At 39.2% G+C, this 108,054-nt stretch overlaps 4 protein-coding genes and 1 long non-coding RNA gene across 13 annotated transcripts; 2 read left to right on the top strand and 3 right to left on the bottom strand.

Annotated features, from left to right (window-relative positions):
- Positions 1–9,423: 9,423 nt before the first annotated feature.
- Positions 9,424–18,377, bottom strand: gxylt1a (glucoside xylosyltransferase 1a). Of its 3 annotated transcripts, none has more exons than XM_027001020.2 (8): positions 18,034–18,377; positions 17,114–17,206; positions 16,625–16,820; positions 15,475–15,606; positions 14,881–15,132; positions 13,949–14,072; positions 13,339–13,511; positions 9,424–11,207 (listed from the first exon to the last, which is right to left on the bottom strand). In XM_027001020.2, exons 1-8 carry the CDS (start codon positions 18,246–18,248, stop codon positions 11,046–11,048), a joined length of 1,347 nt encoding a protein of 448 aa, XP_026856821.1. In that variant the 5' UTR covers positions 18,249–18,377; the 3' UTR covers positions 9,424–11,045. The 3 variants fall into 3 exon arrangements, with proteins under 3 accessions (XP_026856821.1, XP_026856822.1, XP_026856824.1); XM_027001021.2 differs by having other exon boundaries at positions 14,881–15,072; XM_027001023.2 differs by lacking the exon at positions 17,114–17,206.
- Positions 18,378–18,650: 273 nt separating this feature from the next.
- LOC113571803 (YY1-associated factor 2-like) lies at positions 18,651–22,385 on the bottom strand. Its single transcript, XM_027000938.2, has 4 exons — positions 22,278–22,385; positions 21,910–22,035; positions 20,743–20,895; positions 18,651–20,420 (listed from the first exon to the last, which is right to left on the bottom strand). The coding sequence occupies exons 1-4, from the start codon at positions 22,301–22,303 to the stop codon at positions 20,165–20,167; spliced, it is 561 nt and encodes a 186-aa protein (XP_026856739.1). The 5' UTR covers positions 22,304–22,385; the 3' UTR covers positions 18,651–20,164.
- Positions 22,386–22,876: 491 nt separating this feature from the next.
- Positions 22,877–48,274, top strand: LOC113571817 (periphilin-1-like). 4 transcript variants are annotated; one of them, XM_027000969.2, is made up of 10 exons: positions 22,877–22,914; positions 23,369–23,413; positions 24,133–24,191; positions 24,767–24,961; positions 25,091–25,155; positions 36,241–36,372; positions 36,702–36,880; positions 41,490–41,575; positions 42,609–42,731; positions 46,910–48,274. In XM_027000969.2, coding segments are annotated over exons 2-10 (1,119 nt in total). In that variant the 5' UTR covers positions 22,877–22,914; positions 23,369–23,412; the 3' UTR covers positions 47,189–48,274. The 4 variants fall into 4 exon arrangements, with proteins under 4 accessions (XP_026856770.2, XP_026856769.2, XP_026856768.2 ...); XM_027000968.2 differs by lacking the exon at positions 22,877–22,914 and adding an exon at positions 22,979–23,164; XM_027000967.2 differs by lacking the exon at positions 22,877–22,914 and adding an exon at positions 22,979–23,204.
- On the bottom strand, positions 47,589–67,406 carry prickle1a (prickle homolog 1a). 4 transcript variants are annotated; one of them, XM_027000963.2, is made up of 8 exons: positions 67,154–67,406; positions 53,886–54,068; positions 52,229–52,342; positions 51,066–51,203; positions 50,771–50,974; positions 50,407–50,593; positions 49,466–50,314; positions 47,589–49,160 (listed from the first exon to the last, which is right to left on the bottom strand). In XM_027000963.2, the coding sequence occupies exons 2-8, from the start codon at positions 54,054–54,056 to the stop codon at positions 48,310–48,312; spliced, it is 2,514 nt and encodes an 837-aa protein (XP_026856764.2). In that variant the 5' UTR covers positions 54,057–54,068; positions 67,154–67,406; the 3' UTR covers positions 47,589–48,309. The 4 variants fall into 4 exon arrangements, with proteins under 4 accessions (XP_026856764.2, XP_026856767.2, XP_026856765.2 ...); XM_027000966.2 differs by having other exon boundaries at positions 47,589–49,097; XM_027000964.2 differs by lacking the exon at positions 67,154–67,406 and adding an exon at positions 57,162–57,406.
- Positions 66,748–77,102, top strand: LOC113571818. The gene is made up of 3 exons (XR_003410031.2): positions 66,748–66,831; positions 75,089–75,183; positions 76,525–77,102. It is a non-coding gene; the product is annotated as an uncharacterized LOC113571818 (long non-coding RNA).
- The last annotated feature ends 30,952 nt before the right edge of the window (positions 77,103–108,054 follow it).

Raw genomic sequence — 108,054 nt, 5'->3', positions numbered from 1 at the left:
CAGTGTTGCAGAGTTGGAGGATGGCTAGATATGATACTGGGCAAGGTAAGGCAAGACACGATCACGAAGCTGAGCATCTAGAACAAGGACACTGGATAATAGCTATGGCGCAAAATATGGGAAACAAAAGTGATGAACAAACACTAACCAAAATAAGAGATAAACAATAAACACTAGGAAACCACAAGCCACAAATGGCACATAATACAACGAAGACTGACAGGCAAGACCAGCAAATACAGTGTTTAAATACACATGGCACTAACAAGATGAGGAGACGCCACCACTTGGAGACAATCAAGGACGGAACCCGGAACAAAAAAAACCCAAAACCTAAACAACACACGTGTAAGCCATGGGGGGGATGGCGCAAGAGGAGGGAACCATGACACAGCAGTTTTCCTTTGGCCATGATGTGGAAGACAGAATCAGCCTATAACTATCGTTCTAGTTTTGCCGTCCGTGGAAGTGAAAGAAAGCACACAGGAACAGAGACCTACCAGGGAATGTGTCCTTCCACCATTAGGCTTTGACCAGAACCAAAACCAGAATTTCTAAACAATATTTAGCATAATATTTCTTCAAAATAATTATTTTCGCTTGTTTCATTTGTCCATATAGCATTCTGACATAAATATCAATAATCTATTTTCTTCCTCATCTTCAAGTTACAAAAGTAAGCCCTACTTATTATATAACACTAATTCTAGACAATCCCAAAGACAAATAATCAATCTTCAATTTGAATACATACTGTTTACACAGCAGTCTAGGGTTAACTAGTGTCTAGATGATGTGATAGCACAAAGCGTTATAAATGTCAGGGCATTGGAGTTTACTAGCAGTGCTAGAGAGATATATTTTGTAAAGAATAGATCATTATCAATTGTTTGTGAGTGTGTTTAGATATAAACATTTAGCAGATAACAAAAGAACCCTTTTGAGTAACCTATTATTCAGAAGTAAAGAGACCAATATGAACACTGAAATGAACTACTGACAAGCCTCAAAAGACAAATCTTTCTTAAAGCTATTATGTGCTTTGATTCATTCATTTATTTAGGCTGTTCCATACTACCAGTACAGTGCTTATGAGTACATATTTAGGAGTAATCATGGTGAATGTCTAGACATCAAGGTATCTCACCTTTTGATGAATACATACTGAAAAGTGATTCATTCATTTCCTGTTTACTGCTTTCCCCTTCTCTTGGCTATGGAATGAGTAGGTGTGGAATATATTACTGATTTCCCTTCATAAAAGATAAAGCATAACAGACACCTATTACTAATGCAAAAGATAACTGTTGAGTTGTACACCCTGACACAGAAACTCTGCTTAGGCTCTTAATGGACTACTAAAACCATTGACTCCAGCAAGAGAATTCACACTGCCTGCAATTCCCCACTAGAGTCTCTATGGAGTCATGGCTTTTGATTCCACCAAAACCCAGCCTCCACCAGTTCCCAGTAGGGGCCAGCAAAACAGATTCTAGATTCAGTTTAAATATCTGAACATGCCAACATTGTTTGATGTTTTTAACCCTTGGCTGCAAGGTCTAAGGGGAAAAAACATGTATCCATGAGTAACCTTGGATTTCTCAAGGGGGTCTAGAAATGTGGGTTTGAAGTGGAACCAAATGTAATATTGAAAACTGGTGGTGTTAGATTCCTTTGGATAAATCTAATGAAATGTCACAAAGAGAAGAAAAAAAACATACATGTAAACTGTGTAACCGAAACAATGCATGATTTCTCAAGAGATGTCGCCAAAAGGACCATAGAGAATATAACAATTAAACTAAGCTGAAAACCTACAGAACAGCTAAAGTGAGACTGTGATGTAGCTGTTGACACATATTTTTAAAATGTATGTGGATACAATACAAAAGACAGTCAGCACAGTGTCTATTTGCTGTTTTGCAATGTGAGTAATATATGTTTGTGAATGATAAACATGCATCAGTCCCAAACACTTCCATTGTGATTGAAAATGCAACTGTAAATAACCAACTTCTCTGATTAGTTGAACTGAAGTCAACAGAATAATTATTTAAATAGTTATTTAGACTATAAGGGATAGTCTAAATATCAATATCTTTTTAGAACAACACACCAAAAACATTTAATTAATGCTAGCAGGAAAAAGATTTTGCAGTTGCTTGCAAGGAAAATAAAAATGGTCTAATATTAATGTTTAATAATTAAGATATATGACATGGGAAGTGAATGAAATTCTTCCTCCTAATTTTCAGTGGCAATTATGTATTACTATGTAATTGAACATTAATAGCCCTAAAGGTTCAGTGTTAAGGGTTATTGAGGAGTTAATCGCTTATCTGACTGTAACCATGTGGAAAGAGAGTAGCATAGCAATTCGTGCATGTTTGTATTTTGCGTGTGTGAATATCTACTCAAGAGCATAGTCTATGTGTAATTATTTATCCAGATGAAGTCATGAAGTGGCATGTATTGTGGCTCTGTAGCTGCAATTTTATTATAATTACATCATGATAAAAAAGAATTGTACTTTCTGTCAGGGCCAAGCCAGCCACCCTGCCATTATGAACAGTGGTCAGTAACAGGGCTTATTAAACGATGCAGTATCAAGAGAAGCCTGAACTATTCACAAAATTGTAAATGGGGTCAATTACATTTCTCATGCATATTCAAGAAAGATTAGACAGAAAGATTAAATATACATTATACAATGACTTTGGTGAGAAAAAATAATGATGATGTGTGAAAGCCACAATATAATGAGTATTTCTAATTATTATGAGTGAAGTTAAATCTTGTTCTTATGAGAGAGTCTAAAACCTAGCTTAGCCATGGTAGCTATTCCTTACTGGGCCTTTTTGTGTATTCAATAACCAGTACATATTCTTAAATCTCCCACTCATAAATAAGTGGAAGATGCAGAAGTGGGTCTACTGAGCAAGTTGCTTTGCGGTTATGACTATCAACCTCCCAAGCAACACAGAAAATATAGAAAATGTTAACATCTACCCTGTGTCACTTACATGTTTTATCATTTAGATTCAAAAGTATGTCTTTCAATTTTAAATTTCTTTATTTCACTTCTGTCATTTTCCTAGTGAAAAAGCAGGATGTTTTTTTTTCTATACCTTTATTACCTGCAAACGTAGGAACCTGCCAACCTACAAGACCTTTCAGAATGGAGAATTTAGTGTGGGAGCTGATCAAAAACTAGTAGTTTGAGAGTGCTCATCTAATTCTCTCCCTGTCCAAAGATTCCAATATCAGCTATCCAACAAAATTAAACTGGCCACACAAATCAAGTCCTGATTGCTAAGGATCATTACTACCTTATTTTGGAAGCTTAATGGTCAGTGCTCATGTTTACCTCTGGTCAGATCCAGGTTCAAGCCCAAGGTAGGGTGGCTGCTTTTGTTACACTCCATATTTTCCCTTATGAACCTCCTTATGCATAAGTGAAGGTTTCTTAAATAGCGTATGCTGTGTGTAATGAAAATAGTTAATGCTGTTTTCCTCAGTTATACACATCATCTACAATGTAAATTAATCAGGCAGTTATGCACAAGACTCTTAAAAGGCCAGTCTGTCATTAACTGACACTGTGCCAAATTCAACTCAAAACATCTGTTCCAGCAGCATCGATCCCTCTTCATCTCAATGGGAACTTTAGATGCTGTCAATCACAGATATGATCTCGCTGAAAACAGGGGATCTGTATCATCATGGGAGCCTAAGCATTGTGTTACTTTGGGGCTGTGACTTGTATTCTCATTTGACCCAACTCCCAGAGCATGAATGGATTTCGCTTTCCCTGTCCTATTGCACTTTGAGTTCACTGTGGACTCTAAATATAAGAAAAGAGAAAAGCGATAAATGATTAGTGCTTTGTAAAGAAGGCCCCAGTGTAAGATATCACATACTAAGTGAGTTTTTTTAAAGAGGCTGCTATAAGGCCTGTAATATTTCATAAAGTTCCTTTTCAGTAGATGGTAATTCAGTTACAATAAAATACTTCAGTTATACAATACAATTTAGACTACTTTTGATATTTTTAGCCAGTCAAACTATATCAAGAAATATAATACAAAACAATTGTCTGTAACCTTACATCTCTGCTCTGAATTATTTTATGACATTAAGATAACCACCAGACAAACACACAAATAATCTCTGTCATTCTTATGTTTTAGGTTAAAATGGTTATCTGATGAGAGTCTGTTTTTGTAAATATGCTTCCACCAATGTTGCATTTCTAGGCTTAAATGGAGTCTTTGTGGCCATTCCTTATAAAACAATATATAATGCAATTTCCATACATTAAATTACTACTGTACTAGTAAGTTACAGCAGTTTTTGGTTGCAGCTGGTTAAAATTCATTCCTGGTCAAGAATATACTATTACATTAAAAACCACAAGAAACAGTGAATTTCTTCTACCTTCTCACTATATCTTGCCACCAAACGAGACCGTGTCCTGGAGCATGCATAAATAATGGTAATGATCCCCGAGAGCTGTGGGGAGGGGTGCTGCTGGAGGGTTCTGCACTCAAATTAGTTATGGAGTGTGTCTGAAATGAAAAGGACACATGACAAATGATGTTCCTGAGGTGGTACGGTGTGCTCTCAATCTCTACTACAAGGCATCTCATCAGATGTTACATGGTGTTTGGTGCTTGATTTGCATAATTAGTATTCAAACTATAGCTAAACTATGGACAAACTGCATTTTTTTTATCCTAAAAGTCCTTACCCTTAGCTGCCACTGATATGTATGTCTTGATCAGTGAATGCATTATATTAACTGAGGGGGAAAAATTGTTGATTAGTTGTCAAGTTGAATTTATATGGTTAACTAATGCTCCACTCTCTTTTGAATTAATAATCTGGATTTTTAGATATTTTTCTTAAAACAAACAAATGTTTCACTTAAACAAAAAAAAAGTTCAAGGAAGGCATTTAAAAGTACTGAGGAACAATTATATTTCACAATTATATCTAAACCTACTTCAGGGGTACACTCTAAAACATCAAATATATCTGAAGATGCATTTGCATACATCTTGACAAAAACTAAACATTTGACCACAGGCAGTCCTCCAGGTGTTATCTGATTGTCCTTCATACAATGTAAATGAACGATCTTCTTCATTCATCTTATTGTAGATGTGTCATGTTTATGGGGAAACAATTAAAATCCTTAGCATAATGCATGAAAAAGGAGAGTCAGTGAGGCAGCTTTAGAGTGCATCTATGTACACTGAAAATTGTTCATATTTAGTTGTTTTAGGCTCTCTGATCACTGTTTATACACTCACATTAGTTGTGAATCAGTACAAATAACTAGTGATCATTTTAAACATGTTCAGGTGCATTTTCACCATTTTTAAAAGTTTGTTTACATTTTTGTGTGAGAAACCTGGTTCTATCTAAGCTATTATTTAAAAATATGTCTACTGTAACGGCTTCAGTTTGCCTGTTTGATGTAGTTATGGTAGAGCAAAGAGTGCTCAAGCTGTGCTGTAATGAGGAGCTTTTCAAGCTGTCCAAAACCCAACTATTTTCTTTGGTACGTAATCATGGGCTTTAAATCTCTGATGATTTTTGACCCAGAGTTTCAAATCACAAGTAGCCAAGTGGCTATTGAAAACACAGCTACATCAACACTAATTGGAAAAATTGTTTCCACACTAATAATCTTTACCTTAATTACATGGATCATATACATTTTGCCATTTTACTAATATCAAAATGTAAACTCTCTAATTTAATTACAACAAAAGGCTCCTGTTCAGCCTAAAGGAAGCCAGGCTCCATGACGAAGAGTGATTACGAGAAAGCACCAGTATGATGGCTTAGGTTAGCATAATGGACTGAGTTATTAATTTTCTGTATTTTTGCCAAATGCAGAAAACAAATCTTGCTTACTCTGTCATGGTATCAGCAGAATCTCAGCAATGGATCTGTGTACAGTTCTGCTGAATGGCCTGCTAGCAATATCTACATGTACTGCTAAGGAAACACTACTGAGTTTTTCAGGGGCAGCTCAGTTTCCATCTCATTGACATCAGTGGACTTTTTTGCGCTTATTCTGAATTTTAAAATTAGTTGTTTTTTGGAAGAAATAGTTTCTTCCCTTTGATTTCAATCATTTGAATTGTCCATATTGTGAAAAAAATGAAACTGACAACTTTCTGTGATTAACAAAACCTTGCACTGGACAGAGTGCTAGTGAGACTATTTGCCAGTGATAATGGGGTCAGTGGGTCATTGTTTCAAAAGGAGGTAAGACAATAGGGCAATAACCAGACTCTTAACACCTATAATTCTGTTGCGAAAAAGTAACAGATGCCCTTGGCACCACTGCTCTCAACCAATTCAACAGACAAGTGGGCCAGAGCCAAAGCCAGGCCTGGGAGGAATCCCATCCAGTAGAAATGAGGATCTTTACACATGAGCAGTTTCTCCCAACATCTAATAACCCAAACTAAGACCTGGAAAACTAGAAACATCGGCAGTGTAATAAATGTGTTCACTCATTCTTATGGAAGGCTAATTATGTAGATAAACTCTGCCCTGTTTCCACTAGTGTATGGTTGGGCTCACTCACATAATATAATAATTACTCATTCTTTTAAACAAAGCTCAAAGAAGAGTGAGGCATACTCCAGCTGTCACTCATGAATGAGACATGGTAATAATTTTGTGACTTTTACTGAGAATACTGTTATCATGTGTAATCAGGACCAAGCCTCATAAATCAACCTTGCAACATATTGTTTTATTTACAGTTCATTCATGAATACAATAATGGTGACAGTAAGTATGGAATCACGATAAATATTGCTTTCTGAGAACATTTGAGTGTCCCATTGATTTCAGCTAGTGTTTGTGTAGCTCCAGGCTACTGGTGCTAGCACATTGTACACTAAACTGCAGTTTTAATGACTGATCTTTTTTTTTAATGCTGGTTAATAGAGAGCATCTTGAGGCATTTTATCTGTTGAATCAGGTTGACATTTGATACAGCAGAGTTAAAAAATCCCATGTATTACTTTTTCTCTATTGCATTGCACATTGCTGCCAAAGACAAATAGATAGGGCATATGTCAGCAAGATATGTCATTAGCCTTAAAACTAATGCCTGTATGGTGAATAAGCAACTTTACATGTCAACTTTAAATGAACAGCCTCTTTAAATGTCAAAAATAACTGCAATTTTAATGCTGATGCCCTCTGACCCTAATGTTAGTCATTACTAGACTAAAGGGTATTGTTTATTGATACACAAAGAATGAATCACAACAATGAGGAAACTTTCTATTCACTGTCATGCAAACAACAGATATTGTTCATTTTGAAGCTAGTGGACATATTGCATGCTTTAGAATATTGCCTTTGGGCATAAACTACACGGTTGAACTCACAAAACATAGATGATGCAAGAGTTGGGGAATATTCCCTTCTATAATAAGGTGCACAATTCATTATTTCCTTTTCATCACATTTCCATGTACTTAATTCTCTTCTTTCATGCTACGAGAGACCAATGTCTTGGATTCTAATAAACTACATTAATTGTTTCAAGTCTCTCCATATCAGCACAATTATAGTTGCTTCAGCAACATAGGCACACAGGCAAATCTATTATTGATCTGAGAGAATAAGAAAAAAGAAGATAGCTAGCTGAACAGAAAGGAAGAGAGAGAGAAAAACAAATGAGGGAAAGAGACGAACTCACCTCTCTCAAGCAGATTGACTTCCGTTCCTGGTTTTTCTTGCTTGTCACCTACTTCATTCTTCATGTAACTGCACAGCCAATAGATCAATCTGATAAACAAGATTTCCTTGTATTTTTCTACTATTTACTCTGTGACTAAGCGTGAGGCAAAACCAACAACTAAGTTTCTGTAGATTAAGGCAATGATGTTCTATCAGCTCCATAAAATTAAAAGCTTCTGAAATTACTTAGTTCTACCAATGTCTGCATTTTCCAGCAGGACCAACATGACCATAAGTGATCTTAACACCATGATTTGATCTTATTTCAGATGGAATTCTCAGCTCATTACAACAAATGTACCATGATAGGTTAAATGACTAATTTTCAATTAGACTCAATGACGTGTGGTGATAATGAATCTCTGATAGAGGACATCATTTAAATATCTTCAACTTTGACTTCAATTAATAGACTTCATTTAATTAGATTAACATCCTACTCAGATTTTCACAATCGGTAACATATACACAATGATGCACACAGGACTGCAAAACATCCTTAATCAGACTTGAAGAGAACAATATCATTTCTAAAGCTACCCATCTTTTACTCAATCATCAGCTAGGTCAATGTTCTGGACCATTTCCACTCATTTAATCTACTATGGCTTCAGAGTGTCATCAGGACTGTGGTTGGAAAGAAGCGTTCATAAGTATACCCTATGGGCAGTGTCACTTAAAATTAAACAATGAAACTACAAGTGTCACAGTGCTTGTAGTAACAGTGCATCATCAAACGCATTGTCATTTCTCTCCAGAAAGTGGTAGTCTTTCTAGCCTCTTTTGAGGAATTAATCTTGGTTTCAAAATATTAAAATTATTCCAGTTCAGCCATCCTCTGCATTGTATAAGCATTTCATGAGGGGGTTTGGCAGTCTCCCATTTTTAACCAGAAAAGTTGAAGGCAGGTAGAATTTGTACTTGCCCTTAGCAGGCTACTGGGTTTATAAGGTAAAAAGCTGGCACTGTGCCTTGGTGGTTAGCATGTTTGCCTCTCAGCACTAGAGTCTTGAATTCAAGTCCCTATCTGGGTGGAGTTTCCATGTTCTCTCTGTGGGTTTCCTCCCACAGTCCAAAATATACTCTAAATGGTGCTCTGTACTGGTCTTAACCTCCTTCCCCCTCCCCACCTGGTGCAGTCCCCCAGGGGGCTGTGGTGTCTGATAGTATGCTGTGTGCAAATTGGCTACTGCTTCTCATCAGGTGTGTGTGTGTAAAAAGAAAAGCAAGATTTGCAAAGTGTCCTTGAGTTGGAGAAACGTGTTATATAAATGCAACTAATAATAAAAGCTGTTCATTACAGCAAAGCCTTCTCTAATGGAGTCCTCCAATTACCTAAAAGCTGTGTTAAAATAATAAGCCTTTGGCTGAGATGTTTTCACTAAAAGTAGGACTCAAAAGTTGGTGTGGTCTGTACTTGCATTTATTTGGTCTGTATTTTTCCTTCTCAATGTCTTACAGTTACCTTACAATGTTTTTCTTCCACATACGCTGATAAAGGAGGTAGGAAGCTATGAATCAGTAGTATTTTCTGAAATATAAAATAAAGCCCATCCAGGTTCAAAGCAAATATTGTCTTTCACTGATGCATATCAGACAACGTGTGATGCTTTGTCTGAAATTCAGAAAAAAAATAGAAAAACATTTATTTGGCATTGCAATGTTTATTAGAAAAATATACTGCATCATACATTTACATTCAACAGAAGATGCTGAGGTATAGTTGGCACTGATGGGGGAAGGTGCTTGAGATCAACATTTTGAAATTAAATCACCTCACAATAAAATAAATGTTTTTAAATAAATTGTGGCTTAAATTAAGATCAAATGATTCTGCAATGTGATGAGAATGCATACTGCATAACTTATATTTGGTATTTGCTTTATGAGTAAAGACTTTCATTTAATCTCCCGTTGTGTATTGGGCATACTGGTATAATATACGTTGTAAAATTAGCAGTTGTTCATTAAACTAGATTTAATGTAATGAAAACACTGAAGGTGTTCTGCACATCTAGCACACTGCCAACATACTACGGACATTTTAAAAGTCAAAATTAGAATTTTAAAACCAGCAAAGTTAGAGCTCACAGAGGAGTACCCCTCATTTGTATCATTTTCTTTATTTTTCTTATGATTTACATCTATTTAGTTAAATTATGAACAAGGCCTCAAGCAAAGTGCCTTTTGTCTCAGCTGGACTCTCTATATTAGGATAATTACTGAAAAATAAAGAGACCCTGTCAACATTTAGATCGTACATAAAACCTGTTTCTCTGACTTTGCAATTGTAGCTTGATTTCTGATCTACAAACAAAGCGCATGCTAATAATCAATATAAGAAAAAAATCTTATTATCTGGAACACCATCACATGTCTCGTTTTAATGTATTATAAAAAAATTATAATCCAAGTGTCTACTGACATGGTCATGGTATTTATTGGAATATTAATAACACTGAAAAACTGCAAACTGCTTTCATTACCTGAAATTAACACCATGGCAGATTCAAGTCATTTTCAAACAATTCAGTGAGTCATCAACACTTAAAGATTGTGACTTCACCTATGTCTGTAAATGTTACTAGTAGGCTTGTATGATGGAGCTATGTTATTCTTCGTACCTGTTAAATGTGTTGGTTATAAGCAATAACTGACAATAAAAACATAAAATGTATATTATGATCCATTTACTCATAAAAAAAGTTTCTCTGATAAACATACCAGCAACCCTCATCAAAAAAAAAATTATTTAGCAAAATTGGTCTCAGAGCTCAAGTCTAAGGTATCTCCTTTAACTATGCCAGGGTATAAAGAAGGCTCATTTTAAAAGTGGTGAAACCTTACCCTATATTCCAGTTACTGTCATTACTCACAAATCTTGCTGTAACAGACGTTCTCAAAGTCTATCCTGGAGGTCCTGCTCAGCTCGAACTCTTGTTTCAGCTAGAGGCTTAATAAACTGGTTATGTAGAAACACAGTGGGAAAATAAAAGAACTCCCCAGGAACTGCTAGAGAGCATTCTCAAACATTCTTCTAGAACAAAAATGACTGATTGTCAGATTCTATCAACTTGGACCTTCTTGATAGCACATCAAAGTGATTTCAGTGCCTATTTCAACATGCTTTCATTCATATCAGGACCAGCTGACAGGAAAGGTTTTCACCAATATACTTAAAAAAAAAAAAAAAAAAAAAAAAAAGGATTCTATTCTTAAGGCTCAACGCTCCTTTTCAGTGTTGTAAGGGTTCAATGTGAATGGGATCATCTTGCCCTGTGATTGTCTTTCTCCATGTTCCTGACGCTTTCCTGTAGTTTCTTGGTTAAAAGGTGGCTGGATCTTCCACAGTACGTATGCATTGTGTTCTTTAACGTCTCCTCCAGGGGCTGAAGGAGCAAACTGACTGGGTCTCCCCCAAACGGGTACTAAACACGAAACACAAACATGTCACACCCATGTCAGATCTGATCATTACGTCTCATTACATAAAGCTACTGGATAACTCTTCCACAATAACTACAATAAACCTGACTACAAAAGGAAAAGAAACAATTTCATGACTGTATCAGTAATAACTATGTATACAAAAGGACAGTGGTTTATAGCTATTTACAAGTTTCCCCAGGATGGACACAAAGAAGTATAATAGTGGCTTTCACTACAAATAAGGTACACAAACTTTACTAAACCTGTGTGCCAGACTGAACTCTATAGGAAATTCAATGTTGTTCTGATTGAGTAAGCAAGTGTGCTTTTATAACTAGCACAGTAAATAAGATAAAATAATCTTTTATGGGGCCTCATTTGACTTGTTTTCTTACCTGGTATGAGGACACTCAAATGTATATTCTTTTTATCATCACTGATGGAAGACATATCCGACCCTGATGAAGCTGCATTTACTGGCTCCTATTGATTTTTATAAGAAGGATGGGTCTTGCTGGATGGTGCCCCACATTCTCCTGGTCCCAAACGAAGCATCGGCACTAAAAATTTTACTGCTCTTCCGTGGGGTTTGGCACAGTAATGGTGGGGCCTTTTATTGCCAACCAAACTCCAGTCTCAGTTAGTGTGTCTACTGGGACTAAGGGCTACAATAGGGTGTCTGTGTGTAGTGTGTGAAGGGTTTCGTGCAGCAAGCTAAAGAGGAACCTTGGGTCTGTTCTACTCATAGAAGAAGAGAAGGAGGAGGAAGAGGGAAGAGAGAGACAGACAGACAGACAGACAGACACAGACAGACATAGTACATTTGGTAGCCAAAACTTGAAAGGTCATACTAATCTCCAATAAGAAAAGGTTTGCCAGGTGAAGGCCAAGTGTAATAGACTGCAGAGTAAACAGTTTCCATGCAAGAGATAACTGTTTAGCAATGCAGTGTTTTTCATACTCTCAACAATTGATGATGACCTTTTTAAAGCTATGCAAGGCTATACAGTAGGTGTGGGCCTGTCCTGCCAAACAGACTGCGCCCATTTGAATCATGGGCCTGTACTAATGACAGACCTCATTTAGCTAATGGTCCAAAATGCTTCCCCCACTGTCAGGGCCAAAGAGGTCTTGCCTGGCCATAATGAGACACATTGGCATGCTCTCTCTCTCCCTTTGTAAATAAAATGAACAAGGAATTGCCTCGTTGGCAGAAACCACAAAAAAGTGAGGGAAAGAGATACCTAAAACCTGATGAATAAAGGAAGGATATGGCGAGAGACAGAGAGAGAAAGGATGGAGAACTGAAGAAGGGAATGTTGGGCTTTAAAGATTAGCGCATTAAGAGCAATCGGTGTGCCTGACGAGGACAACGCAGATTAAGTCCAGAACACGATGGCCCTGTCAGGCTGATGGAAGAAGTTAACAGAGATATTGATTTCTCCCTGTAGCTACAGAGCAAACTCTGCCTTTCATTTCAAAACAATGTCTCAGATACAATTACACAACAAGCCTTGGATATACTTACACAAATGTGAAGAAAGTATAGAAGTACTCTCAGACTACCATACCTTTGACAAAATAGGCAGTGCAATTCAATATTGAGAAGGGCCAGGAATAAGCAAACATTTTACATGTCAGTCAGTTGTATTAGTGTGTTTGACGAACACTGCATGGTTTAACATGTAGCTGTGCTGAGTGTCAAAGGAGGGGATTACAGGCAGAGATGATCGTGTGAATTCCAGTGGGATTTGGATGTGGTAGACCAAAAACGGCCCACAGGGCCACAAGTGTTATGTCTGAAAAATATTTTGCAAGAAACAGTGCCTCTCTTCATTCTTCAATGCATACTGAGCATAAATTATGAAGAATAAGACAGCTAGCCAAATCTGTGTCAGCATGGACCCAAAGAAAACCCAATATGGCCTTTCCAAAATTAACCACCTCTAATTAAATTTTAGTCTGCTGTAATGAAAAAAAAAGCATGCTATTTAGTACTCATGCCATTAAGCAGAGCATCCTATTAAAAAGCTACACCTGCTTTCTCCTGACTCCTTTCATTGTTTAGCTTAGTTTCACAAGAAAAAAAAATCTATTAAATGATACCACAGGTTCTGATGAATAACTTACTTTCTGTATGGCTTCATATATGGCTCGGAATGCAGGTTGCTTGTCATCATGGTAAACACCTCTGTTGCCATGGAGAATATAAACACCATAATGTTCAGCAGCAGCACAGTTGCTTCCGTAGATACAGTGGTCTGGACGGTAGTTCCATTGGCATGGGAAAACAAACAGGCTCTCTGTGGGGTGCAGGATAGCATTTATTCGCTAGTCAGAAAACAAGGCTGTGTTTACACATTTGCCTCAAGGTGACAGCCAGTCTTTAAGGATTGTCTTGAAAAGAGATCAGCTGTTTTCATAAGCCTGTCAACTAAACATCTGGTGTATGCTCCTGGTTGTAATAATTAGAGAGAAGCAGTCATATAAAGGCATAAAATGTAAAAACACAGCAAAAAATAAGTAGGAACAATAAAACCTCACACTATTTCCATCACTTGTTCCATGCAAATACCATACTTGAAATCCAAAAACACTACTTTTAATGTACATTTAGTATTTCATTTTTTGGAGTTAGGACCTTATTGCAAATAATTAGTTTCTTTAAAGAATGTTTCATGTTACAGTCAGGTGAACTAATAAAAGGAAACAGTCAAGGCATAAAGACATCTGAATCTACCTGGGTTATGGTGGAATATGATGTTGAGGAGGTCTTGGTCCCCCCATGTGATATTGAGTTTGTATTTTTGCAGTAGAGGCATAAGCAAGTCCTCCCATTGCAGATGAACTGATGTCATGTCATTCTGTTCATACAACACAGAAAAAGAACATAATAAACAATATCAGCCATTTTAGCAGTGTTTGTTGATTACCTAGACAAATGCTTACCACCCACTTTATTAGAAATATTCATTTATAAGAAATATCCTGTAGGTATGTACAGATTACCTCAGTTTCCTATAAGTTTGTTAGCTATCCACTAACTCATCACTCAAACCAGCAGTAATACTGACACATCTAAAAAGCCAACCAGTGCTGCCATGTCTCAGACACTCAAATCAATACAACACCTACTACTGTTATCAGTGCTCCTGTGGTAAGAGACTGATGAATGGAGAAGATGGCTGACAAATTGTCTATGGCAACAGTTGGGCAGCAGTATGTAATTGTACACCTACAAAGTACACAGTTAACATACATGTACCTAATAGAGTGAATGTAGGTACATGGTGAAGCCTCTAATAAAGTGGGAAGTGAGTGTAAATCAGCAGTTGTGCACAACTTCAACAAAATGCAAGCAGCAAAGCAAACAGAAAGCAAAGCTTTTAACCTACTTCCTTGGTATTCTGGGGGTTTACAGATGGTTTACATGATCTAAATAACTATAGCTTCCTTGAATGTCAGAAGGGAGAGCACAATGAAACTCTCAAAAGTGGAAGTCAACTAACAGAATAACAGTGACCTCTTCTGGTTGTTAGAGGTAAATTAAAATAACACCAAAAGGATCTCAAGCATCTAAAAACAAGAGTAAATTCTACCAAAGAGCAAAAAAAATTAAATGGAAAACAAAAAGAAAATATGACATGCACACAAAAATGCAGTCTTCAATACCTTGAAGTGATTGGCTCTAATGCGGGTCATATTCATAAGCATTACTCCAGAGTTGACTCCAGTCTTGCCATAGTATGGGTGCCGAGCAAAACGATTATACCAGCCAATTCGTGGCTCCTCGTGTTCTGGTGCCATGGCAGCCATGTGACTGCTGTTGAACTGGGAGAGAAAGTTCCAGATTTCTTCTACTGGCTGCAGGAACAGGATGTCTGTGTCAACATAGAGCAAAGAATCCACCTCACCCAGGATTAACTGGATGAAGGGGTGTGGGTGGTAAATCACTGTTGTTGACCCAAAAGCAATTTTCCTTCATAGTTTTCCTGTGAAAAATTCAAATCAAGTTGCTAAAGAACCATGTCCTAAACACTTCAGCAGAAACGTCACATACGGATTTCTGCAGTAGGTAAAATACTTGTTCACTGCAGAGTAACCCCGAGCTAATTTACTTGGCTTGTACAAGAACTGTCTGTTTAAGGATGATTTCTCCCCTTTGGTTTACACTAAATAATAATTTTATGTCCCCTTTTAGCAGATGAAATGACTGACTGGTAGACTGATACATTATATCATCGGAGGAAAATCTATTGTACTCACAGGTAGGAAGAGTCTCTGAGAAGCACAAGGCTTAAACAGTCTCTTCCAATCCTTGGCATTGACATGGGGGAAGGTGATGGGGTAGATGGTGTAGTTGAATTTGGAACGGAACCTCACCGGCCACAACTCCAGCTAGCAAAGATACCACACTCAGATTTAACACAGATCCAGTAATGCAACGAATTACATATCTAAATAAATGAATTGAATATAGTTGTTGAATACTATCTGCAAAAACGTAAAGTAGCTTGTAGATGGTACAGTATAAAATATTCTCCAATTTTCCTAAGCCTCTCTAACTGAGGAATGACTGAGAATTCACAGGCCTTGAAAAGTCCTCTACTTGAATAGTTTTGGTGAGAGCCAAACCTTGGAATTCACTAGACAGAATGGTAAGAAAATTTCCAGTCATATTACTGACCAAAATGATCATGTTCTATAATTATCTGTATGATAATGTTTATGATAATAATGGTAGTTTGTTGGTGATATTAAAATATATGTTTAAAAATGAATATATACTGATATGTCTCCACATCATGTTAATAGACCATCATATTAATAGACATTTTACTGAAACTCTTATAACTCATCTATTGCCACTCAACCTTTACCTCATTTATAACTGCAGATAAAATATTATTTAGGCAGTAAATAATTTTAAACACAGCTGTGGCCCACCACAGTGGCATAATCACAGTGGCATAATAGTGACTGCTGTGCACTGGACTATCAGGCATAGCAGTGTTTCTGGAGTTTTTAAATGTGTCCGAGTTGAGAATTTTCTGCCAGCCAACAATATCTACCCAAGAACAACATGTTTAAACATAAATAAATGTTTTTAATAAAGTATGTGGTTAATTTATTATTTATAGCATAAATATTCATATTTTATTAAAGTATTTTATGTATACAATTTAATTCTTAATCATTTAGCAATATACTTAGTTCTAGCCTCAGAAGCAATAGCAAGTGCCCCAATAACCTCCTGTAACACACATGAAGTAACATTCAGTTCTTTTCTTCAAATCGCACACACACACACACATTTTATATATTACACACACATACACTTTAGAATCAATTTGTTTAGAACCACATTTACTTTTAAAATCCTAAAGAACAACAAGAAATGTTAGAACTAACTCACAGAAAATTTGAAGCCGGCATGGAGCTCATCTTCAGCGAAGATGTGAAAGTGTAGAGCTCTCTGGCTAAAAAGAACCGCAGACTTCAGCATGGTAAGAGTCTCCTCCAGCCTTGGGCCACATGCCACCACTGCCAACCTGACTGGCTCAACTCTGTATACCTCATAGGCTGTGGCTAATGTCTTATCCACAATATACCTACAGAACAAAAAGTACAGCATGGGTGGGTTTCTGAACCGATGCTCATCAAAACGGCGTAAGGAGGATGAAATGCAGGCTGAAGTTAGGGTCAAGGGTCATGTGTTCATTGCTTTTATGTTAGGCACTTAGACCTGGTTCTAGTTAAGCTGGATTCTGATGGGGAGTAAGAACCTGAAAACAAGATGGTGAGGGCACCTGCATCAGTGAAAAAGCAAAGCCCAGTTCAAACAATGTTCCATCTAACGTTGACGGCTACAAACTTAACTCGCAATCAAGTCAACCCATCCTACCTACAAGCCGACTCCATAAAGCAGTTCTTTCCACAAACATCGGGGGGTAGTCTCCAATAGGGATTCCAGTGTGAGACAGACAATGAATTACACCTGACAGAACAAGAAAAATATGCTCTACATGAAACACTCCTTTTTTCTTGTTAATTGTTCCGTTCCTTGTGCCTCTTTTCATGGGGCAAACCAAAACCTCAAGGACAACGTTGCTTCCACATCAGTAAAAACAGCTTCCCAGTTTACTAGAGTGAACGGACAACTCACCCACTCCTTTCTGGAAGTACTGACATACTATGGCTAGCGGCGATGGTAACTAGTTAGCTAACTAGTTCAGTAAGAAGGTGAAGGCATACTTAAGTTTCGGATAGCAATTTAATTTTGAATAGCTGTTCGTAACTCGCAACAAACAATGCTTCTGCCTAAGTACTAAAAGTTACATTTTTAGGGAACTCAAGATGACGGCTAACTAACCTATATGACTACTACAATCGCTTATATTCCGTATGACACGCTCCTGCACTATTAATGCTAGTAAGGTTCCTCGTGCTGATGGACAGCGCTAGTTCATAGATCAATAAAGTATTCCTTTAAAGCCTAAATAAAGCCTGTATACTGGAGTGTTTTAAAACATTCGCTCAAACTGGTTACAACAATTCGTTGGCCCGCGACCCAAACATATTAAAATAGTTTCCTTGCGGATTACCAGCTAAGCAACTGAGGAGCTAGCTAGCGTTACCCAACTGTACACACGTTAGCCCGACCATAAAACGCACTCTTTAATTTGCAAGCTGGAGCAGCTTTCTTCTTTAAACCCAACACGAAACAATTTAACGAGAATATATAATATGCATAAATCGCAGTTGGTTACCGGTTATTTGAAGTTGTTAGTGAGGTAAGTCAGCTAACTAACTAGCTAACGTTACCTGTCATTCAGGTCACCGTCCGTAAGGCCTTCTTCTCCTGGAGCTTTCCTGGTCAAACGCGAGGGATCGCCCTGTGCTAAGGGCGGTCGATCCGCTCTCGCCTCGGTCCATCCATTTGTGGTCTCAAGAGAGGAGGCAAGTTGGCTAAATACGTAGAGAACCGAAAAGAATACTGAAATAACACAAACAAACAAAAGACGAAAATATCGACGCATTTTCTATTAAGCATAGAAACTGTCAAATTAAGTCATGTCATCGTTGACCGTTTTGAAACTAGCTAGTACCATTTAGCGCTAGATAACACGCTAAATGGATCTACCATTCTCTGATTCCACTATAGCTACCTATACTGCCCCAGTAGTAAAGGAAAACTAGTAGGTGGTAACAGTGCTATACATTAACATTAACGAACTCTTGACAGCATTTGTATCTAGTTTATCAATATTCAGAACCACAGTTAAATATGAATATATTAGTATTAATATACTTAACATTAAAATAACTCCTACTAATGTAGACAAGGTTACAGTGTGTATACATTGATTATTTTTAATTACATTTTGTTGAATTTAGAAATGCATTATATAATTTTGCTTAAAACAGGATTAAGGTACACATTTAAAATAAAAATGACATTTATTTCATTATTTTATGAATGGACTTTAAAAAAGAGGATGAAAAACACTGCTAAAAACATCACTGGAAATGAAACTTTTATATGAAAAGATGGCTTTTCTTGACAGTCTATAGCCACATTAAATTCTGTTCTGTTTTGTAAATACAAAATGAACAAACTGATTACTGTAGCTCTACAGATTACCACCAAGCACACTAACCTATACAAACATGTAAAAATATGTTTTCATCATCATGGGACCATCATTCAGGACAACGCTAGACTGACAAAACTAACTGGTATTAATGAAAACACACATAAAAGGGAGTCTAGAACACTTTGCATCACATTTCTGCATTAAGCACATAGGAAAAAATTGCAAAATTCTTTTTTATATTGTGTTTATATCTTTCCATGTGAATAACCATTCTATTATTATTACTACTACTAGTTGTTGTTGTTGTTGTTGTTCTTGTTATAAATATGTATCTCTCATACATCATTTTAATATTTTTAAAAGTCATATTCTGGCAATAAGATGCTGAACATATCGACCATGTTGGTAGAAAACTCTTAGCACCTCAAGATACACAAACCAATCTGCCAATTTAAGGACTCTAATGGAACTAATATGCTTTGAACCTGTTATAACTTAGTACATCAAATCAAGAAATACTTACTGTAAGAAAAAGAAAACAGTATCTCAAGGTTTAGAAATTTCTATGACTAATTTGATGACGCAAATCACAAATAACTTTAAAACAGTTTCAAAAGTAATTTTCTCATCATACAAGACATTAAACAGTGCCTGCAACCAGGTACTTATGATTTACAAATAGTTACTCAAAACTATTCACATTTATATTCTGTAAACTTTTCACTTGTGTACCAAATAATTTCTTACTAAAGGATAAACAGAAACTAAAACAATGCATTTCATCACATTATCAAAATATTATGGCTATATACTATAGCAGTGCTTCTCAATCTTTGTCCTGTGGACCATGTGCGCTGCATATGTTTGTGTTTTCATGTTTTAAGTCAAGTTGAAGGGCCTAGAATATCCTGTAGTGCCAGGGGCTCTGAGTTCTGTGCGTATCTAGATTGGGCTGTTGTGTTAGCTCCTGGCACTACTAGACAAACAAGTGCAGTACCTGAGATTAAGAATCACTACAGTATGAACTCTATTGTTGTCCTTTTTTAACAATCTTAACATCAGTAACAATCTTTAAGCCAACATATCTCTAGATGATTGTATAGCTCCAAATGATCATAAAAGATGGACAGAGCAGAAAACTCCCCAAAGCAACTCATTCTTAATTTCAATGACAAAAACCAACTTACTCTTAGTTTCAATAATCAAAAGCATCCCATGACCTTTGCGCTGTGAGGTTTCTGAGAAACTCAAGAGCCCCATCCAGTCCAGGGGAGGGGTAGGAGTTGAGTATTGAGTGTAATGTAAGTGGTGCTGTCTGTCACCTTTGACTTTCAGTTAAATTTTGGGGTCCTCAGGGGTTAATGTGATTCTCCATTGATTGATGTGCTTTGACCACGAGGAGATGATGACCTGGAGACTGCTCTCTCAGTGTTATCTGAGCTAGATCCACTTTGACTGTGCAGCTCTGCTGACGTGGCTGTGGATGAGGATGAGCTTGTTGAGGAGGACATGGGCCTTGTTTTCTCCTTAAAGTCTGTGATGATGACCGTCAAGTCTCCCACTGTGACTTCCAAGTGCTGTGCACTGCTCCTGTCAATATTTTTTAACCTTGGCCTGATGATGCAGAAAAAAGTGACTACATGAGGGCTCACAAAAAAGATTAAGTGCAATCTTACATTTACATAAGATGGGCAACATAATACATAGTAAAAAGAGATTACAAAGATGTCTTCTGAAAAATTTACTGAACTGTTTTAAAATTAATTCTGACAATCTATGCATGCATTCTTTTGTAAGAACTGTTATTGTGGCCATTCTATTTAAAATAAAGAGTAAGCATCACTCTATATTAGTCACTACAAAAACAGTCCTAGCTATTCAGTTTTACATTATACTCTGAACACTGTAACAACAGAACATAATGTAAACCCTTTACCTCATCTTGTTATGGCTGCTCCTCTTCAGTGCTGGCTCCCTGGCGCATTTGTCCTTCTCCGTCTTTTCCTTCTTCTCTTTTTTTGGTTGTGTGGGTGAAGCAAATTGTGGAGCTACTTGCCGTGCCATAAGCTGAGAAACGGGGCGAGGTTTCCTGGAAGAGTGTGTTGGATGAATAATGATGACGACATCATGGAGAACCTGTAGTCAGGGCTAATGGGGTCATTAGTGGACAGCACTAAATAAAGGGTGTGCGTTCCAAGTCCCAAAACCTCAAAAACTGGGATCATGCTAAGCTGACCACTGCTACTGGAAATTTTAAAGACAACATCTAAAATTTGCAGGGTATTGCATGAATAATCTCATTTATTATTAGGTTAAATAAAACACAGTTTTGCTGATGACTGCATTTCTGCCAAAGAGGAGATGTACATGGGTCATGTTTATGTAATGGGCCCAAGTTATTTTTTAATGCAATACATTCAATCAAAGTTCAAGTATGAGTCAAGTGCAGATCTCATGCTAATAAAAGTAAATGAAGATGAAGGAGGAAAACTAAGGCTACTACATGCGTTATTTCTGAACAAGCATGACAAGAACTTTTGAACAACTGTTCAGTCAACTAGGTCAAAGAATTTTGATTTAGCACCTTGCTTTCACTAACTAGTAATATACTAGAATATATGTAAAATACATGGCATTATGACAGTTGAAATGAGTAATAAATAAATACATAATTGCCAACTAAGTGATAAAGCATCAAAACCACACTATCACTATTTAGTAAATGCCAAACTTCAGCATCCTTAAGAAGTACAGAATTTTCACTTTTGAAATACATCCTATAGGTTTATTATCAATACGCATGAACCCATCAATGTAAATAACGTGGAATTATTCAAATTAGACATCCGGTGCGTTTGGAAACAAATTTGAGAGAAAAGGCACCAAGCACAACTCTGTGCCTAAAAAGTATCCATCTTATTCAATATTGTAATGTCTCCATTTGATACGTCTAAGTACGATAGAGGGGATCCCTTCCAAATCTACATAATTTATGTAAACTAGTAGCAGAAAGTTCCTCCGTGTTAAAAGGTGTTACGCTATAATCGATGGCAAAATTGCGGTCGGGGGGCATTGGGGAAGAGCCTCATGCTTAATAACTTACCGCGTTGATGTTCCCTTTCTAACGTCGCACATCATACATTTGAAAGCCTCAGCAGTATTCCTGAAAGTGCAAACGCTACAGTCCCAATACCCCTCCTCTGACGGGGGCTTGCAATGTCTCTTCGGCCTCCAAACAAAACAGACAAACGGGGTATTAAAATTTACAGGAGCTAGATAGATCGGCCAACTTAAAAAAGCAGTTCCCGTCACAGCTGCATAGCTTATGTGGCAAAATCGCGTGTTTGTGGTGCTAATGTTGCTGAAACAACCCCTCCGCCATATACGATGTGAGTGCTCTAGTCCAAAATTGGTTACAAACACATTGCAGGGCACCTTTTCCACAGCCTTATTAGCAAGCTACTCCGTTACCTTGTCGGGCTCTTCTTATCTCCCATTTTAATAGGATGTTGCAGTAATTTAAAGTGTACAGAAATTTGACCCCAAATACTCCCACCGCGCAACCACTCTCCAGCTGTCGCGAAAACTCCAGACGGAAGTCAGTCACGTGGCGCGAGGTAAGCCAATCACGAGACGTATACACACTAGTTAGGAAAAGGATGAGGATCTCTGAGATGGGGAATTCACCATAGAAATATGTCTAAAATTATGCGAATCGATGTTCGATAAAAATGTTTTATTCACCATTTTACATAAAATGTCATTGCAGACCGGCTTTTAAATAAAAGTCTCAGATAAAACTGGAAAAGATACTACAATTCCCAGAGAAATATTTTACGTAAACAGAACATGTGCCGTATCGCAACCGGCATGGTTTTGTTGTACACTAATATTTACGACTTCCATCTCTGTCTGGTTTTATTTGAAACGTTTACGTCTGGATCTGCTATTTTGAGGTTGTTATTGCTTATACAAATAAAATTAATTAGGCTACTGATTCGGAAAGCGTTAGATCAAAACATAGGCTAGGTTGTCACCCGGGCGATAGATGGCGATATTGCGCCTGTAATCGATATTGCCGCACATCAGCAAAGAGCGTTATGTTATGGTAGGATTTTCTCAATGTTAGCTACATTTGACTCTTTTTTTTTTTTTTTTTTTTTTTTTTTTTTTTTACACAGATTCATACCTGCTGGCTTTTATGTGACAAAGTTTAATCGGGTTGCAGCGTTAAATGCAGTGCGGGATCGTTTCCCACTAGCACCCTGGTGTTCTGCGTAACCTAGACTACAACGACGAGTTAGCGTTACACAGATACGATACATGTGACGTAATAATGCTGAAGCTACCTGCGCAAGGTTGTTTATCTACTTAGCTAGCTAGCTAGCATATACAAAGGTAGCTAGTAATCTTTATATTTATTGTATTAATATTCATTATGTGTCGAAATTGTTATATAATAAAACATTGTGTTCAGCTAGCTTTGATGTGTTAAGATGTTTTGCTAGCTAATGTTTGTTGTAGTATCGACACTACATTAATTAGTGTTCACCTCTTTTCAGACCGTTTGATGTGAACGGAAGACGAACGCATCCGAGTAATCAAAAGTGAGTTAAAACTTAGCTGGTTAGCATGTCAGTTTCTTACGTTTCAAATTATTTCGTGTTTTGACACGAACTTTACATACACTACTTGCTGCACTAATCAATCTGGGGGATTCTTGTACATTTTGCAGGCTTATTTTATTTTACATATTTATCACTATGACGGTATGTGTGCTCTCTGGGAATCGAAGCTTACTATTTAGTAAGTTACAGGAGCTGGAATGTACACATTTACAATGATGTCAATCAAGAGTTTGTCACAGGGCAGGAACATCAGGCACCTTAGTGCTCACCCTGCCCAGGATTCAAACCCCAAACCTTTCTGTTGAAACCTTTGCTGACCCTACAAAGGCACATGTTCATCTATTGTCTAGATATTGTCTAGATATTGTCTATTGATCAATCTTAGGAACTAAACCACAGCCTTCAAAGTCATGTCACTCCCTCTACAACACATGGTTGCACTCCTGCCTACATTTAGGTACCCTTTCAGATCTAAAACATTTGAGGCATATATCACTTATATAGTGGTTTGAAGACATGGCTATAGATAATAATTTTAAATGATCAAATGAAAGTACCAATCATGGCACAGCAAAGCTAATGAACAGTTTAAATAGTAATGAAAATGTTGTGCCAATCGTGGTACAGCAATGCGTTAAAGAATAGTTTCACAACATTGAAATAATGCTATTGAAAAAAAAAACATCTTTTTGTTACAGTGTCATACAGACGAGATCAGAGTATCAGGAACCTCTATGAACAATTTATAGACAGAACAGTAAGTTTAACCAGTCACATCAATATAGTACAGTTATTCAATTAACATACTGTATATTGTGATGCTAATGTTTTCATGCCTGTCCAGCTCATGTTCCAAGAAAATTACATGGCCTCCAGTTCTTCAAGTGATATAACAATTGGGGCGAAATGGTAACCTGTTTTGAATGTGAACAGTAGGGGGCAATCTAACCATCTTCCTCTGCTATATAGTGGAGTATTTGATTCAGTGCATGCATCCTCCATAGTTCAGATTCAGACAGGCACAAGATATATAATTTAAATCCCTCCACCACTCAGGTGATAGAGACCTTCCCCCCTAAATTGATTTTACAATTCGACCACTGCCACATTTTGGAAAATTGACTTTAAAGTAAAGGCAATGTTAGTTAAACATTTAGTATTATCCTGATGTGATAGCCTATAAAGAAGTTAGTCACTTAATTGCATAGCCGTTTGCACGCCTAATGGATTTGGCAACTGTTTTGTACCACACCTTAAGCAATATAAGATTTGTTTACATTATATGGTTTGTTATTCGGTCCTGTGTTTTTTTTTATTTTTATTTTTTTTTAGCAACAGGCGTCTTATCAGAAAGTGAATGTTATGGATAGGCGGCCTGCCTTTAGTTGCACAGAGGATGACTGTGAACGAGGGAGTGGCTATGACCACAGTCAAAGTGGGGGTGGATACCATGGAGATAATCAGGGAGGCTATCATGGGGAGAGAGCCCTCTACAGTGGAGAAAGAAGTGGACCACTTTACAGAAGGGTAAGAAGTCTTTTCATCATTTACGCAATCTGTTTGTCCTGTGATAATGAATAAAGTAACTAGAGTATAAATGTATAGAGTATAACTGTCATTCCAAGAACAGTCACTATTTGTGTTTTCCTCATGCAGGAGGATCCATATTCCTACAGAGAGTCTGCAGGACAACGTTCAGCAGCAAGACAGGCTGAACTCAGGTAAACTACCATCTTCCTAAACATAGATGACTGCTATAATTCTATGAGATGTTTTCTGCAGTTTTGCACCTACCAGTACATGTCCAATACATTCAAAAAGTTCAAAGAGGCTTTATTGTCATTTCAGCTATATACAAGTACACAGCAAAAACGAGACAATGTTCCTCCAGGACCATGGCACAACACAAAACAACAGTGCAACAGACAACACGCTACACAACTGCAAACAATCCAATACAGTGCAAAAATATCAAACAATAAATAAATAATAATAAATACAGGACCAATACAAAATGAATAAACAGTGCAATTATTTAGTCCAGTACACAGTACTGGGAATATGTAAAGTGAGTTGTGCATGGGAGTCAATGACATGCTATACTGAACATAGCAGTCACCGGTAGCAGCAAGAACAGTTCAGAGTACAGTGCTGGTTTAGTACAGTACTCTAGCAGCAAGTAGGATAATGTGCAAGACTGCAACAGGAGTGCATTTTTTTTTGTGTGAAGTTCGACTTCAGCACTAGTCCGATGCAAAACGATGTGTGAGTGTGTGTGTGTGTGTATAAAAGTGTCCATTTTTGGAATCTGAATTGGGATTGAAGTTAGCCAGAGTTCAGGAGTCTAATGGCTTCTGGGAACAAGCTGTTGCACTGTCTGGAGGTGAGGGACCGGATGCTACAGTACCTTCTTCCAGATGGCAAAAGGGTGAACAGTTTGTGTGAGGGGTGTGTGGGGTCTTTCACAATGTTGATGGCTTTTCGGATGCAGTGTGTTGTGTAGCTGTCCGTGATGGAGGGAAGAGAGACTCCAATGATCTTCTCAGCTGTTTTCACTATTCTCTGGAGGGTCTTGTGGTCAAAGGCGGTGCAGTTCCCAAACCAGGTAGTGATGCAGCTGCTCAGGATGCTCTCTATAGTACCTCTATCGAAGGTAGTGAGGATGGGTGATGAGTGATGGGCTTTCCTCAGCTTCCGAAGGAAGTAAAGACGTTGCTGGGCTTTCTTGGTGATGGAACTGGTGTTCAGGGTCCAGTTGAGGTTCTCCGCTAAGTAAACACCAAGGAACTTGATTTTCTTAATGATCTCCACTGAGGAGCCGTTGATGGCAAGCGAGGAGTGATCTAGCCTTGTTCTCCTCAAGTTAACAACCGTTTCTTTTTTCTTGTCAACATTCAGATACAGGTTGTTGACCTTACACCAGCTCACCAGTTCTCGCACCTCCTCTCTGTATGCTGACTCATTGTCCTTGTTGATGAGACCCACCACGGTCGTGTCATCAGCGAACTTGATGATGTGATTCGAACTGTGCATTGCTGCACAGTCATGAGTCAGCAGTGTGAACAGCAGAGGGCTGAGTATAGTGCCCGGGGGAGCACCAGTACTCAATGTGGTGGTGTTGGAAGTGCTGCTCCCTATCTGGACTGAGGTCTACCAATCAAGAAATCCAGCATCCAGTTGCAGATGGAGGTGTTCAAGCCCAGTAAGCTCAACTTTCCAATCAGATGCTGAGGAACAATGGTGTTGAATATTGAACTGAAGTCTATGAACAGCATTCTTACGTAGGTGCCCTTTTTATCCAGATGTGTGAGTGCCAGATGGAGTGTGGTGGAGATTGCTTCATCTGTAGAGCGGTTGGAGTGGTACACAAACTGCAGGGGGTCCAGAAAAGGGGGAAGCTGGGTCTTGATGTGTCTCATGATGAGTCTCTCGAAGCACTTCATGATGATGGATGTGAGTGCGATGGGATGGTAGTCAATGAGACACGACACCATGGGCTTCTTAGGCACGGGGGCGATGGTGGTAGTCTTGAAGCATGTTAGGACAACGGTGCAGCTCAGAGAGATATTGAAGATGTCTGTCAGGACATCTGCAAGCTGGTCAGCACATTCTTTGAGCACACGACCCAGGATATCTGATCCAGCAGCTTTCTGTGGGTTAACTCCACGCAGAGTATGCCTCACATCAGCCGCAGTCAGGCACAGCACCTGGTCATTTTGCGGAGGGATGGACTTTTCCACTGCAACATTGTTCTATGCTTCAAACCGTGCATAGAAGTCATTCAGTGCATCTGGGAGGGTGGCATCACTGTCATAGGAAGGTGATGTTTTCCTGTAGTTAGTAATGGCCTGAATGCCCTCCCTCCTCCCTCCTCCTATTCACATACCTATATAGTAGTTGGATAGCTCAATGGTCCCTTAGGCAAGGTCTTTTATGCTAATGGCCTAGCTCACTGACAGTGACAGTCAGAAATAAGAGAGTAACACCAGCTCAGACGTCGCTGGTTGAACAAGGTTTGCATTAGATGCTGGAGGACCATGGCAATTTAATGAAAAGTGGGTTACTGGAACAAATACAATATGCTCATGGACAAGAGTGGAGAATAGAGGACTGTTGGAATGCTACTACATAAGCAACCACAGGGTGACATTGTATATGCAGAGGATAAGTTAACTACGGATGCTTCAAAACCCAACATCTGAAACAACTAGTAGCTCAATGTTGCAACATCTGCAAGCGGCAATTGCTGTCACAAAGGGGAGCCAGGACAACAGAGCTATCATCATCATCATCATCCCCACACCCTGAAACTGGGATCCTAATGACAATACCTAGCACTAAAGCTGCTGACCTGAGATTGAAGATCATGGCTAAGCTGAACACCAGTCATAGCAGACTTCCAAATGAAGTATCTGAAAGGCTACTGGAAGATGACGGGCTGGTATATGCCATATTTTACACTGCAGATATTTGGCTACAAGATGAACATCAAGGAGCTTGCAGGCCAAGATAAGGGAACCACCAGAGTTGGAAATTGAACAATACTGGAAAAGCATATGGGAGAAGGAAGCATCAGACAACAGCCATTCCCAGAGCAGAAGATATTTTCAGACCAGTAGTCACCATCAGGTTTACCAAGGAGTGGGCCAAGAGTGGCTATGGATACTGGCTATGGAATGGAGCCACCATCACCCATGTCCTCTACATGGATGACATCAAGCTGTATGACTCACCAATCCATTTCATAAGTCAGCTGAATGGGAAGAACAAGATCTACACCTACTCTCTACCAGTCATCAAATACCCCACTGACATATCAGCTGGTCAAAGGAGGAGATAGAAGCCACTGACATCAAGACAAGAAAACTTCACAATGCACTCTGAGATTCTGATACTATACTCTAAGTGGAAGGAGGGGGGTGAGGATTAGTGAGTATCAAAGCCACTATCCAGCATGAAACATCGAAGTTTCAGGAGTTCACCAGGGAGATAGCCCCAAGTGATAGTGTTAGTGAGTACCTCAGACAGCAAAAACCCAAAGAGAATGTGAATGAGGAGGAGCAGGAACATTTACTGGAGGATAAACCTCTGCATGGTATGTACCACCAGCAAATAGTGGAAGTGGCTGATCTGGAAAAATCCTACTAATGGCTGGAGAAGACTGAATATAAAGACACCACAGAGGGACTAATCCTGGCAACACAGGAACATCTCTGAATAAAAAGATTCCAGATGCAGGCTGTGCAAAGATGAACCTGAGACAGTCCAGCATATGACAGCAGATGCTAGTGAGCAAAGTGTACATGGAACGCCATAACCAAGTGGCAAGTATAGTATACATAAACATCTGTGCTGAGTATGGGCTAGAAGTTCAAAGGTCAAGTGGGATACACCCTCAAAGGTGGTGGAGAATGACCGAACTAAGATCCTGTAGGGTTTCCAAGTACAGACTGACAAAATGGTAATGGCTAACCAACCAGACATAGTAGCGATGGACAAACAGCAGAAGAGGGCCATAGTGAAAGGTATAGTAATCCCAAGTGATAGCAACATTAGGAACAAGGAATACAAAAAGCTCGAGAAATACTGAGGGCTGAGAGAAGTGCTGGAAAAATGTGGAAGGTAAAGGCGAAGGCAAGAGTGGTTCTTGTGGTAATCAGAGCAATGGAGGCTGTGACCCCCAAGCTGGAAGAATGCCTCCGGTAGATCCCAGGAACGACATCTGAGATCTCTTCACAGAATAGTGCAGTCCTGGGAACAGCTAAGATACTATGCAGGACCTCTACCAGGTCTGACAGCTTTAGAACTGACAGTCTGTTTTTTCAGCTGCCAGTCCTCCATCTGGTACAAAGCCTAGACGGATGCCTAATATTCCTACTTTTGGAGTGAACCTGATAAACTTTTCATTTTTGATCGATATTATTTGTCACTGGCTCACCTGCATGTCAAAAGAAACACCTTGTATTTTCATTGGTTAACAGTGGCCTGTAATATTTTAGCTCACTGAAAGTCCGCCCTACCCTCTAAATGCTAGTCAGTTAGTAAGAGCTCATATTGCTCTTGGCAACAATGTGAAAATGCCAAAATGAAAAATGTCTTACCAGTTCGGAGTGGTCAGCACAGCATCCTTTCATTTCAAAGAGCAAAAAAGGTGAATTTCCTGCTTTCTTTATAGTATGCAGATGTGATGTAGATACTAGCAGCAAAGGAAAGGGTGCTGTTGAACGGCATGTTGATACAGATAAACACAAGAAAAAAGTGGAGTGCAGGTACATCATCACTGGCATCATTTTTTAATCTTACTCAGTCATCTCTGAATGACAAAATATCTGCTGATGAATTTTGCTAAGTGTCATGCAGTGAAGCACCTTCACTCTTACAGTAGTGTGGACTGTGGCATTAAAGTTGTTAGAGAGGTTTATGATGACTCATCTTTTGCAAAGTTGTTACAAATAAATGTGTTACAGAATTCTAATTAATTTTTTCAACTCTAATATATAGTTTATGGTTTTCATTCTGCAGGTTGTATCATGCGCGTGGTATGATGTCCACCTTTTTGGGGTTATGAAAGTGGCCACCCTACTGTCACCTCCAAAAAAGTAGAGGATGATGACCAATCTTACAACCCACTTATAGTAATAATGACATTTTAGTTTGAAAATTAGAAGGCAACATGTTTATAACATGTATATAGGCTATAGATATGTTCATAACAGGTTGTACCCAAATGCAGATGAGTTGGAGCAAGGAAACAAAGCTAAATGGTAACTGACAAAAAGAGCCCAGAATGGGGGCAGGGGTTAAACTGAAGGCATGGGGCGAACAGCTCTGCCCACTACACTATAGGGGAAGTGAGCCAACTGGGAGTAAATAACATAAGCAGAGAATGAGGGGAGTGCTTATTAGAGATGTAAGCAGCCAGAAAGCAGCCGGAGGTTCTCCCAACCAGATGGGATTGTTTTGGTGGTATTAAGGACCAGTTTGTTGTCTGTGCACCACACAGACAGCTGCTCCACCTCGTCCCAGTAAGCAACTCATCCACCCCAGAGATGAGCCCCACTACAGTGGCGTTATCTCCAAATGTAATAATGCTAATGCTGGTATAAGCAGGGGTGCATTCATGGGTATACAGAGTGTAGAATAGTGGGCTAAGCAAATAACCCCATCCTACTCTCACCCATTGGGAGTGATTTGACACCTGCCTTGTGTTGTTACTATGGAAGTAGTCCTCAATCTTACTCTTATAAAAAGCCTTGCTCTTTTTGATGCCCCTTTTCAGTTTGGCTCTGGCAGCACTGTATTGATCCTCATCACCAGACCTGAAAGCACTGTTCCTGTTCTGAGAAGGCACTAGAAACCTTATGTCATCCAGGGCTTTCATTTGGGATAAACCAGGATGCACTTATCAGTAGTGACAGTGTGTGTGCAGTACTGCAGGATAGTTGTTGTGTATTCTTCAGGTTCTAATGCTCAAAAATATCCCAGTTTGTTGTCTCAAAACAGTTCTACAGCTGATGAGAGGTAGCATCAGGCTACATTTTGACAGTCTTAGATTTAATAAGGGCACTTTTCTGGAAGGGGGTGTATGTCAGGATTAAAAGCAGTGACATATAGTCAGAAGGGCCCAGGAGTGGTAGTGGTTTAGACCTGAACCCCTGTTTCATGTAGCACACCTTACATGCTGATGGAATTTAGGGAGCACTCCTTTTAAATCATCATGGTTGAAATTCTTCTAATATGATGTGAACGTCCTTCAAATACATGCTCTGTTGACTGCTATCTTGTTACATAAATAACCATATATCCGGTGAAATATACACAGCAGGTATCATGACCAAAGTAAACTCCCAGGGAAGACATATGGGCCTGCATTTAACAGTCAAAACTCCAGGTCCAGGGAGCAGTGGCTGTCTACAGTCTTAGTGTTAGTACACCAGCTGTTATTGATATACAAGTATAGCCCCCCTCTTTGCTCTTACGGAGGTCTCTGGTTCTGTCATTCCAGGGTATTGTATGGCTTGTTAGCTTGATACCTGTATCCGGAATGAGTGAACAAAGCCAGGTATCTGTGATTAGCAGAATGCCACTGGCCTTAATAATCTTATTTGCTGCAACCTGTAGCATCAATTCATCCATCTTGTTTGTGAGGGTTGGTGAGAAAAATACTTGGAAGTGGAGGCCATCGCCGTAGCCTCAACAGCATGCTGGCCCTACATCCTTGCTTTAGCCTCCTATCCCTGTTTCTCCTCTGTCTCCTGCCTATGGGGATGGCAATCCATGAAGAGCCTGGGCACATGGCTATGTCTGCTGGGATATGGTTAGAGTGGAGAAACTCATCTGTAACAGTCCACTCACAGCATAGTCCCATTTCTAGGAGATTGTGCCGGCTATAGATGTTGTTTGCCCAGCAGAAGGTAGTCAAGATGAGTAACAACATGTACACAAACGGGCAAAGCACCAAAAATGAGAGCGTTGAGCCACTGTGTCTATGCGCGCCACCATAGCCAACATACTTGTGTTACTACCTACCTACATATTACTACCTAACAATGACATTATTGAGTAAAAAATATTTCACTTTGAATTGAATTTAAATATTTTCAAGGGTTTTCTTGATGGAGAACACATTTTTGCTGATGACTGAAACAGTTTGACTTGTCAACTTGCTCCCCGACAACAGCCATATTCATGCAAACATTCATTATTCATGCCCTACCATACTGAGACAATGGAGATAAATATTTAAAAATCTGAAATTATGTGAAGTGAATTTTCCCTTTCATACTGCAATTTCAATGTATTGACAGGACATGGTCATGATTTTCAGCTTTAGGCTGCATGAGAAGCAAAGCAAAGTCAAGATTTAAAGCACATCTCATGCTAATGACCGAAATATTGTAGCACAATGAGCTCTAATAGTGCTTATGTTGGTGCTATAGTGATTTTCACTGTGTGCCTTTTGAAAGATTTTATTGGGTGAGTCTGCTCTAGCCCAACAGATGGCAATAGAGTACTCTTTCTGAATAAATGGTTTGTGAGGGTTGTTGGGCCTCTTGGGCCTCTGAAATGTTGCACAGGCATATTTTAAACTTTGTGTGTCTTTTTGTGTAGCAAGTATCTTTGCATAAAGGGTGCTATTAATCAAGATCAACAAAGCAGAAAGGATAACTGAGCCAGCTGGGCTTGCTGCCATTTAAAGGAAATATTTTGGATTGTTTGATGAAGACACTTGATGAAGGTACTTAAACATTTTTTGTTCATTTGTTTTTTGCTATTTTAATCAAATCTCCCATTATTACCCCTTAGTGTACGGTGTACCAGTTTGAAGGGCATATTGTAAAGGTACATATGCCTCAACAAATCATCTCCTTCTCAGTGAATGAAGTCAGACCCCACACATTGTGCAACACTTGATCTCTCAGCTCACTGCATTCTGGTCATCTGATCCCAACCCTGCCCATTACTTTTGGGCGTAACAGGGTGCCAACAGACCATTGGCACGATGTCGAACAACCCCACCCCCACTGTCCCCATCCCATTTTACCCTACGTTATTCCCAGTGGAGGCCAACCAGATACCAGGCTTAGGACAAAGGGCACTACTGTCTGCTCCTAGAGCCAACATGTTAAACCCTTGTGAGGTCCAGCAAAGCCAGCAGGGAAGGGTGGACTCAGGACTTGCTCTGTTCTGAATACTGAATAAGGAGTTAGCATACGTTTATTTTAACTGCTGAGCTGAGCTTAGTTTTCTCATTCTGCAGTAAATGGTTGTGCTTGGGATTTGCTGAGTTCTACAGTGGATGTTTTCATAACTAATCTACAGTCTATCTTTTCTTTTTCCATTATAGCGAGATCGTCAATATCTAGTGCATTTTTAGTATTAATAGGTCCGTCTCTGTCTGTGACAGTGAATATGCTAGCCAGAAGAGCCAGAGATCGTAAAATAATTGTATTTTTCACACTTATTGGTTTATCTAGATTGTTAAATAGATAATAGTAAATAACTTTAAATAATAAAGATAGAAATTTGTCATCATTGTGCAGATTCCAGGCACAGTCTATAAGCTTTAATCTATATGCTTGACAGAGATCACACTGCTCTACAGTCCTAGCTTCTATTTACATTACTAATCAAAATGGGATAAATTGCATCAGATACTATATTTCCATTGAAACCTGTAAGGTTTTAATGCTGTTTTTTGTTGTTGTGTCTTGCTGCTGAAATGATGAGTAGGTTAATGTTAATGGGTCCTTTGGGAAAGTCCATTGAAAGAGTGAGTAGCCCAGGCCAAGGTTGTCACATTAAGCATGTGGGCCAGACAGAAAGCTCAGCCACACAGAAGCATTATAGATCAAGGTCTGAGGGCGTCTGTTCTGAACTTGTGATAGTGTGTGACTAGGTAGCCAATTTGTGCACGTGCACACTCACTAAGGGGGTGTCTGTGGTCTTAATGGTTCTGTGCAAAGTGGGGCTCCAGTCAGAGCAGACATTGCCTGTGGATTTCTCAGTCTGCTCCATTGTAGATCTTCATAACCTCATATGATGAATGGTAGATAATGAGCCAAAATGGCCACCCTGTCAAGCATGTCTGAAGTGCAAATGGTTGGCAGACAGCTTCCCTTTGAACCTTCAAAGTCACCTCAACAACTCTTTAATGGTTAGTACATACACTCTCGCAAAAGCAACCTAAGGCCCCAATTTTGTCTTTAATATTTTAAGTGCTGGCCTGATGGTAATTAACTTTTACTGATCTCGCCAGTTACAAAACTGATTAAAGAGCTGGATGAAAGCACTTGTGATTGAGGTAACCAATTATCTTTTTTGTTTTGTTTTGATTATTTTTAAAGTCCTCCCTGCATTAACTTTGTGGGGGGAAAAATCGTTAAATGTATTTCAGTTTGCCTAGAGGAGAAAAATAGGGCAATGGGGGTGGAAAAACCGTCTTGTAGATCTGATTACTTAAAAAGGGCTTCCTTGGTGAAGGATCGTCTGTGATGTGTCTTGCACATTTGCAGGCCTCTGCAGTTGTCTGTCCTGCTGTGTGTGAAAGAACGCCACTGTTTATTTTGCCTGCATGGTGTTTGCCACTGTCTGGCCTCCATGTCGCTCAGCCACTGTACTGATCTCCCATTTGAAGTTCTTGTTTCATCCTCACAGCAGGACAGTGCTATGCGCGTGCATGCACACACACACACACACATACACACACACACACACACACACACACACACACACCTGTCTCTCTTTGTCTTATACTTGCAACTATTGGAGCTCCACATGTCCATGTTTAAGCACTGTGGTGGATCAGGCACGGTGGTATACGAGGCAAGATTCACTGCCATAAAAAGCTTTCTCCTGTCAAAGTCCTCAACATTCAGCTCTTATAGTAAAGCATAAAAAGGAAAAGAAAACTCATGTTGTGGACTGCTGAAGGTTCGGACTAAGCAGGTCACTCGACTGTCTTATTTCCTGTTCATTTCCAATTATTCCTTGCCTCTGAAACCCTAGCTGTGTTTTTATTTCTGTCACCAAAACCTTTACTGTTCACAGCTGAATATGAAAATTGAAACTGAGAAGTGGCCAAATGAAGTTGGCCCTTTGTAGCAAATGGCGGATGGGATCTGGAGTGTTTCAGACTGACCTTAGGTCAATAAAGTCCTTAGCCCATCTTAGGTCCACTCTTTGTTTGGTTTGTAATCTGGGTTCAGCCACAGGTCGTGGAAACCAGGTGCCACTGGTTCATTTATACCTCCACTTTGGTGTTGAGTGTTACGGCATGTCATATAGAAACTGCTAATCAGCCTGCCAAATCATGTGCATCGGTAGACACAGCAATTGGCTCACTAAAGCGAGCCCTTCCTTATACAGCTGTTGCAGAAGATATGCCCAAATTGGGGTAGCAATGAAATCCTGGTTGAAGGTTGTCACACATGGCTTTTCCAACATGCATTTCCTAGCACGTTAATTAATGACAGAATCTGTTCATAGGGCTAATTTAAGTTCTGCAGTACTGACATGTTTATTACTTTGGAAGTTTAGATGCAAGTCATAGGCATTTACTGCATCTGTGTCCTATCCAGCATGACTATGTGGCCATTTCCCTGAAACACATAGATGTCAGGAGGTCATTCTTCAGTGTCGCCAACCTCTAGCCTGGAAGGCTCCAACTGCAGACTTGAAAAGCCAGGGGCAAACTACTAAAATAAATGGTTAAATTAAAAGTAAAGGAAAGATGCATGGATCACTTTCTCCTCTTAATCTGAATTAGACCAGGGAGGAACAGTGGCAGAAGCAGACAGCGCTTTCCCAGTGTTACTTATACAGAAGTCCTCAGGAACTGAACGTTAGAGTCTGTTTACTTTATAGTTATTATTAAAGCTGTAGTTTTGGCACGAGGTCACATATACAGTTCTGTCTCTTGTCTAAAGATTAGACAACATCTAAATAGAATGAGCAGTCAGTAGAGTGGAAACCATTTGCTTGCAGATGTGCTGTTTGTGAACAAAGGATCCAAACTTTTTGCTCAAACTCAAAAATGTATTCAATTTTAAAAATTAGACATCCAAGTATTATCTTTATTTACTGATGGAAAACACCCTAGTACACCCCAGAAATTGCTGTACAAGTCATTAAAGTTACTTGTATATTGTATAAATGAAATATTGTTTCTGTTGTTACTGTGTCATTCTCTTTTAAATGCTGAATTTATAGACCTTTGACCAAAATATTTTGATATTTAAGCACAAAACAAAATTTCTCAGTTGCTGTTTTGTATTGCATTGTATTTATGTAATTGCTTATTTAAGGAACAGTGCCAGAGTGACCTCTCAGACCAATATCAAGGGTCAAAGGTTACCACCTCCCTGGTCCCTCTCCATAAGTGTGTGCCACAGAGGAGATGACTGTGTTTCACGTACCATTACTAGTACAGGTCGAAGGTATGTAACAGAGCTTGTATTTTAGTTCATGGAAAGTGAGTGTTTTTCACATTTATTTTCTAGTGTTACACATGCTAAGATAGAACATACTTCCCAAATGCTGAGAGAGTATTATCTTTGTTATTCATTGTTTTAGATTTATTAGTTTCTTTGAGTGCCTTACTACAAGCATTTACAGATATAAGTTTTTCCATTTAGATGATATCAGAACAATATTAATTATAATAAAAGTAATAATAATTATTATTACAACCTGATCAGATGTATTGTTTTTGCTTTTTTCACTAGACCCTCTTTAAATGTAAGATTCTTTAATTCTTTCTGTTTAGGGAAGAGTGTGAGGCTCTGAAAAGAAAGGTTTCATTCCCCCCTGTTCGTGAGCACTCTCCAGTGAAGAGGGAGGTGCCCCACTCCCCCCAAAATCGCTCCAGTCGCAGCTTCACTCCGGATAGTGGCAAGGCCAGCCATCCTTACCCCAGCCAGCCTAAGAAGAGCCCCTTTCCCCAAGGTCAGAGAGTGTCTGTCTGTTTTTATGTGGGATTGAATAATCAGAAACTAAGCCTTTGTGTAAACCCTCAAAATGAGGGGTGTGTTCGTTCATGGTTCATATCAAAATGTGTCTGTCTTATGCTTTTGTGTGACTATATGAACTCTCAAAGCAATCAGAAATTCTGGCTCATTCAGCTAGACATATATATTCCAACAAAAAAACCTTTTGTGCTTTTTTTTCTTTGCTTGACTCCCATCTGGTAGAACATGCTTGTTTAAGTGAAATGTCCTATTTGAAATGAGCTTTACATACTTTTGATTTTTCTTACTTATTTTCACCATGTGAGCATGTGCTTAATGTTGCCAAGCTAAAATATTTCTTGGTAAAATACTGTGCAGTGGTATCACTGTTAGTCAACATTCTATTTATCTTAAATGTCCATGTTCGTGATTATTTCTCCATATTCCATATGCAGTCAGCAGTCCAAATCTGTCTAGTAGGATTTCAAACTCATGTATTAAGGCTGAACTGAAGTGAACCAGCTCATCTTTTTTGAAAGCCTCGTTCTTCACATCCAGTGGTATGGAGCTGAAATTGCTTTTGGAGCTCTGTATTTCACAGGCCTAAGTTCATGCCACGTGTAACCTGAGCAGGCATGTCTAATCACCCTTCGGCAGACCATCCAGGACTTTTAGCTTATGAGGTGAGTTATGCAGTTCAGGGCTGAACTAAGGAACAGGGAGTTGTCCACTCTTGCTGCTGCAGCATTGTGGGACAGCTGAGCAGGAGATACCTGCCATGGCTCTCCCTCACTCTTATTTGTGCGCTTGTCTTTTTTTCCCCCCTCTGTCTCTGAAACAGAGTCTTGCTTATTACACCATAAATCATGCAGTGATTTGCTGCTTAACATGTGAGCTGTTCCCAATCATATATTACTTCACCTCACTTTTCACATTACTTTTCTGCAGTCTAGAGGTTTACTCTTATTGCAAATTCTCATGATCTCATCAAAACCTTTAGGCCAGTTAAAATAAAGTGTTGGATTACAATGTCATTAAATAAATCCCAAACAGCACGAGCCATCAGCTATGAATATTTGAATTTTTGGACCTCCCACTTTGAAAAGCATCTGTTTCTGTGAGTGTGTTTCATGTATGAGTGTGAGGAATTCAGAGAGCACTTTAAATCAGTAATCACTCAAAAGGGGGTGCCAGCATATTGGGTTGAACGTTTTTATCTGCTCTATGGTCTGACCACCTTGTGTGTGTGTGTCTGTGTGTTTGTGTGTGTGTGTGTCTGTGTGTGTAGGTACGTGCATGTTTGCCTGAATGCTTCAGGAACAGCATGTTTCTTCAAGTGCGATAGATGTATCTGGCTTGTAGCATATTCATTCATTTTGCTTCACCTTCTCTGTCTTAAGCAGTTTCACGCTCGGTCTTCACTCCTACCTGAACAACTACAATCACACATAAGAATAATTGTCATTGTAGTATATATTTTACAATTTAGTACCAGAAATATTAAATTCTAGTCCTTGGCAAATTGTGAAATTTGAGCCCAGAGGGTTGTGGTGTGGAGCATTTGAAGAACATTTTAATTGTGTCCAACAAACTTCTCTTGCTAGCTAACTAGTAATAATTAATGAAAAATAGCCTCAGAAAGATTAATACATTGAAAACAAAATTAGGGATAAATAATTATGGTTCTATTCATTGTGGTTTCATGTTTTTTCCACTATTTGCCTTTGCTATTATAGTTGTCATTTCAAAGACTTTCAAAGTCAGTTTTAAGGGGGATATTTATGTGGTGCTAAGCAACTTGACTCACCAGCATCGGTGTCAGTCTGTGTTCCTGCAGAATCTGGAGCTTTCTTTTGAAGAGGCAGTAAATGCACCAGCACACAGGCGTCGTGTTGTTAGCTGGCAACCCCTCACCCTGCCTTGCTGGGCTACTAATTAACAACACATCAAAATAGGCAGAAAATAGGCAGTGTACAAGAATTGTGTGCCAGTTAAGTTCATTGCTTAGATTTGCTACAGAATGACTCCTCTAAAGTCAGAGGTTTGTTTATCTTATTTTACCAGCATCATCTTTGGTATGCTGAAAATTTGTCAACACTGATATGCCTGGAAAAAACTAAAGAGCCCTGGCCAAACATTTACATTTTACTGACGTTTTTATCCAAAGCGACTTACAATTCTGACTGAATACAGCTTGAGCAACTGAGGGTTAAGGGTCTTGCTCTGGGTCTAACAGGGGAAACCTGGCTGTGGTAGGATTTGAACTGGCAACCTTCTGATTACTAGTCAAGTACCTCAACCACTGAGCTACCAGTACTTACTGAGACAAACAGTCTAGAACAGGAGCCTAGGCAATAATAGATTTACTTTCTTAGTTTAAATGCATTTTAGATATTATGAGATGCAATCACTGTTAAACCACTCTGTATTCAAGTAGATAGATACTTCTTGTCCTGTCTGCCCTGTGCTTTGTGGGTCTGAAGGGTATATGTCTTTTCTGGTGTTCATGGAAGTGTCAGTGATGGTATAATCAGCCTGCTGCCTTATAAGTTTTACCAAAGGTTGCTCCTAGGGGAGAGATTATTAAAATAATCACATAATAATCACATAGTAATTACAGAATAATTAAAATAATCACATAATTGTATGTGACAAATAAACCAAACTTGAACTTAATCATTGATATATACAATGAACAGTATTCACATTTATATTCATGGAATTTTGCAGACACTCTTATCTAGAGTGACAAATAAAAGTGCTTTAGTTCATTATGTATTTATGAATGTATTTACACACACATGTACAGCAGCCATTCCTTTCAAGTGTTTGTTGAATTCATTCACAGACATACCTCATTCTATTTAATGAGATGCTGAATAGGTGATCACCTTAACAAAATCCTATTCTAACGAGTAATAGTATATATACCACTGCTGTTGTCATCACAATTCTCTTGTTATGGAACCAGCTAGATGGGAAATGTAATGCTAGGACTACCTAAAAAGTAAGTGTAGCCAAATACAGCTACAAACCATGCCAAAAGAGTTGAAAAGAAAGGTTCCTAATGAGGAAAAGAAGGGTTCAGTTGTAGTTTTACTGGCAAAGGGATACAGTGAGCGTCAGGTTGCTTCCACCGTGAACATTTCATAAGAACAGTTCATAAGAACAAGGTCAAGCAGCAAACACATGGGACAACAACAGCTACAGACTGGCAGAGGTTGAAAACGACTCTCTACCGACTGTGATGGTTGCCACCTCATTCAAATGTCACTTAACAACTGTAAGATAACATCAAGCGACCTACAAAAAGAATGGCATGCAGCAGCTGGGGTGAATTGCACAGGGAGGACGGTTCAAAACAGGTTTCTGGAGGCAGGGATGAAGTCCTGCAAAGCTAGAAAAAAGCCCTTCATCAATGAGAAGCAAAGAAGAGCCAGACTGAAGTTTGCGAAAGACCATAAGTACTGGACCATAGAGGACTGGAGTAAGGTCATCTTCTCTGATGAGTGCAGTTTTCAGCTTTGTCCAACACCTGGTCGTGTAATGGTTAGACAGAGACCTGGAGAGGCCTACAAGCCAGAGTGTCTCGCACCCAATTTGGTGTAGGATCGGTGATGATCTGGGGGTGTTTCAGCAAGGCTGGACTTGGGCAGATTTGTCTTTGTGAAGGACACATGAATCAAACCACTTACAAAAATGTGCTAGAAGAAAACTTGCTTCCTTCTGCTCTGACCACTGGGCTCCCTGTTTTGGCGTGTGGGAATGATTTATATCTCCCCTCTGACCTGTCTTCCTGGCTACCCCTTGCCATAGTATTCATGTTGTACCCCGTCAATCTCTGGTTGTGACAGCAGTTGCTGCATACAGAAGTTGGAACATCTGTGCTGCTAGTTGCAGTGTAAGTCTAGATGTTGGGTTTTGAAGCATCCTTAGTTCCCACATCCTCTGCATATACACTCTTGCACTGGAGTTGCTTTGTGTAGTAACATTCCAACAGTCCTCTGTTCTCCACTCTTGTCCATGAATGTCTTGTATTTGTTCCACTAGCAAACTTTTCATCAGATTGCCCTGGTCCCTCAGCATTTGACATGGACCTTATTGACCCGGGGCAACATGCAAGCTGATCTGACTTGCATGTTTTTAATGCTAATTGTTAGTGAGGTAGGCAGGTAGCATAAAGGACCTTGTTTAAGGGACCACACTGGATACGCCCTGGTCAGGATTCAAAATCCAGACTTCTTGTACCAAAATCAGTGGCATAACCCAGTGATCAATAAATCCAGCCACTATAAATCTAAAAGAGGGAAAGAGCAAACTTTTACAGTGCAGATTGACCACTTTTGTCTGAACTCTGCTAGCAAAAAACATAGCCTTTTTGTTGTAGGCTCTGTCTCTTTCCCCATGTCACTCTCATTCACTGGTTTGACTCATAGATATTCCAGTTGTGTTAGACCAAAGTTGGTTTATGATGCTATGCTGAGCATATTTTTAAAAATTAAATTATCTGAAGTTGGTTGTGATTATTGTTTTTGAGAACTTCCCTGGCATTCTGTTCTCTGAATTCAAGACATTGGTGTACTGAAGTACTTCTTCCTCCCTTATAGTCTCTCAAGAAAAAGAAAAGGTGCCCAGCTACTGCTTTGGTGGATCTCAGGATGAATCCCCACACATTTTGCTATCAGCTGCTAAGGTATGAGGCACTGCATTAACATTCATACGCACATGGAACTTGGTCTTGGACAGAATATGCTGTTTTAATGGATTCTTTTTATTTATTTTTTCTATAGTTTAAAATTAATAGTTTGTCGGCTTAAATATGCAAAGAGTACACCACAAACATGATCCATATTGACCATATTGTGTTCATTGGAGGGGCAAAGACTGCTATTAGCACTTTTCCCACAGGTATCTTAATAATTAATCTAGTTCACCATAAGTTTTATCTTTAAGATCAATAACAAGAATAAAGTTTAAATACTAAGATCTGTTTGGAATGAACATTGTATTTCACTTTCATTATACACACTTAATTCAGATACTGGACATCATGCAACATTATCATATTTTTATGTGACATTTTTTGCACTTTGAGAAAGTCATTTTGTACACCGGTGCCATGTTGGATTTAATGAGTACTCATAAGATCAACAGCTTGTTGTAAATGACCCACAGAAACAGTTCTGTTCAAAGATGTGTGCACTTTAATAAGAATTTGATAATCATATTTGACAGTCCAAAATGTTTCATAAGGAAAAGTGCCCAGACCTGTTTGTCCAGAAGTGTCATTCATTCAAAAATATCTGTGGTAGTTGTATCTCAGTGGTTAAGGTACTTGATTAGTAATTGGAAGGTTGCCAGTTCAAGCCTCACTGTTATCACTGTTGAGACCCTGAGTAAGACCCTTAACCCTCTGTTGTAATTACTTTGGATAAAAACATTAGCTAATACCTAAACATAAAAAAGAGGTAAAAACAGTGATTTTGCTTTTTAAAAACAAAAACATATCACTTTAATAAATGTGGTTACTAAATTACTAATTACTAAAGCCAAGACTAAATCTTACTTTAGGCCAATTTTCCAAGCATCATATTTTGAAATCATTTTACCTGACAGAATAAACATTTAAAGCACTCTTCCTGTCATCTTATGTTGATCTTTGTGCTATGAGGCATTGGATAGCCAGGCCTTGGCCTCCTGTGTCTATATAATGGTGCTCTTAATAGGATAGGATGCCAGGGTTTGAAGTGGAACAGGGCGAAGAGACAAAGAAGAAAGAGGATCCTGGACAGAGTCCCGAGGCACGACGGGCTCATGCCATCGCAAACAAAGCTCTGGAGATTGAAAAGGTAACTGAGGGCTCTAGAACTGTGCTGAGCTCTATTAACAGTGAGCATACAGGGTCTTGAAAAAATATTCATACCCCTTGAACCTTTCCACATTGTGTCATGTTCCAAACTTAAATGTATTTTATTGGGATTTTATGTGATAAACCAACACAAAGTAGCAAGTAATTGTGAAGTGAAAAGAAAAGAAAGAGGCCCATGGTCACTCTGTAGGAGCTGCAGAGATCTACAGCTCAGGTGGGACAATCTGTCCACAGGACAACTATTAGCTGTGTACTCCACAAATCTGGCCTTTATGGAAGAGTGGCAAGAAGAAAGCCATTTTTAAAAGCAAGCCATAAGAAGTCTTGTTTGCAGTTTGCCATGAGCCATTTAGGGGACACAGCAAACATGTAGAAGGTGGTGCTCTGGTCAGATGAGACCAAAGTTGAACTTTTGGGCCTAAATGCAAAATGCTAAGACTGAACATCACCCTGAACACACCATCCCCACCTTTAAACATGGTGGTGGCACCATCATGCTGTGCGGATGCTTTTTTCAGCAGGGACAGGGAAGCTGGTCAGAGTTGATGGGAAGATGGATGGAGCTAAATACAGGGCAATCCTGGAGGAAAACCTGTTAGAGGCTGCAAAAGACTTGAGACTGGGGCGGAGGTTTACCTTCCAGCAGGACAATGACCCTAAACATACAGCCAGAGCTACAGTGGAATGGTTTAGATCAAAGCACATTCATGTGTTAGAATGGCCCAGTTAAAGTCCAGACTTAAATCCCATTGAGAATCTGTGGCAAGACTTGAAAATTACTGTTCACAGACACTCTCCATCCAATCTGACTGAGCTTGAGCCACAACAATTTCAGCCTGTAGATGTGCAAAGGTGGTAGAGACATACCCCGGAAGTCTAGCAGCTGAAATTGCAGCAAAAGGTGATCCCACAAAGTATTGAGTGAGGGGGGGCTGAATACAAATGCACGCTACACTTTCCAGATTAAAAAAAAACAAAAAAAACATTGAAAACCATGTATCATTTTCTTTTCATTTCACAATTACTTGCTACTTTGTGTTGGTTTATCACATAAAATCCCAATAAAAATGTAGGTGTAACATACAAAACTGTGGAAAAGTTTGAGGGGTCTGAATACTTTTTCAAGGCCCTGCAGCTTTCAGGGGGCTGTTATCTTACCTTTAATTGGAAATAGAACGATTACATAATGTTATTAGTTCAGTTTTCTCTATGTATTTCTCCTTTGTATGACCAAAGTAAAGTCATCTAAAGCCATTATAATATAATGTATACATGCATTTAAGTGCATTTTAATTTAATCCATCCACAATACCAAATGTTTAATGTTTGAAGTGTATAATTCTATCAGCAGCCCTCATGGTGGTGGGAGTAGAGGGATGTTTCCTGAACCCCTGAAAGGATGTGATTGTTAGATTGTGTGGGCGTTTCCTGCCCTAATGAAGCGATAGTACTTCTTAGGTCAAGTGTGAGCCTAGATATTAACATAAGGCCACACATTAATCATGAAATAATTCCTATGTTTAGTCACAGGCTTATCTCTCTGAATGAAACTAAATTGGCTTAATCACAAATGGAGTATTTTTGTGTTGCTATTGTTGGTTTGTTGTAATTGTTTAGCTTAGTTAGCTTCGAATCTCCTGTTGATGAGGGCTGGGAATGATTACCCAAACTTCATTCATCATTTCAATCAATCTAAACGAAATACATCCACTTGCCTTATTACACCCTGTTAAGTGCCCTGCTTTACAGCCCCAGTGATCAAGTAGCTCTTAATATTCCCTAATGTGTACCAGCCCTCAAATAATTATTCCTACTTCCTTGATTACTGTGGACCCCTGCTTGCTTCAGCATTCATTGGTGCCAAACTGCTCTCTTCTGTGCAGTGGCTGTGTGATATTTGTAATGTTTTACAGACCAATCCTCCCTTCCCCCAGCCCTCAGCATCTAGGGCGGTGGTTTCCCCAGCATGGTTTCTTATTGCGAAATCCTGCTTGTGTGGCCATGAATTATCAGGCCATGAGATCAAGTCCTGGTCTCCTTCTGTTTAGGAGTAGAAACGATGCATAAACCCAGCCACACGAGCAGGCACAAGTCATACACTAGCTTCCTGTTTGTTTAACTAACAGTGGCAACCTTTTAGGGCTCCTTGCTCACCCACCCAGAATTCAGATGAATACCTTTCTAGAATTCAACTGAATATCATTTCCATAATTACGTCCTAAAGTGGAGAAGGTACTTCCTATTGTACTACTGTTCCTGTCATACTACAGTTTTTGTTTGTTTATTAGTTCGTTTGTTTTTTCTATTGCTTTAATATAATTGAGGTGAGTGCCAGTGATGCCAGGAAAATCATTGTGAATTAATTTTATTGATTATTGCCTTCAGATCACTGAATCTTCCTTATTCCTTTAAAGCTTCTGGAAGATAACACACAGCCTAGAGAAGCCTGAATGCAATCCGTTTCTTATCTGTTGTGTACAAAATGCTTGTGGAGAGATTATTTACTCTAAAAAAGCAATTAGACTAATAACCAATACTGCACTTTTCCCTCATGTACAAGTAATAGCCAACTGTTGTTTATCCAGAAGATAGAGAATAGAACAATACTTATTCCAAATGGACAGCTATATGATCAAAATGATCGTCTTGTTTTACAGCAGTGAGATATTTTCCTAAATAGGTTACTGCTGAATATTATTTTGAGTAAACCAGCCTCTGATATAGAAAGCAGAATTTGGGGCAACGTCAAAGACCAATAGATACACTAGGAAATACTCGAGTGACCTAACAAAGCCATCTAGCATTCCAAGCATGCTTTCTTAGTACCTGCTTATGCTCCTTTTTTCCAAGCTGTTCTTACCAGTCAGGTAGAGACATATTTCTTTTACATTGTGCCAGAACTGCCTGAAGAAGTCATGGTTTTAGTCTTAGAAACCAGGACAAGTGCAGATGTGTAAATGTAGCTGGAGGCTCTGAGAATCCTCTAATTTACTTGAGTTGTAACTCTTGAAGAAGGGTGGGAACATGATCTTTGCAAGACAGTTGTTTTTTGGTGTTTTTTTTCCGCCCAAAGTAAAACTGACCAGGTTTTCAAACAATTTCTCATTTAAAACCAAAGTATAGTGTCTTCCCAGTAGCCTTTTCCCACTTTCTGTCCTACTTTCAGTTTCTGTTCCTACCTCCCATCTGTCTGTGATTAGACTTAACCTTTCAGCTTAGTCCCATTCTTACAAGTCTCTGTTATGCGAGCAGGTCTGTGTTTAAACAAATGTTCTGCTAGCTTACTTTCTTCCTGCACTGATCTAAAGAGACTTTCGGTCTGTTTTCTCTGATGTCTTCCCTGTTTCTCATTTTTCCACTTTCTGTCTCTTTCCTGTCCCAACTACAACTGCATGTACCTCAGTTGTATGTAACCTTTTATCTAATGAAGTTTGAATTTTGCTTTAGTGCTGATACCAACATGACAAATAAAGTGCATCAGCATTGCCAGGTTTATGACAGCTGTGTAATAATCTCTTAGTTAAATTGCTACTTTTGAGCCGTGTCCCATCTCTAGCTGCTTTCTGAAACTAACTAGTCAAACCCTCTAATTTCATACTGTTCCTTTAATTATAGTGTCACTTTAACTTCTATAGTGTCACTTTAACTTTTTTCCTTCAAGGATCTGTGTTTCTTCTAATAAATCTCACCAGATTGCTTCATTTTCCTCTAAAAAGAGAGAGTAAGTTAGAAGGAGAGTCAGAAAGTAAATACTGGCTGAACTGGCTGGACAGAAGTTTTAACACCAGAACTCCAGAATTCCTGTTGTGTCGATGGGAGCAGTGACTGTGGATATAAAGATAGCCATATGAAAGGGTTAGTTAGGGCATCACACCTGAGGTATTCATGACAATAAACAAAGCTCTTCCACTTCTTCAGCTTTCTTGGCAAACTGTGAATTAAATTTTTGAGCTTTTAATGAAATGATGTGTGATTTTCTGGAATGTTATTTTGTTGTTAAAAGTGGAGACTGTAAACAAGTTAGTGTTAAGTGTTTCCCTTATACATATACTAATACTATATAGTTAAGTATTATTTTGGAATCTCCATAAGAACATAGCTCCTTGTGATGGAATATAGCATGACATTAGTTAAAGTTGATTATTTTCTTATTCACAGTTATATAGGCAAGATTGTGAAACCTTTGGGACGGTGGTTAAGATGCTACTTGCTAAGCAGCCGACACTGGAGACACTGCTTCAGACTGCACTGAAAGAGAACCTGATTGATATTAAGCAGCGATGCCTGGAGGACTTGCGCCGCTTTATATCGGAGGTAGATGCAGTTCTTAAAGCCAATCAGTCATCTGCAGCTGGTCAGATTTACTCAAAGGACTTTTTTCATCCCTCAGTTGAAAAAGACAAACTGAACATGCTGGACTTTAGGGGGTACCAGTGATATTTACTAGTTTAGTTGTTTTTTCCCATTGTTGAGTCATTACAAGATTTCAGATATATTACTTGGAATCATGGAGCTAGAATGGGAATGCGAGCACTAAGAAACAAAACTGTTTTATTCTTATCTTTACATTTATTGCATGATCCCACTGTAGCTCAGATTACAGTGTTTACATATCTGGTTCAAAGTTGTGTTCAATTTTTCATGTCAAATAAGTATTTCTTCTGTATACTTGCCAAGTTATTTGATTTTTAAAATATACCGGAAGTAATATACAAGATTTTCTTACATTAAAATATTGTAATAAACTGACTTTTTTAACAGTTGTTCTTTTGCTTCTTCCTAATGCATTCCAGAATTGTCCATGTTTGATTGTGACAGAAAAGCATGTAAAACAAAGTACAACTTGCATATTCTTTTATTGTCAGCCTTATGTTCCAGTTTTTGCATTTATACAGAATACACTGATCTGTTTATTGTGACTCATAAATACAATTCAAACCAGATAGGCTCTGCATAATACATAGGGTGTATTTTTCATCAGTTACTGTAATATAAAAGAAGCATGTAGACTGAGATATCAAGGGTCAAACTGCAATGTTTTTGTGACTTTTTTATTTTGAAAACCCTGATTAACAAACGTGGAGCTTCTGCAAACCTATATGTCAGCTAGTCTAGTACTTTTATCTGTTTAAAAAATCTTTTCAGGGATATAAAAATATCTGCTTTAAATCAGAACTGTTTTTACAATATATACACTTTTATTTGCACTGTTAAATATTCACTCATTTATATATGATGCTTTATAAATATTATATTCTTTCATTCTGTCCACAACTATAAGTGACCTGTTATTTAATACACATACCAGTTGCTGCAGAAATTTATTTTTGTTAGCATAATGCGTTTATCTGTGGTATTATTGACTGGCAAGGTTGGCATTGACTTTGTTTATTGAGTTAGAAAGGCCAGAGATAATCTCAAACAAGAGTCTGCCTGGTTCCTCACATTGCAAAAATGTTCTGAATTAGGATCATTCCTGGCATTTGTATGAAGTTGATTAAATTATGGGAGCTAATTACTTTATTGCTTTGTTTTGAGAATTATTTTTGATGTGGAGTCTATGATATTATACAATTTTTTCCCTTATGTCCTTTCTTCTTTTTGTAATTTGTCCTTGAGCCAACAGGTGGAGATACCTGACTTGGCAGTTCATCAGTGTAATAATGATACCTATGTTGCCTGGGCTGGGGAATTGGTTGACCCAGGAAAAAGCCTTCCTCTTCTGATTCTGAGGAAGAGGAGGAGCATGTAGAACACCAGTCATCATCGTCTCCATAAAGACGAAGAAATCTTTCTGCAGCCTGATTCTGCAGCCCATACTGGGTGTTTGTGTGGCCGTGTGGGTGCTGTCCATACTGAGCAGAGGCCACAGGGGCGTGCTGGCGATGGTCCTCTCTGAAGCACATGCGAGCTCGCTCTTTGGGCACTATGTGCAGCGCGTTGTCTGATCGAGACTTTCGGCTCCTTCGAGGCCTGTAATTGTGGTGATGCCGGTGACGTTGCAAGTCCTGTTCATCAAAATGGTATACCCTTCTGCGAGTGCGCTCACTCATCGGGGGCTGGCGCACCTCTAGATCACCATAGCACCCATTATCCACAACATCATCTGAGAACTTGACCTGCTGGGGCCTTGACTGGGATCTGGTCCTCCGGAGAACAGGTAAATGGGGAGGTTTGGATCTTTCCTCTTGGAGATTTACTACCTCCTCTGGTTCCTCCTCCTCTCCTGCCTCTGCTTGTTCCAACTCAGATGTAAGACTTTTGAGGGAGTTAGCACTTCTATGCAGCATTGAAGAATTGAGGGTCCCCATGTTACTGGTTTTCTCGCAGTCCTCATTCTCTAGCTCTGTAAAGTTTTGCAACAAATAAGGTAAAGGCTTCTCTTTAAAGTCCACATCAACTGATGCCCCTGTAATGGATGAGATTAAGTTATGTTAGCAACTACTAATATAGTTGTAATCGGTTATAATTTCCAAATACTGGTGCATCTTTTTTTAAGAAACAAATGTTAAGTTCATTTTGCTGAGTAGAAATTGTGCTTAACTAAATCAGACAGACCCATTGACTACAATTATAAGTCAAGACTTTTTCATCTATGCCCAAATGGTAGCACCAGTCTACATGAATCCTTGAGCATAACTAATTGATTAATTCTGTACAAAATCCAGCTTGGTTTCCAGTTAACATTCTACATTTGTTTCTTTTTATACATACCTGTGATATTTGAGAGTGCTAGTGAGTCCATTGAATCTCGAACACTCTGCTCTGCTGGTTTCAGTCCATCTGTAATGCATTCCAATGAGTCATCATACCATTGCTTGTCATCACACTTAAAGTTGGCACCATGTTCAAGATCCAGCTCTTGAATTTTCCGACTACTTGCAGGTCCAGGATGACTACCATAAGCAGAGTCTCCCAGTCCATCTTGAGACTGTGTCCAGTACATATCTGCCTTATATTTTTTACTGGCCAGGCTCCCATTGCCACCACTACCTGACATCTTTGGTTCTGTCTTATTTTTGATCTCACAGTCAGTCATCCAGAGGTCATTTGGTCTGCCGTCCTCTGGCTGCTGGAAAATCTCATGCTCTCCAAACTTTAGAAGCAGCTGGCTCATGTAGTCTTCATGCTCAGCCCATTCATCATGGTCCTCAGGTGCCTCCTGCTCCTCCCTGTTCCTCCAGAATTTGTCGTCTGTGAAGCTCAAATGGGTTAGCTTATTTGATAAAGTATCGTCAGTGTTACCCAGAAAACCAGGGAACTTATAGTTCCCAGCAGGCGAGAAGAGCAGGGACTGGCGGCACTGGTCTGCAGAACGGCTGCTCTTGCCCATTCTTACACTGCGGCGCGATTCACGAGACCTGCCAGATTGAAAGGCAGAATCCGAGGAGTCAGATGCATGGATGTCCTCCCCTAGGCTGCAAGCTTTAGAGCAATAGATACGGCCTTGTCTGGGCAGGAATGGACAACCAAGCAGGGAGCTTTTACACTGGGCACAGCTGAAGCACTCATCTGTGGCATGCCAGTGAAGCCCATCGTATGTCATCTGTGCATGGTCAACCCCTAGCACAAAATCAACATGTTAGTTTTTCCTATTAAAGTAGGACTGTTGAATATGACATCTATGTGAGATCTCACAAGAGACTTTAGTTTACCTATGTGCTCTCCACAGGCCTCACAGTATTCTGCATACAGGGACTCGAAGCAACCACAACAGTAGGGCCGACCATCTTTCATGATGTACCGCTGGCCACCCAAAATGGTTTCACATTCAAAGCAGGAAAAGTGCTTCATGTGCCAGTGACGACCCTCTGCCTCTGTGCACTCATCAGCAAAAATAATCTAAGGGGAAATTTTTTTTACAATTATTGTATAAATGAATGCAATGGCCCCTACGTTGATAAAGAATATAGCATGAGTATGAATAATAATATAATATATTCATATATAAGTACTTCAGCAAAATAACAAAATGAGCCAACAGAATGAGAAAGTGATCTCACATATGTCTAAGCTTACCTCATCACAAGCTGAACAGCGAGGCTTTAGCAATTCAGCATGATGCCTCCCACAGTGAATCTTGCCCTCATGGTAGAAGTAGATGAGATCTACGAGAAGCTCATTGCATGTTGAACATGCAAAGCATGCTGGGTGCCAGCACAGTCCTGATCCTGCTCTTGAGGCAAAAACTGCCATCTCTCCTCCACTGATACGCTCCCCACACTGAACAAAAAAAAGAAAAACATTATGCTTGGTTACCAGGAAAGTTGTCAAGTTTATTCTGAGGAGCACAATGTGTTATTTGGAGACATACATGTTCACAGATGGCATGGAGCACAGTCCTCGGCAACAGTTTTGGGGTTCCCCGACCCAGTGCCTCCTTTTTCCTCTGTACACTGAACATATGGAGCTCTTTCTTTTCTTCTTCACTGAGGGACTGGCAGTATCGCACCTAAGATAGAAATGGATAAACATGGATAAATGGAACACGAGTTTTTCGTGGACTTAGTATCCTGGTGTTCATTTAGACCATCAAGTGACCTCTGCCGCTTATGTTGGCTATGAAGTTTTGATGTGCTTTTGTTTAACAATACTTAAAGAGAATGGAACATTTACACAAACAAGCTCTGTGTTTTCAATAAAATCAAGACTCACTGTCTCACACACACACACACACACACACACACACACACACACACACACAAACCTCAAGCTGAGACATGCAAGTGATGCCATGGTGCCTCATAAAACAATAGTGGCACACAAAAAAGTGCCTTACAGCAATGTCCTCAGCCACTCCAGCCCCTGCTAGTAAACCACAGCAACGTGAGGAATCTCTGTGCCACAAGTTGTGCTAAGTCCTCCAGTAACATCATAAAATCATCAGCTCAAATGTCTCATTGTACCACCACCCACAGAAGAACAAGGAAACAAAGATCACCTCTGTAGTGGCAAGGGGAATGCAGTGAGTGAGGCAAGGTACGAAAAGCCATGAAGTTAACAGGCACCCACGTTAGTTCACCACTAAGGAGCAATTTGAGCATGGGTCAAAATGTCGTGTATAAGCCTAATTCAATGCAACTATAGTTCAGACAATAAAAGCTTTCTTTTTAGCTTTTTCCTCAGGTCAATCTGGAGGTGTTGGACCCTTTGGGTTAATGCTTTATACAGCTAGAGGTTTCCTGGCTTGATTCTGGGGAGGACATCAATAATGTTGACTTAGGTTTGATGTAAGGGGGCTAGAAGTCTAACATTGTTCTTTTTGGTTATGGTCATCATACTCAGATTTATTACTTTATGGCTTTGACTGCTGCTATGTAGTCCCATTCTGTCTTACACTGTGATTTAACAAGCTACCTGAGAGAAGAAGAATGTGATTGATTGTAGTTACTTTCTGTTCACCAATTCCCCATCAGAGTATGTCCACTTTACTCATGTAGAGGATATGTAGACTACTTTGTCTATTAGTGATCTTACCTCATTATCATGGGGAGGCAGTTGGTATAAGAGCTGTTTGATGCGGTGTTTCTCTCCTGGGCTGTTAACATAAGGAACCTTATCCTCTGCCAGACAAGAGAAGTACAACTGGATCTACAAAACAGAGGCAGAGATTAGGCTTGATACTGTGACATGGACTTGCCAATGAACATTGATCTTAGAATAACATTTTGGAAGAAATTATAAATCAAGCCAGTTTTTTTTAAGGTTGGTACCATAACTAAAATGTGGAGAACTCAGTTGCAAACACTCATAATTTTGCCACATTATATTTGATGACAACAGTATTTGTACCTCCTTTCAAAATGTGAGTGATACTCAAATTACAAATTCCACGATTGCTAGAATTCAGACCAGGTTAAGCAGCCTCTAATATGCTAATATATCAAATGACCATGACCATATACGTGTGCCATTTTTCGTGGATAACTTTATTAGTTACTGGCTTGCCACACTGTTTTGTCATTCTATGCTGGGCAGAGATGCTTTCCATAATGGGAGTGCCCTGCTAGCGCGTGACCTTTGTAAGGCAGACCAGTTTATGAGCACTGGTCGTAACATTTACTAGATAAAAGGAAAGAATGGGCTAGTCTCCTCCTGCTTAAACAGCAGCATCCTGCTGTTATTCAGCCGGTCTACTGGCCTGCCATTTAAACCTGACAATGAGAAGGATCATAAATCATGATCATTTTATGCTAATATTACCACCCACTCCTCTCCCCCAGGCTTCTTGCTAATAATGTTTTTGAGTGTCTGTGTACTTCCCTGCAATGATCACCTATAATATTCAGGGTAATTTACAGAATGGCAGTTGTAAAGACATTACAGTTGCCCCTCTACATTTAACACAAAAGCAGTGTTTGGATTTTAGCGCACTTCTATGGCTTTGGACCTTTTTCTCGCCCCACACCCCTGATTGCAGTCATATGTGCTCCTCAGACCAGCTGGGGGATTAGAAAGCCCCTGAGATAAGTGTTAGGGCCTTCCCTGTTGACTTGGAAAAGTGCCACATCACAGGGCCTTTTAGCCATGAGAGGCCCATGTGTACAGACTGGCCAGCAGAAAAGCAGGCATCGCCTTGAGTGTTACTCATGCTGTTCTTTCAGCTGGCGGCTGGTGTTGATCCTTTTAGGTCTTTGTCTGCCAGCATGCAATAATGACTTGCAGACTTTCCATGAAACAGTTTGTAAATAAAAAAAGAACATATCCTGTTTCCAATTGCCTGTGGGGTGGTGTCCACTCTATGCCTAGCTTCTCTAGCAAATGAGTTGGCTCGTCTAATTATTATGAATTAGAACAAGCTTGCTGTCCTGATGGAATGACTGACCTACTTTTTGGTATGTAAATTAAGATTGCTTCAAAAGGTGCTAACAGCACTTTTTAGTTTCTGTTTTTAGTCCACATGGCTAACATTGCATTATTGCATTAAAATATGAGAAAAATAATTGGCAAGATATAGGTACTCTAATTTGTTTCCATGAACAATGCTCACACTGCACTCATGATGCAGTATTTTATTTTTACACATGGACATCTGCATTGGCAATTGTTCCTTAATGGTGTTGTTTCCTTTTTTGGTAAGGATGCTGTTCTGGAACTTTCTTCAGCCTTTGCATTTTTATCTGAAAAAGCTCACCTGTTCAGGTCGCAGTCCAGGTGGAACCCAGGTGTACTCCTCCAGTGCACAGCCTGAGTCATCATCTGAGGTAGAGCTTCTCTGGAAGCCAAAAGTAAGTTTGCTGCCCTTCTGCTCCATGTCCAACTGTCTTTCACTTCTATGGAAACCCCCAGGATTCTCCAGGTTCATCAGACAGACTTCCTACAAATAAAGAGTGATCTGTTAGTCATGAAACCACATCCTATGACCCTGGCTATAGTTAGAGAGACTGGAATGCCGCTTGTTAAAAAAAAGCCCACTTTTAGAATCGGCGTGCTTAGCCCTCCATTGATGTAGAGGGGAGGTCTGTAAAATACATCCTCTTGTGAAAATTCTTTTTTTTTTTTTACTGTGACTGTGCATCATTCATAGATCAACTGTCATGTTTTCCAATGTGTGCTCCAAGTTCCAGCCAATTACAGAAAGACACACAATGACTTCTTTATGGATAGTTTAATGCATTTTTCTGATTTGTCACAATGAAAGAATTTGAACTTCTCCAGGGTGTTTTTTTCCCCTTTAGGTGTACTTGTAATTTATACAGTTAACCAACATCAAAACAAAATTTGAAAGAACACAGTGCTCTTCATGTGCAGTACTTAAAGGTCATGCATATACTTAGGGTAGAAATACCTCTTGGTCATAAATAGTGCTGTAGCATTGTGGTCATCCTTCATCTATACAGACTTAAACTGTGTGAGTTCATCTTGGTCCCTATTTTGCCACCCCCATTCCCTTCTTCACTCCCTGCTGTGCCGGAGTGGACAGCTGAAAAAACCAGGCACACTTGATTGTACTCTTTGAAGTGTACAGGCGTGATAGTTTGGTGCAGCAGGCTACGTATTCATGACTGTTCAGAGTGTTTGTGGTTCACTTCTGTCCACACACCCCAGAGGCCAAGGTGCAGCTGTGTGAAATGTTCCTTGTACATCAGCAAGTAGCATTTCATCCAGAAACCACCACCACCACAGCCCCCAAATTCTCTGCAATGAATAACGGCACTCTGCACCCAAGAATTTCTGGCTGTTCATAAACTGAATCCTCAGTACTGAAGCAGCCAAGCCCGTGTCATATCTTACTCGAAAAACAGCCAAGTCCTGTTGGAAGTCATCACACACAAATGTATGTAGATATATGCACTTAATAGTAGCCAGTAGAACTGTTTAAGTGACCAGATTTGGGGTCTCTAATTGGGGCTCATCTAAGATCTACATTTTGAGATGTTTATCTCTTCTTTGATTTCTTAACTTGTAAGACAATGCCCATTATTTCCTTTAAGGTATTTAGTGCCCCCAAACTGCTCTTTATGTATAATAAACTACATGCTATATGCATTTTACCTGCAAAAAACAAGAACCACACATTCCCATTCCTTTTGAAATGTAACAAACAGGCAGAATAAGACAGAAAGAAGAAGGTCTTTTATGTTCTTGTCAATATCTCTGAATGAAATTACCAGCTCACTTCAGCATTGTGTTCCTTAAAGAACACTAGATTCACAGTATTGCAAAATATGGCAACACTCCTGGAGTTGGACCTCCTCCTTAAATATGCTAATTTTCATCTAAGAGAAGTCATCAGAAAAGTTTCCTAAAACTTTCCTTAATCTGCCTTATAGCAGTTCACAGGCATACTTGTAGTGGCCTACTGCAACATATGAGTGAGCACCTGTATCCTAAAATGGTCCTGGGTCTCATGAATCACTAGAACAGATCTGAAAACCTGTTATTTTGTGCGTGTAAGCATGTGTGTCTCTTCCAGCTGTAGAACACCTCCAGCAGTAAGTGTTTAACATCCCCCTCTTTTGTAGAAACCCTTGTTAACATGGCTTTGGGAGGCTAAGATGCATATCTTTTAGATCCACCCACAGAGAGCCTGAATCCCCCAGAGCTAGACACGGTACACGGGGGGTCTGGGGAGCTGAGGGTAGGGGGAAAGGAGGACAACCGTAGAACCTTACCAGTAGTGGACCATTTTCACAATGGAAATGGCCAATGAAAGGAAATGACTAATGAAATACATAGTTAAAAAACTGTAAAATTACTCAATGGCATGTTTAGTATGGATCCATTCTTTTTAATAAGGTCAGTTGTTTGAGGACTGTGGGGAAAAATGGTTGTCAGTTGTGATGCAACCTAAGAAGGTGAGGTAAGGCCCTAACAAAATTGTTTTCCAGACACATTTTTTTTTTACATTGGACTCAAAGATGCTTTTAAATGCTTGCCAATTTGTCCCAGTGGCTTGTAGGATTTGGAACCATCTAAAGCAGTGACAGCCTTGGAACCTGACTAGGGCTCTAATGACAAGAACAGGATCCCTGGCACACATACTAAGTTTCTGTGTTCCACAAACAAAACGTTTGTCTCCATTACAATATTCAGAATGGAAAAAAAAAAAAAAATTAGTTAAACAAAAACCAGGCCATGTTTTCTCTTAGTGACAAGGATATTTTCCAGAGAGCAGCTTTGACTTGTTCTAGAGCAAGTGGAGACAGGGAATTTGAAGATGTTGTTGCACCACTCTTCCCCCAACCCCCATTGGGGAAGACAACATAATACATGATTTTTATATCACCCATTTTCCAGAATTATTAACCACCAGCACAACTACTGCCTGAATGCACACATACCCATTTTAAAAATTCAATATCCACTAATATTTTTATATATAATTAAAATAACACTTGCACACAATTTTAAATGTGTTGTTGGAGAGATGTCACAGCTGTTGTCAGATAAATGCGTATAAAGTCTGCAGGAATGCACTGTTGGGCCATTATAGAACATTTTGATCATCCCATGTTAAAAAGCAAAGGTCAAGCAGTAATCCATGGCCAAATGGTAAAACATCTTGTCATTGTAGCTAGAAAACGACCACCTGTACTCAGACAGGCTTTCGTATGGCAGCTGACTAGCACTATGTGGTATTTACCCAGTTTCTCAGTGGTCAGTCACACACCTCCTTTCCTCCTTCACACCATGTTTTCGTTAGTTAGGTCAGCCCTGTAGACAGCTGCTTCTATGCCACATTTACACTTAAGTACAGGGCAGTCTTTAAAATGGGCAATTAAAAAAGGATCTAACTTTTGAAAGTAAAACTTGTGCTAAAATATATTTTTTAAATTACTCGTGGGGCACATAAATGGACAAAAAAAAATTATATAATTTTCAACAGGCTTTGCAGTATATTCAGTAATTAATTTAATTTATTTCTTTTTTAACTAAATCAAAGTTACCTTTCTTGATCTGTCCTTACCTCTCAACAAGAATTTCTGAAAGATGATGGCTTTCTAAAATCTCCTTTTTCCTATTGTAAACTGGTCCCACGGTCACACGTCCTTGAGGGTAACATTTTCCAGTGTTTTCATATCTCAGTCCACCAGAGCAGATCCCCAGGCCTCTTATTGCATTTACCTCCAGAAATGTCAGTCTGACGAATGTCCATATCAACCATGCAGCTGGGTGTGTGAGAACGAGAGCAGGAGCAGACAAGAGAAGAGCAGCACAGCCAGATGGCTCTTACACTTACTCCACTCCTGTGGCGCTCTGGCTGGGAGCCACTCCCTCAGAACCCAGCCTCAGCCATTCAGCTTCAGCCCCCCTTGATATACTGCACTTCAAACACTGGGTCCTTTTCCTCATAAGCTTCTTGCTGGCCTTTTTCATACCAAGTAGACTGTATGTAAAGTAATTCTTCATTATTCATCATCTCTTAAGTTCTTCTTAGCCAGTAGGCCTCTGCAAAAATGAATGAGGAGTTAAAGCTAGGAATTTAGAATAACAAAGTGGTCCTGCTAGTTTTCCTGTATGGAGGCATAGACAAGGTGTTGCTCAGATTCAGAGATTGAGCACTATTCTGATTTATTTGCCACAATTCCTGGTATATTACATCTCCTTTCTGATTCACACAACCATCACAAATGTGATAAGACCGAACACCCCTTCTTGTCTGCATGAATGAAGTGTGTCATCATGCTTGGAAAATCTCTGTGCTATGTTATGAAATCATGCAAACACATGTTATTATTAGTGTACTGGATATTAATGAAGTCCTGTTCCACTGGTCCTGTTCTACTGTGCCTTCAAATCCTACAGACACAAACATTAACACATGACATGAATCTGTAGTGGTAGTAGTTTTTTTTCCTCTGCCTTTCCAATTTAGCCCAAGTTTGCAACATATCAGAAAGAAACTGCAAAGTTCAATGCTCACCACTTTTGTATTAACAACTTTTAAATTGCTGCTATTAAGTGGTAACACACTTACAAATATTGGTGAAATCTCACCAAGAGGTACCCTCTGCACTTAGTTGTTGTGTTACCACATGCAAAAATATACTAAAACTGGCCCAAGGCAGTTGCATCCCTCCCCAAGGCTGAATATGTCCCAGCTAACAACAGTCTTTCACCTCCCAGTCAACAATGACATCAGCAGGTCCATGCCACTGTGCAAAAAGAAAGGCTCTACATGAAACCTGGGGCATTGTTTACCATATGAATCAAAGGAACAGTTCCTATCTAAATCAGCCACTTCCACAAGGAAGTTTCATGATTAGTAGCTGAATTATTTGAGAATTATTTATTTAATCATCAATGCAATAAGTAAAAAAGATGGTGAATTAAACAAGAATGTTAAATACTTTTCTTTCAAAAGAAGTGTTTTTGTACAGTGCCAAATTATGAAGTAATCTCCCAAAATGAGGACATTGAAAAAACACTCATGAAGTGGCCCATTTTCTAACCTCAAAGAATCCCAAAGGTTCTAAGTAAAAAGACAGTTGACCTCATCTTCCCTATAATTTCCTGAGGAATGTGCAAAAGGTGAAGGCCTTCCTGTTGTTTCAATAAACAAAGCTTAAAGTTTGACTTCAGTTTAGAGGGTCCAGGCAGGGTGCTTGTTTCTAAACGATGGATGATGGAGGAAAGCAAATTCTCCTTCACAGGGTGGTCTTTATGGGACCCCAACCATTTCACTGCAAACCAAGATGTTTATAGTCATGAAACAGAAGCCCCCCCAAGACAGCAAAAGGTGTTTGATTCCACAGCCTTTTTAATTTAACTGATGTAGCCTCAGATAGACACCTTGATTCAAACATCAACTGTCTTTATTTTCATTTTTCTGTTTTTCCACACAATTAGCTTTATTTTAGACAAAATATTTAAAATGGTAACTTTTGGTTTTGAGGTGCTTAACTTCCATTAGAGGGTTGGTAATATGGACTGTAGCCATACACGTTTCTGGGGACAAAGCCATTGTTGTAGTCAAGGGCACAGATATTCAAACCCAGCAGGACTGAGCCTGAACTACATGCTTTTGTGCTCTGAATGAGAGAAAGAAGGAATTCACATGCCCTTGCATTAGCAAGTCTTTGAGAGATAAACAACCCCACATCCTGCTGAGAGGATATTCGTGTGAATTGAGGTGGAATGGTCAAGAGTCTCTGTTTAGGATAGTTAGTGTAAAGACAGAATGTATTTTGCAATGTGCAGTGATCTTGACAAGGGTTCTAAGAAACCCTTGGCCCCTGATAGCAAAACAGAACAACTGCCACTCCAATCTGTTCAGTAGACTTTATCTGTGTACTGCTTCACAGACCGTTTCAGGGTGCCTATCCTGGGAATGGTCATATCTTTTATGTCATGAGTCCATAGCCTGTGTCCACAACAGACATGCAATGCCCCTGTCAGCTTTCCCATTTGAGCTGAATCTTAATCAACTTCTGTCTCGTTCTGTACAGAATTATGTCATTTTTACAAAGTCTTGTGCCAGTATCCTTTAGACAAACAAAAGAAGTTCCCTTGAGAATACTTGAGAGATTCCACATTGCCTGATGAATACATAAAAAGGTGAGGTAATTTTAATTTTCTACTTTTCTCCCAATAAAACAAAATTCCCAAACCTGTCAAAGTGATTAACATTGGCCACAACAGTGCTGGGCTCTATTGTTAGAGAACTGGCTCTTGTTTCACAGCACAGAACTGACCTGAGATGCTTGTGAAATATAAAAGAACATGCATCCCTGACCTTTCGTTGTTCCTTAGCTCCAAAGAGTCATAAATCTCTCCCGCTCCACCAGCCCTCCTAAAGGGCCTGGTCAGTTTGAACTTATGTTCAGGATGACCCAAACAGCAGCTCACACCTGGCTTTGACCTCTGTGAACTGTAAAACAGACATTTTGACCTAACATGTCCCAGCTCACTCCAGAGCCCATATTTGAAATGCTCTAGCACTGGATGGGCCAGAGCTAAGTGTTAAAGTCACACTCTTCAGCCACCCAGTTTAGCTCATTCTCTAAGGACCTGTTAGCTTCTCTTGTCCCAGGAGAGAGAACTATATTTGACAGCGTCCTAAATTCAGCTGCATATGTGGGCCGATTGTCACATGGACAGTTGCTTTTACTTTAGTCATGCAACAAGCTCCCCCAGTGTTTTGGGTGTCAAAGCTTCTTGCCTGAAAGCTGGTCATGTCAAAAAAGGAATGTATAATGAAAGTTACAAGCTTTTATTTTCTCTGAAAAGGTCATAGCCTACTGTGTAAGGACTCTCACCCTGTAAGAATATGCTGCAAAGGATGACAAGGTTATTGGCCTGTATTATACTGCTGTTTATTGCAGTTCACAGCTATTGTTTAAAACAGTACCTAGTTGTGTGCTAAGCATCTTATAAAAGTAAGGTTCTTTCAGGACTTTAATGACATGTCAGCGGCCATTATCAATACATAAGCACAACAAAGGAAGAGTCCTAAATGCCAATAAAAGACCATAATCCTACTGTAATAACAGTGCTCTATGCCTGAAGAGAATAGGGAAAGGTCAGCTGATGGAGTGTCTGTTACTCTGATATTGACTTAGTGAAAGTGGTGCTGCCAGTCCTCAGTCAGTGAGACTGCTTATCCTATAACCTTCAGATAACCCCATTTACTGCATCTACTCTGGCACATCGATACTGTGGAGAGTATTTCATCCTCAGTAAAATATCTAATCAATGGTTCAGTGCCACTCTTTTATATACATCAGCAAATCTGCCTTAACCACCTAAATGATAAAATAATTTGTATTTGAATGTTTCATGTATGGTTAAAATGATCCTTATTTGAATGTTTGTCAAATAGGCATTGCCTCTGTTAAACCAGGCAGATCATAAGCAGTACCTGAATCTAAATTGAGGGTGATTTGACAAATCATGTTCTGAAGCTGTAAAGAGCTAACTATAGGGTACTATACCAAAGGTCCTAATACAATGCCAAAGATTCCATTTTGTTTATTTTGCTCCTATCTCCACTTTTTAAGATTTTAAGATTGCTTTTTAAGATTTTAATGTGCCTGATTATAACAGGTGATATCTAGATAACTAATTGTTTGACAGTCATTTTGTATTAGATCAGAGTTCCATGTCAACATTTTTTCCAGTTCCCACACATGTAAATATCTCCCTCAGCTGATGGGATACAGATAGAATAATATAGGTGTTCTCCTTCTTGACAGTACTCAGAAACAGATGTAAAAGTGAAAGTGAAATATATTTTCATATACCTTAAATGGAATTTATCACAATTGGATGCTATTTTAAGTCTACAAAAAGTGCTTAAAAAATCACAGATGAACCCATAAAATGGAATACATGTAGATGCCATTTAAGACTCAACTGTTGTCACTCACAATGCCTGGTATGACTACACATAAACACATATTATAAATTATTGTATGATAAGTTGCAGTACTAAATGAGGGAAAGTGTAAGAGAGACCCTCCTCAAATTTGAAATCCACTTTAAGTACGACTTACTATAGTAACCCAGAAGGAATTTAACCCTCTGCCTACTCTCCTGGTGTATAAGACAGGACATCGTATTTCATTCTGTATTTGACACCCTCTCACCTAGCTGTAAAGAGCCAAGCTCATTGAGAACAATGAGAAGAAGACAGACACACATCCCCAGGCTGTTAAGGACAGGAAGCCCGTTTATATTGGCATGCCGTAACTACACAAAGACTATGTGGCAGTTTGCACACGTACACTTAGGCAAAGGGGGTCTTTAGGCAAAACACATGCACTCAAAGACAGCAGTTTGTTAATAATGTGACAGTCAAAAGAAGATTTGGACTGGTATTGACTGTACGAAAAACACTTTCTGGAGATACACCTTATAGAAACATTTCCAGTTCCCATGCATGAATATCTCCCTGAGCTGTTGGACTTTAGAAGGAATAAGATAGGTGAGCACACACTCAACAGAAACAGTTAAGTGTTTCCCAGCCTAGGATCCCTCTAATCATTAACATTCCTTAGAGAAGTGCTCTGTTACAGTCTTTTATAACCAGCTAATTGAACACATGCCTCTGTGGCAGTGCACAGGGAGAGCACTCAGGGACTGTGTGCTGGATGCTACAGTTTAGGCTTGCCTTAATTGGGCATAATTTAAGTCATTAGGAGCAGCAGTAAAGTCAAAATAAAGAGGGCAAAAGGGAGTATTATGCCTTAACCCAAACCCCCCTACTGATCTCAGATGTGGGCCTTTGTTAAAACCTTGCTATAGATGTATGTCATCATTAGGTTGTAATCAGTACTTCTGTGTTATTGTGCACCCTGCTCTCTGTATGGATAATTTGAATAAGAGTCTCCTAAATTAATTAGTTGGAATATCAGGCATATGCAAAAAAACAAACAAAAAAACAAGCCAGTCTTTTCCCCCTTATTAAGCCATTGTCAGCTGTAAACTGACAATGTTGATGAATTTGACCTATGGCAGGATGGTCACTGGGTTTCAGTCCACTGCATTGACAGGCTTGTTGACCATGGCCGTGGGCTGGGTTGACCTCAGTATGTCACCCAGTTACCGTTGATATGGGCACCCATTGTGGCCAAGTAAAAGGCAACTTCATTGTATCTTACAAGTCCCGCATGGCTGCCTATTGTATGCACTAAATTGCATTTTACTCTGGCTACAAAAGGTCAGGCTTCAACCAACTTTAACTGTAACTTCCTATTGTTCTTTCCAAAGCAGAGCAAACACTGTAGACTGCTGATTTAAAAAACATTTCTAGGGATTGTGGTTACAAGTGTTTAAGTGGGAATCATAAGTCCTGTCCTTAACCCAATCATTTAAATGTACTATGTTTCTTCCTACATTCAAAAGGTACTTTTTTTCTCAGAAGAGGCATTGTTCCTCTTCTCTTTTTCTTTTCTTTCTCTCTCCGCACTCCCCAGATTTCTGCGTGTTAATCTTTTTCTTAGACATGTGGCCTATGTTCTGTCCTCTTTCACAATCTGCATATATTTGTTGGCCTTGTTTGTAGCACATCTTTGTTACCACTCCAGCCAAAACTAGTGAATGACTTAATGGTTTAAATGACAACACACAAAGGGAATATGCAGAGACATTCGACCCAGAAAATCTACTTCTTCGTATTACAATTGTACATTGTGTTCTACTTGCACATTGAATTTAAAAGGTTATAGCTGGGAACACTGATTAAAAAGTATCAGCTGAGTAAATAATGGGTGTGTGCATGTACAGTATCTCAGCTAAGGGCGTGTATGTGTGTGAGACGGACCGTGCACATCTGGTTGTCTGCCATTCCACTGTTTTCATTCAGCCTTCAACAGGAAGACAGTGTGAGCATTCCAAACAAACGCACCACTCTTTGAACCTCCTCCCTCACTCCATGTGGGCTGGAGGCAACACACTCATCTTTGTCCCCCACACCCACCCCCACCCTCACCCTGCCAGTGTGGGCTGGGGATGTGACACTGGGAGGTATGTCCTCATTTTGCTTTAGTCAATATTGACCCACCTGTATGTTGACCCCAGATTCTGCTGACCCTCAGTTCTATCATAAAACCCTGTGGGTGATACTCTCAGGAATAGGGTGATTGCACAGAATATGACACAAATGTCACATCTGCAGCAACGTGGTTCGTAAAATTCTTTTAAAATGAGCAACTATGTATAATTGAATATAGTGACTATTAGGTACTACACATGTATATTATTGAAAAAATAACCATGTCTGTTCATCTTTGCTTTAGAACAAATGGCAGGTTTCATGAAATAATAAGTTCATATTAATGTTAATAGGTTAATATGGTGAAAAGAAAATTTTTAGTGGTTAAACCAAGAATTTAAGAAAAAGGAAGTCTTTTTTTTTCAGAAGCAAGAAACAGATTGGGCTACAAGAGTTTGTCTGTGTATGTATAGAGGTGGCTCTATTTCATTTCCTCAGTCTGATTATTTTAACAGGCCACAGGGCAAATGACAGCTCAGAATATCAGCACAACAGTGGGCTCTGCTGCTAAAATGGCATAATCCAATGTCAGGATCTCCTTACACTGTTGCTTATATCATATCTCAAGGCACTGACACAAGGGACACTTTTGTAAAAAGACACTTTCTTTCCCAGGTACATGTGACTTTTTTAAAGACTATGAGTCATATGTGTCTCAGGATGATTTGCCGTCCACTTGCAATTGCTTTTCTTAAACAGCTTTTGGGAATTTCTTGCTTAAGGCACTTAACCATTTTTGCAGAGGTGAAACATAGTAGGGACATCTGAAATTCCAGTCCTAATCCTAGCAATCATTAGTCAGTAACAAGCACACTCTTATTAGTGCACAATAAGATGAGCATGTGCTCTTCACATAAGGAAACCATGATCTAAATTATGTGATTATTAAGAACAACTGAACTGTTGTTTCCCACAAAGCACAGCAAATAGACTTTGCCTGACGCAAGTCTAGTGCTCTCCACCAGGGAAGTCTTCCATAGGAATGGAAAAATAATTATATGATTTTACACTGAGATAGTCTTTGACTTTGTTTGGAGCCTTGTTAGAGAGAAGGGTATTCTGATCTTGCAACTGTCTGCCATCTCTTAAAAATACTCCTCACTGTGATGTGCTGCCCACTTTCACCCAGTGCACTTCAGGTTCAAGAAGCCTAACATTATGACCTACCCTTTCTTCTTCTGCAACATTACAATTCAAGGGCTAACCAGTAGAGTACTGTTTGGATGTGCTACATCAGCCTCTAATCAGCTCTGAATAATGCTTTGCATGTGTCTTCAGCATGTGGCCAAAGTCACGCCTCTTTAACAAGCTGGAGCTCCGTGGATGCAATGAATTCAAAACTGTATTCTGCTATATTCTAGTTTACCCAGAATCAGCCACTGTGAAATGTAAGATGGGGGAAATATGCCAACAGCCAACAGATTTGCTGTGTCTATCAGTATTGTGATTGTATTTGATTACATGCACCGCGTGTTCTGAAGCATCCTAACCCACAAAGCCACTTACGGGCATTCAGAGCCAGGGTGCTGAAGTCTGCTCACAGCTCTGCTCACTGTTGCTTCCCTGGGTTATGAAAGATGGCTATTCAGAGTGACACTTGACCACCCCCCCCCCCCACCCCAACCTTCCCTCCTTGCAGTTAGTATGAGCAGTTAATATGAGCAATGCGCAGCCAAATGGTGATTAATTAAGGTTCACATAAACACCACTGTGTATGTTGGGCATTAAATCAACAGAGAGGCATACACACACTGGCACTAGAGCTTAACTCCTGACTCCCAAGATATTGCGCACATAGTCATGGCATGTTCCATTTGTTTACATTTCATTGTGGACATGTCCCTGTAATCTCGCGCCAATCTAACACCTCACTAAACACACACATATTAATGTCCTCCTGTGTGAGCGGGGTCAGGCTTAATCTGCACACTAATGCACTCATATGAGTCTGGAAGCTCAGGAAGTCGCTGCTGCCCAGTACTCTGGCGAAAACACAAGGAGGCAGTCAGAGAGAGCACGTCAGGCTCATGGTGATGAGAAAGATGGACCTATTTTTCATTTATAAGACTCACTGAATTGAAATAATTAAAAAAAACCATAGCAAATAAAACTAATGGAAGACAGGTCAGTATAGAAAAACTTCAATGGTCACACTGCTGTAAAGATATTACCTCATAATGATAAATACAGTCTAGAAATCATAAAAATACATAAAAACAAGTATTTACTCTATAAGAGAACAGAAGCAAACAACTGTCACAAACAGTACAAAACACTCCTCCTTATTTGGATTGTTGGATCCTTTGGCCCATTGCCCAGACCTGTCCCATAATGGTGCTCGGGGGTTCTACCAATCCTAGAGTACATTTTACGAGTAGGCCTATTTACTTCTTAACTTTGGCTGGCACATTAGAACCTCACCATCACACTTGGATAGCATGAAAGTTAATTTGTTTTATAATTGATTCACCTAGCTGACGGCAATTTTCTATGAGTAATGCTCTGTCAATCGTCACTTTTTACAGTGCCAAGTAAGTGTGCGTGCAATGGCTGACATAGCCACTAGAGGGCAACGTCACGTTAATGGAACCTTCCTCCGTTCACTCCAGTTATTAAAGCGAAGGATGTTACTTTACCACCTCCCCGTCTGACAGGCTGTACTGAGATCAGTGGAACACACCGTGAAATTATCTTTAAATACCAGTTGTGTCCATAGAGCCTTAGCTAAAAGTTCTCTTAATATATTGAACCCGTCACAATACAAGTGAACACATGGGATATGTAAATCGTATTGACGTTTGAAGGCTCCATATCGGGAGCAAACATTGTTTAAGTGAGGCCAATTGGCATCATAGCCATATTTTTGATGATAGCTACCACTGACTTGAGCAAAACTGGAATGACCAATTTATATTCCATTAGGCGTTAATTCAAAATGTACTATTTCATATACAACATTTTACTGAAACGTTTGTTGTACATTTTTATTAAAAAGGAAACGTGTCCAAGGCTGCATGCGGTCACATTTCAACCAGTGCGCAGTAAATATGTGTAGTTGTAGGCACACCGCACAGAGCAGTTGTCACCAAGTGACAGGCAACAGCTGAGAGAGCGAAGCCCCCAGTTTATACCCAACTATATGGTAGGAAATTTTAAACATATTCTACGTACCTGTATTCTATCTACATCCCGTACACCTAATGTTTACTGAAATTCCAGTTGATTACTCCCGTTAATTATTCAGATGAACGTATCGTCAATTAGGAAAATCAATATTATTTACGTATAGGTATACTCAGTGTGCAATTTAGACATTTGAAAGTTAGACTAATGCTAATGCATTAGCTTTTGTTCATTTACATACAAGACCACTTTGCCCACTGTGTCAACTCTGCTGCGAAAAAAAAAACATCGTTACCAACTGAGAAAGTATGTATCTACATTAAAACAATCTACAGACCTACCTGACCGTTTTGCAAAATGCAAATGATTCCCGAGCCAGATACTCCTTTATAGGAATGCAGAAATTACGTTAAGTCTCATTGGCATTAAAACCGTCCACAGAAGAGTAATTCAGCGCGTGACATTGTCCAGCGCAGCAAAGATATTCCGTTGAAGAGTTTGAGGCTGCATGTCCGAAGTGGCACTGTACAGTTATACAAACGAACTAGCTGTGATACTATTTTATCCGAGAGCGAGGGCTCTCTAACGGCCTGAGTCGAGCGCACACCGAAATGACATTAACATTGCTCTGCGCCTATTGGTTTAGATTTGCGCCCCCGCACCCCCGAGAGGCACGCATTCTTGGCAGTCTGGAGTAAGTCAGAAATGTGTTGTGATCATTTTCATGCGAGAGAGTGAATGTGTACTCTTAGACGTCACGCATTACTGTGTAATTAGTGACACGTTGGGCAGTAACAACAAATGACAATATGGACATTTACAGAGTTTGTTTGCACTGAAATATTCTGTAACAGTAAATAAAACCCCCAATAGATTATGGCTATTGCTATCCCCCCGCCCCCCCCCCCCCCCCCCTGTGTTTCTGATTCCTTAATTGCATGGGCTTATCTCAACAGTGGTCAGCCTGCTGTGATCCCTTTCGCCTGCAATGGCCAGTTGTAGGCTTGTGGAAACCTGATCAGCTTTTAAAGATTCTGTTTGCTTTTCACGCTGCCTCACTGTGTCGGAGTGACTTTAAAATGACAAAAGAAGCCCGTTACAAAATGCTCTGAGTTCATTGTAATTCAATCTGATCAGGCAGGCTGGAGTAGTAAACCAATCCCGCAATCAAAAGAGTGTACACAAACGGAACAGAGATCTTGGATGCATTGGTCTGCCTGATATCAATCAAACCCTTTATTGAGCAACAATTTTTGCAGTAGTCATACCACATAATAGTAGCTGAATATGAGATCATGTCCTTTAGTTTCCAAAAAGGATTTATGGCAGTTTAAGCCATAAGTGTTTAACCACAAACAGCTATGGCAAGTATGTAGCAGTCACATATTTATTGGTTTTACACTGATAAATATAAGGCCATAAACAAACAAAGCACTACATTTGTGAGACGGCTGACCTGTAGGTCGGTTTCGGACACTGTGACTAAGGTTATGACCTACTGACCACTCTGTATCTGCCCATGTCAGAGCAGGGTAAGTGAGACCAGGTTCAGCCAGCCAAAACCTGTCAATCACACTGTGCAGGACTGTGACTTTACAGCATAAAAACCAAGCAGACTGTTGTTAACTGATTTCATCTGGAGCAGATGGATATCAGCTCTCAGGGTGCTCCAATTCCAAAGCCACGCCCCCTTCAGTCGGTTTAGTTGGAGTAATGTTGGCCTGAAAGTGCTGTTCCAGGATCAGTCACTACAACCCAAATTTTCACACAAAGCACTATTGGTGAAAATATGTTCCAGGTGCAAAATCAGTGTCAGGGAAAGATTTTGCCAGCACAGTTCTCAGAGCACATCTACTTCTTTAGTTCGGTGGATCGGTAAGGACATGCAGCCTCATGGTCAATCACCCTCACCTCTTCAACTTTTCAAGTTTATGACAGATCATCTGTTATGTTACAAGCAGAACATAACCTAATAGGAACATGTACAAATATAATTTCTGATATGAGTGAGCCACTATAACATACATTCAAGTGAGTGTGTTTAGGAACCAGTGACTATGGTGGAAAATGAGGCAAGTTATGAAGGGTTAACAGGTAAGGTATCTCTGCTATGCTTTTCCCTCTTAGACGTTTGGTGAGTTTCAGTTGTAAATAAGTCACTGCAGCTCTTAGTGGAATTTAGTGAGTCAGCCATTCTTTCAGTAATGGCCACCGTAACAGATATCATATCTTGCAAGTATAGTGATTTAAGTGAACCAGTGTGCCTGACAACATGCTAGCCCATTAGCCTAAAGCATAGCCTCTTTCACTTGTATCTGGTCTTTGTCTGGAGCTTATCTGCATTTTATCTCACTCCATATTTATGGCAAAGGGCTGTAAAAATGCTTTCAACAACATGATTGAGTTGCAAACTATACATGGCCACACTTAGGCCTACTTTACAGTGGACTTCAATTTAAACGTATAACCTGTGTGCCGGGGAGCTGCTGGAAGACCTAGTTTACAACAAATACATGATCCAGACTGTAATTCAGAAATTTGGTATTACTTTCATCCAGTGCAACTCTCAAGTGACGTATTTTTGCTATCTAAAAATCTAATTAGTGTATGAATCACTGTAACACATTGTTTGGTTGATGAAATATTGAATAACGGGTTAAAATGAACTGCCTTAAATTGCAAACCTCTTCCAAATAAATAAGTACATAAACCAGTGAACAGGGCTATGTTCTGACATAACATGGCCATTAACAGTTGTAATAGCCAAATACAATGTCTGGCCAAAAAAAAGGTCACCACCTGGATTTAACTAAGCAAATAGGCAAGAGCCTCCCATTGGATAATTACTGCATGGGTGATTATGTTTCAGCTGGCAACAAGCTATTTAATCCTAACTGATGCAGTGAGTAGCTTCTCATTTGTTAAACAACCATGTCGAAAGACACATCCTGTGGTCGTGGAAAAGATGTTAATCTGTTTCAGAAGGGTCAAATTATTGGTATGCATCAAGCAGAGAAAACATCTAAGGAAATTGCTGAAACTACTAAAATCTGGTTAAGAACTGTCCAACACATTACTAAAAAGTGGAAGGACAATGGGGAAACATCATCTTTGAGGAAGGAATGTGGTCAGAAAAAAATCTTGAATGATCGTGATCAGCGATCACTTAAACGTGTGGTGAAATCAAATCTTAGAAAAAACAACAGTAGAACCCAGGGATATGTTTAATAGTGAAAGTAAGAGCATTTCCACATGCACAATGTGAAGGGAACTCAAAGGATTGGGACTAAAGAGCTGTGTAGCCTTAAGAAAACCACTTGTCAATGAGGCTAACCAGCAAAAATGGCTTCAATTTGCTAGGGAGCATAAAGATTGGACTCTGGAGCAATGGAAGAAGGTCATGTGGTCTGATGAGTCCAGATTTACCCTGTTCCAGAGTAATGGGCACATCAGAGTAAGAAGAGAGGCAGCTGAAGTGATGCACCAATCATGCCTAGTGCCTACCGTACAAGCCTGTGGGGGCAGTGCTATGATCTGGGGTTGCTGCAGTTGGTCAGGTCTAGGTTCAGCAATGTTATGTTCCCAAAGAATGAGGTCAGCTGACAACCTGAATATACTGAATGACAAGGTTATTCCATCAATGGATTTTTTCTTCCCTGATGGCATGGGCATATTCCAAGATGACAATGCCAGGATTCATCAGGCTCAAATTGTGAAAGAGTGGTTTAGGGAGCATGAGACATCATTTTCACACATGGATTGGTCACCACAGAGTCCAGACCTGAACCCCATTGAGAATCTTTGGGATGTGCTGGAGAAGACTTTGCGCAGTGATCCAAATCGCCCATCATCAATACAAGATCTTGGGGAAAAATTAATGCAACTCTGGACAGAAATAAATGTTGTGACATTGCAGAAGCTTGTGGAAATGATGCCACAGCGAATGTGTGCCGTAATCAAAGCTAAAGGCAGTCCAACGAAATATTAGAGTGTGTTACCTTTTTTTTGGCCAGGCCAAAAAGACCAAAGCCAAATAGTAGAGCCATGATAAAAGAGTCATCTCTTTCATGAAAGTCATGACTTTCATTCAAGTCAGTTCAATATTTTTGGTGAAACACTCATTTTAAACACATAGTTCCTAGGACCATATTCTTTGTGGTTCAGTTTTTGAGGACTGCATTCTTTTCCCCATTTCTTCACCATGTCATTGCAAGAGTTCATATGTTGATTTTGCCACTTTTTCAATCTGTATAGGTTTAAAGTACTGAATGGACACACTCAATGAGTTGAAATGGTTGACAATCCACTGTGATTGTACTGTGTTAAGAGAACGTGTGCCAGCTACCTGCAGGCTGACGCAGTGCTGATCAAATGTCTGGCACCACCCATCTTGGTTTTGAACGTGAAGAGAGCTAACAGAGGCACTCAGTCATCCGCTGGTGACTATGTGAAATTTGTTTGTGTCAATAAATCATCATAACATATGGCTAAAATCATTCAGAATCATTATTGCAGACTACAATATTTGAAAGTTTTCCTTCACATGCATGTTGCAACTGAATCTGATTAAATAATTCAGGTTAAATCCTTTGTAGCAATGAAGATTTGTTTTAATCATTATTGTCTTCTTATGGCTTTTCACATGTCCCCTTTATGATCCAGACAGCAAGAAGAAGAAACTGTTAAGCATAGCATAATGGTATGCATAATTCATAATGGAATACATTTGCTTGCATTCAGAAACTGTTGCTTTCATCTCTTTAAAGGAGTAAACATCTTTACTAAATCTTTAATCCTTGCTGCTCGCTGCAGCTCTTGCAGTCTTAGTGTATACCTCCAATTAGGCAATGATGCCATTTTACCACAGAAGACTTCCTACCTTCTCTTTGCATTTACATGGCTTACCAACCTTTCCCTTCCATCTCAGGCTGAGCTATGCCCTTCAGAAAGTACACTCAAGTTTTCTTTTTCTCTTTTTCTTCCTTCCTTCCTTCTAGTCATCTTATCTTCCTTCTTTCCTTCCTTCTGTCTCATTCTATTTTATTAAGTACAGTGGCTTAAAAAGACAGAGAATCTTCAGAGCTATCTATATTTTAGCAGAAGATGCTTAACAAAGATTTTAAAAGGTTGGTGCCTCAATTAGGAAAACAATGATCTTCCCATAATACTGTCTACTCTGGTTAGGACAGGAAATCCAGATTTGTTAATCTGGGTTATAAACTGATCAGATATCTATTTAGAGACAAGATTTCAGATTGAATTACACTACATGACCTTATAGCTGTGACAGAAAAAAAAAAACATTTTACTGCTTGTGGTGCAGTTAAATTCTTTTTTAAAAAATGACTTGCTGTTGAATAACTAAAATGATTCCAGAAGTGAGTTTTAAGTTTTAGTAGACACTATTCTTAATCTGTTCCAAAGCTGTAGCATTTTAATAGTGATGTAGCAGATTTAATCAAAGGAAAAAAAACCTTCTCCATCCAGTGACTAAAATAAACTGGTTACTCGACTTGATGTAATTGACTGAATTCTCCTCCAAAAGAGAGGGATCTTGTTGCGCTGAGTTTACACAGGAAATCACTAGAACAAACAAAGGCAGGAAGACAAACAAACAGAGCGCAGCAGCGAGCCTGGGCATCTGGCCTCTTGCGCGAGTCACCTGGCTTCACTCCATACTCAAACACGGCCCAATTAGGCCCGACTGGCCGAAGCAAAACCCTGAATGGCCCAGGCATTTGGTCTGTTGACTCGCCTTGTTAGCATAGAGCTTGTCACAAAATGACAAATGACTTAGTTTTACTAAAGCAAACTCACTAATGCAGTTGTTTAATAACAACCTTTACGTTAGCTACTTTCCGTTGAAATGCTTGGGTGTCTTAGGCTACAAATGAACACTCATGTACCTAGCTACAGTGTTAGCACAGTGACCACTAAGCTGTCATGAGTCAACAGCTCTTAGTCCTTAACCTGTAAAGGGCTATTGTGAAAAGGTTCTGAACGTTGCTGTTCATAGTTTGTTTGAATAAAACAGATCTTTCTACTTCAAAGAGACTCTATGACCCTTCATGGAATGCTTGAGCTCTTGGTAACTCTTACGGTGCTCAAATAAACTTAGAACTTTCATCCGAAGCTTGACAGCCCGGAAGAGAAAATGCTACCTCTCACGTGAAATTAATAGCATGTTCTAGCATTTCCTAGTGACTGGTATTTATAAGTTATGCAAAAATGCCACACATCTTTCTATGATCTTGATGATACCTACCTAGAATTTAGTTACATACATTGTCTGTCCAAAGTAAGGCCAGTACCAAAGTGTGTAGGTCCCACCTGCCTTCAGTTTGTGTTTGCCCTCTAGGGAGATGCACAAGGGTAACCTAGCTGATGCAGCAATATTGAAGAGCTGTCAGAAAGATGAAGCATCTGCATTCCCATTTATAGTTTCTTGCACTGTGTCGTAGCACAAGTCTGTTTCATAACAAAAGTCCTCCACTGAGGCAGTGGCTTCCTCAGATAACTTCCCAGTAAGCAGCTCCTGGAGCCCCTCGTGAAGTATATTTTGCTCAGCTTCAAAAGCAAATCTGTCCAGTTAAGAAAGATGTGGGCCAGCGATGGAAGTTGCACAGACTTCTATATGCCTCTTTGATCGTTAGGCTGTGTTTTAATTCTCTGCCAACTTTCTGACATGCAGTGAGAGCCTGGAGCAGCTGAAGGTGTGGAGGAGGATAGGGAGGTATGGAAGTGTTGCAGTCTAGACTGGGGCAGGTACAATGCTCGCCCTATACCAGCCAGACGGCGCTTGGAAGGCCTGCACAGAGGTGGGGGGAGGGAAACAAATTAACACTGTGTTACTTTGACAGGCCAGTCTGTTACTGCTAAAGCCTGTTCCCACCAGGCACACCCATGTATTGCAGCATTGTTAATCGCCTTTTGAGGCAATTTTCAATGGATTCAGTCCTTATACTCGTGAACTATTTTTGCTATTTAAACTCAATTAAATAAATATTGTTTCCGATTTCTAAGAGTAATTGCCGTAAATTTTAAAATGCTTTGCTGAAAGGCAGATCTTAAATGGTAATTCATATTTTATCATTGCAAAGTTGAGCTATAAAACAGCTAGGCTTTACTTTCCAACGACAGTCCAAAGTGTTGTCTCAACAAATGTCCTATGTTGTCACAACATACCTCCTTGTGTTGTGGTCTGTGTTTTGCGAGACATATTGACTGGTAGGTTAGACTGCTCTGCAGCAGCTCCTGTTGGTCTCTGGGGCTCCACATCTTTTTGATGTCGATCCCAGACTCGCACGTGGATCCGCCCTTAATCCTGATCGCCGCAGCCCGTTCCCTGTCTGCCCCTCCTCAGCTGGGGAGACAGCCAGCAGTCAGTTAAGATCTCTCATGCTACCTGCACAAGCAACATCCAAACAGTCCCCTCTCTTCTGTGCTGTGGCCTTTCTTGTTTCTGTTCCTCTCCACCAACAGCAAGGCAAGGAAATAAGAAGTATAAGGAAAATGATTCATCATGTGAAGTGAAATGTCAGATAGTAATGCAAATATATTGTTTGTCATAAGGCCATAGCTTGTGCTGTATCTAACACTCCAGTTCTTAAAATGTAAAATGGTGCAAAACAAATCTTTGACATGGTGGTTTACAAAATTTTTGGAACACCAAGAATGCATGTATTTAATGTAGAAAATATGTCATATGCTGGTAAAAAGCTTATAAATCTGTTAAATTGAGTAATGTATAGAATGCACACCACAGATTATTTTCCTTTGCAGCCAAAGTCCAGAAAGGCTGAAATAATTCATTCCAATATACTTTGGCTCTGACATCCAAAAATATACAACCTTTCCTTTCACATGCATAGCTAGTTTCCCCTCTGCATTCCCCATAAAATTGTCTGTATATCTTTGGCTGAAATCATGTACAGCACTCAGTGCTTGTAGGCTGTAATTTGATGTGTGCCTCTGGAATCCTGTGCTGGGTCAAACTGCTGGAGAAAATACCATCAACAGCTTTGTTCCGGCACAGAAATACCTCCTAGATCAAATGGGAGCACTAGAACTATGGGACAGTGCTGTAAGCAGCATGAGCATTACGTGTACTGCTCTTTGGTGGCAAAACCAAATAATTGGATTTAGTGGAGAGTATAAAGCTTCACTATATTGAGGCTGAAAGTACAATATATTTCTCAGTTTTTAATAACATGGCAACTCTTGCTTCCTTTGATTTACTTTTGAAATGAGAGCAGTACGTTGTGTCCATGTTTCAGAGTATCCGTGGACAGATGTCCTGGAGATTCATCAGCTTGGCTCCATGCCAGAGAGGCTCTGTCTGCACAGCTCATATCGGATGAGTGGGGTGAAGGTAAAGCCCACTGGATGCCCTCTGAAGAATCCGCCTGCTGTTGGTGTTCAAGTCCCTGGGCTCCTCAGCCCCCTGCATGGCACGAGTAGTCCATTGAACAGCCCAGGGACCACAGAGAAGAAAAGCGGACTTGCAGGGACATAAACCTTTAGCTTTACAGGAGACATACTCATTTATATATATATATATATATATATATATATATATATATATATATATATATATATATATATATATATATATATATCATACATAAATTGTTCTCATTCATGTTTTATTTCAGCATATACACTGAGTTCAAGTGAGCTATGTAATGGAGTTTGTATTTGATAGCCCATTTATGCAATTGCTTGCTTATTGTGAGTTAGAAATGCTGTTGTAAAACCATGGTTTAGATGAACATTCATAACCTCAAGTAAAAAGCAAGGCCACAAACAACCTGGTAAACAATGGAAGAGCACCAATCACTCGCACTATACAGCGAGCCTTGACCTGTCCTGATTGATGCTCTCTACTATATGGAGTGGAAAAAATGTCAGGGAAATAAAACTTCTTGACTGGAGTTCGTATGAGCCTCGTAGTGTTGTGTTACACACACACTCTATGGGACAGTCAGGAGGAAGGGTATCAGTTCCTGAAGGGAGGTGTTCTAAAGGCCATTTCTGCTCATGAATTTTACTCATGAAATGGGTGAACTCAAAAACGTTGGTTTGAGTTTAATTCAAGGCTATTGTATTGCACAAGCATGCACCTAAAAGGTACTGACTTTGTAGAAGGCTTGTGTCTCTAACTTATGAGGTAGTTCATCAGAGATATGTGAGCCTGTCGCTATGGGAATTGCATGAGCAAGTGTCTTGGTTACCATCTGAGCACTAATGACCAGATGTGACTCAACACACTACATTGTCTGAGTTGGCGGCAGGTGGCATCCACCAGATTAGCCATTGCTTGCTAGCTCGCTATCCCAGAACCATCTGGCCAGTGTTGGTCGAGATGCTGAGATGATTCCTAATCTCTGTTCAGTCAGAGGTGGCAACTGTATTGATTTTCCCCTATTGAGTCTTAACGGTGAATACCCAGAATTTTAATTCCTAAATATGCCATCAGCAAGTATAACTAATAACATTTGGTGTCTTTTTGATGTGTGACAACAGTGTGCATTGCTAGGAATACTGTGAACATGCATTATTAGTGCAACACCAGCAAACTCAAACTAACGAATGTCAAATGTACTTCTTTGCATGATTCTGACTTGAATTCAAAGCTGATTGACTTATTTAATATGCTAAATGTCTTAGAATGCCTTCAACATAATCTCATATTTTTTGTATATCTTTTCAGGTACAAGACACTGAAGAGATATTTTTCAAAACAAATGCCTAATCATTCTGGAGAGCAAAATCAGCTTAGTGACCCTTTTAGGAAAAGCCCCCTGGAGAGACATGGGTAGACAGGATGCCGGAGAAGTGTCTTATGCTAATCTGCACCAGTTACTTTGTCCCTTTGATTTCAGATGAGGACCTTCTGGTTTTGTTGTTTCTGTGCTTTCTTAGAAACACGCACGTTATACTAGCGAAACATATTCCAATTAGAGGCACTGACTAACTAGACATGTCATTCAAGCTAAAAGCACACCATTAACTGGCCATTTGACTTGATAATGTCTAATTAAAGTCTTTCTATAACAAATTTAGCAATGGACAAAACAAACCCTGTAATCCAGTTCTGTGTAATGGACATTACAAATAAATTCTAACTTCCTTCTCAAAATGTGACTATAGAGGGTCTGAATTTAGATGCTAATGTGGAAGCATGTTTTGTTATTTGTATCATATGCAGAAGGAGCAGATGTTTGCTCTACCTTTCTCTTCCTATGTCTGAGCCTGCTATTAGTCCGTGTTAGAATCATTTCAAAGCTAATATACCACATCCTATAATAGGTGTTTTAAGTAGACTGAAATTGTTACTGACTTATGTCAAAGTAAATCACTAGTGATAAAGGCCAATACCGGAAGGTCTTTAGAAAATCATCCCTAAAATGAAAACTATAAGGCCCTCCTTGCAGCACCAATTCAAAGCTCTACAAGCCATGGCCTGCTATGCTTTCAGCTTAGGATGTATCCCAAATATAAATATTACATATTTAAAAGGGCTTTAGTGGTATTCATTTAATTACATCTATCGTTTCTCTCACTGCTTCCGTTATGTTCACTCAAAATAATGATTTCCAAATATCAGCTCTCAGGGCATATATTTCAAACTTGGCTATTCGTCTTTCTCACCGTTTTTTAAAGGGTAGCCAATGGTTGGTTTTTCTACTGTAGAGAAACTTTGAGATGAAGAGAAATCATTTGGCAAATGAAGCAGTTATGTGACATTGTGAAAGCATAGGATTGTATCCCATATGTTATTTTATCCCATATAATATTTTGTCCCATGTATTTTTACTAAAAAGCTCATGCATCAGAATTTATACTTCATGGAACTGGCACATTCATTTTTACAAACTTCCATTTGAAATGTCAAGAGGCATATAAAGTGTTGTCATTTTGGAGGTGAAGCATAAAGCTGGTGTATACAGTCCCATTGACTAATGTCTTTCTATTAAAATGTCTATCCATCATCAGAGGTATCCATACCATTCAACCTACTCCTGGACCTGATTAGAGGGCTGTCAGTGCACCTGCTCTGATAGATGGTGGCAGTTTGGTGGATGGCTGGATGAGTTAAGGGGCTGAGTAAGGGCCTGGGGTATTTGGGGAAAATACTTGAGGCACTCCACTGGGCCTGAGCACCCCACTAACTCTCCTCCCCTTCTGTATGGATCACTCGATCAGACATCAAATCCCTTGCTAGGAGGCGTCCATCATGTTGAATAGATCCTGTCAGCTGCATAATGGGTAGGCCATTAGAACTACAGCAGCAATGAAATGAACGCACACAGGGGCTCTGCCGAGAGAGCTGGCATAACTAAACCACAACATTTTAATATGTGCTGCTCTTAAGGCCAAAATTGACATGAACAAAGGGACTAATTTATTATACATTGTGTGACCATGTGGGGATGGTTTGGAAATATTGCTCAGTGTCAGCAAACAGTCAATGAGTGAGCCTCTTTAAGGCTTTGTTTTACCTGGCCAGGGAAGTGCACAGCAGCCTATTCCCCAAGGGCAAACGAATAGCCAGCAGATCCTTCAGAAACACACTCAACCATGGAGACTGGCTTTTAGAAATGCAGGTCTTTCCTATGTATCACCAACCACTGTCAATGGCAGAGAACCTTTCTAAACATTTTAGTTAGTTATCTAATACTTAATGCAAACTTATTCTTGTAGCTTGTGAATAAAAAAAAAACAAAACAAAACAAAAAACATTTACCACAGACGATATATCAGATCAAGTGCATGTTCTTATTCTCAGCTATATGATATTGTGCACTAGACAAAAAACAGATAAATATATAACTTACTGAGATAAATAATTTATGAAAAAAAACCTTCATTATCTCAGTTTTACACCTGATATTTGTTTTTAATCAATCAAATATTAATCTGTGTTATTTGCTGATTGAATAAGATAGCATGAGCAGTTGGTATGTGTTTTTTTTTATTTTCTAGTGTGCCAAGGGTGAATTATGGAATTGAGTCATGCTGTAGTTTTACATTGCTTCTATATGCATAATCCTCTACTCTCTTGTGTACCGACTCAAGGATAGCCTAAGATGTGCTCAAGATAGAAAATGTTAGGAAAAAGGAGTGTCAGGAGTGGTAGTGTTTTAAGGGTGATTAAAGGAGTTGTTTTCAACTAACTTCCATGCTTTCTACAGGCACTACATGGGAAGAAATTATCATAATAGAGGAAAATGGAGTCATGACTTGGAATCAACATTGTGATGTAAAATTCATTTATAAATTAACTTAAGTCAACAAGCCATCAACATTTTCTCAATGTATCAAATTTGGATTACAGTGTCAATGCTGGTATCCATTCATTGGTGGGTATAAATAAAGGATCGAGGGTCTTTCCCTTTCTCTCTGTTAATATATTCTAATCATTTCTGTTACAAAGTTCAAGACCGTTCAGGTAGGTGTTCAAAATAAGTTGCATTACATTGCTAAATTATAATATTTATACTGACCCCCATGACCTCAAAGAAGGATACAGAGAAACAAATGCCCTGTGATTGTAGAACTCAGGCAAAACATATATAACCAAATGGCTTATCACAGCTCCTTGCAGAGACAGGGAGGCTCTCACATGCTAAAACAACAAAGCCCCTAAAGGCAGCCCAGTGGCGTGTGAATAGAGGCGGATGTGGGTATTACTTCACGGATGAGAATGTGAGGATGACAAATTGAATGTCACCTATGAGTAATGAAGAGGATCTTTTCATGCACTCTCTGTGTCATGCTGACCCATCAACAGCAGTCCTTAAAGCACTCAAGCATGCACATATGCATGTGTTTCAGTGCACACGCGTGCTTTTGTTTTTAAACTCACAGAAATCCACTTAAAACAGGCAATGCTTTGGTATGGAAAAGATCAGACCTGGAGTGGGCAATCAGGTAAGATTTTTGTCATTGTATACACTGGTAATTCTAAAATTAAATGCATTTGAGGAGAAAAATGCCATGTCAAGATGGAGCTACTTAATGATAGCAATGTTTATTTTGTGGACAGGGTATTTCAGAAAATTCTCCCTGAATATGTCATGCAAAGAGTCAAAACTGAGCTTTACATAAGAAAATATGCTCTGCCCTACAGTAATATCCAAGAGGCTCCAGGGGATGTTCAGGCATTTCAGGGTTTCATGGAAGCATGGAGGCCTGACAGGCTGAGAACATGCCGCAGTCACGCCAGCATTGTGGCTTCACGTTCATACATCTCCCCACAGCAATCTGTCAGTGGCTTCACAGGTATGTAAACAGTGCACCAGTCTGTGAAACAAATCAAAAACATAATCTCACTCCACACTGAAAGGGATATATCATATTAAAATACCACAAAGCAAACTTCAGCACACCTCCTTTCAGACAAGCTGAATGTCATAATAGAAACTCAGTGTGTGTGTGTGTGTGTGTGTGTGTGTGTGTGTGTGTGTGTGTGAAACAGTGGTCTCTGTAGTCTAAAAATCTTTGTATTTGCTAGCCTAGCTGAGCTAGCAAAGATATTGTAGAAAAGAATAGGAGAGACACTTCATTCAGTTTTCCTTTTCATATATATATATATATATATATATATATATATATATATATATATATATATATATATATATATATATGCAACCCAGTAGGTGAACCTGGCAGTTAAAGTCTATAGCTCATCTGTTTGAATGCAGAATTTGTGTGTGCTGTTTTCTAGCCATTTGTACTAATAATGTTTTGGATCAGGGCTATTGCTAGGTGGGTATTACTGGGTTAATACACTCTCAGTCCAACAGCGATACTGACAAGGGTCACAGCTTCAGCAACACTACTATTCCTGAACCACTCTCATCAGTTCCATATGCACCTCCAAGCTTCTACACTGTCAGTGTTAATACATCAAGAATGATCCACTACTCAAATAATATCCAATCAGCAGTGCTCCTGGAATCAGAAACTGGCCAGTATTAAATAGAGTGATGGTGTGTGTGCATGCCAAGAGATAGATTAGTCTTTAACATGTACCTATAAGATGGGTGTACCCAATAAAGTGACTATTGTACATAGACACGAGATAAGTGTCTCAAATTAAGCTGCCAGTATGTATGTATTTTTATTTCCCTCCCATGTAGTGGTTTACTTAATTCTAGTAAATGGTAATGTTTCAGAGAAAGTAAAAGCTGACAAAAATTGTGTGAAGTTTGCCATCCTGCCTTTTAGAACTACTGACTATTGTAGAATACATGGATAACTTTGCAGTATGACAGAGAAGAACACTGTCATCCTTTTCTTCTGGTATCTATGCTGCCAAATATATACATTAGGAATCCTAGCTCCAGTCTGCAACACAGATTAGATTCAACCTGAATCCTTGATACTACTCATTTTGTGAGTTGCTCTTTACCTTTTGCATCTGAACATAAGCTAGAACAAAGTTAAGTCTGGTCTTACTGTCGAAGGGAGCCAGACTCATATGGTTCCACTCAGTGCACGTTCCACTGTAATGGACTGTGAGGAACTCCTGTTTCTAGCATGTATAGATGTGTCCATCTATTTAGATCAGAGCAGAGCAGTGATATACACATACATACATGCGTACATACATATATGTATATATATATTTGTTTGTCCATGTGTGAGACAGAGTTCTTGAGGCTCTTTGGATAAGGCCTATTCCCTGGCCCTGTTCGCTTCATGCTGGTCTCTGAAGCACACCATTCATACCATGTTGTTTTCATTCCCTCCTTCCACTACATGCATGGAAAAAAGTGTTTTCCCAACCAGAGGCGTTCCATAGAAAAACTCTCTCTCTCTCTCTCTCTCTCTCTCTCTCTCTCTCTCTCTCTCTCTCTCTCACACACACACACACACACACACACACACACACACACACACACACACACACACACACACACACACACACACACCTGGATGAAGCCTGTACATTTGATACCCTGGGTTTTAGTTCTTGTGCCTAAAGATGGCTAGGAATATGTCCTCTGTGTGCAACAGTATGAAGGCAGCACTAATTATATGTTTGGATCAGCAAAGACAAGCAAATGTTTTTAAGTGAACATAATTTCTGGTCATTTTAAGAAATCTGTGTTTGATATAGGTCAGGTACATTAGGTTAAAGAACTGTCCAGATGAGATACTATTGCAGATTGTTTTATGCAGTAAAATATCTGTACACTGCTGGAGGAAACATAAGCTTCTCTAATTAAAGAAAAATAAATATTGCAATGGAGGAATCAATATTTCCTTTATCCACTCATTTAATTTCTTGGACCAGGACTTTAGAAACACCCAGACCAGAATATATACTGAAATAAAAATCTTTAAATTTAAAGATTTGACTCAAATGTCCCTGCCAACTTACACCTACTTTCAAATAATGACAATGTCAGAATGAATGAAAAAAGTCAGATGGTTCTGTAGACATAGCTGTGTTATACTGATTATTTATAAAAGTGCAGTACAGCAAATGCACTGTGAGAACAGTGTGCAAATGTACTTACCATGTTAAATCTGACATCCAAGCTCGTAGTCTGAGGAACTTCACAAACATGACCGCTGCCCTACTGATCATGATCTTCAGACCCGCAAGAGAATGTGTGGCCCTGTCTCTGCCACACACAGACAGCCCCTATAGACGGAACGTTCCAGAAGCATACATATTAGAGAGAGATGAGCCACAGCAAGTTAAATGAGGTCATCCAGTAAGGCTAAGCTCTCTGTGTCAACAGTCATGATGTTGCAGACATGTCTGCAGGGTCTTGCTGAGGCATAGATGTAACCTACATGCTGTGGTTTATTTGAGATGCCATTAGAAACATTAAATCAGAAAAATTTCCACTGTCTTTAAACTGGTATAAAATTGTAAACATCTTGTGTTCCCAAATCTGTGAAAAAGTCAGAAATCTTATAGGTGCACAGGCACTTTGTTGTGGTGGCAAGCACTGCTATTCCATGGCCAATCCCTCAGAGCACTTATCTTAGCGTCTCTCGGCAAGAGCAGTTTTCAGGTAGCAAACCCCTACAGAAAGTTTTAACGTCATCCTATACTTCCACCTCTTTCATAGGCAGAATCAGATTCAATCTCAAAGGCAGAATCATGCTTCCCTCATCCACCCATATTTTTCTAATTTACTGAGATGATTCTTCACAGAGGAAAGCTCCTGCAAAGCTATGACTTCACCCTGAAACAACATGGATGAACCCTGAGGTCTGGTTGAAGAGATTTATTCAAAGCAGATAGGAGGGTTTGGCACGTGAGTGACAAACCCACAAAACGTGAATGACATTTATAGTAAAAGGATTAGACACAAATCACAGGTTAGGGTTAATTATATTTACTTTTTGTTTTTGACTTAAAACAGTAATGCTTTCTCCTTGGTCACCATATGCTGGTGAACATATGCTGAAAGTCTGTGCTTTATACATCTTAAATCTCATTTCCAAGTGAGGCACTGCAAGTTTAAAGATAAAATCATTTGTATCATTTCAACAAATGAATATTAAAAAAGTATTCTGAGCAGATATAGCAAATGCTCAAACATAGCACTGTGTAGAGTGATGCCTCTTTGTTTGGCTTACAGAGCAACCTGGTACTAGTTTAATATTGCGTTTGTGCAAGTTAACTTTCACAGTGTGAGAAAATAGTTTTGAGATGCAATGACAAACAGCAAGATTATGAGCCCATAGACTTTATTTTGGAATTAGTATATGATCAATTGCCAAGTAAAGCAGACCTGCTGTAGGAACAGGATAATTTTAGCTCTGAACAAAAGGTTTCAGGTCATTCTGAAGCATTGCCAAATTCACTTGTCAAAAACAATCAACCCTTTAATGCATCCAAAATAACTCTCACCTTGTCTTGTAAAAGCAGATGACCATCAAGCTTCATGTACTTTAAGTCCAATAACTTTATATACTTGTATTCTGAACAGGACTCTATATTTAGCTGTACATTTTAGAGCATTGGTACCACACATGAAAAGATCTAGGTGCCTAGTTTGATATGAAATCATTTTAACCTTTGTTTTTTTCTTGCTACAATGTAACCAATACATTGTAAATCTAGAGCAAATGTTGTGTGTAAACGTGCCTTGGTGAGAGGGTAATTGGTTTTTAAAAGGCGACAACCAAAACAAAGTAGGCCCAATGCAAATCCTGTTGGGCTTTGGAGAGTGTACCCGCCACCATGGTGACCCCAAAGTAGAGTAAACATTCCATTTGCCCTTCATGACTCTCAAGTAATTACACAGTCACCCCTGGGGCAACACACCATGCTTCCACCAGCTACAAACACACCAAGAATAAACCTTTCATTTTCAGCATCACCCAGCCAAATTCTGATTAGTTTGAGTGTCAGCGAGGGAGGCATTAAAGTTAGGGAATATGACCAAAGTGAATGGCTGCAGGGTACCAAAAGAAAAACAAACATTTTATACAAAATTTTAATTTTGAACAGCATTTTTTGTCTTGGATATTACAGCTTTGACAACAGTGCCAATGAAATCAGCAACCTATAAATTTCCCATTTCAAATGACATTAATGTAAAATTTATTTTTATATCATAACTTTGAAATGTTGCTTTCAATCCCTGAGTCATTCAAAGTTAAATTAAAAGGCTGTTCACATATCAGTTGTCAAAAGAAATTTACATCAGTAAGGTCTCTCATGTGTTATAGTGACATCATCTGTTAGTGCTGTCTGCTTGTATATGAGTGTAAATGTGAGTTTATATATGAGAACGTGTCATTGCACAGGCAGCTTCAGCATGCAAGGCTGTAAGAGGATTCAGGGCTGATTAGTGGATTTTTACTACTGATCTACAACCAGATATTCCCACCACAATCCACACTTTAGTGAAGAACTGGGAGACAACAAAACTGATCTCTGAGGAACCACAGAACTGGTATCTGAGGAACAGCCACTGTGACTTGCTCTTCTTCAGCTCAACATGAGTACCTGCCACATACTCTCACTTTAAAATCCAACTGGAGTTATATAAAGCAAAATATTTTAGTAGTGTTTAAAAAGTGCTGTATGAAAGAAGAACACAGTTCTATTCTACATGGTTTTAAATATAGGGTGATTTTATCCAGAGGCTGTTTTCTTTAGTTTAGGTTATCAAAAGCAGGCCAGACTCTACCAGATCTGTACTGCCAAAACCAGAGGAAGGGCAGACACCTCTGTAATATTTCACACACACTCGCTTTCTTTCTTTCTCTCTCTCTCTCTCTCTCTCTCTCTCTCTCTCTCTCTCTCTCTCTCTCTCTCTCTCTCACACACACACACACACACACACACACACACACACACACACACGCTCAAACCTTTTTTCTCCTCCTGGGACATTACCAGTACAGATCCAGCACAGTGTTGGAGTTGGAAAGCACTTCTTGAGTGCTTTTTCTTTTGTAGAAGATTGGGACTGCTTCCCATGAGCAAGTGAGTCACTGATGTGGACTTAAATATGGGAGAAAAGCCATAAAGAAAACAGGAGAAATAAGTTTAACCAATGAATCTGAGGTCCAGCATTGAGTAGTTCAATCTAAATACACCTGGAGATGCATTAGTGTAGTCTCAGTTTTCTCTCTAACGTTTCACACACATATATGTACATCTGACATTTCCATATGCAGCCAAAAGCAATTGATCTTTGAAAGAACTTGGGTTTTTTTCCCACAAATGTACATCATTTACTCTCTTTAAACCCAATCACAACACTAATTTTTAAAGTTCCACTTTAGCCTTGACTAGTGGGACATCATGGTGAGACTTAAGTAAGACTTCTCAGTGAGTACTGTGTCATGGGCTAATGGCCAGGTTGTCATGTTGATGGATGTGTGTTTCCTAAAAAATGGCCACTCGTTCAGACATGAAACTATACATCACCATAACTGAGTGGGGTAAGGCTGAGACTTGTGACAATTAAAGCCCAGCAAATGAGCAGCTACTTGGGAGACAGACAGTTTAGGCTGGCACTAATGAAATCGTTGCAACTGCCTACTCACTCATGGTAAGTGGGTTTAGAGTTGCTTTTTGCAGCTTCCTCCAAATTTGAGTTATATATTCAGATATATGACTATTCTTGGTCATAATGAATATGAAATGACTTTTGTTTATTTTTAGACTTCTATAACTCAAAATATTGTGCATAGTAGTACAGGAAAAAAGAACTAAAGCGGTAGCTATTCAATTATATATTTTGGAACAGAATACAATGTAAAAGTTTAAAAACTCTAAATTATAAAAAAAATACTGAGAGTAAAGAGGAATGTGAAAAGACCAAAATCCTTATAGGTAGCGCAGAGCTGAATAAGACCACTGTTCACCCAGTCGCCTCTGAATAAATGTTTACACAAGCAGTCACGTTGGCCATATGAAAAAGGGCCATTACTTCTTCCAGTCTGATTAACCTTAAAACTCCAGGTTAACAACTTTATGACCATTCAAATACATGTTTTGCTGTGAGGGAGAAAATTATATTAAAGTGCATACCAAACCCTCTTTAATGAGAAGCAAGCAGTATACATGTAACTGGAAGCACAAAACAATATTGGCCATGAGTCCAGGTTTTTGGGGAAGAATGTATAAGACAATAGTTTAAATGAGATGACTGAAATTTACAAGTGGATTGCTAAGTGTTCTATAGATATATATAGTCTTAGTCTTAAACCACTGAGTGTAAGGGGACTGTTAATAACATTCTTTTCTAGTTTGATTGCAATGGTATACAATAGGCACTGCAGAGATTGCAAAGAGGCTGCTATGATAGTAAAGAAGTCTTTTAGGGGTATCAGGCAATTGAGATGGGGGATTTTTCCATGCTCCTGGCAACACACAGAAGCACACAGACACACAGAGGCTACATGTAAATAAAGCCATCGGATAAGAAACGGTGAATGCAGGGTTCTGCTCTCCTGGGTTTGGCCTTATAAGGACACTCCGAGAGCAGACCCAGGGATATCTGATCCAAAGGAACAAATGGAAAACACTCAAACTGTTTCTGCTAGGATGGAAAAAGGCAGTGGGGTGGTCCTGCAGATGTCTATTTTACAGATGTGGGTACTTGTGTGTTTTGACAGTTCTGACTTTAAGTACTCATAGAGGTTGAGAACATTCAATAAAAGTGAGACCACTTTTTTCCCCTTCAGTGCTATATAAATGATGGTGGGTCACAGTATGATTTTGCTAAGTAATCTTGGCTATAGATGCCTGAGTTTGATTTCACCGTTATAATCATTATAATTAACCTGATTAGAAGCTTTTATTATAGATGCCTGAAAGGACTCAACTGACAGCCACATTAATCCACATTAATCGACTTACTAGACGACTATCCAAAAAGTGATACTGACATAGCATGTGTAAGCTTAGGGGAGAGGGTGTTACAATTTACTGCTATATGCATCTCCTGTTTGAATAACTTCAGTTGAATAAATCATCGTCATTATAAACTGAAGCTGCTGAGTGATAAAAGAGCTCCTGATATGAGCATGTTAAAAAAAATACATACTATCCTGCCAACTCATCACAAGGTCACATCACTCAGTGCAGTCTGCAGGGCTTTTGGAGCACATCAGAAAAGAGGCAGAGGAAGGGAAGGACTGATGGGAATCCAGATGATTCTCTCATACAGGATAAAAGGGCAGAGGCCATGTGTCCTGGTAGCTGATGACAGCACGTGTCATTTCCAGGTCAGTGTAGGGTGTGGAGGCTGGAACACTGGGGTGAGATCAGAGCAACAGGTGCCCTCTCACCACTCATCAGCGTCTGGACTCACTAAGAGTTTAGTCAGGAGGGGCTGGATGAAATCTTGAATCTTACAGTAGGTCCTTCCTCTCAGCATACTAACTGTGCAATAAATCATAATCTCTAGTAGAATGGAGGTGAGATGTGAGGTGTGAGATTTGGTAATGCATGATGTCAGTGACACTAACAAAGTTTGAGTTTGAGTTACCTACACTTAGGTTAGTGGGTGGGCAGATTATACCCACTTGGTAAAAATTTGGTTAGATCTTCATATAGCCAAGACTATTTATTCAGAAGTTGCAGCTTTAAATCAACTTTGTGTCAGAAAGTACAGATGATATTTATACTACCAGATTTTTTAAAAAGTCATAAACATTCCTCATTTTCAAATCAATGCACTGATATTAAATATGTGTATGCCCATTTATGGTCATAAAATCTTTAGTGTATCAACTAATTACCGATCTACCTGTATGCCAAAGTGAATTTCAATGTGCAGTGGACATTAATGAACTCAAAGTTTCTGTCTACACAGTTGAATGATGACTGCGCAATGAGCTCACCCTTCTCTGTGGCAGAATATTGGGTTCATCCTTTGTGAATGTTTTTGACTCCATAAGCCAAATGCAATGAACCATAATTTATGTCCTTGTGTAGGCATATTTTGCACACTGCAGCCAAACGGCAGACCCCCCAGTTCCCCAATAGCATCAGTCCAGCACTAAATGAACAACAGCTGTGCGGAATCATCACAAACTCTGAACATCTGCAGTATAAAAGCATTCCACTGTGTTTGTGACACTTGCATGATAAAATGAAAGGCTGTTCCCCAGTTCATGGATCAGGCTGGCGGTAAAACTCTGCATATTTGATTGTTGATACAATCCCAGAGGCCATACCTTTTCTTCACTTTCCATTCAATCATCGACGTCAAGGCCTTAGAATGACACAGCCTAAACTTGCAAAAAAGCCTTTTGTGACCTTCCTGACTAGTGTGAAAATATGTCATTAACTGGGGAATATGGATGTTGTTTTTCAAATAGCAGCTGTTCTGGTTGGTGAGCAGAATCAGGTGTGAGGACCACCCAGAGACCATGAAGGCCTGACCATGAAGGCCTCACTCATTCCTCTCAAATCCATGCAGGTGTACACCTTCACTCCTGAGAGAGCTGGACCTGATCCAGACCTTTCCACTGCCTAGTGGGCTGCCAGAAACCAAGTGATTAATGAAAGTCTGTTTTGTAGCTGTAGTTCATATGAGGAGTGTGCTGTGCAGTCAAATCATTTAAGGCCTGTCTGCCCCCTCAAATGTTTGTTGTGTCAGATTATCAACCACAGCAGATCCGTTTTAGCAGACTATTTGAATGTTTCAGTCAGGAACAATTACAGGCTTTTCAGTGGTTCAGCTGCTATATGTATGAATACAGATCTGAACTGATGAACAATAGCCTGTGGTTTTGAGCCAGTTTGAATGAGCTGAAAAGAACCACACTATTTTGAAAGTGGGTTTATTTTCATTAAGTTTATAAACCAGTGAAAGAAAGCAAAAGAAAGGCAAAGAAAGTAAATGAAATGAAAAAAATTATTATCATGGAGCATTCCTAAAAATCCTAAACCCAACACACAAGAACTGCATGCAGACAAATGGGAAATGTTATATTGCTAACACTTACTGGAACACATGGGCCCTAATCTGCACCTCCTCCATCTCTGACCTCCTATTGCATTCACAGTGAGGCCACTCTCAGCAAACAGACTGAGCAGACATGTCCCAAATCACTCTGCCATCATCAGTGCGACAGAGGGAGCCATGACAGCTGGCCTTCAGCCGAACATACAAAGCGCTGGGGAAGGACCCAGCAGTGAGGGCCCATAACCTGCTCCCTTCTCCTTCCCTCAGGGTTTCCCCTAGGCTGCTGGCCCTTCCCCCTGGTCCTACCCAATTTAAACTTTAATCCTTCTGAACTCTTGATTACAATGGGATTACTATTACCAGCTCACCTACAATAAGGTAGAAGAAAGTAGGGATGTAATTTTGATGCTGTACTGTTGATCTCTGTTTACATGCCATAAGTGACCCCTTTCAGACAGATCTTTAGGAGAGGTGCTATTTTATCCTGGGGGCAAGCACTCATTTTCGCAAAACACATTTACAGCAGGCCTTCTGACCCCAAAACTAGCTTTGTTTGTTTCTACAGAGGACTGTATAAATATTTAGTTGCCCATTAGCCATGCCTGGTGCTAATGCTTCCCCACATAGCCATGTCAGCTATGGACATATGTCTCTGCTGGGTTGCAAAATATAGTAAAGCTAAATATAGATTGGCAGTTATCAATGCATTGCTCACTCTAAGAGTTATGTAATGATAGCCATGTTTGTGCTTGGTTACCAAGTTAGGTAGCAAGTGCCCCAATAGATGTGCCAATTAATCAGTTTGCTTGTTATTTTGTTCATTCAGGAGACGGTGATATATAAAATATATGTACTTTACTACATATCCCTCTTCCTCGGAATGGCAGTGATGTCACTAATCTGAACACTGTAAAAATGCCTAAACACCCGTAATGTATCTACAGGGTGATGTTTTTATTTCTAATTTGTAAAGTCATTTTGGCCTTATACCAGCATCTTTGCTAACTTCTTACAAGGTAGTTCTAATTTTATGCCATGCATGCTTGTTAGGCGCAGTAGGAGTGCTGTTATCATAACCTGTGTCTATTATGATCCCTCTCTATTATCATGATATGTCTCTATTATCTATTTGCATAAAGTTCATGATAATAGATAGGTAGGTCTATTATTATGACCTCTCTCTATTATGATCACTCTATATAATTCTGATGTCTCTCAATTATCATTACTTCTCTCTATTATGATCTCTCTCTATTATGATCTCTCTCTATTATCATGACCTTTATCTATTTGCATAAAGTTCATGATAATAGATAGGTAGGTCTAATAGGTAGGACTATTATCATGACCTCTCTTTGTAGTAGGAAAGTATGATAATTAGCTACATTTCTACTTTATTTCTACAAGTTTAGGGAGTTTATTGGCTTGGGTAAGTGGATTCTGGTATGCCCTGTAAGTGGAAACAGGTGTCTTCTTGAGCAGAGAAAGAGGGAGAGAGAGCGAGAGAGAGAGAGAGAGAGAGAGAGAGAGAGAGAGAGAGAGAGAGAGAGAGAGAGAGAGAGAGAGAGAGAGAAACAGAAACAGTGTCATACTGTACATGCTTCTGCTGAGTTTGCACAGGACTCTTCACTCCTGGGGATTATATATGTATTCTATTACATGTTCAGAATGTAAGAGCATTTCAATTTGGTATCTTTGAAACCGCCCTCCAGACTAATGTATTCAAAGTCCTGCTGTATTGGAAGCAGTTTATTTAAATGGTGATGGGACTAGTATGGGTTAACATTTTAAATAGAGTTTTTTGCTAAGAAAAAAAGAAGAAGTAGAAACTGTGGACCTGCTGCTTGTTAACAAAATAGTTCTAGAACAAGAGAAATAACATGATCGTCACTGTAAGAATGTCAAAGATATTAAACATAAGTTTGTTTTATATATATAAAATCCTGTATCACATGCATGCAAATCCAGCTGGCTTTGGTTCAGAAATGGCACAGAGGCATCATGGATCTGTGTGAGCTGAAGGGGAAGCCAGCACTCTGACCTTCTGTCTTTGAGGACAATTTATCGCTGAGAGGATTATGGCAAGGTTAAAATGACTTTGAAGAAGGCTCATTAAGCTTGTGCCTGCCTCGTGGTGCCTTTGCTGTAATTGCCTGAGCACTCCTGAGCAATCAGCATGCTTCTTGGTCCCTGTGGAGGGGGCTTGGCATACAGGATGTGGAGAGGGTGTGCCTGAGTGAGAGAGCTTGGATCTCTGGGTGGTACTCGCTGAAGCAAAGTCCAGATTGGCTGTCTGATCCAGATTGCATCTCCCAGACTTTGTGCATTCTCGTTGGGCTATTTTCTGACCTCTCATGGTCACATTCCGCTCCACCATGGGAGCGCCAGGGTTGGATTGCAGCTAGCACTCTGATGATTCAGAGCTTCTCGTACAGGAATAGCATCTCATTAAGGCTTTCAGTGTAGCAAAGGCATGTTATCTTTTAGTAAGGTAGATAAATTGTTACTGATTGCAGACATAGCATTTTTTATTTTTGTGACTGATTTAGGTTTCTTATAGGTAGAGTTTCAATCCATACAGAACGTTTGTCTACTAGGCTATTGGTCAGTGTTTCTGAACGTATCCTTGTCTAATCAACCATGAGACTCAAAATTAGTGTGTGAAATCAAGAGATTAACCTTTGCCCTTTTATGTTCTTTGAAGGAATCCGGTTCATTCAGTCAGCCCTGGCTTGTGTTACAGGCAAGCCCTCCAGCCTTAGCCTTAGAAGCTTAGAGGCTCATGGTACCTGAAAATAGGAATGTATGAATGACTATAGATAAGGACTTTGTAGATACTAAGGTAATGTTTACATGTGACAAGGGTGAGGGTCAGGTGAGGTCACGAGGTCACCTTTATGCGGACTCAAGTGTAGACATTCATAATCTGTGCCTCACCCATAGTCCAGTATAAATATATTTGTAATGTAAAAACATTTACTCTGCTTTGCCACACTATGATCATGCATGTAGGTGCTCAGGTTAAAATTCCAATCAAGGTTTGAAAGCTGACTAAATAATGAATGTTTTACAGGACTAGCTTTGCTAGAACCTGCTTCCAATCCTGTTTTTTCACTGTTAAAAAGCTTAAAGGGAACTAAACTACCAGGCTAGAACAAATCTGGATATATTGTTTACATTTATACCGAATTCTTATTTTTGGAATAAACATAAAAAAACGGAATCACAAAATTGATTCCAAAAACATCATCCTTGGAGCTTTGCATCATCACAAAGTTTATTGCAGTGTTCACTGTAGCATAAGACTTCATTAAGAAAGTAATGTTCAAGACTTGAATGAATATTTTACAATGGATTATGGCTTAGTTTTGATGAACACAGCTGGCTGATGGTGAAATGAAGAATGTATGATCTACTATCCCATAATAATCCCTGACCTCTAGTTTACCTGAAGCCAAGGGCTCATATGGAGATAATATGGTTAGGTGAGTGAAGAGGGGTAATGGCACATGTACATCTGTACATAGATTTACAGAAGGATTGGGGAATTTATTTCTAAATTCATCTTTATAATGAAGTGTTAGATACCCTGTTGTATTACATTAGATGATTTTGTATATACTTAACAATAACCATGGATTTAGAGAATTAGGGATATATTCCACTTTATGACTAACTGAAGCTGTGCTTTTGTGGCTGGCACACATGAGCAGTACACATGAGAATTTCACAATACTCCATGTCTGAAAGGTAAATGCTAAAAAAATACCAATGCACTCAGATTTAAATTGTATGTAATGTCTTTTGCTCATTTCTCCTGCATAAAATTAATAGTAATGCAAATACAAATTGAATGCTGTTATATGTTTCCTTAGTATTTTTTAAGCTCTCCATTATAGCACATATACTGTTGTCAGAGGGGCTTAGCCCACGGCCCCCTTCCAGACCACATGGTCCCCACCCCTACCCCATCCTAACCTCCACCCCGACACAGCGAGACTTCTGAAGGGCCACCCTCTTATAGAGAAGTACAGTGCCTTGCAATGCCATACAGAGCTACAATTCCCAACTCTCTTTTTTCTAATATATGAAGCTGTAACCTGCAATGAAAGTGCATAACATTCTTCTTAAGGTTTAATCTTGCAGTGTTTGCATTAGGTCTTCCTTCTCAAGAGTGAAAACATGTGCAAAAGCTTCTTACTATCCACGTGTGGTGCTCAAAGTACTGGGCAACAGGCCTATGCTGAACTCTGCCGCACATTTTTCTTACTGGCCATCTGTGTGTTCTCTGTTCGGGTCAGAGGAGCTGAGTGATTTCACCAACTCTCCATTGGCTCACGATCAATACAGCTATAGGAATTTCACACCTCATCATCACCAAGGAGATTTACTGCATACTGCAGTGTTTCATAAGACACTATAAAAGTCAACTTTTTGTCTGATGCAGAAATACCAGTTTGTTGTGTTGGTTAAAAAAGTATGATGATGTTTACAATAACAGGGTCTAATGCACCAAAACAACAAACAAGCTAACACCAAACAGCAAAGCTCAAAAAGGTTTGAGTGATTTTTCACTTATGTGCTGAAGGGTATGATGATATTTAAGACACTGTACTGATTATAGCAGAGATTTCAATTTAGAAGAATTATTAATAATAATAATTATTAAGAATATTAAACACATGAACGCCTTAAATTAAAGAAATGCCTGAGAGAGGAACATAGTGCTGAAATGCTGAAGTGTGTTTTGCATGTTTCTTTGGCTTGCAGGGCTGCAGCTTGATTTGTGTGTAACTGATTTCCTCTCCCCACATCGGTTTTTCACTGTGCGTGATGGCTTTAGGATGCTGAGACACTCTCACTCAGCAACACTTAGTACATATTTCCTCTGTGGTTTTGGCAAAATCTGCACAATTTGTTTATTCTGCAGATTGCATGTATCTGTTTTTGTTCAGAGTTCTGTAGCAATTTTAACAGTAATGAAAAACTTTCTTGCTAGTTGGAATTATCCTACTGCTCCATTTTTAGTACTTCCACCTACAGTACTGGAAGCGCTTAAAACAGAAGTTACACCATACATCGATGTAAAACCATCATTGACCTCCTGACATGAGGTCATCATTGTCATGTAAACAGCCTCTTTAAAACACAGAAGATACTGGGGAAAGACTCATTTCACTATTAAAGGAGCAATAAGTAATTTTTCTAACCATTCTTCTTTTTGTTATGAAACAGCCATTGTACTGACACCTAGTGGCTTGGATGTTTAAGAGATTCTGTACTAAATCTATTTTAAGCATGGGCACCTCCATGTTGGGAACCATTCTATGATACATAAACTGCTTCATTTGAGGACTAAAAGGCAGTTTGATTCTTTATCTCATGTAGGCTGCACTTAATATAAAAATTGTAAAAATAATATTCACTTTTGTAAATAGTGTTTGCTGTTTCTTTTAATGTTAAAAATTACTTATTGCACCTTTAAATTGCTTTCAGTAAGAATTAACAGAGTACCATAAATCTCTTGTTAATTCTTACATATAAAATATGTAAAATATTTCCTCTATTTCTACTGTGTGTTAGCTGTTATAAAGGACATCCATGTATAGTGGCAAGGAACAGGATGCACAAGCGTCTCTCGACACAGACAAACATTTATTAGCAAGACAAAACATGAACAATAAACAGTAACAGCACTCACATGAAGCAAACCAGTGCAGCGTGATAAGGACTATGAACGATGATAAACACCATAGCATAAGCACATAACATGCACATCAGTGTTAATACTAGTACTAACATGAACATCAACAATGACTGACAACCCTCTCTACAAACCGGGGTATAAATGCATACATAAATGATGTGTGAACAAAGCACAGACGTCTCATAACAATGGTGGTGTGGTTATAAACAAGAGGGCAGTCACAGGTAAAACAGTCAATAAACACCATTCCCACAGCACATGATGGGCCATACCACGTAATGCGTGGGAAGAGGAGTGTACCGTTACAATGAATATATAATCCATAGTCATTTGGTGACTGTACATAGGACAGATAGCCCAACAAAAACTTGCTCTTAACAAAAAATATGACTTACACTAATGCTTAAGGTTAGGCCTTTACAATGAAAGTCTCAAAAGTCACATCCTAAATAATGTTCTGTAAAGATCTGTTTACATTGTTTTTACCATCACTGTGGCAAATCAGTGGACCCAGAATCCATCATATGCCATGACTGCTATAAAGGTCTGAGTTCTCAAAGTATCTAAAAGCAGTCTGGTTCTAGAAAGAAGGCATGAATATAGAAATGAGTGTAAACTAGCTTTCACCTTGCTTTTAAAGTGTTAATGGTTTTTAAACAAATAATGCCAATCCATTTTAAAGCTCTTGTGTCTAAATGAAGGATTTATGCTGTAAAAGGCATGACTTCATAATAAAAGAGGGGTAAACATTACTAAATTTAATTAAACATAACATTTAGGTGATGTATCTTAAACAAAAAGGAGCTGTTTGTAGGTGAAAACCATTAAGGCAGTCTTTTAAGCCAAAGTTAGATGCACTCAATAGTCGACCACCCATTAAAGTATATAAACAGAGAAAGGATTTATACTTATTCAAGATTTTTAAAAATCCTGCTAAAACTGGGAATTATATTTAAACATGTCACTATACACTACCAAATACTTAAATTAGTTTGACATATTTCAACAATTGCAGGAAGTTCTGTTTAAGTTCTCAAGCATGACAGATTCTGTAATATTACTGCAGCGTTAAATCCAGTTGTATACACTGTCAGTTCTGTGATAACCAAGCTTCAGTTTACATTAACTCCATATAGTCCTTACTCCAAAGCTCTACTTTTGACAGATGAAAGCAAAAGGTTGAGCTTGTGATATGATGTGCATCCTAAAAATTCATGTATATTATATCTTTATAAAGATGTTTAGCAAGATGACAAACGAATTAAAAACTAAGTAGTTTAAAATTGAAGGAGGGAGCGGGGACAGGTAAATAAACAGATTTTGTGTCCAGTGCTGACTATTAAAAAGAGATAGGTACCATTCATAAACAGATACACTGAGAGCTCGCTCAGTGCTCATCTGGAAGATCATGGATACAACACTTAGAAAAGAGAAGGCCCACACTGTTCCTGAAACGTCACTTTTGTGCCAGTAAATCTGCATCATTTTACTTTTTATGAAAATCAGTCGCTTAACAGCATTCTGATCAGCATTTGTTATCTTATTTTTCCCTTAATTAACACTTGTTAACGGTCTGTGTACTTGTCGAGCCTATCTGAATGTTACATACATGTGTGCACTCATCAAGACTGATGGCGAATGGCGAAATGAAGTAACTCTAATCTGTTTTCTTACGTTTCCTCCATTCAGCATTTAGTCTACTATTCTATGCTGCTTTACAATACCAAAAATAGCGAGTATAATTCTTAAACACTTCATGGTCCTCATTTAGCAGCATAACAGATAGAAAGAGAACCTGCAACTATTCTCGCAAGTCTCTCACTTTTGTAGGGTTCAAGGCCTAAAGGTACTTTGGATCAGTTCAGCAATTTCACTGAGTGATTTAGATCATTGTGGACAGAGTAAAATATGATCCTGTATCAGTACTTTCACTCAAACCTTAAGTGTGTCAATATAGAGTCAAAACATTCAGAGCGGTATCAGATATCAACACAACATATTTCACCTCCTGGATTTTTCCCTCCTAACTTCTATCACTCCCAATACCACTTTGCTCCAAGATCTTTCCTATATTCTTTCAGTTTCATAAGTTCTCAGAAACTACGTGCTTGACAACGCTGTTCAGGTCCTTTTTGTCTGTTGGCGTAATTCTTTAAGATGAGGAGAGTAAGAGTACAGTAATAGAGCACCATTTTCAAACTTCTGCCACCTGCTACATAGTTCCAAAATCCTTCCTGACATTTCCATGACAGTTCAACGGTCTGTTACACATGAAACTCCGCTTCCCAAAGCAGCTCATAAAACACCATAACCGTAGTCCCAGTGGAGCCCCTCATGATCCTAAAGATTAGAAGTAGGTTTTTGGCCATGGGTAAGCTCCACATTGTGCACTTTATAACCAGCTAGGGTCACCACCTTTTCCACAAGCAAAAAACTGACATCCTATTCTATTAGACTCACATGTGTCTTCCAACTGTACTGTCTTTCACTTTGCTGATTTTTGATTGGTTAAAGGGAACAGGGGGTGAGGAATGAAAAACAATCAAACCAATATGACTGTATTGCTTGTTAACCCTGAACGAAAGTGGAGTAAAACCTTAGCGACAACAGTACAAAACGTACAGGTTCATGATGTAGTGTCTTATTCACGAGTATCGTTAGACACGGATATAAACAAAAATCTGAAAGAATTAAAAATAAAAAGAATTGTATTTTTATATTCCAAATATTATATCAAATTTGTTTGATGATAAATAACAAAGTTATTCACAAAAACATGAACTGGTGTGCACCCGCTCCGGAACTTAAAAGTTAATATCTAATGTCTAATGTCAAGTACAACAACATTCAACCCAGTCCATTAACTCAATGCTGACTGCCAATTATACACACGCACTTACACAAACCTAATCTTTTACAACCCACACATTGCATTTTCACAACCCACACATTACATTTAAAAATAATTTAAATCAAAACAGAAGATATTAACATATAATATGATCTGCGCTGTGCAGAAATTACCTAATATTAGTTTCAGTAAGTAAGCGGTTAAAACTGTGGGCTTTCTTTTACCTGCACGGACTTTTGATAAATACTGGGAGATCGTTCCCTCCCTGGAAAAAGTGGGGGAACAGCGTTCCGCGGCACTACACCACAGCTCAGGAGACGTCCGTATTCCAGCGGTACCCAATAAAGTGTACACATAATTTACCCAAGTTTTCATTATCCTGCTGATGGTAGAATGCTGAACCGATCACGCAGTTATTTTTCCTTCAAACCAGTAAAAGATTCATCAAGCAACAGCAACAATCAATCAATTATTGGAAAGGAAGTTGGAAGTTGGAATTTTAAACAGCTGACTATCAAGCTGTTTTGGAATAAAAGAGAATAAATTCGTCTGTAAACGTAACCCCGTCTGCACAATCTAGCTAGCTAGGTACATGTTTTATAATAAATTCGTAGAAAGGTCTTAGCATTTATTAACATATTAACAAAAACAAACAACTAAAAAATCTCGCCATCCAGCTCACCTCAGCTAATTAAAGAAACGTCGCTAGGGCCATGATGGTATTTAGGCAGCGAGGCGTACAGAGGCTCCGTTGCTGGCTTTGATGCTCGTATCTGTAGCAAACAGATTTGAAAACTTTTGAAAAAGCACGCGATTGGCCACACAGAACATTTAAGTCTTAAGTCTATGTATTTTATTTCTTTACCATATTTCCATTTAAGCAATTATTAGCTCTGCTGTCTTCATTTAGGGTGAACTACAAGCCCTTTCTCTGAGCCTTTATGTGGTTTAAATGCACACAGGTAATTTAGCGTTAGCCACACTGCTAGCAGTAATATCTCACCAACTTAGCTTAGCAGTTCTCGTTTTATATTTTCCTTTAAAAAACGTTTTATTTTATTAAATATTAAGACAATCACCTAAGATTAAAGGAACACATTTTCTGTCTTATTAACTCCAAACATCTTTCACTGGTTAATGCTGGTTACTGTTTTTGCATTTTGAAGCAAGTTCACAGGTCTTGCTGTATTTCTAGCATTATGCAAGGCAGATGCATGATGCACCAACTGCCCACCCATTATGTTTTACTGCCCCTCCAACCAAAACAGTCTAGAACCATGGCTAGTGTATTACGTGCTGTGTATTTGGATGCAGCAGTTTTCATGGTTTTTATTTAGACATGGGTGTACCTACCTGCAGCAATATCGTTTCTTAAATGTAATTTACACGTAACATCGGCTCTAGACGCTAGCTAGTTACATGTTTATAATAAACTCATGGAGAGATCTTATCAAGGTCATAAGGAATAATTAATCAACTTTTCAATTCAGGCAAAAGGAGCAAATAAGATTGAACTGACTCCGAAAAGTCAGAAATAGTAAAGTCTTTCAGAGGGATGCAGCATTCTTAAAATTGCTAAGACATTGGGGCGTGATCCCAGAACCATCAAACATTTTGTTGCAAATAGTCAACAGGGGCTAGAAACGTGTTGAGAAATAAAAATTAACTGCCAAAGATTTGAGAAGACTCAAACGTTAAGTGACCAGGAACCCATTGTTCTCCAGTGCTGTCATATTCCAGAACTGTAACCTACCTGGCGTTCCCAGTACAAGGTGTTCAGTACTCAGAGACATGGCAAAAGTAAGGAAGCCTGAAACCCGACGACCACTGAACAAGAAGAGGTGGAATGTCAAAACTGGACCAAGAAGACAGATTTTTCAAAAGTTTTATGAGATGACAGTGACTCTCAATGGACCAAATGGATGGGCCCTTGGCTGGATCTCCACAGAGCAATCACCAGTTGCAACCATCCAGCAGTAATAACTTGGCCGACTCACCAAACATTGATAGAGTGTCAAGCTGGTTGCAGTCTGGATGATGTGATATAGCCTTTATTTACTAAAGAAAATAAAACTAGAACTGGTTGCCTGGTAATCAGACAAAGTGGAAGGATTCTTCCAAATGTTCACGATTTCATTCTGAATTGTCTGAAGATAAGATTTTGAATCTCTAATTGTAGAAGGATCCCCTAAAGGCAGAATCACTTGGAAGTAAGTAGAGGCAGCAGATAGTTAACGTGCTTTGAGAAGAAAAAGAACAGGAAAGAGAACATTTCTTCAGGATAGAAGCATGATAGCAGAATGAGACACCCAAAGAGACAGAGGAGCCACAGTTAAGATACAGTCCAAAACAGTTCTGAAAGGGCAAAAAGGAACATGTGGAGGTAAAGCATTAATTCATCTTAACATCACAACGCAGATCAAGATGAACATCCCCACCTCACCCCACAAACTGTTTAAAACATACATTGTTTTAAACCTTTTTCTAATGGAAACAAATACATTATAATTTTAATGTACTGCACTATCAGATGCTCAGTATGGCATTTTGCTGGTTAAACTGGCTTGGTGTCAAACACCTGTATTTCCCCCTGTAACTGAGGAGGGCAAACATACACACACATTTGCACGGGCAGATGTATAAATGTGTATGTATGTTTTCATGAAACATCCAGCAGTTCTTTTCAGGAAACGAGTGAAAAGAGCAGGGTGGAAAACAACTGGAAAAGGGGACTGTTATTTCCTGGTTGCTGTGCATTTTGGAGGCAGGCCATTCAAGGCTGCTGGGAGGTGAGAAGGGTCACAGATCCCCTACAAAGTCTCACAGTGTGTGTTGGGAGATATGAAGCTAATCCCCACCTACTAACACACACACACACACACACAGAATTTAGCCAGTGGCACAATGATGCAGCAGTGAGTAAAGAGCTCCAACTCTCTCATACACAAAACCTCCCAAACTAATGCCCATTCATCTCCCACTAGTGGACAGAAAAGTAGGGCATCCAGCTTTAGCTTTCCACAGAGACCAGAGAGTGGGATATTCTGTTTAATATCAGGGCATGTGTTCCTCTCATCTAGGTTACTTTAAATGATTCCCTAACAATTGGCTATATTATGAAAAGTGGTCAAAAAGAAATACTTGTAGATCAACACAGCAGTTCTTTCAACACTGCTGAGCCTTTAAGATGCAAAATTACAGGACATTTATGATTTATAGACATGGTTGTGCATAATTAAGGTTCAATAAAGAAAATTACATTTCATTAATAAATAACAAGCAATTGAGGACATGCATTTGTCTCTGACATATTTTAGTTCACAACCAAAATTTGTGCATGGAACATAATCAAATAACACTGTGTTTAAACCACTAATTATCAGTTAATTTGGTAGCTTTATGTACTGAATAGTTCTGTCAGCAGAAAACTGTAGGCAGGAGACATAGTTAAGATGGATAACATCACTGCAGATGAAATCAGAATGTGTTTACAAATGCAAAAAGGCTGACTTCATTGCTACAAAGCAACTTTACAGAAACTCAGGGTTTGGCTTCTTTGGTCTAATTTGATCAAATTTCAATAAATAATTTTTTAATACTGAATTTTAAGTGTCTGTACGTTGGCATTCCGAGACAAACTAATATTAGACCATTTCACATCCTGAGGCATGACAGTGGGTATGCTAGTAGCATGCAGTACTAGTAGGACCTTGTGTGAAGAATCCCAAGCTGTAGCCTGTTCCTTGTGTGAAGAATCCCAAGCTGTAGCCTGCTCCTTGTGTGAAGAATCCTCACACTGAGACTGTTCCTGATTTTTCTCTCTCACTATCACTGCCTCTGTGCTTCCCTCTCAAACACACTAAATAAGTATATATACTTGTGTTCAACTCACTGCGGGTTTGGGCCTCATTGAAACTACAAACACACATGCACACTTACACATAATCGTTCTTACAGACAGAGATAAATTCAGGCCTTTCTCTGTTAGGTGCATTCTCAACATATAATCTCTACGATGCTTCTTGATGAAAAGTTCATTGTGCACAACTGTCACATACTGCTATTAAAATAGATAACATTCTACATTTCACGGACTCCTCGGGACTGAAACAAATGAAGTTAGTGAATGCACAAAACAAGTGTTCTCGAGAAGACTAAATGGCAATATATCAGAGTATTGACTATATGAAAATATACATGAATGTTACAAAATCTATTTTGGTGAAAGGTGTGTGCGCTTATATTTATGAAGAGCCTTGTGATAAAACAGCTACAATCAGTGTTTTCACTTCAAAATACCAAGTTTAAAATTTTACTTATGCAATGTCATTAACCTTTTTTTAAAATTCCTGCTTAAATGCAGTCCAAGAGAGAAAGCAGCAAAACAAAACTTTTCAAAGTATTGTGTTGTTTGCCTTCTATGGAGATGTGTGTGATTGTCTTCTGCATTTTGTTTAGTATAATTTCGTAGAACTAACTCAATGTTACTTTATAAGCATATTCTCTGGTGATTTTAATTAGGCCTGTTTGCTACTGTGACAGCCTACTTGTCATAGATTAAATCATAGTGCTATTATTCAAAAGACATGCAGATGTAAAGATTATGAGATTATGTAAAATCAGCTCATCAAAAACTGGCGTTGTTTCCGTCTTCTTGCCTTACATGATATTGTGTCTCCAATGGAATCTATGTAACTCAGACACCATGCATGAAATCTGTATATAAGTGTATTGGATGATCACGTCAACATGAGAGTGCACAGACCAGCAGCAGCATGAAGGAGATTATGCACCATTAAACACACACCTGCAGATTCAGGAACAGTTCTTATCCACAAGTCATTTGTCTTTCCAATACCACAACTTGATCCAATACTCCTACTCCTCTGTATTCGCACATTTATTAGAATATGTTTAGGTCTGCAACTGATCAAATGCACATATCACTTGGCTCATGTTTTGTTTTTCTTTATACCTATATTATATTTTTTGGTATTTTATTTCATATTTAAATCTGTACATATTATATTATTAAACTACAGAACTCTTACACAGAACGGCTTACACAGAAGTGCTGAGCCAGAATAGACTCCTTTTTATTCTTCTGTACACTTGTGTGCTGATGAATGACAATAGAAAATCTTGAATGAGAAGAATCACTCAGGCAGATTATCCTGGTAGAACAAGGCACTTTGTTCTAGTTTCTTGGATGTCAGCATTTCTGCTCTTATGAAATTTTGCTTATGTGCAAGAACTTATTAAAGCAAAAAATCAATAGGGCAAATGGATTAGTGAAGGCAACAAACCATTATCAGCTCCTTGCAAACATTAAGACAGACATGAAAGTGCCTAGTCTTTAATATAACTCTCTGTGACAGACGCATAATGGAACACCCCTGAGCATCATAGTGCTAAAATCTACAAAGCCAATGTCATCTTGGGGGTGTGTAGTACTGCTCCACTCTGGTCCTCTGTGTCGAGCTGAATTCTCATTCCCAGGACAGAGGGATTTATGAATAAAGCTCCTCTCTCCGCTTCTGGAACAAAGCCATATATCTGTTCAACTTATAAGGCCAAAGATTTTCTTGGCAACATGCCACATCACTTAGCAAGCCTCCACCCACCAGGCACCAGGCTCTGAAAATCTGAAGGGAATGTGCACAAAACGTGGTTGATTTTGAGATGATTTCCCTGAAGTTTATTCTGGCTACTGCAGAGTTTTTAGAAAGGGCACTCAAGTGTACAAGATAAGGAAAAAATACACATGAAGAATATTTGAATAGCTTTTTTATATTTACCTGATGCTTTCATCCAAAGCAACTTAAAATGATGGCTGAAGACTTCTTGAGCAACTGAAGGCTAAGGGCCTTGTTCAGGGGCCCAACAGTGGCAGGGCTTGAACTGGCAGCATTCTGGTTACTAGTTAAGTGCCTTAACCACTGAGCCATAGTATTTGTGCAGTTTTTTTAAAGTATTTTTATAGTATCTTCTCTCAGTCACTGTGTGTTCTGGGAATAGGCTTTGATAATCTTTGTATTCATCATGCCGATCTGCAGCGGATGCCAAATCTAAGGCAAAATTTAAATAGCAGATCGTAATATCAAAATATCAGTCCCCTTTCCCTTACAAGTTGTTTTCATTATATTAATTCTTTTTTTGCAATTGCATTGGCATTTGGACTTTATTTTTCCACTGTGTTGGCTTTGACTTGCATATAAGAGGCCCTAAAAGCACTGGGCACATGTTTCGATCCCTAACCAGACTGAATGTGAAATTTATTCTGATTTGTTTGTATCTTTGATCTCTGTCATTAATGGCTGATACTGGACTAACAGCACTTAGCATCAGATTGTTGCAAAAATACTGAATAACCAAATTCAGGAAATAATAGCTTGTAGAATGCATTGTAAATGCCAGGGGTATTTTAAAGAGAATAGCAGGCCCTTGAAATTTTGAGCCAGTGGTCACAATGGAAAACACTTCTTCCATAAGCTTTTTCCCACAGCACGAATGTTCAGACTAGTATAATCGTTCATTATTAGCTTTGTTTGTCTTTTTAGATCATCTGTTGAACTGTGTTTTATGTGAGTTCTTTCAGCTGTGCTTTTGTCTGCTGTTGTCTGCAATGCATAAATTACCTTGGTTGCATAAATGTTTATATAATGTTACATAAACTTCATCACACATATATTACAATGAGCTGAATGACTAATTCCTGTGGAGACTTCTTGCTTTATTTGTCTGTTCTGTGACATAATGTGGTTCCCGGAAAATACTGTATTGGCTCGCCCTGTGAATGTCACTGTTGATTATACTCGTGGATAAGACAGTGCTGAAGCATACATATCCCTGTTCAAAGTCATAAACACTTCTATTATGAACAGTGACACTCTCCTATGAATAATTATAAACGGTGCCGTACTATTCACAATACTGCATCCCTATGGTATTAAATAACAGGCCATTTTCCTGCCATTATTCTGAATTTTGGCTGTGCTTGACTGGGTTTAAAGGATAACACTAGATTCGCCTTGTCCCCTCACACAGAAATTACCATCACTCCCACAACTGTGTCTCATCCATTCCAGAGGAGTGAGCACGGAGACTAGCCAGCAAGGACATGGCAGAGCACACCGGCAAGGATGCGAGACACTCTCAAATCCATGACATCCATGGCTCAACCTCTTCTCTGATATGGATACAGATGTTTTCCTTTTGCATTAAGAGATAATTCATGTTTGGAGGGGGGCCATGGGTAGAGCCTGAAGGAGAAACTGGGAGAGTCCTGAGAAAAACTGAGTCGTGGAAACTTGCATTCCAGGCGTGGCTGAACGCGATCGCCTCATTCTGCTTCCTGTCTTTAAGTACTGTTTGAATACTACTTGAGGAATGATTAAGCATAGCCACAGCTGGTGGATGGGAGGATCAAAGAATCTCATTTCAGGTCTGAAAGAATGTTGCTGTTGTCAATTACGGCATTGTCTCAATGTGATTTATATCACTGCTGTTATTAGAAAGTCTTGTGTCCTCACAAAAGCATTATTTTAGGAAAACATATGAACTTTATTATTGTAAATATACTTACATTTTGAAAGGTGAGTGTCTTTCATTTCTGTAAGATTACATAGGTTAGAAATGTTTTCACAGTGATGATCTACTGCTTCAGTGGTAACACTTTCATACTCTCTGGTGAAGGACGTTAGAATGAACATAGCTCAGAGTGGGAAACGTCTGGCTGTGGGCCTGAAGTATGTCATCTCTATGACTGTGCCATTTCAGCTTCCCTTGGCCACAGAGCGCCATGTTTCCAGGGGCTGTCATGCTCAGGGTCTGGCAGAGCTTCTCTGAGAGGAATGCATGCATAAAGCACTCTGATGCCGTATCATGTGTCCAGGAAATTAAAATCAGAGATTGCAGTGGAAGAAAGCATGGAAAGAATCAATGTGCCAATTCTATTGACAGCACACCAAACAAATATTCCCATAATTTAATTTTAATCCCTCCACAGCTGCTCTGAGCAGGAGTCTGGCCCCACGAAAAAGACAAAACAAAGGAACGCTTTGTCAAAGCCAGATCAAGGAGAGAGTGTTGTGATATGTGGAAGAACAAATGCATACATGATGCATTGGCCACATATGTAAACGTGAGGGATGTAAACTGTTTGCCTTTGAAAAATATAGAGAAAGACTGAGCCTTTCTCCTGCACTTTTAGCATTGACAATTAACCACTTTGAAATGATTACAAAACTGCAGATTTCTCAAATACCTTTTATTAACAAAGTAACAAAATTTATAGATAAATTACCTTTGGCATTAATTCCACATTCAGATCAAGTTATATAATTCTTAATCTTTTGTAACCTGTTGTTACAGGATCTGCCACACTGTGTGCTGTCTTGAGGGGCTTCATTTTTCAGTAAGGTGATCTTCAAATGTGTTCTGCATGCTGATGTGTATCTTGGCCAAAAAACATAACTTAAGCATTCTTAATATGCAATTTGCCTCACCCCAATAATATCTCTCCTATAGCCAGGAAAAATGTTAAGGTCCCCCCAAGGCTATTTTCTCAACATGGGAACCATTCAGAGATGAGCTTTGTGTTGTGTTCCTCTCTCTCTCCCTCGTCATGCATACCAGTGAAAATGTGGCTCTGTTTCTCCTAAGAGAGGCCAACTGGACCAGTGATGCCGTCAATGCAGAAACTAATTTCTGACAACAAGATTAGCTTGTTTGTTGATCATTAGCTCATTGCTTGCAAGTTATAGTGAAGTATGTATACAGCAATGGAACAAAGCAGTAAAACACTGTGCAAGTGCTGGCAAAAATCAACATAGAAGCCTCCCCAAACCAACACACAAACCCATGTATTTTTCCCACAAACCAATGCTCTAAGCAAGTGTTCCAGAATCTGCTAGAACAGACAGAATAAGACAGACCTAGTGAGCTCTTCTTTCTGTTCACATTATCTTTGCACTCCATGTGCAAACCTGTAGGTGTTGTATTTTGGGACGTCAACCTGAAATTCCAGGCGAAATTCCCATTATGGGGAAAAAAACTTGAATACCGTTCTTCCCCACCCCTACCCCAGCAGAGTTTATGACAAAGAATTGATAAACAAATGTACAGAGCTGTCATTTTCTACAGCCTCTCTACTTTTTAATAAAAGCACCTCCATTAAAGTGGTCTGTTTGTAGCCTTACACTTGATGTAAATCAGTCAAGATTAATTCCACCCACTGCAGTAATAAGCATTCTCCAGCCTTCTCTACAAGGAGATCAAACGTTAGCCTAACATTCCCTGCTGTTAGGAACATGTGTGCCAACTCAGAATTAGCATCTATACAGCCAAGTTCACTGCTCTGTATTTGACCTTTATAGCCCTCCTTTCCATGAGCTTACTTTCTTGTGCATGAACTGTTTAAGATTATTCTTCTGACAGGTGTAATGGCTTTTGAAGAAAGATAATTTTGATAGTTTCGGATCTTTTGTTGTTCGCTAAAAGCTCAAGTCTTAGGAAAAAGAGTCACAAGTTCATTGTGCAGGACCATTCAGAAAGTCTCAGTAGCGTATCTGTGGTGGATGGTCGACAATAGGGAAAGATGAGAGAGGTGTAAGGGGTTTGTCACGCATGGCGACGCATGGCTTTGCTATGGCTATGAGACACTTATCTTCCAAAGCATCAACATGGCGGTCTTGTCTCTCTCCATGTGTGGCCGTAGTCTCTCTTCAGTCTCTCTTGTACTTACAGATAATGCACATGAACAGTGTTGGGAAATCACCATGGAACCAAGAGAATGCAGCAGGGAAACACCCACCTGGAAAAGGCAAGCAAGTCCAGTAGAAGATTCACCTGCTCTGATAATCACAGTCTGGCTAGTTTTAATGGTAGGCTTCATACTACCCTTAAATTACAGCAATTTGGCTCAAAGTATTCCTAATCAGTGATTTGTTTATACACGTGTATGTATGATTGTGGGGAAAAAAATTAAGGATTCTATTTCAAATTTATAGACTATGCAGAGTGATCTTTTACATAGACTTTTGCTTTCAGAGCTCTTAGGTACTTTCTAATTCTCTATCAGATAAGGAAAATGATTATGTAGTACATTTTGCCCTGTCCTGTTTTTCTTTGCACATTTCCATATTCTACTAAATGTTCACTTAGATTCACTAAGTGATTCTATGGCTTTGTCACATCCTAAAAGGAGTAATTACACTGGTCATGTGCTGAAATGGATAAACACTTTCATCTCTTCACCACTGTCATTTCCTT

This window comes from Electrophorus electricus, chromosome 2 (genome assembly GCF_013358815.1).
Source record: "Electrophorus electricus isolate fEleEle1 chromosome 2, fEleEle1.pri, whole genome shotgun sequence".
Lineage (NCBI taxonomy): Eukaryota > Metazoa > Chordata > Actinopteri > Gymnotiformes > Gymnotidae > Electrophorus > Electrophorus electricus.
This window is presented reverse-complemented; position numbering and strand designations above follow the sequence as displayed.

Coding starts and splice junctions, on each gene's coding strand:
- LOC113571803 (XM_027000938.2), bottom strand. CDS start 22,303: ATGGGAGATAAGAAGAGCCCGACAAG. Junction 22,036..22,277: donor GATAAGAAGAGCCCGACAAG/GTAACGGAGTAG, acceptor TTTTGTTTGGAG/GCCGAAGAGACATTGCAAGC. Junction 20,896..21,909: donor AGAAAGGGAACATCAACGCG/GTAAGTTATTAA, acceptor ACACTCTTCCAG/GAAACCTCGCCCCGTTTCTC.
- gxylt1a (XM_027001020.2), bottom strand. CDS start 18,248: ATGCGTCGATATTTTCGTCTTTTGTTTGTTTGTGTTATTTCAGTATTC. Junction 15,607..16,624: donor ATGCCGGCTTCAAATTTTCT/GTGAGTTAGTTC, acceptor TATCTTTGCTAG/CTGGAGTTGTGGCCGGTGAG. Junction 15,133..15,474: donor CTCAGAGACTCTTCCTACCT/GTGAGTACAATA, acceptor CCCTTCATCCAG/TTAATCCTGGGTGAGGTGGA.
- LOC113571817 (XM_027000969.2), top strand. Junction 24,962..25,090: donor GTGGACCACTTTACAGAAGG/GTAAGAAGTCTT, acceptor TTCCTCATGCAG/GAGGATCCATATTCCTACAG. Junction 36,881..41,489: donor GAAGAGCCCCTTTCCCCAAG/GTCAGAGAGTGT, acceptor CCTCCCTTATAG/TCTCTCAAGAAAAAGAAAAG.
- prickle1a (XM_027000963.2), bottom strand. CDS start 54,056: ATGAACCTGGAGAATCCTGGGGGTTTCCATAGAAGTGAAAGACAGTTG. Junction 52,343..53,885: donor CTGGACTGCGACCTGAACAG/GTGAGCTTTTTC, acceptor TCTGTTTTGTAG/ATCCAGTTGTACTTCTCTTG. Junction 50,975..51,065: donor TCCATGCCATCTGTGAACAT/GTATGTCTCCAA, acceptor TTTTTTGTTCAG/TGTGGGGAGCGTATCAGTGG.